This window comes from Gymnoscopelus braueri (assembly GCF_963280865.1).
Source record: "Gymnoscopelus braueri genome assembly, chromosome: 13".
In the NCBI taxonomy this organism is placed as follows: Eukaryota; Metazoa; Chordata; class Actinopteri; order Myctophiformes; family Myctophidae; genus Gymnoscopelus; species Gymnoscopelus braueri.
Window position 1 is genome coordinate 3,118,303 of NC_137615.1, and position 137,500 is coordinate 3,255,802.

The 137,500-nt window shown below is 43.2% G+C and overlaps 8 protein-coding genes across 13 annotated transcripts in view; 4 read left to right on the forward strand and 4 right to left on the reverse strand.

The window, feature by feature from the left end:
* Window positions 1–1,826, reverse strand: part of LOC308099733 (actin-related protein 2/3 complex subunit 1A-A) — an 18,799-nt gene extending 16,973 nt beyond the window's left edge. The window contains exon 1 of the mRNA XM_080448480.1: window positions 1,699–1,826. The gene's annotated coding sequence lies outside the window, so the exon portion shown is untranslated. The remainder of the gene's footprint in view (window positions 1–1,698) is intronic.
* Window positions 1,827–8,065: 6,239 nt separating this feature from the next.
* LOC308099345 (selenocysteine-specific elongation factor-like) lies at window positions 8,066–9,820 on the forward strand (the record flags this gene model as incomplete). Its single annotated transcript, XM_080448089.1, has 1 exon — window positions 8,066–9,820. One exon carries the CDS (start codon window positions 8,066–8,068, stop codon window positions 9,818–9,820), a length of 1,755 nt encoding a protein of 584 aa, XP_080304215.1.
* A 5,479-nt stretch (window positions 9,821–15,299) lies between these two features.
* On the forward strand, window positions 15,300–42,187 carry LOC308097979 (cAMP-dependent protein kinase type I-alpha regulatory subunit-like). 6 transcript variants are annotated; one of them, XM_080446173.1, is made up of 12 exons: window positions 15,346–15,393; window positions 18,597–18,645; window positions 19,314–19,499; window positions 20,795–20,974; window positions 25,714–25,820; window positions 25,955–26,016; window positions 26,730–26,776; window positions 28,300–28,458; window positions 36,511–36,571; window positions 37,088–37,209; window positions 38,800–38,881; window positions 41,034–42,187. In XM_080446173.1, the coding sequence occupies exons 3-12, from the start codon at window positions 19,320–19,322 to the stop codon at window positions 41,204–41,206; spliced, it is 1,173 nt and encodes a 390-aa protein (XP_080302299.1). In that variant the 5' UTR covers window positions 15,346–15,393; window positions 18,597–18,645; window positions 19,314–19,319; the 3' UTR covers window positions 41,207–42,187. The 6 variants fall into 6 exon arrangements, with proteins under 6 accessions (XP_080302298.1, XP_080302303.1, XP_080302299.1 ...); XM_080446172.1 differs by lacking the exon at window positions 18,597–18,645 and having other exon boundaries at window positions 15,300–15,393; XM_080446177.1 differs by lacking the exon at window positions 18,597–18,645 and having other exon boundaries at window positions 15,300–15,393; window positions 25,729–25,820.
* Window positions 42,188–46,919: 4,732 nt separating this feature from the next.
* Window positions 46,920–47,339, forward strand: LOC308099346 (histone H3.2-like; the record flags this gene model as incomplete). Its single annotated transcript, XM_080448090.1, has 1 exon — window positions 46,920–47,339. The coding sequence occupies one exon, from the start codon at window positions 46,920–46,922 to the stop codon at window positions 47,337–47,339; it is 420 nt and encodes a 139-aa protein (XP_080304216.1).
* Window positions 47,340–51,764: 4,425 nt separating this feature from the next.
* On the forward strand, window positions 51,765–59,928 carry LOC308098368 (uncharacterized protein). Its single transcript, XM_080446692.1, has 8 exons — window positions 51,765–51,814; window positions 53,436–53,474; window positions 53,973–53,999; window positions 54,845–55,039; window positions 55,138–55,334; window positions 56,594–56,632; window positions 57,265–57,288; window positions 57,640–59,928. Exons 4-8 carry the CDS (start codon window positions 55,024–55,026, stop codon window positions 57,757–57,759), a joined length of 396 nt encoding a protein of 131 aa, XP_080302818.1. The 5' UTR covers window positions 51,765–51,814; window positions 53,436–53,474; window positions 53,973–53,999; window positions 54,845–55,023; the 3' UTR covers window positions 57,760–59,928.
* Window positions 59,929–70,068: 10,140 nt separating this feature from the next.
* On the reverse strand, window positions 70,069–74,863 carry LOC308097981 (interferon-induced protein 44-like). The gene is made up of 7 exons (XM_080446179.1): window positions 74,779–74,863; window positions 74,656–74,680; window positions 72,377–72,578; window positions 71,522–71,659; window positions 71,229–71,397; window positions 70,875–70,975; window positions 70,069–70,768 (listed from the first exon to the last, which is right to left on the reverse strand). Exons 1-7 carry the CDS (start codon window positions 74,846–74,848, stop codon window positions 70,598–70,600), a joined length of 876 nt encoding a protein of 291 aa, XP_080302305.1. The 5' UTR covers window positions 74,849–74,863; the 3' UTR covers window positions 70,069–70,597.
* Window positions 74,864–130,748: 55,885 nt separating this feature from the next.
* On the reverse strand, window positions 130,749–132,289 carry LOC308098156 (GTPase IMAP family member 6-like). The gene is made up of 2 exons (XM_080446399.1): window positions 132,193–132,289; window positions 130,749–131,869 (listed from the first exon to the last, which is right to left on the reverse strand). Exons 1-2 carry the CDS (start codon window positions 132,277–132,279, stop codon window positions 131,372–131,374), a joined length of 585 nt encoding a protein of 194 aa, XP_080302525.1. The 5' UTR covers window positions 132,280–132,289; the 3' UTR covers window positions 130,749–131,371.
* A 2,028-nt stretch (window positions 132,290–134,317) lies between these two features.
* LOC308099347 (uncharacterized protein) lies at window positions 134,318–136,395 on the reverse strand (the record flags this gene model as incomplete). Its single annotated transcript, XM_080448091.1, has 5 exons — window positions 136,286–136,395; window positions 136,056–136,172; window positions 134,723–134,784; window positions 134,538–134,617; window positions 134,318–134,338 (listed from the first exon to the last, which is right to left on the reverse strand). Exons 1-5 carry the CDS (start codon window positions 136,363–136,365, stop codon window positions 134,318–134,320), a joined length of 360 nt encoding a protein of 119 aa, XP_080304217.1. The 5' UTR covers window positions 136,366–136,395.
* Between the last annotated feature and the right edge of the window lie 1,105 nt (window positions 136,396–137,500).

Consider the following 137,500-nt stretch of genomic DNA (forward strand, 5'->3'; position numbering starts at 1 on the left):
GAATCACTGCTATAGAGCCGTAAAGATCTTTTCGTATGGGGGTGCCTGGCATATCTTTTCAAATGGGGGTCCGCAGGGCTAATAAGTGTCAATTTGGGGGTCCTTGACGTGAAAAAGTTTGAGAACCACTGAGCAAAGAACATAATGTTTATGTTAACGCCTGGAATTTGAGGCGTAAGTCCTGGAATTTGGAACATGTAAAGTGTTTTTCTGTGTGTTTGGTGTGTTTGGTGTGTTTGGTGTGGTCACTCACAGCCAGTTGGCTATTTTAAAGTGTGCACTGCTCTCTGTCTTTTTGCCATAACCCAGTGGTTCTCAACCAGTGGTCCGGGGACCACCAGTGGTCCTTGAGGAGTTTCCAGGTGGTCCCCAGCTAAATCATGGAGTTGGTAACCAAATGGACCCTTATAGATCTTTAACTCTTGAGAGTGTAAAATGAAACCAAATGGACCCATAAGGGTCCATTTGGTTTCATTTTACTCTCTCAAGAGTTAACTTATTGTTAAACATCTGCGTTACTTAATTTACAAGAAGTCTAACACAATTAGTGAATGGAGAAGGATTGTTATTTTGACAAACATTCTTATCCCACGATAACAAAATGTTCTACGTTTTGTGTCTGAGAGGCTAAATGTCATCAAACGGTGGTCCGTGGCTCAAATGCCGAATAAATAATGGACCTTGACGTGAAAAGGGTTGAAAAACCACTGCCAGAACCTTTTGCACGTCAGATAGTCGAGTGAGCAATGACTCACTGACTAACAGAGGAGAGCATTATCAGGGCAGGTAAGGACTGTGCAAACATGCTTTGATTAGCTTTTTAAACACACAACCAGCTTCTAAAGACTGGTGGAAGGAATGGCCAGTGCTGGGAAAAGTACTCACATATTGTACTAAAGTAAAAGCATCAATATGCTGCAATGTGGAAATACTCCATTCCAAGTGAAAGTACGGAATTCAAAATTGACTTGAGTAAAAGTACAAAAGTATTGGCATCAAAATATACTTAAAGTACCAAAAATCTGAAAGTACTCATTATGCAGAACCTCCCATTTCACAGGTTTTCAAATGTATAAAAAAGGAAATAGCAGATCTACAAGCTCGTGAGCTTGTAGATCTGCTATTTTCAAACATTTTTGTACTTTTACTTTTGGTACTTTTGTACTTTTACTCAAGTAACATTTTTTAACTCAGGCCTTTCACTTGTAAGGGCACGGTCACACCGCACTTATATTTGACCTATATGGGGCCAATGCTTTGTCAATGCAAAAGCATGGATTCATGGTCTTTGCGCATCTTTCACTCAAATCCACGCATTTGCATCGACAAAGCATTGGCAGATTCCGCTCCATAGGGTCAAATATAAGTGCGGTGTGTGTGTGACCGTGCCCTTAAACAGAGTATTTCTATATTGCAGTATTGATTCTTTTACTTAAGTAAAAAATATGTGAGTAATTGTTCCAAGTGTGAAGACCACAGCCCTCCTTATGGGAGATAAAAACACAAAGACCCTGGGGTTTCATCATCACAGCAGATGGGACTAAACACAGAATAGAATTTGACACTCATGGCAACAAGGCAGGAGAAACCTAAGGCAGGGCAACAGGCCCCGCCCCTTTCTCTCTACCTGCCTGAACTGGTCAGAATAGAAAAAACACAATGTAATAATAAAGACAACAGGGTGTAATAATAACCTACCTTTGGGTGCTTTGGGTGCACAGTGGCTCCTCTGTGGGTGGGTGGCAGGTTGGTGGCGGCGGTTGTAAGGCTGTGTTCGTGGACTCTGGGCAGTCGACACGAATACTTTTCGCAGCTTCTCTGTCTGACTGGGTGAACACAAAGTGATTGTGAGGTGATAAGAGGAGAGGAGGAGAGGAAGGGAGGGAGGTGGGTGTGTCTGTGTGTGCATTACTATGCTGTTGAGCAAGAGTTCTGCTCTGACTGCACCTCATCACCTGAGGGTAAAGCAACTAAGTACATTTACTCAAGTACTGGACTTAAAAGTACAGTTTTGAGTTATTTTGGTTTTTACTTTACTGGAGTATTTCCACATTTTCAGTACTTTTACTTCTACCTCGCTCCGTCCTCCGAGACTAAAGTTCACACGAGGAAAAAACGCTCCCATAGCGATTTATCAACCACACTGTGTGTATTATTGCTGTTGTCTTGTCAACACGTTAGCATCTAACGTGTTGTTAGCATTATTAGCATTCTGGCCTGGTCTGACGGTAGGAATAAACTAAGAGAAGGAGGATGGGAGAAGATCCATTGTTGCTGGAGAAACGTGTCAAATGTTGTGCATTATTAACATTCCCCCAAAACATGTAGAAAACCAAGCTTATGATAATGTCTGATTGTAATTACTGATTCACCTGGAGCAGGGGTGATGCAACTTTGATGATGTAGAGGGACACTATATTTCCACAGTCACTCCAGAGGAGTGTCCACTTTGCATATACTGTCAGGCAGACACCTTATCTCCGTATTTTAACTTTTTTTTTTCGAAATGTATGCCCTACTTCGTCATTCTATGTCACACAAAAGTAGCAAAAATAGCCGATCTACAAGCTCAAAACGCGTCGCACTGCGACGCGTTTTGAGCTTGTAGATCTGCTATTTTTTAAATGTTTTAATTGGAATCCTGAATTATTTTTTGCAATTTCTTAATTGGAATCCTGAAAAGTAACATTTGTATTTAATTTCAAATGCATTTAGTTATACTTATGTTAACTTTATGAACTTAAATACAAATACATTGGACGTAAAAAAGACAATAGAATTTGAATACTAGTCATCAAAGCGGGTCATGTTTGCATGTCTGGAATCGTAACAGCTGAAATCAATAATATAATCACTATTCTGATATTAACCTGCGGGCCGCGTTAAGTGAAGGTGGGGGCCGCATGTGGTCCCTGGGCCGCTAGTTCCTAGCCTAGTTGCCCATGCATGTATGACCTGGAAGTTAAAGACCTGCAGCAGGCTGCTGCTTCTTCTGGGGCCAAGACCAGATCAGTCTTTATACGGTGCATGCCGCCACCTAGTGCACCGGGGTGTGTACTGTTGTCTGTGCGGTATCATGCAGTCTATGGTTTCACCAGTGTTGGAAAAAGTACAATACTGCAATGTATAAATACTCCGATACAAGTAAAAGTCCTGAATTCAAAATTTACTTGAGTACAAGTACAAAAGTATTGGCATCAAAATATACTTAAGTACTAAAAGTAAAAGTACTCATTATGCACAATATCCCATTTCACATGTTTCAAAATGTATAAGACTCCTTTGAAAATGGCAGATCTACAAGCTCACAACGCTCACAAAGCGACGCGTTGTGAGCGTTTCTGGAGCAGGGCCTGCTCTTAAAACGCGTTTGCGCTCCACCCATCTGATCGTGTTAAGGGCGACTCAGTGGTCCTTCTGGCCGATCTACACGGTCACAGCTTTTTTTCTGTTCTGGCCCCACAGTGGTGGAATGAACTCCCCACTGATGTCAGGACAGCAGAGACACTGATGTCAGGACAGCAGAGTCACTGATGTCAGGACAGCAGAGTCACTGATGTCAGGACAGCAGAGTCACTGATGTCAGGACAGCAGAGTCACTGATGTCAGGACAGCAGAGTCACTGATGTCAGGACAGCAGAGTCACTGATGTCAGGACAGCAGAGTCACTGATGTCAGGACAGCAGAGTCACTGATGTCAGGACAGCAGAGCAGAGTCACTGATGTCAGGACAGCAGAGACACTGATGTCAGGACAGCAGAGTCACTGATGTCAGGACAGCAGAGTCACTGATGTCAGGACAGCAGAGACACTGATGTCAGGACAGCAGAGTCACTGATGTCAGGACAGCAGAGTCACTGATGTCAGGACAGCAGAGTCACTGATGTCAGGACAGCAGAGTCACTGCCCATCTTTCACCGCAGGCTGAAAACCCACCTCTTCAGGAAACACCACCCTTGCTCTTCGCCTTGCCTACTTGTTGTCAATTATTTGTACAAGCTCTTGTTTTATTAGATACACTTATTTGTTTTAGCTCTTGCTCATTTGATTTTCCTATTTGTCTCATCTGTTTAAGAAAGTAGGTAGCTGATATATTGCACTTTTACTTTAGCGCTAGGTATACTCTTATGTTGCTTGTTTTAGAAGAGAATGCACTTAAGACTTCTGGTGATTAGTAGTTTCCTTTCCTACGTATGTTGAATGCACTTATTGTAAGTCGCTTTGGACCAAAGCGTCTGCTAAATGACTGTAATGTAATGTTAACTGGTCAGTTCGGTGGACCCCCATGTGCATTTCCAGAGCTCCGGGCTTGGATCAATGGAACTAACAAAGTAAATATAATTTATTGGTATCACAATCAAACCTATTTTGCAACGTTTTAAAGAAGAAAAAAAACTGTACCGTGAAATGAAATATTCTATATATTAAATAATTAAAATCTACTTTTCTCCTCTTTTCTCTACTTCATTATCAAATATTTATTTATTTTTTTGACATCCAGATTGTCAGATGGTTCTTTCTTCTTCTTGTCTTCATCCAGCTCTCCTCTCCTCTCCTCTGCTCTCCTCTCCTCTCCTCTCCTCTCCTCTCCTCTCCTCTCCTCTCCCTGTTATTGGACCTCCATCTAATCCTCTTCAAACTGATGTGAAGGTGGTGTGAAGTGTGTGGATATTTTGGTCACGTTTTATCCGCTGCTGTCCCTCCATATTTCATCACGATGTACACCCAGTTTGTATGAGGGGGCAGAGGGGGGCAGAGGGGGTGTGCCATCCATAGAGTTAAAAATAATAGAGAGGGTACCGGATATTCCCTCCCATCCACTTGCATTGAGTTGCTCACCCAGCGCATGAGCCGAAATCACCCCTTCTTCCGTGTTGTGAAATGTGATGGACGAGGCCTATTTGGGGCTTCACAAAGCCGGTGCACCTGATTCGGATGCTATCAATGCATTGAATGGGACATTATCACCTTTTATTAGACCATTGAATGGGCGAAACAGGCGACATACTGACCTACCCGCGATTTATTCATTGGGTGTTATCAAGACATACTGACCTACCAACGGAGATGACTTAAATAGTTCATTTTCGGTTTTGGTTTCGGACCATGACGGAGGCGCGCAGTCTCAGGCGAACTGTCACCCCGTGAAGGACCACCGAGGGAGCTAAAGCGACCGAGTTGCCGTCCTGAACGGTGTGACGTTCGCCTGAGCCTACTCAGCGCCGTTGGAGTTATGTACGATAGGCACAGAATCGTAAATATTGTTGTGGGGACTGCTCCGCCTCCAAGTAGCTCCTGATTACGCCCCATGAATGGTCTGACAAATCGCGGGTAGGTCAGTATATCACCTACTCGTCGCCTACTCGCCCATTCAATGGTCTGATAAAACATGATAATCTCCCATTCAATGCATTGATAGCATCCGAATCAGGTGCACCGGTGTCACCTCGGTGCACAGCCCCGTGCGCAAGCTCTCGCGTCGAGCCCATTGGTCGAAACCGTTTTCGCTCGTTCATGTACAGTGGCCTCAGGACGTTTTTAGCTGCAGTACCCATGAATGGCCAGCATGTGTCCAATAATGCCGCTTCAATGCAACCACTGGGTTCTGGGGGCTTGGTGCCATCCCACGTAGTATCGGGGGAGCTGAAGAAGAGGGGCGGGGGTTAAATGTCGGGGAGCTAGAGAGGGCCGGAGACGGAGTTCACGAAGAGTTTCACGACGTGCATCACGAAGACGGAGACGACGAAGAGGCCGCTCATCACCAGCACCGTCCATGGACCGACCTTGGCCGACTCTCCTGTGTGGAAGTTCAACCCGCCGCCTTTGCCCGCCGCCTTTGTGGTTCCCCCCGTCAGACCGCCGGTTCCTTTCCTTGCTACTTGCCGGTCGTTGGGAATGGTGCGTTTGGGCATTTTAGTTCTGAGTTCTGAGAGTAGTCCGAATACAAAAGCACACGAACGTCAAACCGATGTGAGCTGAGATGTCGAGCTGCAAAAGCTTATATTGACGGCGTCACGGCGTGACATCAGAGTGACATCAGAGTCTTGTGATTGGCTGAGATGCATTGTCACAGCACAACTTATTTACCGTAATTGTATCCTAGCAACGGGGCTTGTTGGGTCGCGGACCTATTGTTATGGGTCGCGACTCGCGAGTAATTTATTATTTGTTTCCTACATTTTTCTTTTAAAATTATTGCAATAGATTGTCAAACATTTCCTCCCAAGAATCACAATTCTTCATAAATTAGAAACAACGCGTTGTGGGCCTGGACTTTAGGCATGGCTGACACAGAACACCCTATATGGGCATAAAAGGGACATAGACGGACAGATACAGAAATGTCCATATTTGGGCATAAAAGGGACACAAACAGGCCATAATGGACATCTGTCAGTCCTTATGGGGGAGAGATAACAGGCAAACGCTGATCAAAATAACAATTCTTTAATTAAGTAATGCAGATGTATAATATAACAATAATTTAACTCTTGATAGCGTAAAATGAAACCAAATGGACCCGTAAGGGTCCATTTGGTTTCATTTTACGCTATCAAGAGTTAGAGATCTAATAAGTGTCCATTTGCTCACCAACTCTCCATCATTTAGCTGGGGACCACCTGGAACCCCCTCAAGGACTCAAAATGCCCAAATATAACCATATAAGGCTTATATGGTTATGGCTGAGTCATGGTGTCATGGTGTCAGAGGTCAGTTAAAAAAAGAAAAAAAAAACGTATGTTGCTATATAGGCTAATCAGTGGTTCTAAAACTTTGTCAAGGACCCCGAAGATGATATGTATTTGTCTGTCTGTCTGTCTGTCTGTCTGTCTGTCTGTCTGTCTGTCTGTCTGTCTGTCTGTCTGTCTGTCTGTCTGTCTGTCTGTCTGTCTGTCTGTCTGTCTGTCTGTCTGTGTTCCTTTTATGCCTATATAAGGAGATCTCTGTGTCTGTCAGTCTGTCTGTCTGTCTGTCTGTCTGTCTGTCTGTCTGTCTGTCTGTCTGTCTGTCTGTCTGTCTGTCTTGTCTGTCTGTCTGTCTGTCTGTCTGTCTGTCTGTCTGTCTGTCTGTCTGTCTGTGTTCCTTTTATGCCTATATAAGGAGATCTCTGTATCTGTCTGTCTGTCTGTCTGTCTGTCTGTCTGTCTGTCTGTCTGTCTGTCTGTCTGTCTGTGTTCCTTTTATGCCTATATAAGGAGATCTCTGTATCTGTCTGTCTGTCTGTCTGTCTGTCTGTCTGTCTGTCTGTCTGTCTGTCTGTCTGTCTGTCTGTGTTCCTTTTATGCCCATAAAGTATATGGAGTTCAGTGTCAGCCATGCCCAAATATGGAGTCCAGGCCAGTCTATGGCGACAGTACTATTATGTTGTAATGATGACATCAGGGATCTCCATATATGGGGATTTGCTGATGTATATGTTTTGGACAACAGCCGATCCAACCTACTTCACACCGGGCACCGCACTCCCTCGGGTTCTGAGCAATGAGCCAAGCCGTCTGCATGCCCTTTATGCCCATATGGAGAGTTCTTGATCTTGATGACATCAGGGTACTCCATATATGGGGATTTGCCCACGGGCATGCCCATATATAGACATATCGGTCAGACTGGCGCTTTTGAACAACAGAGTTTGAAGTCTATCGGTCGGAGGTTCTCGGGATGAATGAACAACAGACGCCAGATCTCTGTATGTGTCTGTCTGCCTGCCTGTGTCCCTTTTACGCCCATATATGGAGTTCCCTGATATCATCAGTATAGGCCCATATACTGATGGCAACCGGGCAGGAAGCAAACAAAAATACTTTGTAAATATTGTCTAGACGTAACCTCGCAGTCATTTTCCGTTTTATAGATGTATATTACGATAATCCTTTATTTTGATAACCGTTTGTAAAAGATAAATAAAAGCAAACGTGTTTTGCTTAATGTTATGGAATTCTATGTAGTGCCACCTGTATGTTGAAACGAATTCCAATGGATGTGCAATAATTATAGCTCTTACAAAAGCGTGTTTATTGCGTTACAAAACATATTTTTCAAGGTTCAAGGTCTATGTTGGCGTAACATGATGACCAGAACGTTGAACTTCAACGTGGGGGTTCTGGGACACGTGGACAGTGGAAAGACGTCCCTGGCCATGGCTCTCAGCACCACCGCCTCCACAGCGGCCTTTGATAAGAACCCTCAGTCCAGGGAGAGAGGCGTCACACTGGACCTGGGCTTCTCCTCCTTCACCGTGGACCTCCCAGAACACCTCCTGCAGGAGAGCGGAGGGGAACAGTATGACAGCCTGCAGTTTACGCTGGTGGACTGTCCAGGACACGCGTCTCTCATCAGAACCATCATAGGAGGAGCCCAGATCATTGACCTGATGATGCTGGTGGTGGACGTGGTGAAAGGAGTACAGACTCAGACAGCAGAGTGTCTGCTCATAGGAGAGCTGGCCTGCCCTCGGATGGTCGCTGTCTTGAACAAGACCGACCTCCTCCCTGCCGACAAGAGGCCGGGCGCCATCGCGAAAATGACCAAGAGACTACACAAAACCCTGGAGAGTACCAGATTTAAAGGTTGTCCTGTAGTTGCCGTGGCAGCAAAGCCCGGGCGACCCGAGGCCCCTGACACGGAGGAGCCTCGGGGAGTGCAGGACCTAATAGAGACGTTGAAGGGGCAGACGTACCTTCCTCACAGAGACCCTAAGGGTGCTTTCCTGATGGCTGTAGACCACTGCTTCTCTATCCGTGGTCAGGGAACGGTGATGACAGGAACCATCCTGAAGGGCTCGCTGGCCGTCGGCGACACAGTGGAGATCCCTGCACTCAAAGTGACCAAGAAGGTGAAGTCGGTGCAGATGTTCCGGAGGCCCGTGTCGGGTGCGACGCAAGGTGACCGCGTGGGAGTGTGCGTGACGCAGTTCGACCCCAAACTGCTAGAGCGAGGGGCGGTGTGCAGCCCCGGTTCGCTGCGCGCGCTCCACGCGGCGCTCATCTCTGTGAGGAAGATCGGGTACTTCAGGGGCGCTCTCTCTACGCGCGCCAAGTTCCACATCACCGTGGGCCACGAGACGGTCATGGCGAGGGTGAGCTTCTTCGGCCTGCCGCCCGCGGACGACCCCGAGTCCTTCTCAGATGCCGAACCGGCCGCCTCCTCAAACCCTCCGCCCGGCTCGCTGGACACGCCCTTCTCCTTCGAGCGGGAGTACTTTTACCAGGATGACTATGTCACGGGTCGGGGAGAGGCGGGGCCGGCGGGACCCGACCCTGAACAGTGGGCGCTGTTGGAGTTTGAGCGGCCGGTCACGTGTCCCTCGCTCTGCCTGGTGATCGGGTCCAAGCTTGACGCGGACATTCACGCCAACGTGTGCAGGTTGGCCTTTCACGGGCGTCTACTGGAGGGGTTTGAGGACAAGGGCTACGTTGAGACGGCCCTGACCCGCCTGCGTATCTTCAAGACCAAGCACAAGGAGGGCCAAGTGGAACGGCTGACCGACGATTACACCGCCATTGGCCGGAACCTGTTTAAGAAAGAGAGCGACCTGCAGCTCTTTGTGGGGTTGAAGGTCACGCTGTCGACGGGCGAGGCCGGCGTTATTGACGGTGGGTTCGGCCAGAGCGGGAAGTTCAAGATTCGAATACCAGAGGGTCTCCGTCCAGAAACCAAGCAGTTGCTGTCCTCCGTCTCTAAGAAGAAAGGAAAAGGTGCTGCAGTCAAAATGGAGCGGCCCAAAGAAGACGAGCCCAAAGCTGATTCTCAGCCTGTCACCATTCACTTGTACTTCAAGCGATATGTCTTTGATCCCCATAAAAAGATGGTTCAGTCCTGACCTCCGCAGTGCCTGATGATGATGTGCTGCCCTGCTGGATGAGTCGGAGGAATGAAGAGCACCCTCTCCTTTGGCTTCCAAACACCATAGTTCCAAAACTGAATCCTTATAATGGGTGTCAATGAAGCATGCATGATACATAAACCGTGTGATCGCGGTGTACACAGATCAAAGCGTCAAGAGCATCTCCTATGGTCGTCTCTCTCTCTCTCTCTCTCTCTCTCTCTCTCTGCGTTGGGAGTGGCCGTTGCTAGGATACAGGGATAAGTTGCATTCTGAAACATTGACAATGCCTCTCTCAGCCAATCACAATGCAAGGTCGAACTAACTCTGACATAATTCTGCCAATATAAGCCTCTGCATCTTTATTGTCTCCGCCAGGCCGAAAGGCATGGCGAGAGAGTGTGTTTAGTACCCTGTCCGTCCGTCCCTGTGTCCGTGTGTGTGTCCGTCCCATCCGTGTGTCCGTCCGTCTGTGACCAGCTAATATCCGGCACCGTTGGCTTGATCGCAGCGAAACTGTGCACACACACTCCCTGGATGACAATTCAGAACCTCTGCCTTTCAGATTTTTCATATTCAATCCTGATTGGCAAAAGATGGCTTCCAAAGTTTGCAGGAGTGCTCCATTTTGACCAAAATGCCTTAAATCATGAACACAGCATGCAGTTTCTGTGAAATTTTGCACGCACATTCCCACTGGGCAGAGGAGGAAATGCCACTTGATTTTTTTTAAATCAGCCTCATGGTGGCGCTATAACAGGCCGATTCGTGTTTGTACCTATAACTGCACCCATCTGTGTAAAACTTTGTATGTGCACTCCCTAGAGGTCAAGGGAAAGCCTTTGCCCTTCATTTTTCACATCTGCCTTTTATAGCGCCACCAGGAGGCCGACATATGTAACACACATTTTATATATGTGTATTACTCCTTTAGATTTTATAAAAATGTCATGCCAATCAGTACACATGATCTCTATAGTCATGGGATCAAGACGGATCTGCTAGATTCGGAGGCATCGTTGGAGGCATCGTTGCCCCAGCTGGTCGAACTGAAAGAAGAGAACGCTTGTCTTGAAATGCAGACTCAACATCTTGAAGAGGAGCATACAGGAGGAGGAGAGGAGGAGGAGCATTACGTTCATGGTGAACATTAACCAGCAGCTGGTGGAGGTCTTTCAGGGCAGCTTATCCAGATCCTGTGTCTGTCACACCCAGCCAGCAGGACAAGTTTGGAGACTACCAGTGTAACTAGCGCCATGGCCCTCGCCAAGACGCTGGAAACCCGTGTGAATCCCAGAGAGATCGCTGAGAGAATCGTGCAGATCATTCCTGACAACGAGCTCATCCATGAGACAGAGATAACAGGCCCCGAGGTTCAGTAAACGTCCATCTGAAGAGGACATTGTGTCCAAGCGGCTCTCCGGCCTGCTGGTCAACGGAGTCCAGCCACCTCCACTGGCCTCCAGGAAGAAGGTAGTGGTAGATTTCTCGTCTCCCAACGTCGCCAAAGAGATGCACGTGGGTCACCCCCCCGCTCCACCATCAGAGGAGACAGCGTGTGTCGGCTGTTTGAGTTCCTGGGTTATGAGGTCCTCTCGTTCCTCGACTAAAGCTATGACGAAAAATGTTGGTCGACTACCTTTTTTCACTGACGAAAACTAAATAGAAACAAAATAAAAACTAAGCTACGATGACTAAAACTAAGATTAAATATATTGACAATTTCTTCAACAAATAAAAACTAGACTAAAATGTTAGTGAGGGATCTAGTGGAGAAGAGATCCAGTAGAACTAAAAGACAAGTCATTGTATGTTTTGTTGCGCTCGGGTGTTGCGCTCTGAAAATAGCCGATCTACAAGCTTGCAGCGCTGCGACGCGCTGTGACGCGCTGTGAGCTTGTAGATCGGCTATTTTCAGCATGCAGCCAAGTGTAAGATCAGCCATTGCGACGCCATCAAGGCACCGCCAACATACATTATAGTCGACTAAATCGACTGTAGATTTAGTCGACTATAATCTTATGATATTTAGTCGACTGAAACTAGACAAACAGTGAAACATTTCAGATGAATAAAATATGACTAAAACTAAATGGAATTGTATTCAAAAGACTATGACTAAAACTAGATCCAAATTTGTTGCAAAATCAACACTAGTGTGTGGCCTGTTTGAGTTCCTGGTTATGAGGTCCTTAGGTTGAACCATGTAGGAGACTAGGAGACTAGGAGACTAGGAGACTAGGAGACTAGGAGACTAGGAGACTCAGTTTGGAATGCTCATTGCTCACCTACAGGACGACGTCTTCCCCAACTACCTGTCCGTCAATCCTGACATAGGAGACCTGCAAGCATTCTCCAAGGAGTCAAAGAAGCGCTTTGATGAAGACGAGGACTTTAAGAAGAGAGCGCATGTATCAGTGTGTCGTCGACAGTGGTGTAAAGTAACTAAGTACATTTACTCAAGTACTGTACTTAAGTACAATTGTGAGATACTTTTACTTTACCGGAGTAGTTACAATTGTAATATTGTACTTTTACTCCACTACAATTATTTGAAAACTTTAGTTACTAGTTACTTTGCAGATATAAATTACATTTTTTTAAAATAAATTACATTCTAAAACATACATTATCCACTTTATATATATATATATATATATATATATATATATATATATATATATATATATATATATATATATATATATATATATATATATATATATCCACTTAAGGTTGTAGATCTGCTATTTTCAAACATTTTAGTACTTTTACTTTTGGTACTTTAAGTACATTCTGATACCAATACTTTTGTACTTTCACTCAGGTAATTTTTTTTTATCCCAGACTTTTACTTGTAACAGAGTAGGCCTACTTCTACATTGCAGTATTGATACTTTTACTCAAGTGAAACATTTGAGTACTTTTTCCACCACTGATTGTGCCCATTGTCAGACTACTTGTCTTAGTTCAGTATACCCATCTTATTGATGACGTCAGGGATCTCCAGATATGGGCACAAACGTGACACCGCCAGACAGACGGTCAGACACAAAGACATTATGACAGATTTGTGGACATCCTCCCATCTAACCCATTTCCCACTCAGCACCTCCCCAGGAGAGAGATGAAGCACTCAGCACCTCCCCAGGAGAGAGATGAAGCACTCAGCACCTCCCCAGGAGAGAGATGAAGCAGGGACCCACCACTACAAGATTTCATAGATATCTTCATAGACTTGTTGGACAGCACTTTCACCATTCAGTGTCTGTTGGATTAATTAACCACTTGAACTCAACTGTCAATACTACAGTAGGGGTCTTCAACAGGGGGTCCGGGACCCCTAGGGGGTCCTCAGAGTTACTACAGGGGGTCCGCCAAATCTTTGTGTGATATGTTTTTTTTTTTTTACCTTAACCACTTGAACCCTAGCATCCCTTTTCTGAGGAGAACCTAAGCCAAAAATAGCCGATCTACAAGCTCACAACGACTTCAACGACTTGCGCTGTGAGGCGTTGTGAGCTTGTTGATCGGCTATTTTTGACAAAGAAGTATAGGTGTAGAGGGAAAAAGAGCAGACCAAGTAAATAAAAAAAGTTGAAACATATAGACAATATAGAGGGGGTCCCTGCTACAAAAAATATCTGGTTCTCCATCTCCACTGCTGTCTCTCTTGAACCTTTGTCTCCACCTTGTGGATGTAGTGCTGTAGTGCAGAACAACAGGAATCCATGATCAATATTTCAAATGATCAAATGTACATTTTGAAGGGGTAGTTCACCCCCACCAAATGCCCCCCACCCATTCATTCACCCCCCCCCCCCCCGCCCCCCCATCCTTACTCACCCCATGAAGCATTGAATTCATGGAGATATTTTTGTGTTTTTTGTTTGACACATTCCTGATCCAATATTTAATTAATACAATATTTAAAACATCTACTTAAAACTTGGACAGTAGTCCTCCCAGTGATTATACGCTGAGAGTTGTTTTGGAGTCTATATATATTATAGTTTTGCCATGGCTTTCTATGTACTTCAATTCTATCAATAATAATAATAATAATAATAATAATAATAATAATAATAATAATAATAATAATAATAATAATAATAATAATTATAATAATAATCATAATCATAATCATAATCATAATTATTATTATTTTTTATTATTTTTATTATTATAATTATTATCGTCACTTAATACTCTTCAACCGCGGTGGAACAGTGAAGCTTCCGTTGCCTGGTGGTCCAATCTGAGATTGCAACAGTTCCTCAATTAAAACGCTACTGCGCATGTTCTTATTGTCTGAAACGCTAGTGCGCCTGCTCAATTGGCTCCAATAAAGGAAGTAGTGTTACTTCCGGGTGCTTCATGCGTTTTGTGAGCTACTTTCATTGACATGAAGTGGTGGGGGGGGGGGGGGCGGGGCAGTCCGCCCTCTAGATATAGTTATAACTCAGTGGTTTTCAACCTTTTTCATGCCAAGGACCCCTAAATTGATAAACATCTGGCCGCGGACCCCTATCTGAAAATGTTTTGTCCCAGGGACCCCCAGAAGCAAATATTTATACATATTTAATATATATTTGAGTTGAAGATGTTCACTTTAAAATATATATCCAAAGATATGCACACATTTTCAAGATTTTTCAAAAAATTGCAGATCTACGTGTGCTCATGTAGATCCGCGCTATGAGCTTGTAGATCTGCTATTTTTGAACAGCCAAAGCTAAGTGGTTAAACACGATTGTGACGCTATGTTAACTCATTTCGCTGAGGACCCCCCTGGTACTCCCTCAAAGACCACTGGTGGTCCCCGGACCACTGGTTGAGAACCGTTTCCGGTGTGAGAGCGGAAACAGAACCTTTTGGAAGTCGTTCGGATATAAGACTTCCGGTTCTTGAGCTATCAGATATAAAGTTTCCGGCTGCCTTCAAAATAAGATTATCGTATTTAATAAAAAAAAAAAAATACATACATTTATTTTAAAAATAAATGTATGATGTAGGTATTTTTAAATAGCTTATACTAGAGCACTTCTAAGAGCCAGGTTGTTACAGATTTAAATTGATCAGCATTAAATGTGCACATAGTTTATGATCCTGTTTTGCACTTTAACTGGATTATGGATATTTTGCATATGGATTTTTTGCATATGGATTTTTTGCATATGGATATTTTGCATATGGATTTGCATATGGATTATGGATATTTTGCACTTTAACTGGATTATGGATATTGTGTTCATTTATGTGTGTAATTAGATATGTATTGTTTTTATTATTATAAAATTATTACTATTATTATTTTATTGTTTTTGCGTTTATTGCTGAAGCAAATAAACGATAATAAAAGCAACAACACGTGCCAATGAATAGTTTTTCAATGGCTTCTTTTTTTTTTTTACTCTAGAGGGTACTCTTATTCTGAAGAGATTGATCGCCCACCGGAAGTGTCATAGTTGATGCCGGAAGCACACAGCTCGTCCACAGAGTCACAACAACAACAGATCAAACCGTTAAACGTCATTTTTCAAACAGATTAACGGTTCACTTCCATCTCGGTGAGTCTTGTCTCTGTTAGGAAACGCTTTTCTTCTGAATAAATCGTACCGGTTTGTTGTTATACCGGTTTGTTGTGAATGATGTATCGTTTAGTCTGGATGAACGTTAGTAGCTGAAGGTTAGTTATTATCGTGGATCAGAGCCTTCAAAATGGCTGTTTTTGTTGTTATTGTTGACTGTTTGACACTTAACTTGTTGTTGGTTCCCATTATAATCAGTGGCTCTCAAACTTCTTCGTGTCAAGGACCCCCAAAATGATCTGTCCGCGGACCCCCATCTCAAAATATGTTGTTACAGGGGGCAAAAACAAGAAGTGGATGATTTGAAATAAGTCTTGATAATGATGTACCGTCTATATGTTCACATCACGGTTACTTTATATTGTATTTTTTTACTTATTGGACAAAATAGCCAATTTTACATCGAGGTGCCCAGATGTCCCTTAGTGCCCACCCAGCAGTGGTGGAAAAAGTACTACAATTCTTTACTTAAGTAAAAGTACCAATACTGCAATATAAAAATACTCTGTTACAAGTAAAAGTCCAGAATAAAAAATGTACTCGAGTAAAAGTACAAAAGTATTGGCATCAAAATGTACTTAAAGTACCAAAAGTAAAAGTACTAAATATTTGAAAATAGCCGATCTACAAGCTCACAACGCGTCGCCATGCGACGCGTTGTGAGCTTGTAGATCTGCTATTTTCAAATAGTATGTATAAAATGTATAAAATAGGGCTAAAGTGGTTAATGTATGTTTCATTATATCATAGTTTATATCTGAAAAGTAACTAGTAACCAAAGTCTTAAGATAATTGTAGTGTAGTAAAAGTACAATATTTGCCTCTGAGATGTAGTGGAGTAGAAGTAAAAGTATTGGAAATTGGAAATACTCAAGTAAAGTACAAATACCTCAAAATTGTACTTAAGTACAGTACTTAAGTAAATGTACTTAGTTACTTTCCACCACTGGTGCCCAGCTATCCTGTATCAGTGTTGGTCACTAAAACTGCTATGTATACTCTGTGGTTCTCAAGCTAGGAACCAGGGGGCCTGGACTCCGGGGGGGGGGGGGGGGGTCTTGAGGGGGGTTCCAGGGGGTCCCTAATCATGTGAAAAAGTTGAATTTCACTGTTTTTAGTTTTTAATAGAAGGTAAGCTTATGAATGTACAAGAAAGAATGCAGACATTCATTTACCACTTTTATGTCCATTTTGAACCTGGAGCTCAGTAGTAGGACAGTAGTCCTCTTTCTCCACCCAACACTCAGCTCATCTTATGACCCCCTCCCTGAGGGGCCCTGATCCCGAGGGACCAGGTGATGACTGGTGTTTGGTTATTATGGGGGTAAACAACATGAACAATGCTCTGTACTCATGAACACTTGAAAAAAAGCACATCTTGGTCTACATGGTTTCTCTTGTACCACTAAATATTAATTAATGTTACACCTTAACCCATTAAGACCGGGAACGCATCGGTGTCATTTTAAGATTTCTTTGGATGAGCTTGTAGATCTGCTCTTTTTGAAAAATCGTGAACATTTGTGCAAATCTTTTAATATAATATATATTTTAAAGTGAACATTTGTTACTCAAATCTTTGCTTCTGGAGGGGGGGGGGGGTCCACGGCCAAATGCATATCTAAAAATGTTTTCTAAATCTTAACAGTATGTTGCCTTATCAGTGGTGCTCCAACTTTTCCATGTCAAGGACCCCCATCTCAAAATATATTGTTCCAGGGACCCCCCCCCCCCCCCAGAAGCACAGATCGCAGTAAAAATTGTTCGCTTTAAAACATACATACATATATTCAAAGATTTAAACACAGTTTAAAAAAACAAAATAGCAGATCTACAAGCTTGTAGCGCGGCACTCGGTGCCACGCTATGAACTTGTAGATCTGCAAAAAAGAATTTAATTTAATTATTTTTTAAAAATTATTTTTTGTTTATTTTTTCGTTTTTCAAACAGAACCAGGAGATAACGCGATCCATTTACCGCTCCATTCACTTCCTGGTTAAAGTATTTGGGAAATATTCTGTATCTCGGCTCCTGTGCTTTACTATGTATTTTTGAGCGAAACATGCTATTTTCAACTGGCCATAACGAGCGAACGGAAGGTCACGATGATTAAAAATTTTACACAACAGATGCGTTCCCACTCCCCGGCCTTCGTGGGTTAAATCTAAAAGGCGGAGTTGCTCCAGGGCTCCTTCATATTATTCTCATAACTTTCCAGTATTCAAACCCCTCCCAGCGTTTCTCTCAGTGTGTGATCATAACAGTAAAGTGTGTCATCATAACACACAGGCCACAGACCTATAGCCTGTACTTATAGGGGACCATAATCGTTTATTATCGTTCATCGTGATTTTAAAAAACGCTCTATTTGGCTATATAAAAATATCAGATCTACAAGCTCATAGCGCGGCACCGAGTGCCGCGCTATGCGCTTGTGGATCTGCTATTTTTTTTAGAAAAATCATGAAAATTTCTGCAAATCTTTTATATACATTTTTAACTCGCATCTTTGCTTCTGGGGGGTCCCTGGAACAAAATATTTTTTAGACGGGAGGGGGGGTCCGTGGACAAATACATATTATTTTGGGGGTCCTTGACATGAAAAAAGTTTGAAAACTATTATAGCAACATAAGGAACACTAAGGATGAATTAGCTTTTTGCTGAGCTGCAAATTCAGTGCTTCACTGAACTTCCAAAAAATAGCAGATCTACAAGTGAGCTTGTAGATCGGCTATTTTTGGCGCACGTCCCCCCCCCCCCCCCAGAATAGGGATGCTGGGGGGGTTCAAGTGGTTAAGAAAAGTGGCATATTTTGATCATCGTGATAATATCATTAATTATTATTAATTATGTTTTCCACAATAATCGTGACATGTAGTTTTCATATCGTCCCATCCCTAGTCTGTACAGATCTAGTCTGTGCAGATCCAGTCTGTAGGGCTAGGGTAAATTAATATTCGATATTCGAATATTCCTCGAATATGGGAAAAACGTTTATATTCTAATATAAAAAATTAGAATATAAAGTGAAGGGAGCTGAAGGACCAGTAAACGGGGACTTTTATTGAGTTGTATTCCGTATATACTGGACAATGCAAGTTCAACAACTAAATAAAGCAGTCTGGGGCGGACATATTTTGAGTGCTGGCTGATCTCAATTTTCTTCACCATCTTCCTCAGCGACGCGCCATAACGTGTGCCGTATTTACCAACGATCCCCACCTTCTTGGTACGTTTGGCCAACGTATCAGTGGAGACGTAGGTCCAAAGAAGAGAAAATACAGGCAGTGTATGAATAGAAAAGGTGGATTCAACAGACCACTGGACTTCATTGCTTGAACGGAGGAATGAGTCGCATAATACTTCAGAAATAAACCTTTGATAGCTTCTCCTCCTCATGAAAGTGTTTGGTTTTGTGCTATTTAGGATTTTTTTTAAACAATTGGGGCGTAAAATAAGACGGGATAGTTGACTACCGTAATTTTCGCATTATAAGCCGCACCTGAATATAAGCCGCAGCAGCTAAATTGAATGATTTGTACATATATAAGCCGCACTGGACTATAAGCCGCGGGTGTAAAATCCATAGATTTAGGAGGTCCCCTAGTGGCCGTTAGCTGTAAAAATCCATATATAAGCCGCACCGTTCTATAAGCCGCAGGGTCGAAAAATTGGAAAAAAGTCGCGCCTTATAGTCCGAAATTTACGGTACATTGAATTGATTTCATTACTTCTTGTTGTTTATGCGTTATTTTCTCGCATCATAGTGGCAAGTTGAAAGGCTAGCTTCAACAGGGACAATACAAAAAACATCTCTCTCTCTCTCTTCCTCTCTCTCTCTCACTCTCACTCTCACTCTCTCCCCCCCCCTCTCCCTCCTCCCTCTTCTCTCTCTAGTGGAGGATGATGATGGCGTCCTCCGGTCCGGTCAGTGATGAAGAGCGCAGCCTGAGGGAGTGTGAGGCGTACGTCCAGAAGCACAACGTCCAGCAGCTGCTGAAGGACTGCATCGTCCAGCTGTGCACCTCCAGGCCCGAGCGGCCCATGGCCTTCCTCAGGGAGCACTTTGAGAGGCTAGAGAAGGTGGGTTTAAAGTAACTAGGGCTGTCAAACGGATATTCGATATTCAAATGTTATTCGTATAATATATTCGTATAAAATATGTATATTCAAATATGAAAATTAATATAAAAAAAAAAGTATGAAGTTATAAAAACAAACAAAATATATGTTTTATTGGATCCGAGCACTCGATACATTGACTTTTGTGCTGTTTCTGTTTCTGTTTCTGTTTTTTTTAATAATATATATTTTTTTTATAATAATAATAATAATAATAATAATAATAATATTCAAATATATTCAAATATCTGCACATTTTTAAGACCAATATTCAAATATAATTTCCGAAGGAAGTTGACAGCCCTAAAAGTTACTAAAGCCCCTTTTCCACTGCCGCTTTAAGCACCACACTACCACACAGCATCAACATATCTACCGTTTCCATTACACAAAAGTACCTCCTCTCAAATCCACAGGTATGCGTAGCAGACTCCGGTCATTGACACTCCTATGTAATGTAAACATACTGTAGGTAGGTGGAGGTCATTGCTTCTTGTCTTAACGATGTAATGTAGGTGAGTGGCCAACTGTCCTGTATACAAATGCAAATCACCTGTGCACGTGCGGGTGAACCATTTGGTTCGTTATGAACATTTACTCAAGTACCGGTACTGTACTTAAAGGTTCTATGACATTCATTTTTTTATTTTTCATGTTTTTTGGGGGCTTTTATGACCTCAATTACACCCAAAAAACCTGAACGTTGAACATTTAGTGGATTTTCTGTGGTCTGGGGTTTTCTGAATAATTAGGCTGAAAAGTAATCTGTGATTGGCCCTTGGACTGTGAGGTCACGGTCCATTATTCCCGCCCACTCCTCCTCACCCCTCCCCTCCCCTATCCTTTCCTTGGGGGGGGGGGGCGGAGCAGAGGCGATGATTGACAGGCAAAATCCCTCAACAGCGACACCCGCAGGCAAAGATTTATTTTTTCATTGCAGTTGAAAAGGCTTTAGAAATGTGTGAGAAAAACACCTGCAATGGTTCACTGGAGTGGGATTTTCAGTTAAAACTTTTTTGTTTGAAGGACCATGACAAACACTTTTAATATGTTGTAAAACTGAATGTCATGAAAGCTTTAATTACAGGTGTTGAGGTATCTTTACTTTACTTGAGTATTTCCAATTTTCAGTAATTTTTATTTCTACTCCACTACATCCCAGAGGAAAATATTGTACTTTGTACTCCACTACAATTATTTGGAAAAACATTTCTTCCCAATTGATTGTTGTTGTTGTGTGCCTGTGCGTCCACCAGGAGGAGGCCAAACAGATCATGGCGCACCAGGCACAGCAGCGCTCCAACAGCTGCCGGTCAGATTCCCGCGAGGACGAGGTGTCGCCGCCCATGAACCCGGTGGTGAAGGGCCGCAGGCGGCGCGGCGCCATCAGCGCCGAGGTCTACACCGAGGAGGACGCAGACTCCTACGTCAGAAAGGTCAGCCCCTCCCACCACTCACTACTGACCTCTACAGGTCAGCCCCTCCACCACTCACTACTGACCCCTACAGGTCAGCCCCTCCACCACTCACTACTGACCAGTGGTGGAAAGTAACTAAGTACATTTACTTAAGTACTGTACTTAAGTACATTCTTTAGGTATTTGTACTTTACTTGAGTATTTCCAATTTCCAATACTTTTACTTCTACTCCACTACATCTCAGAGGCAAATATTGTACTTTTACTCCACTACATTTATTTGAAAACTTTAGTTACTAGTTACTTTTCAGATCTCAATTATGATATAATTAAACATACATTAACCACTTTAGCCCTGTTTTATACCTAGGCTATTTGAAAATAGCAGATCTACAAGCTCACAACGCGTCGCATCGCGACGCGTTGTGAGCTTGTAGATCGGCTATTTTCAAATATTTAGTACTTTTACTTTTGGTACTTTAAGTACATTTTAATGCCTATACTTTTGTACTTTTACTCAAGTAAATTTTTAATTCTGTACTTTTACTTGTAACAGAGTATTTTTATATTGCAGTATTGGTACTTTTACTTAAGTAAAGAATTTGAGTACTTTTTCCACCACTGCTCACTACTGACCTCTACAGTGGCTACAGAGGTAGCCCTAAAGCTGAATTCCAAAACCCCCAAATCTGGGCCACTCGCTCACTCACACTCGGTCACTCCAGCGGCATGGCGGTGTGACGGTGAAATTGGTGACCTGCCGAAATATGCGACAATCGTGTACTGTACACACATCACATAACGTCAGTGTCCCAGCGTAAATCATTGCGTCTTGTATATTAGCGGAGTTCAACCCATAGCGCTATTTAGGCCAGGTATTTAAAGACCTCCATGTAAGTTATGTGAAGTCCACCAGATGGTCACATATTTCTGCAGGTCACCAACTTCACCGTAACACCGCTGGAGTGAGCGAGGGGCCGAGATTTTTGGGGTATTGGAATTTGGCATCAGCCTATAGATGTTACAGTTACAGTGTATTCATGTTGACGTAATGCCTTCCCTCTTGAGCATACGAAGGCTAGCAGACGTGTCTGCAGTCAAATGTTGGCTTTTTATTGTCAAAAATCCACCTAGTAAATCATGACATGCAATCGTCTTTTCTTTTCTTATACGTTTATTTGGGACGGGACAGCGCCAGTGTTGCCAGATGTACGATAATTATCGTATTTGTGCGATTATTTTACCCTCTGTACGATGTACGATCAATAATTCCCAAAATACCCAAATGTACGAAGATTTCGCCATATCTAAAAAAAAAGTGTGTGAATTTACCATATCCCTGGCTGCTGATTCTGGATCCGATTTGGCTTGAGTGAGTCAGGAAATCAGTAAATCTGACCCCAGATCTGTACTTGGAGACATTAAAAACACCGGTCGCGTCTTTCCATTCCAGTTTCAGGCTTTTATTTGTGTAAAGTCCAGGAAGTTGCCTGCTTCCACGCGGCATATATGATACGTTTTTGTCATGTAGGCGTCTCAAACAACATTGTTTCTTCCACTAAATATACTGAAATTACTTTATTTACACCTGTGATTTCTCTTTTTTTTTAGCTGTGTAAGATAGTTTTCTTTCAAATAGGATCATTTTAAGCCTCCGTTACGATAATTCAACATTTCCCATCTGGCAACACTGGACAGTGCATATTGATGAACATTACACACATGTAGTGTAAATTAGCATTTAGCAACAATGCTAATTTACGCCCGTAGTCCCCGTACAGAAAACAAAAGGACACATACAGAGTACACAAGGGTACAAAACAGAAGAGAAATAACAACAATTAACAGTACAAATGGCCTGGTTTTGACTTAAAATACAAGCACACTGAGATCAGTTGTGAAACCTACATTTTAGCCTATTTAACAAATGTTCACAAGTTTGATTGACCATGATCCATCTTTTTTTGTTGGATCATAAAACATGTCATTTTAAGATTTCTTTGGCTCTTAGAAAAATAGCAGATCTACAAGCTCATAGCGCTGCACCGAGTGCCGCACTATGAGCTTGTAGATCTGCTATTTTTGAAAAAAGAATCGTGAAAATGTATGCAAGTCTTTGAATATATATATTTTTAAAGCGAACATTTGTTCCTCAGATCTTTTAAAAATATTTATATTTGACAAATCAAAAAATATATACGTTCAAAGATTTGCACACATTTTCACGATTTTTCAAAAATGGCAGATCCACAAGCTCACAGCCGCACTATGAGCTTGTAGATCTGCTATTTTTGCCAGACCCAAGGGGTCGGGCTTACATGAGGCTTTGTACCTGTTTCGTCCATACATGGGCAGGGGCCATTTGTCCTCCGGCCCCAGCCAAAAAAAAGTTTGTGACGTCCCCTTTCGTCACGAACTATTCATGACATCATGAACTTCAGTTATAAAGTGGTTTGTAGGTGTGTTACATACTAGGACTTCATTCTGGGTCTGGCAGAACCAGGTCTCCTGGTCTTGTTGAATAGCCAAAGAAATCTAAAATGACAGAGATGGGTTCCCGGTACTAATGGGTTGAAAGATGTAAAGGACGGACACTCTCTTTTATATCAGTGGGCAGATTGTTCCAAATATCGCTTCCTTGAACTGAGAAGGAATTTTGTGCAAAGGTTGTTGCGTCTGAACTGAACTGCACCTCACAGTGCCCTCTGGTGCCGACGCCCCTGTCGGGGGGGCATGGGACTTTGTAGACTTGACTTATATTGAGGTGCGTGCTTGCTTTGTGTCTATAGTACCTGCACATATCCAACTCCATCTCACACAACTTAGTATACATTGCACGGAGTGTCAAATCCGTGCATAGCCGCCTCGCATCTCCCCCATTGTGACTAAACCATTTCGTTGGCGCGCAGTCTCAAGGGAACTGGAGCCACGTAAGGGACCACTGAGTGAGCTAAAGCGAACAAGTTGCTGTCCCGAACGTTGCCACGTTCCCTTGAGCCTGCTCAGCGCCGTTTGAGTTACGTACCGATAGGCACAGAATCGTTAAATGTTGTTGTGGGGCCTGCTCTGCTTCTGGGTTGCAACCGATTACGCCCACCGTGGGACTCGACGCGCTGGGTCTGTGCAATGATACTACATTGTGTGAGATCAGGCTGATATATCACATGTCAACATGTGTCTGTTAGTACCTGCATATATCAGTTGTGGAACAACAAAACAGGTTGGTTGTGGTGGTGAAGTTTGCTATTCCTATTCACGACCCCTGGCTGTTTCAGACCAGTGGTTCTCAACCTTTTCAGGCCGCGACCCCCCCCAAAATAATCCTATTTTAACTGGGGACCCCCCAAAATAATCATATTTGAACTGGGGAACCCCCCAAAATAATCCTATTTGAACTGGGGACCCCCCAAAATAATCCTATTTTAACTGGGGACCCCCCAAAATAATCATATTTGAACTGGGGACCCCCCACCCTGACAAGAACTTACCTAGGAGTTGAGGCATTAAATGACTCGGTTCCACAGATACAAATTGTGAAAATAGAAGATCTACAAGCTCACAGTCACAACGCCTCGTTGCGAGTTTGTAGATCAGGTATCCTCAACATTTTTTCTCTTTCTTATATTATTTGACAATTTGGCCAATGTTTGACCCGTTTTTATAGTTGGCCTATGGTTTTGTATTACTTTTGATGCAGCCTTTTTTTTTTAGGGGTATTAAAAAGATCTTATTAAAAGCCCTTAAATTGTCACTTCACTGTCATCTGGGGACCCCCCCCCCCCCACACAAATAATCATGTGGGGACCCCCCTGGGGGTCCCAACCCACATGTTGAGAAGCACTATTTCAGACTACGGTAATACAGTACATTACTATTGGAAATGCAACATTTTTAAAGGGATAGTTCACCCCCCCAGAAATCTTATTTTCTATCAATTACAAACCCCATAAAGCCTTGAATTTAAGGATTTTCTTTAGTTTTTGTCGCATCCCTAAGACAATAATATGATGACCGGTGGAAAGATGTCTCCGGTAGGAGACTCAAAGTTGACACTTTGAGTCTCCTACCGCAGACATTCATTCATCAAGTTATTGGCTTAGGAATAGAAAAGAAGTCATTTTGGGGGTGAACTAACCCTTTATGACAGGGGGTCTTCAACGTTTTCAGCCCAAGGACCCCCTCTGAGAAAGAGAGATGAAGCAGGGACCCCCCCACTATATATTTGCATAAACTTGTGTTGCATATTAAAGCTTTTCATAGATGTTTGGTTTCATGTTAATCTGTATTTTCAGACATTCAACCAATTAAACCGTCAAAACCTTCACCATGTACTTGGTCTGCTCTCCCCCCCCCCCCCCCCCTCTCTTTGCCGAAAACAGCAGATCTACAAGCTCACAACGCCTCGCAGCGCGAGGCGTTGTGAGCTTGTAGATCTGCTGTTTTCGGCTAAAGATGTCCTTAGAATAGGGATGCTAGGGGGTTCAAGTGGTTAATGTAAAAAAAACTGAGTTCCTGTCACACAATGATTTGGTGGACCCCCTGTAGTACCTCTGAGGACCCCCTAGGGGTCCCGGACCCCCTGTTGAAGACCCCTGCTTTAAACTAAGGTTTACTATAACCAACTGGTAGTTGAATCTGTGATTGTTGTGGCTGCAGAGAGAGAGAGGGATATTTACTGTTCAGACATGTGAAGTATATGCTGACGATGTTGTCAACGACCATAAAGACTTTGTAAACTTGATCTTGGGCGTTAACAGGATGTTTCGCCCCAGGTTATCCCTAAAGACTACAAGACCATGGCCGCCTTGGCTAAATCCATCGAGAAGAATGTTCTGTTCGCCCACCTGGACGACAACGAGAGAAGGTAATCGTCCCTCTCTCAGATGTAATGTTTGTAGTGTGTCGGCCCGGATCTAATTGTGACGGCAAAGGGGTTTCATTTTTCCGTGGGTGAAACAAACATCCTCATTGTAGTTGAACACTCCTCTTCTTTTCCAGTGACATCTTTGACGCCATGTTTTCCGTCACCTACATCGCTGGAGAGACGGTCATTCAGCAAGGTGAGTGTCCAGCAGCACACTGTTTAGTTTAACCCATTAAGACGAGCTTTTAGATCTGCTGTTTTAGAAATCTAAAAATGACACGGATGCGTTCCCGGTCTTAATGGGTTAACTTCCTCATGGAATTAGGGTATGATAGTGTTATGGAAAACATACATACAATACCCATGAGGAAGTGGCCCATTTATTTGTTTTATACGTGGGGCGCTCTAACGAAACTTTGGGATCATCCAAGGAGTCTCTGAGAAGGAGAGGCCGGATGTGGATCCATGTCAAAAAGTCCTTCCGGTCGGCCTCTCCAATGTTAACTCCTTGACTAAAAGCTTAATATCTCCATTTATTTTTAACGTGGTGGAAATGAGCCGTTTTCGATCGGCGATCACTCTGCAATGGAGGATCACGTTAGAAATATTATCGTTCCAGGCGTTAGTCGGGACCCTCCGCCGTCTCGCACGCTTTGTTTACATGCACTTCCGCTGTCGGGGCTTCTACAGCACGAAACGTATCAACGTAAGTGGATGGAAGATATGCAGGCACTGAACGTACCCTATTTTAATAAACCTCTGGCACACAATGTGTTAAAAGTCCTTAAATTGTCACTTTAGTGTCATCTGACCCACAGATTGAGAACCACTGATGCATGTAACTGGCTCTGGGTCTAAAGGTGCTTCAGTCACTGACTGACTTTATTCTTGTTGCTGTTTCTTTTCCAGGTGATGAAGGAGACAACTTCTACGTTATTGACCAAGGAGATATGGACGTAAGTTATTTCAGTTTCATGTCTTTATGGGGGGGGGGGGGGCACGCTATGAGCTTGTATATCTGCTATTTTTGAATAGCCAAAGAAATCTAAAGTCACACAGATGCGTTCCAGGTCTTAATGGGTTAATTCACTCGTGTGTACAGTAGCTGATCTTGTGTGCTTTTTTTTCGTTCTTTATTTCGACCAGACATGTGTGAAGCGATGTGTTCACTTAATAGTTGGACTGTCACCTTGCCTGAATGTGTCATTAGGACTGAGTCCCAGTGACACATTCACTCCCTGTTTTAAAGCTTATTTTTAGGCAGGTTTTTGCTATCCTGTATGGGTAACCGGAACCCTCGCCCCAAAACACTCACCCCCATTTATTTCGCCACAGCGGTTCTTGGTATTCGTTTTACTGAGGTTAAAGTTCAGGAATAAGTTTAGGTGTTGACATAGTTTTACTGAGGTTAAGGTTAGGAATAAGGTTAGGTTTAGACATAGTTTTACTGAGGTTAAGGTTAGGAATAAGGTTAGGTTTAGGCATAGTTTTACTGAGGTTAAGGTTAGGAATAAGGCTAGGTTTAGACATAGTTTTACTGAGGTTAAGGTTAGGAATAAGGTTAGGTTTAGACATAGTTTTACTGAGGTTAAGGTTAGGAATAAGGTTAGGTTTAGGCATAGTTTTACTGAGGTTAAGGTTAGGAATAAGGTTAGGTTTAGACATAGTTTTACTGAGGTTAAGGTTAGGAATAAGGTTAGGTTTAGACATAGTTTTACTGAGGTTAAGGTTAGGAATAAGGTTAGGTTTAGGCATAGTTTTACTGAGGTTAAGGTTAGGAATAAGGTTAGGTTTAGGCATAGTTTTACTGAGGTTAAGTTCAGGAATAAGGTTAGGTTTAGACATAGTTTTACTGAGGTTAAGTTCAGGAATAAGGTTAGGTTTAGACATAGTTTTACTGAGGTTAAGGTTAGAAATAAGGTTAGGTTTAGACATAGTTTTACTGAGGTTAAGGTTAGGAATAAGGTTAGGTTTAGACATAGTTTTACTGAGGTTAAGTTTAGGAATAAGGTTAGGTTTAGACATAGTTTTACTGAGGTTAAGTTTAGGAATAAGGTTAGGTTTAGACATAGTTTTACTGAGGTTAAGGTTATGAATAAGGTTAGGTTTAGACATACCGGTAGTTTTACTGAGGTTAAGGTTAGGAATAAGGTTAGGTTTAGGCATAGTTTTACTGAGGTTAAGGTTTTGAGCTTGTGGATCTGCTACTTTTGATCCAGTATGTATGATAAAGTTAGGCATTCATTTATGTAAAACATGGAGATAATAGGTTCCTGCCTGACAGCAACGATGTATAGCAACATAAGTTTTTCAGAAAACTGTTAGGATTTAGAAGACATTTAGAAGACAGAATTGGCTTAATGGCTCAATGACACTGGAATCTCTCTCTCTCTCTCTGTCTATCTGTCTGTCTGTCTGTGTGTTATTTTCTGTCTTGTCTTGTCCTGTCCTGTCTTCTTCTGTCCCGTCCCGTCCCCAGGTGTACGTGAACAGTGAGTTGGTGACCAGCATCGGCGAGGGAGGCAGCTTCGGCGAGCTGGCCCTGATCTACGGGACGCCTCGTGCGGCCACGGTCCGAGCCAAGTCCAACGTCAAGCTGTGGGGCATCGACAGAGACAGCTACCGCAGAATACTGATGGTCAGTCACACACACACTGGACAGAGACAGCTACCGCAGAATACTGATGGTCAGTCACTCACACACTGGACAGAGACAGCTACCTCAGAATACTGATGGTCAGTCACACACACTGGACAGAGACAGCTACCGCAGAATACTGATGGTCAGTCACACACACACACACACACTGGACAGAGACAGCTACCTCAGAATACTGATGGTCAGTCACACACACACTGGACAGAGACAGCTACCGCAGAATACTGATGGTCAGTCACACACACACTGGACAGAGACAGCTACCGCAGAATACTGATGGTCAGTCACACACACACTGGACCGAGACATCTACCACAGAATACTGACGGTCAGTCACACACACACTGGTGCTGAGCGTCTCATTAGGAATATCACATTTTGGTGTGGCTTAACCCATTGAGACCAGGAACGCATCTGTGTCACCACTTTAACCATCGTTTTACACTTTGGCTATTCAAAAATAGCAGATCTACAAGGTCCTTGCGTGGTAAGATCTGCTATTTTTTTTTTAAATCGTGAAAATGTGTGAATGTGTGCAAATCTTTGAATATATATATATGTGTTTTACGCAAATCTTTGCTTCTGGGGTGGGGGGTCCCTGGAACAACATACTTTGAGATGGGGGTCCGCGGGCAAATACATATCATTTTGGGGGTCCTTGACATGAAACAGTTTGAGAATCACTGATTATAGCAACATAAGTTATTTTCAAAAAAACTGTTAGGATTTAGAGAAGACATTTGTAGAATCCCCCAGAAGCAAAGATTTGAGTTACAAATAGAATAGAATAGAATAGACTTTATTTGCCATTTGCACAAGTGCATAGGACATTTTGGAGCTCAGCTCCCAGGGTCAGCATTTTAAAAAAGAAGACAGAAAATACAGAGAAAACATACAGTACATGCTACAATCCTACATATATCCTACCACATTCCCCAAAGACAAATATCAAACATAATAAATAAGCACGTCATAGTCTAAAAAAACAGTGCAAATAGTGGTGCAGTTCATCTTATCATGATCTGTCCTGATTTAGTTCATCTGCTCTGATTCAGTTCATCTGTCATATTGACTACCGTCCCTATTATGGCCTCGGCTACTAAGCGCACAGTGGCAGGAAAAAAAAGCTGTTAAAAAAAGTGTGTTGTGTGGGTGGAGATGCTCTCTGGTCTGTGGTGTCTCAGGTTATGTCCTGAGTCCCTCCACACGAACAGAGGGTGAGCAGGATGATGTTGATCCTCAAGGATGCTCTGTGCTCTCCTCCTACAGCGCTGTGTGTAGATTGTGTCCATGGCAGGGAGAGATCTGCTCCAATAATCCTCTCTGCAGTTTTGATGACTCGTTGGAGCGATTTCCTCTCAGCTTGGGTAGTGTTTCCATACCACACCGTGATACCGCTGGTGAGGACGCTTTCAACGAGTCCTCTGTAGGCCAGAGTGAGGGGCCGGGGACTGAGTCCGGCCTTCTTCAGCGTCCTAATGAAGTACAGCCGCTGCTGCGCTTTTTTTCACTGTAGCAACAGTGTTTTCAGTCCAGGTCAGATTTTTTTGACACATGAAGGCCGAGAAACTTAAAGCTGTCTGCCTGCTCCACCTCTGTCCCCTTGATGGTGAGGGGTCGCAGTGTGGGAGGTCCCCTCCTAAAATCCAGAATGACTTCCTTCGTTTTGTCCACATTAGGCCTGACCTCGACTAAGTCGACTAGTCGACTGGTTAGTCGCGGGGGGTCCGAGTCGACTTTTTTTTAAGGGCCAAAAATGTTTTAAATAGTTTTTTGGCCAAGTCTACACCTGCAACCACACGTAACTTCCACTTTATTCTTCTTATTCCTCGTCTTTGTATTGGTATTGTTTGTGTTGGAGCGCCTCAGTGCGGCTGCAGAGTTCATGTGCAACCTCTTCCAGAGAGAGATAGAGACACTAGAAACTCTAGCCTGGTAAACCCTCCCTCCGGAAATCTCAATTCCATTTCATTTCAGGAGTGAGTCTGGCCTGATCCGCCTGTCTGCAATATTGGCTGTGCTGGAGTTGGGCGGGAGTAATACCGTTGACTGACAACCCCTTCAGCCAATGATAATTTTTCCCCTTCAGCCAATCAGCAGTTCACCAGTCTTAATGTGACGCGACGGGACTTTTGAGACAGCCATACCCAAAATGGGTTGCCTTTTTCGGGTACAATGGTGTCACTGCCCGCCCCTACCGGTTCTCTAATAATTTTTTTTTAAATAGGCTTTGTCATGATTAATTGACCACATATATGAAGTTAAACAACTAAATTCTATCCAAACGATATCTTATAAGTAAATTCCGTGCCTCAAAATAGAAGTTAGAGAGCTTTTTGAAGTAAAAAAATAGCGGAGAATTGGCCGCACAAGAAAAAGATGGCTGCCGTTCGTGTTTTGGGCTCACTCGAACTCGCCACCTGATTGGCCAACGTAAGCTGTCAATCACAGAACAATGAGCGACGACGCTGATAGGCCCGGCCGTTTGGCATACAGAGCCAATATTGCAGAAAGGCGGATCATGCCAGACTCACTCCTGAAATGAAATGGAATTGAGATTTCCGGAGGGAGGGTTTACCAGGCTATAGAAACTCTGCTGGAGACAAAACAAACTGTGTAGACTTGGCCCTTTGAAAAAAAAAAGTATTTTGGCCCAACAAAAAAAAAAAGAAAAAAAGAAAGTTTTTTATTTTTTTTATTTTTTATTTTTTATTAGTCGACTGCCAGTCGACTATTGGCAATTAGTCGCCAATTAGAGTCGACTAAACAAATCCTTAGTCGGGGACAGGCCTAGTCCACATTGAGGACGAGGTCATTGTCCTCTCCGTAGCTGATGATGTTGTTCACCTGTTCCCTGTACCCTGACTCGTTTCCTCCTCTAATAAGGCCCAGGATGGTTGTGTCATCGGCATACTTTATTATGATGTTACTCTTATGGGTGGGAAACGCAGTCATGTGTGTACAAGGAGTAGAGTTTGGGACTTAGGCAGCAGCCCTGAGGAGTTCCAGTACTAACCGTGAGCTGGGCTGAGGTCTTATTTCCCAGAAAGTCCAATATCCAGTTGCAGGTGGGTGTAGGTACACCGAGGTTTGCCAGTTTCACAGTTAGCTTCATAGGCTTAATTGTGTTGAAAGCCGAGCTGTAATCCAAAAAAGAGCATACGTGCATATGTTTTGCTTTTTCTCCAAATGTTCCAATGTAGAATGAAGTGCCAGTGCCACCGCATCATCCACAGATCTATTTTTGCGGCAGGCAAACTGTAGGGGAGGTCCAATGAGTCAGGAATAACATCGTTCATAGACTGAACCGGCTTTTCCATGCACTTCATTGCCACTGAAGTCAGTGCCACTGGTCTGAAATCATTCATTGTGCTTGTATTGGCTTTTTTTAGGGACTGGTATTATGACAGAAGATTTGAAAGGCCGGGGGACTATTTCCTGTGCAAGGGAGCTGTTAAAGTCCGTGTACACCCCTGCAGTGGTGGAAAGTAATTAAGTACATTTACTCAAATACTGTACTTAAGTACAATTTTGAGGTATTTGTACTTTACTTGAGTATTTCCAATTTCCAATACTTTTACTTCTACTCCACTACATCTCAGAGGCAAATATTGTACTTTTACTCCACTACAATTATTTGAAAACTTTAGTTACTAGTTACTTTCAGATATAAACTATGATATAATAAAACATACATTAACCACTTTAGCCGTATTTTATACATAGGCTATTTGAAAATAGCAGATCTACAAGCTCACAACGCGTCGCGATGCGACGCGTTGTGAGCTTGTAGATCTGCTATTTTCAAATATTTAGTACTTTTACTTTTGGTACTTTAAGTACATTTTGATGCCAATACTTTTGTACTTTTACTCAAGTAAATTTTTAATTCTGGACTTTTACTTGTAACAGAGTATTTTTATATTGCAGTATTGGTACTTTTACTTGAGTAAATAATTTGACTACTTTTTCCACCACTGGTGTCACCTGTAGTGCCGTCTCCCCAGGGCTGTGGGGAGATTTTGAGGGGGTGTCTCCATTCAGTCTGTCAAATCTAGCATAGAAACCGTTAAGGTTATCTGGCATGTTGTTATCTCGAATCTCTGTCCCGTTCGAGCCTCTCTTATAGTTAGTGACGGCTTGGATACCCTGCCACATATACTATGTGTGTTGTTATCCAAATAATAGCGTTCAAGTTTCTGTGAGTATAGTTTTTTTGCGGTTTTGATGGACTTTCGTAGCTCGTAACGAGCCCGCTGATACTCCATGGTGTCCCCCGACTTGAAAGCTGCACACCGGTTCCTGATTTTCATGCGTACATCCGCATTGAACCAGGGCTTTTGGTTAGGGAAGACTCGAATAGTACGAGAGGGGATGCAGATGCAAGTGCACCATTCAACATAACCGCTAACAGTCTCTGTGTAGTCATGAATATTGTCCGTGGCCTCTTTAAAAACATTCATGTCTGTGGCCTCCAGGCAGCCCTGTAGGTCTGCCGGTGCACTGTCAGTCCACACCCTCGTGGTTTTGACAGTGACTGGGTTTGGCTTTTAGCTTAGAGATGTACAGTAAGTGGGCCTTAACAGGACTGCCAGGTGGTCAGATTTTCCAAATTGAGGTTTGGGAATGGCAATGAATGCTTTTTTTTATGTTGCAGTAGCACTGATCTAGTGTGTTTTCCCCTCTGGTAGGGAAATCCACAAATGTATAGAATTTGGGCATAGCCTTCTTTAAATTGCAATGATTAACTCTATAACTGCCAAAGACGTTTATAAACGTCTTTGAGAAATTAGCTGTTGCCTGCCAAAGACGTTTAAAAACGTCCTAAAAAAAAAGAAATTTCTAAAAAGATTCTCTAATTATTTAGTATTGACACCTTTTCGATATTCCAAACGAATAAGGAGATAACAATTTCCAAAGATTTGCTGCTCCATCCACTTCAATGTTAAAATTGAAACGGACAAACAATTCACAATGTTTTTTGGTTTGAAACCACTGGTTTTGAGCTATTTTCAAACATCAAACAACACATGACAACAAGGTCAAATTGACCTCGTTGACATTTGTGAAACCACACCTGAATCTCATCTGTGATTAGAAATTTTCTGGGGATCAATCATACTTGAGAAAAATATTTTGTGGCTATGCGAAAAGGTACCAAAATCGGTCAAAACCCTGGCAGAGGCTACAGACTGTTCTGAAAAAACTCTGGCAGGGTAAGAGTTAAAATCACAAATTGCATTAAAAGCAGCATCCGGGTACATATTCTCCTGTCCGCTTATCATGTGATGCAGCTCACTCAGAGCTCTCTCCTCATTAGCAGAGGGGGGGGACATATACGACACTCAGAACGATGCACTGTAATTCTCTTGGTAAGAAGAATGGCCTATACACTTTAAAGTGATATATTCCACATCCTCAGAACAGGACTGGGATATTACCTTCGTGTCAGTACACCAGGACTGCTTGACGTAGATCACTGCACCTCCCCCGCAAGTTTTGCCACAATCCGCTGCTATGCGGTCTGCTCTGAAGGCTGTGTAGCCTGACAGCATTACAGCCTCGCTGGGGGGTCGTCTCTCCAAGCCATGTCTCAACGAAACACAGCAGGGTACATTCCTGGATGCACCTCTGTATAGCACAGCCTACCAGAGATATCATCCATCTTGTTTCTCAGCGACCGTACATTGGCAAAGAGTATGACCGGGAGGGGTAGTCTTCCTCGGGTAGCCAGGCGTCGGAGCCTCCGCTGTATACCTCCCCGCCTTCCACGCTTCCTTATCGGCCGCTGATCACCCCGTACTCCGCCGTGTCCGGGTGTTGCTCTGTCTGCATGTAGCTCCGGGAAAACAGTCCAGATCCGCGAGATTAAAATCTCCTTTATTACTCAGCTCTCCTAACTGCACTAAAGTTGTCCTATCATACTTAAAGTTGTACAATGCAGATTCACAAATAACGATTTTTAGCAACCTCTGCTGGTCACTACCGTCACTGCATACAATTTCCGTAGTCCTCGATTACCCAGAATTCCATTTGTTTTCACCGGAAGCCGGAAGCGTTTCAAAAAGCGTTCTTTTAATTGTTTTATACTATCTGCTGATCGTTTCTCTTAACCAAGTGGAGCATTAGTTACCATGAGCTGTGCTTTCTTTTTCTGTTCTTTTTCGATCTTCCAATCCTACATTCTCTTAAAATCAGCGTGAGGTTCCTTTTTGTTATTAGCGCGGTAGTTCCTGGCCAAACAGGAAACCAGTGCATTTCCTCCTCCGTTTTCCGGCCAGATGACGTCATTTTCCCGGGAAAGTCCCCCCCGACATCGCTCAATAGAAAATATATAAATAAAAGGCTTCCGGGGGTGAAATTCATGGAGTGGGTGTTGTGAAACTTTTGCCACTCACAAAGATATACAATTTTACTTTAGTTTTGTTGAAAACGTTACCTAGTATTACTTTAACTTGTGCCCTTATGCACCGCACAGAGCGAAAAAGTAAAGACAGTAACAAACAAAGAGAGAAGAAATGCTTGACTCGGACGGCACCGCAACGTCGCCCGCATGAGAGCGCCGTGAATTGTAGTGCTTTGAAAAATAATACATTCAATGATTTGCACACATTTTCATGATTTAAAAAAAATAGCAGTGCCGCGCTATGAGCTTGTATATCTGCTATTTTTGAATAGCCAAAGTATAAGATAATGGTTCTAACATCTAAAATGACAGATGCTTTCCTGGTCTTAATGGCTTAAGATTTTCAAGGAAGGACCGGATATGTTTTCAACAAAACAATTAACCCTTTAAGACCGGGGGACGCATCTGTGTAACCACTTTATCCATATTTTATACTTTTGGCTATTCAAAAATAGCAGATATACAAGCTCATAGCGCGGCACCGAGTGCCGCGCTATGAGCTTGTAGATCTGCTATTTTTTTTTAAATCGTGTTTTTTTTTTTGCAAATCTTTGAATATATATCTATAAAGCAATTGTTTTTTACTCAAATCTTTGCTTCTGGGGGTCCCTGGATTTTTTTTTTTTGAGATGGGGGTCCGCAGCCAAATACATATCGTTGTGGGGCTCCTTGACACTGACATTAATATTATAGCAACATAAGTGTTTCAGAAAACTGTTTCAAACTGATTTAGAAGACATTTGTAGAATCCCCAGAAGCAATAACATTTTAGCTAGAAATGCTCGCTTTAAATATATATATATTCAAAGATTTGCACAACATTTTTCACGATTTTTCAAAAATAGCAGATCTACAAGCTCATAGCGCGGCACTCAGTGCCGCGCTATGAGCTTGTAGATCTGCTATTTTTGAATAGCCCAACTAAATCTAAAAATGACACACAGATGCGTTCTCAGGTCTTAAAGAGTTAAACACGTCTGTCTGTTTAGAAAAGTAAATAGAGTGAACATATGGTATACCGAAAATAATTGACTCCATAGCATAGTGAAACAATCAGTCATGTCTGAACCCACTCGACCATTTATTCTGTCGACATTTATTGGAAGCAACGAGATTTTGATATAATAAATGTTTTGGTTCATGACTTCTCTTTTTACTTTATTCATTTATTTGGCAGGGACAGTGCACTTTAATGAACACTAAAAGATGATTATGAATTACATAATTATATATATATATTATATCGGGCGGCAGTGGCTCAGGGGTAGAGCGGCTGGATGGAAAACCGCAAGGTTCCCAGTTCGATCCCGGGCTCCTCCCCAGAGTTGGTGTGTCCTTGAGCAAGACACTGAACCCCTAATTGCTCCCGATGAGCAGGTTATGGCCTTGCATGGTTTCCTCCGCCTCTGTAAAGCGATTTGGATAAAAGCGATGATTTACCATTTTATGCTGTATTTAGCGTTCCATCGTTTCCGTCCGCAGTTTTAACATTTCATGTTGCAATGTTCAGTTGATCGTATTATTCATAATAGCCGCATGTCTGTCTGTCTGTCTGTCTGTCTGTCTGTCTGTCTGACTATCTTTTTCCTTCTTTCTTTCATTTATCTTTTCCTTCTTTTTTTCAGGGGAGCACTTTAAGGAAGCGCAAGATGTATGAGGAATTCCTCAGCAAAGTGTCCATTTTAGGTAAGAGTCCACAGCAACGGAACGGGTGTTTGTGTGACATTAATGAATCATCTGAACGGGTTTTTCTGTGACATTAATTAATCATCTGAACGGGTGTTTCTGTGACATTAATGAATCATCTGAACGGGTGTTTGTGTGACATTAATGAATCATCTGAACGGGTGTTTCTGTGACATTAATGAATCATCTGAACGGGTGTTTCTGTGACATTAATTAATCATCTGAACGGGTGTTTGTGTGACATTAATCAATCATCTGAACGGGTGTTTCTGTGACATTAATGAATCATCTGAACGGGTGTTTCTGTGACATTAATGAATCATCTGAACGGGTGTTTGTGTGACATTAATGAATCATCTGAACGGGTGTTTCTGTGACATTAATGAAGCATCTGAACGGGTGTTTCTGTGACATTAATGAATCATCTGAATGGGTGTTTGTGTGACATTAATGAATAATCTGAACGGGTGTTTCTGTGACATTAATGAATCATCTGAACGGGTGTTTCTCTGACAGAATCTCTGGACAAGTGGGAGCGTCTGACAGTGGCCGACGCCTTGGAGACGGTGCAGTTTGAAGACGGACAGAAGATCGTGGTCCAGGGAGAACCTGGAGACGAGTTCTTCATCATTCTGGAGGTCAGCGGTGCAACAGTTAACCCATTCATTTTATTTTCAAAAATAGCGGGTTGACCATACGACACATTATTAACGTGTTTCACGTGTTTTTGAAAAAAAATGAAAAAAAACTATTTTTGAACCCAAGATATCATTATCTGAAGATTTGCAGCTCCATCCACTCCTTGTTTAACTTATAACTGAAAAAGGCTGTATCTCGCTTCCTAAGCACTTTTTTTTTACTTTGAAAAAATAAAAAAATAAGAATCGTAATGGCCAGAAATAGATAATGATAATTTGGCCACTCAATGAGTTAAGCTTGTAGACTGGCTATTTTCACTATTTTTCAAAGTCTTCGAAAAAAATACATAATGTAGTCACAATACGACATTATCACGATAACCATATTGAGGCATTTGGTCAAAAATCCGTATCCGCCCCCAGCCCTGTTCGCAGGTCATTTAAACCGTTTTTTTCCCCCCCAAACATGTTCAGGTTATTTACCAACTACTAGCTATATTCAATTCAAACTTTTTTCCAGACACACAGGGGGTCCATAGAGTACATACAATAATAAACACCAATACATTACAAATAGAATCATACATAGAGGCTGACTCTCCAGTGTTTACGCAGCCTGGACGAGTACCGGAGACGGCTTTTCCCAGGATTGACTCTATCCTCAATAATACTGTTCCGGGACTCATCCAGGAGAGACATGAATCCATACAGAGTGTCTTAACACATTCCATGCCAGAGTTTAATATCATAATGTACTCACCAGTGCCAGCGTTTTATTGTTGTTTTTTTGTTTTTTTCATGTCGCCACAGACCTCGCTAAATAAGTTAAAAGTGCACGTTCATTTGGTTCTAAACACACAGCGGATCTGTGAGAAACGGCCAGCGAAAATAGTTTCCAAATCCGAGCCGCCATCTTGAAGATACAGCGGATCAACGCTAAACAGTGATCAGCGAGGAGAAAAACAACAACCGAGAAAATCGAGTTTTAAACAGGATCCCAGACAGGAAGCGGATACGATCGGAAAAAACGGAACCCGAATAATTCTGTTTCCGACCGGAAACGGAAATGGATCAAAAAAATTCGGAAAGTGCACCTGGGGCAATTTCAATGGGAATCGGCGGTTCGCGTAGATCTACGCGACTGGCATTCAATGTGTTAAGAGAGCCTCACATGTGTGGATTCCACATGTTACAAACAAAGGACTGGCACTTTGCCATCTAGGGTCGGGGCCTTTTAGTAGTATCCTCAGGGCATCATTGTAGGGCAGGCCACCTTAAGCCTCCATATGCTACCTTTCTTGTATGTGCACCACAGGAAGGCTGTATACCTGGGAGAGGAGAATGCTTTAAACAGTGAGACAGGATCAGAACACATACTGAACCTATATAAAATGTTCTTCCACATAGTTTCTTGCTGATGTCTGTCCCTCTCTGTCCCTCTCCTCTCTCTGTGGTCCCTCTCTCTCTCTCTGTGGTCCCTCTCTCTCTCTCTGTGGTCCCTCTCCTCTCTCTCTGTGGTCCCTCTCCTCTCTCTCTGTGGTCTCTCTCTCTCTCTGTGGTCCCTCTCCTCTCTCTCTCTCTGGTCCACAGGGCTCGGCTGCTGTTCTTCAGAGACGCTCTGAAAACGAGGAGTTCGTGGAGGTCGGCCGACTCGGACCGTCTGACTATTTTGGTGAGTGTTGCCCAGGAAGTTGATCTGACAGGAAGTTGATCTGACAGGGGTTCACACTGGCAGCTCCAAAAGATATGAAGCGTACAGTATCTGTCGCTGCATCGCTGTTGAAGACATCGACAAGTGCTGATCGACATGCTCCATCACGTCAGCATGCGTCCGGCGAGCGAGAAAAATATAAAGTCTAGGAACTGGCTGACTGAAATAATGACTTTCACCTCGTTTCAAGCAGGAATGGTGTGAAGAGGGAAGAGGAGAGGAATGGTTAAACAACTCTCCATCCATTTGTTTTGTAGCTGCAGTTAAAGCTCTACTTGGATTGTCGTTTTGTATCTTTCTGTCGCTGGCTACAAGGGCGCCGATACTGTGGGTGCCTCGGGGCTAAAGCACCCAGGCCTAATGACCAGCACCCAGTGGGCGAGGGGGAGGGGGGGTGGGGCGCAGCCGCACGCTCGTACTCTCAGCGCGCAGCCGCACGCTCGTACTCGCAGTGCGCTCCCATTTGTTTATGTTTTGCCGGCTCCAGGCATTGTCTTCACCTAGCAGGTAAATAAACCGAATTAAGCAAATGAAAGTTACAAACCCCCCCCCAAAAAGCATAATATCCGCCAAGAAACCGAAAATGTTTGTGGCGCCCGGACGTGTGCGTGGCACACGCGCGTGTGAGTGCCAGGTAGCGCACCCAATAGAGCTGACAAATATCGGCGCCCCTGGCTGGCTTCCATTGAAAATGAATGGTAGCTTTATATCTTCCCTCCCACCAATGTTACTTCCTGTGTACCGCCCACAGTTTTTTAATAAACGAACTGGAGGTTGTGGTTTGAAGTCATGCATCGCCTTAGCAACGCTATTGTAAGCAGGTGGACTAGCAGGCTGATTAGAAGGTGGGCATCAGGGGTTAAAGGGCTTTTTACAGGAGCGGTTGATGCTCCTAGTCATTCCCAGCAGGCTGGTAGGGAGGGGTGGGCAATCTATCTGACTGGTGGAGCAACAAGTAGGCAACGACCCCAGGATCATTATCTAGATGGGCTCGTTTTTTTTACTCACTCATCTGTCAACCAAAAGAAAAAACTTTACTTCTGACCTAAGCTGACAATCGCTGTCATTTGCCTTTCCTGAAAAAAATGAATCTACTGTACAAGTCTCTGTTTATTTTCATACCATAATGAAATGAACAAACCAGTGTTATGCCTGTCACAATCATTACATGATCGCAAATATTTTTGCATAATTGTCATAATGGTTTCCATTTAGAAAAATTTTCATACATTTTCAAATATAAAAAAATAGCTGATCTACATAAGAAATTGCTGATCTACAAGCTTTCGTGACGCGTTGTAAGCTTGTACATCAGCTATTTTAGCTTTTTTACATGTATACAATTAGCAAATATGTGCATTTTTTTATTATGAAGCCTAAAAGGCTTTTTCAATGTTCAACGGCCAAACGCACAATTACATCGTTAATCGCAATTATTTGTGTGACAATGAATGGCCAACTTAAATGTGTAATGGTGACAGACAGCCCTAACCAGTGTGTTGTCCGTTGAGGATAAATGATATTTCATCAACATGTCCTTGTTTCTTGTTTTCCCATTTTGAAAGTATCATTTATGGAGAGTGACATTTGTGGAAGTGGCATGAGATGACATATGTACGACTAAAATGTATGTTGGCGGTGCCTTGATGGCGTCGTAATGGCTGATTTTACACTGGGTTGCATGCTGAAAATAGCAGATCTACAAGCTCACAATGCACAAGCTCACAAAGCGCAACGTGTTGTGAGCTTGTAGATCTGCTATTTTCAGAGCGCAACACCCGAGCGCAACCAAGCATAAAATAACGTGTCTTTTAGTTCTACTGGATCTCTTCTCCACTAGATCACTCACTGACATTTTAGTCTAGTTCTTATTTGTTGATGAAATTGTCAATATATTTAGTCTTAGTTTTAGTCGTCATAGCTTAGTTTATATTTAGTTTTTATCTAGTTTTCGTCAGTGAAAAAAGGTAGTTGACGAATATTTTTCGTCACAGTTTTAGTCGACGAAATCAACACTGCTGGGACGGGCATCGACATAAATTCCGACTGTTTCGTTTAACGGAGTGGTCTTCCCTCTCCCCCCGCCCCCCCACTCCCCCCCCCCCCCCTCCAGGTGAGATCGCCCTGCTGATGAACCGCCCGCGCGCCGCCACGGTGGTCTCCCGCGGGCCGCTCAAGTGCGTGAAGCTGGATCGCCCGCGCTTTGAGCGTGTGCTGGGGCCCTGCTCCGACATCCTGAAGAGGAACATCCAGCAGTACAACAGCTTTGTGTCCCTGTCCGTTTGAGGGCCGTCCCTCCCCCCCCCCCCCCCGTCCCTCCCCCTCCCCCCCCTCCCCTCCTCTCCTCACCGGCTTCGGATGCTGTCAATGCACTGGATGAGACATTATCGCGTTTAATCAGACTATTGATTGGTCTAAGGCAGTGTGGTTTTCAACCTTTTTCATGCTAAGGACCCCTAAATTGATATGTATTTGGCCCCGGACCCCCATCTGAAAATGTTTTGTGGCAGGGACCCCCCCTCAGAAGCAAATATTTGAGTTAAAAATGTTCGCTTTAAAAATATATATATATTCAAAGATGTGCACACATTTTCAAGATTTTTCAAAAATAGCAGATCTACAAGCTCATATACGAGCTTGTATATCTGCTATTTTTGAATAGCCAAAGCTAGGTGGTTAAAATGATTGTGACGCTATGTATATACCCCCAAAAACACGATTTACGATTCTGTGCCTATCGGTACATAACTGTACATAACTTTAACGGTACATAACTCTTATCGGTACATAACTCAATCGGTACATAACTCTTATCGGTACATAACTCTGACGGCGCTGAGTAGGCTCAAGCGAACTTGGCCACGTTCGGCACCGCGACTCGCTCGCTTTGGCTGGCTCGGCGGTGCCTCTCGTGGCTCAAGTTTGCTAGAGACGGTCCAAAACGATACTTTATACAAAACACCTACTGAGCCCCGTGGGTATAGGTCAGTATCTCACCTACTTAGACCAATCAACAGTCTGACTAAACGTGATGATGTCTCATTCGGTGCATCGACAGCGTCCGTAATGGGTGCTCTCCTCTCCTCTCCTCTCCTCTCCTCTCCTCTCCTCTCCTCTCCTCTCCTCTCCTCTCCTCCATCACAGGGTCCACAAATACAAACATGTATTTCATTTTTCTTATTAGTTCCTTTTTCTCTTTCCGAGTGATGTCATGTAAGCCACGCCCCCCCTGCCCCGCTCACCATCATTTTAAAGGTGTTATTTTTCTCTCCACGTCTTATCGACCTTTTTTTATTGTGTGTTATCTAATCATCAAAGGGTCTTTTCATACTGGTTACATTTTTCCTTTTTTTCATTCCACCGGACCCTGGGGGCCGGCCTAGAATAGTGGATGTCAGTAACTGACCCCCTCGAGGACCACCGGTTAGATCTGCGTTAGGCCCCGCGGACCCCCTGCGTGATGCCGTTCTCTTATCTCTGCGAACCCCTGTCTACGCTGTAAAATCCTCAGTGTTTATTTCACTCTGAGAGAGTGTACAAAGACACTGGTTGGTTCTCCATTTGGTTCTCTCTAGATCTGTGGTTTTCAACCTTTTTCATATCGAGGTAATTCTTTTTTTCGGCGTTTGAGCCGCAGAACAACCACCGTTTGATGAGATTTAGACGACTCTCAGACTCAAGACAAGATTTTGTCCACAATTCATTGCTGTATTGATGTTGTTTCCATAGGAGAAATAACAGGCAAACGTTGATCAAAATAACAATTATTTAATGAAGTAATGCAGATGTTTAACAATAATTTAACTCCTTGAGAGCGTAAAATAAAACCAAATGGACCCGTACAGGTCCATTTGGTTTCATTTTACACTCTCAAGAGTTAAAGATCTAATAAGGGTTCATTTGGTTACCAACTCTCCATCATTTAGCTGGGGACCACCTGGAAACCCCTTCAAGGACCACTGGTGGTCCCCGGACCACTGGTTGAGAACCACTGCTCTAGAGTTAACAGACCCACAAGGGACAATTGTTGACCTCTGGTGGTCCCTGGACCCGGTGTTTAAACCCCCTTTCTTTTCTTTTTTGACCCGCTTTTATAACAGAACGGATGCAGCGCTGTGGTTTAACGGTCATTCTGTCCTTTTTGGTTGAAGATGTGTGTATGTCACCTGCTCCGCTACCTCCATAAATCTGTTGTTATCTATCTCCCACGAATCCGTTATTTTACTAACGTCAGCGCTACACTCTTTTTTTTGTTTGTTGGAACGACAGCTGTGTTCTAGTCTAGGTAAAAGCACCAAAGGAGATGATAACCAATTTAGACGGGAAAGAATCTGTGTCATTTTTAGATTTCTTTGGGCTATTCAAAAATAGCAGATATACTAGCTCGTAGCGCGGCACCGAGTGCCGCGCTACGAGCTTGTAGATCTGCTATTTTCCGAGAGAAATGTGTGAACATTTGTGCAAATCTTTGAACAAACTATATATTTTTTAAGTAAACATTTGTAACTCAAATCTTTGCTTCTGGGGGGATTCTACAAATCTCTTCTAAATCCTAACTAGTTTTTTTTCGAAGGAATTGATAGGTTTCAGTTCCTGACTGACAGCATTCCTGGCCGGCTGTATATCCAGGGATCTGGTTTGGATTTAGGATTATTGCCTGGTCATGTTTTTGTTTTTTTTATTCTGGAGACAGAAGAGGGATGTGGTTTTATGTCTGTGCCTCTCTTAAGGTTCACCAGGCCCACAGGAAGAGACCAGGTTCTGTGTTGTAATCATTTGCTTCAAGTGTCACTGCAATACAGTTGTATTATATGAGGCTTCTCTATCAACTGGCTGAGATGAAAGGAGTTTATTAGAGCCCGACCGACTTAATTTTTTTGTCCGATTTTGGATAGTCCCAGACCACTAGTAATTACTGTGGGTTTGTCAAAAAGTTCAAAATGTCCTAATGAATTAGATTAAAAAAAACTTTTTTCTGTTTGAGAGCATTTACATTATTGGCAAAAAAAAACCCACACCTTTTTGATAGATTAAAAAATAAACACTAAGTGAACTTTATTTTATTGAATCACTTTTTCTATTCAGACATTTTCAAAAATAGCCGATCTATAAGTTAACGGTAATTTTGAAAATGTTCAAAATAAAGTGGCACGCCTAAAATATGGACGACCAGGCTGAGAGTGTTTAAAAATCTGATCACATCGGCTACATAATTGCTGGTACCTAATACTGACGTTGTTACAAAAGAAAAGAGAAGATAATGGCCAGCATATCGGTCGGGCTCTATACACGATATGTTTTGGACTGATATGCCAAAGGCTTGTCTGTGCTCCATTTAGTAACATTTTGCATAATATGTTATTGTATTTATCTACTTTTCTTCTTATGTTTTTCTCCATGGTACTGGGTATGAATGAAATGCCATACTGAAAGGATACATTTTACATGTATCAATAGTTTAATTTTTTTTTCGTCACACAAACAGAACTAGAAAATGTTCATTTAACCCTTTAAGACCGGGAACACATCTGTGTAATTTTAAGATTCAAAAATAGCAGATCTACAAGCTCATAGCGCGGCACTCAGTGCCGCGCTATGAGCTTGTAGATCTGCTATTTTTGAAAATCGGGAACATTTTGTGCAAATATTTGAATGTGTATTTTTTTTCCCTCCGTTACAACTTCCGGGGGTCCCTCCCTGGAACAAAATGTTTAGAGATGGGGGGTCCACGGCCAAATACATTTTGGGTGGTCCTTCCTTGACATGAAAACGTTTGGGAACCACTGATATTATAGCAACATACGTTCAAAAAAAAAAGGATTTAGAAGACGTTTGTAGAATCCCCCAGAAGCAAAGATTTGAGTAAAAAGAATCGCTTAAAAAAAACATAGATATTCAGATTTGCACACATTTTCACGATTAAAAAAAGTAAATAGCCGATCTACAAGCTATGAGCTTGTAGATCGGCTATTTTTTTAATTGCCAAAGCAATCTGAAAATGACACGACTGCGTTCCCGGTGTTAATGGGTTAAACTGTATAAAGTTTAAAGTAGGGATGCTGGATGAATCATTCATCATATATCAGTATCGGACGTTATTTACTTGGAAACGTAATGTTGGTCAAATCTTTATCGGCAAAGTAATCATGATATTTTAACCGATATTTTATTTTATAATGTTTATATTTGACGTGTGAAGCTGTAAAAGACCTTTTGTGATGATTAAAGGCTGCAGATTGAATCAAAGTGTTTTCTGGGGAAGCTTTTCAAAAGGGTCGACAAACAAGTTGTAAAAAAAATAAATGTTACATCTTTACTACATTTAAGTTGTTTTAAGTTGAACTTATATGTGCATCAGTAGGCCTAAGAAATCAGGTCATAAGAATGCACAGGTTTTATTTTAGAAGACTTTATCTGCTCTCAGAATTAGTTACTGTATAACTGGTGTATGGTAAACCCTACCGGAAAGTTGTTTAGCAACATCATTATCATTTCATTTGATCATGTATTTAATATCATTATCATTTGATTTGATCGTGTATTTAATATCATTTGATTTGATCGTGTATTTAATATCATTTGATTTGATCATGTATTTAATATCATTATCAATTGATTTGATCATGTGGTTAACCGGTTATCTTCAATGGCAAGTATGGTGCATCCCTACTTTAAGGTTAACGTGAGGAAAGTGAACTCAGTGGAACGTGTGTGTGTGTGTGTGTGTGTGTGTGTGTGTGTGTGAGTGAGACAGGGAGGGAGGGAGAGGCTGTGTGTGTGCGTAACTTTAAAAGCACTGATAAGGAACATGGGACGAGGTCTACTGTAGGAGGAGATGAGTTTCAGTTTATACATACCACTTGCTGCTATGTTTTAAGCAGACTTAAATAATCTAACCTTTTAATTAATTGTCTGGTTCTGGTCTTATTTTGTTTATAAAGTGCATGCTATTCTTGTGTGACCCTCAACGCAGGATTTGATCATTCCAGGCTCAAATTATTAGTATTGCCACCACCACCAATAATCATGATATAAGAGCAGCTATCTGCACTTACAAACAACGTTCACTGGAGCAGTGGAAGCTCTGTTTTGTTGTGGGTACTTGTGTTGTTGTGGAGCATTTCCTATAACAAAGTATAGATAGCGTACAGTAGTGGCATTGCTGTAACTTGCTATCTGGAATGTGATGCTGTTGCTGCAGGGTGAACTACTGTATGAGTATCATAGTATAATGGATGTCTTGTAGCACCCCCACCCAAAATCACCACCAGCCGCTACTGTACACTGCAGTGACCTTACCTGAACTAAGCCACAAGGCATGTTGTTTTGTTTTTTTGCCATGGTATCCACAAGTTTCCTAGGCTGTGTGGGCATCACTTCCTGATTTCATTGGATATCATTAGATTTCATTGGATCAAATCGACAGGAAGTGATGCCCACACAGCCTAGGAAACTTGTGGATAGACTATACACATTTAAAATGCTTCCAATCTGAGTCAGTCTCTTCTTGAACAACAAAACAAAAAAAAACTCTCCAGTCTGTTTGACTCAGGGAGTCTACAATAACAATCTCCCAAGACAATCTTGTTTTCATATTCGTTTGCTTTACTTTTGACCATGTAACCACTGCTGTACATACGGAGGAGGTCCCACAACTTTTTTTAACCTATACATTTTCTGGGGGGGGGGGGGGGGCACTGGGAAAACCAGGGAGACACACACACACACACACACACACACACACACACACACACACACACCGTCGACCAACTAGAAAAAATAATGCCTGGAGGATGGTGCCCCCCCCCAAGGTTATTGGTGCCCTGTGCTGCAGAACCTAAAGCCCTTCCATTAAGCCCCCACTGCCCTTATGACTTAATTAATATAATGTCTATGTCGTACTCATTGCAAGGCAGAAACATAGCAGCACTTTTTATTAATAAACTGGTATCTAGTGACATCTAGTGACCATTTGTAGCCACGGCAACAAACTGAATGAATGAAGGTGATTCAAAGTGCTTTAGACAGAAGACGTAAGTCCACCGGTGGCAAAGCTCCCAGGAAGCAGCTCGCCACCAAGGCAGCGCGTAAGAGCGCGCCGGCAACCGGTGGAGTGAAGAAGCCTCACCGTTACAGGCCTGGTACTGTGGCTCTGAGGGAGATCCGTCGTTACCAGAAATCTACCGAGCTGCTGATCCGTAAGCTGCCCTTCCAGCGCCTGGTGAGGGAGATCGCCCAGGACTTCAAGACCGACCTGCGCTTCCAGAGCTCCGCCGTCATGGCTCTCCAGGAGTCTGCCGAGGCTTATCTGGTGGGTCTGTTTGAAGACACCAACCTGTGCGCCATTCACGCTAAGAGGGTGACCATCATGCCCAAAGACATCCAGCTGGCCCGTCGTATCCGTGGAGAACGTGCTTAAACTAATCTGTCGCTGTCACAACCCCAAAACGGCTCACCAATATGTTTTGTGTGTCACACGCACACATATGTGTAAGTTACTGTATGTTATCTTCAGAACATACTTATCTTCAGAACATACCATAACCCAGGCCCGGATTGGCCGTCGGGAGGACCGGGACTATTTATTTATTTATTTATTTTTTGCATCAGGTCAGGCCAGCCAGCCACAGCCAGCGCAGCGCTTAAGTGCTGCAGAAAAAGAAAAAAAAATCTCCTAAACTCAGGCCAGGCCAGCCACAGTCAATTTCAATTCAATTCAGTCAGTGTTGCTGCAGCAGTGAAAGCACTGCTGCAGCAAAATTTTTCAAGTGAAATTGCTGTAACTTAACTGTAAAGGCCCCCCAAAGCCTTCCAAAGGCCCCCAAAAATTTTCGCGCGCGGCCACAGAGTGGCCTGACTGGGCGTATAACTCCCGGTCAGTTTTGGAGTCCCACTCCGGCATAACCCTATATCTTACATAAGAGGGGAGCTTTTGTCATATAACCAAAATTTACTCAAAACTCACTGTATTATTCGCAGTGGTGGAATAGTATTTACCACAATAAAGAAATACTATTACAAGTAAAATTACTGGATTTAAATGTTTTAAACGTACAATATTTGACTCTGAGATGTAACAAGGTAGAAGAATAAAGTAGTCAAAAATGGAAATACTCAAGTTAAGTAAAAGTACTCCAACATTTTGTTAAGGGACAGTACTTGAGTAAATGTACTTAATTACTTTCCACCAATGAATATTTGTGTTTTGTGGATGTTCTCATGACACAAACAGTTCCAAAGAATACACAGTCATAAGGATACATAATAAAGCATATACAGTCATAAGGATACATAATACAGAATATATAGTCATAAGGATACACAGCAATACAGAACATATAGTCATAAGGATACATAAGGATTCAAATAAAATAGGGTTAATGCTTAACACTTCATGTACAAAGTATTCCCGGTGCCCACTCTGTTCTGGTGCCCAGATTTAAGTGCCCACAATGATTTGATGCCCATTGCCCACTGAAGGTGGTCTAATCTTCAGATTGAAAGAACCGGTCGTCCTCCATTTGATCTCGTTCAGTCTAGCTGCCTGCCTATCAGTGTCGTAAAAAAAAGGGTTATTAGGTCTGAGTCAACCTTCACCCAGTGCTTGTGGTGGAAACAGGAAGAGTGTAGCCTGACTATCAGACTGAAGTATGGGGCAGTCCACTGAGTGGCCGGGGTCTATATGGTCTGGAGCCAGGCACAGGGCCGTCTCGAGGCAATGTGACGCCCTGGGCAAAATAAACAATTTTGCCTGTAGTGCAATTGCCCCGTATGCCCACTGCATGGTCGGTATTGGCAGTCTGGGCACCGTTATTTTATTTAATTTTACAGACAGGGCACCTTTTGGGGAGGGAAGACTCTGCACTGGGCACTTCTCCGATTATTACGTTTTAGCCGCTTAACACTCACCAAGCCAAAAACCTTGGTGTGGTTGGACTCAATTATAAAGTCAGCCGACTCTCATCATGAGTAAATCAAAAATAAACATGTCTTCATTAGACTTGCGTGATGAATAAAGGATCTGAAAATGTGTTAGAAAATAAACTGTGTTGTTTTATGACTCATTACGATCTATTTGTGGATGTACTCATACCACAAAGAAAAGGATAATCATGAATGCAAATTAATTGCAAAAAATAAACACACCTGATGTGTGTTGCTGCATCGCCTGCTTTCTGTCCCCAAAATCAGAACTAAACATGGAAATGCAAGTAATGTTACATTTTTGTAACAGCACACCAGCACCACATAGTATCTGGAACAAGCTCAGAGAAAACTCAGTCAACTATCAATCATTTTAAACCAGTGGTTCTCAAACATTTTTATGTCAAGGACCCCCAAATTTATATTTATTTGGCACCGGACCTCAATCTAAAGAAGGTATTTTGTGTCAGGGACCTGTGAAGTGTCGCTGTCTAGAACGCCAGGTGAGCGCTTCCACCAGGTTAGCCAGAGCTCTGAGGGAGGAGTTCAGCACCAAGGCCAGGCCCGGTCCTTGGGCCAGCTCATCGAGGGGAGGTATGTACCTATAGGTCTGTTCTTAATCAGTTTGATGTGATGACACCTGACCGCCAACTAACAGGCTGGAGAAGGTCTGATCAAGCTCTTCTATAAAGGTGCTCACTCTCACATAGTGCTGGCTGGCTCTCCTTGGTGGAAGGACTCTGCTCGGGCGGTAAGCGACACACTCCACTTCCTCAATATTACTAGTCATGTAGTTCAGACATGAAACTAATTTGATGTTTTCTATTTGTTTGTAGGCAACATGGGACGCTCATACCTAATTGGAACGATACCCAGATCCGGGAAGAAGTTTTGTTGGAATTGTTTGAATAAACCCCCCCCCCCCCCCCTGCTGTTGTAAGGAATCACCCAATCAAAATATTATATTGTGCACTCCAAAACCTTTGCCTCTGTCTTGGTTCGATCAGTCTTTACAGACCCCATCAAGAGAAGATTTGTGTTCAAAATGAGGAAAAATATTCAACATTCGTCTCAATTGTTCAAGATGTTCAAAAACTTTGGCACAATGTGAGCTTGTAGATCGGCTATCTTCAAATGGTCGAAGTATAAAAAAGATTTGAGGAAGTTAAACAGATTTTTCATGCAATAATGCGGCCCCCCCCCCCCCCAAGGACCCCACTTTGAGAACCACTGTTTTAAACCACAGCTAAAAATAAATAAATGAAAATAATAGGTCTGCTGTTCTGTTGCCTATCATTGTGACAAAAGAGCGAAAACAAATAAACCTGTCCATTCATAATGTGTTAATTTTGCTCTCTCTCATACTACTGCTTAATGTCTTGAGTAAAGACCATAGGTAAAGACGTTGCCTTTAAACAAATAAACTTTCCTCAACACTCACATCACTGACGATACCCGTACGCTCAAAACATGATTTCTGTGGACACAACTTGGCTTCATGTACAAAGTATTCCCAGTGCCCACTCTGTTTTGGTGCCTAGTCTTTCTGGTTACCCTTCTGATATCGTGCTTCATCAATTCATGTTGTTGCTACAAGTGGTCACTAGATGTCACTAGATATCAATTTATGAATAAAAAGTGGTGCTGTTTATGTCTTGCAGTGAGTAAGGCATGAACATTACATTAATTACATTAAGTAAGTAAGTCATAAGGCACTGTTTTGTGATTTTAAAGTTGTCCAATTCAACATAACTACAGACTTTTGAAACTAAGCTTCACAAAACATCCTGGTTTGAGTGAATTGTTCATTCAATCCCGTTCGTGTAGCCGACTGTCTTGTCAAATCCCCCTTTTTCATGATTAATTTCACATAAAAATAGCATAAAAAAAAAAACTGGACAAAACTAAACGGTTGGTTATTAAAGAAAATATATTTAGGGTTTTTACAAATAATATGTATTTTCATTGAATTTTCATTGCTTGTATTTGCTTGTTTGCTTTACTTTTGGCCATATAATGTTCCAATAGTGCCTGATTTCTATGGGTCTTTTATGTGTGGTTTCCTTTTTCTTGTACCTGTGAATTACTTAGGCCTACTTGTGAATAAAATGTTTAAAAAAATAAATATATATATAAACAATATTTTGCACTCAATTTAATTTTTATCACAACATTTTCAATATTGTAAAGGCACACTTTCAACATTGTCTGTTGAAAGCACCTGGTAAATGAAAGTTTTCTGGTTGTGTTAGTAACACATTATTTCTTATACAAATTCCAAACTGACTTCCAGCTCCTATCATGGTAGCAGTGAGAGCAGAGTGAGTCAGAGCAGTAACAGGGAGGAGGAGCCTTGCAGATTGGACTAGAAGCATGTGATAGAATCAGTTATTACATTTGACAGGCTGAAGTGGTACGTAGGCCTATCGGACACGAAAAATATTCGGTATACAATTTGTTTCATAAATATTTTCCGCAAACTTTGTCAGATAATGAAGGACCGGTGTAGACCGGAGTGCATCAGGTGAGTGAAAATCAATAGGCTTTTGCTAGTAGACTTCTCATTTGAAAGCCCCATGTACTTATTTGCCATTTTAATCTAGGACACTGCATCATTTGCCTTTGGAATGCTGTTATGTTAAAAACTATCACTACCTGTAATGGATGGATCTTTGCAGCAACTCATGGGGCTGGCACTCTGACAGAATGTAAAGTTAAGACACAGCTAGGGTATACAGGCATATGATGACCATTAGAAAAAACTAACAAACAACAACCTTATCCTTCTGATACTCATTATTGTTGTCACATGGTAATGTGGGTTGTACTTTTATGTCCATGCTTGTCAAATGTTTTTGTGACTCACTTGATGGTGGTCATTTCATAAGATGTTATTTTCTGTTTATTGTATGAACCGCATGCCCCCTAGATCAGACTCATCACCCAATAACTCAACACAGGATCTGCATGGTAAGAACATTACGAACACTTTTACTTATCTAGCACAAGTTTCACAAAGTCACTGCAACCAGTTTGGAGACAGACGTAACAGATTCATCTTCATAATAACTATGTATTTCTGCCTTTAATATTGGTTGCATGTAATATGGCTGCCTATGTAACCTTTTCTAAGGTTGCAAATTGCTTTGGGTAAGATTGTCTGTCAGTATTTTTATCCCTGCTAGGACATGTTTTTGCCCTATCCGTCCGTCTGTTTGACTGATCGGCATACAATTTTGCGCCCATACCCCCAGCAGGCCAAGGAAGAACATCTGCTAATTTCACAATTGCCTCTTTGTGATGCTATAACAGGCTGCTTCACATTTTAGCTATAGTATAACTCTTGAATAGGTTGTACAGTCAATCAGTCAATAATAGGCTTTGACTTTTACAGGGGCCAGTTTAGAATTGCAGCCACCTGTAAGTGCTCCTTTAGAGCGGTTTGGTGTTTTACACTCCTTTACGACTGTTGGTAGTCACCCCCCCCCCCCCCCCCCCCATGGAGAAAGTGTTTTTCAGATCATGAAAAAAAAAGAAAGAAAGAAAAAAAAAATAGATCATGATAGGAAACAAAGGAAAGAATAACAAACCTAACTAAAATATTTAATAATGCATGTATGCCTCAATAAAAAAGGCATTCCCAACTAGATGCTGTGAAATCAAACTAATAATGTTAAACAATGAGAGAAAGGGGGAAAAAACTAAAATAAAGAAGAAATCACCAAAAAAAGAATGTTTAGAAAATTAAACTTTGCTTAATATGTAAATGTCTTAAGCTCCTCTCTCTGTGTGGCTTCCTCTGTGCTCCTCCCTCTCCTACCGAAGGAGCCAAAAAAGAACGTGAGGAGGGAGGTGGGCTACCTCCAAAGACCAAAATTACCCCCAACCTTCAGCTTGTGAAACCTCACCTTTACTCTTGCCCCACCAGGCCTTTCACACTAATGAGATATTAGATGTTACATTTGAGATTGAAGGGGGTGTTGTGGCAGGTCAAAAGATGAAAATCCACAGCAAACACCTCTCCCCCAGACAGAATGACTGAATGTACTACTAGACACACCTACTGATGACCAGCCAGGTTCAGATGAGATTTAGGTTATTGTTTAAAACAATCGGTTGTTCATTCACACTTTCATTGAGAGCAAGCAGATATGTTTTGTTTTAGCCTTAGTAATGTCATTAAAATCCATACCCTTTTTGTCTTTAGTTTTAGATGATCAAAACAATTGCCGTTTTAATCCATCAGAACTGGGTTTTGTAGTACATTTTCTGTTTTAACTTTGAACACTAAATTTAAAAAAAAAGTTCTAAAGTTTTCAACTTCTCATACAGTGTTATGACCACGGCTACTCTTTGATTAGCTGAGTGAAGTATGAGAAAATACCAATACACTCATGTAGCATATCACATCAATGATCAACTATTGTCTGAGCCTGTGAACTGCATTCTGTTATTCTAGTGACAAAAATGTCAATTGTATCTAATCACTTCCATTTTATTGCAACAAACACCATTCAATTATACAATACAGTAGCTGTGCTGTGAATAATTTAGGCTAACAAGTATCATGACATTGTATGACTTCCATCAGGAACCATCACTGACCCTCCAGAACCCAAAGAAGATAAAGGTACGATAATGGAATCAATACACACACACACACACACACACACACACACACACACACACACACACACACACACACACACACACACACACACACACACACACACACACACACACACACACACACACACACACACACACACACACACACACACACACACACACACAGTAGGCCTATATGTCTTTTTCAGAGATTGAATTATTGGATGCAATGGCTTATCTTTATTTCCCCTCCTCCGTTTACAGTATTGTTGGGTCTATCACACGATACAGCCACGTACCATGATTATTATTTTGTTTTGTGTATTTATCTTAACATTTTCCATATACTGCTTTCATTGTTGGGTCAGTTGTACAATTGACTGCAACATTGATTGCAACAAACACCATTCAATTATACAATACAGTAGCTGTGCTGTGAATAATTTAGGCTAACAAGTATCATGACATTGTATGACTTTTTTTTCCTTCTTTTTCTACGGAACCACCACTGGCCCTTCAGGACTCCTAGAACCCAAAGAAGATAAAGGTATGGAATCAATAAACAATTGATCAAACCGTTCAACCTCTGCTGCTGTGGTTCTCAAAGTGGGATCCAGGGATGTATCTAGGTATCTATGTATCTAAGTTCAATCTGATTTTGATATGAACTCATTTAGCTGGGGACCCCCTTGAACCCCATCAAGGATCCTTGGGGGTCCCTTGACCCCATTTTGAGAACCACTGGTTTAATCAACCAATGTTGTATTGGTTGATTAAACTAGTTTTAAAAACAGTAGCTTGTTTAACTTTGTCTTGCAAGATAATAATAACCCCCCCCCCCCTCACACCATGACCTTCAACCTTAATTAAATATTTTCTTTCTTTTCTCTCCCTTTTCACTTTTTTATTTAATTTTTTATTTTTGTTACAGTGTTTTGTTCTTTTAGTGTTTGGTGGTGTCATATCTGCTCTTGGTTGTACTGTTGTGATTCATGTCTGCTATTGGTTATATTGTACACAGGATTGCCCCCCCCCCCCCCCCCCCCACACACACACACACACACACACACACACACACACACACACACACACACACACACACACACACACACACACACACACACACACACACACACACCCCCACAGTAGGCCTATATGTCTTTTTCAGAGATTGAATTATTGGATGCAATGGCTTATCCTTATTTCCCCTCCTCCGTTTACAGTATTGTTGGGTCTATCACACAATACAGCCACGTACCATGATTATTATTTTGTTTTGTGTATTTATCTTAACATTTTCCATATACTGCTTTCATTGTTGGGTCAGTTGTACAATTGACTGTTTCTTCAATAATATCTCCAGCCTTACAGTTATCTCTATCTTGATAACAGGGCAGCTCGTCAATTTCTTTGTTGTTGTGACTGGAGATACTGATGGTGCCCATGATAAAAACTTAATTAAACAACTTGAAGATAAAGGACAGATTCAGAAGAAATCTGTGGAAGAATATGACTACATCCTGGCTTTCTGCCCAGTCACCTCACGAGTTGGAACTGATGTCATTGAGTCAATGAAAAAGATTCCAAGTGAGAAAACCTCTTATAAGAGTTGCTGGATTAATTGATGTATACAGTAAATCATCCATCCAGATTAATTAATGTATTCATGTTCATTCTCTTGAAAGGTGGTAAACCAGTGATTCTGGTGGTGATGCATCACAGATATGATGTTGAAGATCCTGTACATGACAGCAGTAGACATGTGACCAGAGATGATGTCATCCTCACTGTCGACACTGTGTTCTGGGAAGGTGAATTCCTGAACTGCAGCCACAATAAGAAAGCCTTCAGTAAAGTCTTGGAGGCTGTTGGTCCTTCTTCGGTAATGGATTACACATGATAATTATTATTTTGTTATAAATAAAAAAACAAAAGCCTGCATATATATATATATATATATATATATATATATATATATATATATATATATATATATATATATATATATATATATTACGGCAGGCTTTTAGTTTATTCAATATTCATACAATATTTACTATTTTCTTCTTTTTGAATTGAGGCCTCCACTAGATGGAGGTCTGATACAGGGTCAGGTGAGGAACTTTACTCCTTGGAGTTTGTGTGTCTTGCTTGAGGACACATCGGCAGACCCGATGGTAGCCCTAGAATGGCTGATATTCCATATATTGCACGTATTCCATAATAACACAGTCATATAACACTTAGGGCCTTATTATGCACGTCTTAAATCCACGTCTTAGGCGGTAATTAAGTCATAACGCCACCATCTTATGCACAATCCCTATTATGCAAGGTGCGCTGAGCGCAAACACTTAAGTAATAAGACTCGCCAGCATATTTTATGCATGGGGGAGTGTCCATATGTTAACACATTGCCTGCCAAGAACGCATTATGCGTTCTTTCAAATGCATCACTTTCCTGCCGAGAACGCATATGAGTTATTTAAAACATCGATATATATTCCACAAGACTTAGGAATGATCCCTTGATTATGAGAGAAGGAATGGACGGATGTGACGTCGTCCCAAAAAAAGTCACTTCCGTCTACTCCTATCTTTTTTTTGTTGTAGAAAAACACATGTAGCTCGGATTTTTTTTGGGGGGTGAAAACAAGCCTTATTCAACCTGCGATAGCAACAAAATGGCCGATCCCGGTACAAATGTTTTTTCTCCGGTGGATAGAGGAGACCCTCCCCCACCCCCAGACACTCTTTGTTTACATCTGTGTACACAACTTGGCTTTCGTGGCTCTCCAAAGATCGTCAATATAAGGTAAAAAACGCTGGCATGGGAATGTACTGGCTGGAATGTATACTAGACTTAAAAACCCCCTTAAAAAAGTACCTTCAGATGGCTGCAATTCGAAACTGGCCCCTGCAATAGTCATAAACCAGCCCCGTCCCCCCCCCCCTGCTTTCGGTTTTGTTTTGAGTTATTCTAGTGATAAATAAGTAACCACTTCCATTTCATGTATTTATTGCAACAAACACCATTCAATTATACAAAAACAGATACAGTAGCTGTGCTGTGAACAATTTAGGCTAACAAGTATCATGACATTGTATGACTTTGTTTTTTTCCCTTTTTCTTTTTCTAAGGAACCATCACTGGCCCTCCAGAACCCAAAGAAGGAAGAGGTAAGATAATGGAATCAATAAACAATTGATCAAATCTGCTGCTGTGGTTCTCAAAGTGGGATCCAGGGATGTAATCTAGATATCTATGTATCTAAGTTAAACTGATTTTTTTTTAAATACCATATTAACCCATATCAACCAATTTTTTATTGGTTGATTAAACCAGTTTTAAAAACAGTAGCTTGTTTAACTCCATCAGAACTGTTTATTTTTTTATGTTGTATTATTACAAGTACATTCTCTGTTTTAACTTTGAACACTAAAAAAGAAAATATGTCTAAAACCTTTTCAACTTCTCATACAGTGTTATGACCACAGCTACTCTTTGATTAGCTGAGTTAAATATGAGAAAATACCGGTACACTCATACAGCGTTACAAATCAATGATCAATTACAGTCTGAGCCTGTGAACTGCATTCTGTTTTGTTTTGAGTTATTCCAGTGACTCTGGGATAAAACATTATATCCATTGAATCCAACCACTTCCATTTCATGTATTTATTGCAACAAACACCATTCAATTATACAATACAGTAGCTGTGCTGTGAATAATTTAGGCTAACAAGTATCATGACATTGTATGACTTTGTTTTTGTTTTGTTTTTTTCCCTACGGAACCATGGCCCTCCAGTCCCAGAACCCAAAGAAGATAAAGGTATGGAATCAATAAACAATTGATCAAACTGTTCAACCTCTGCTGCTGTGGTTCTCAAAGTGGGGTTCAATCTCATTTTGATACCATATTAACTCATTTAGCTGGGGACCCCCTGGAACCCCGTCAAGGACCCCTGGAGGTCCCCGGAACCCACTTTGAGAACCACTGGTTTAATCAACCGATTTTGTATTGGTTGATTAAACCAGTTTTAAAAAATAATAATAATTTCATACCCCTCACCCCCTAATTCATACACATAATTGAATCTTCACCATGACCTTCAACTAAAATTAAATGTTTATTTTCTTTCTTTTCTCTCCTTTTTTACTTTTTCTTCTCTTTTTGTTACAGTGTTTTGTTCTTTTAGTGCTTGGTGGTGTCCTATATGCTCTTGGTTGTACTGTGGCCATATATTTTATTGGTTGTACTGTATACAGGATTGGGCGCTGGTTAAGGTGGTGGGGGCGGTAGGTTTAACCACTCAGTCCACATCCTAACCCAGTTCACCCCCAAAACCACCAACTGCACCACCACCACAACCAACCACACCCCCACTACCCACAACCCTCCCACTCCCCATAACCCCCACCCCCCCTCATACACACACACACGCACACACACACACACACACACACACACACACACACACACACACACACACACGCACACGCACACGCACACGCACACACACACACACACACACACTAGTTATTCAGGATTGATCAACTCCATGGCCTATTTCTCACTTAGAATGTATAGATTGTGTAGAGACAAGCTGTCAGAGATGGACTCCCACTGTCTGTATTCTCCTCTCCATCTATGAGCTTCTATAACAGCATCATGAAGATCATCCTGAAGAGCAGCACCATCGTACATCATCTCTGACCACAAAGCAGTACAGAGGGTGGTGAGGACAGCTGAGTGCATCATAGGAGGTGAACCTCTCTGCTTCCAGGAAATACATCAGAGACTTGCCTCGTTTGGCTGAGGCGCTACAGTAGACCCCCTTTCTTCTAAACTGCTGGATAAATTGGCCCAAATATCTTGTGCACACTGCCAATAGGCTACAAAAGTACCTCAACTATTGTTTTCCCATATATCTTTTATACTTTTTAAAATATTTAATTTAACTTTATTATCATTATTTCCAGTAATTAAATTACTGGAAATAATGATAATAAACTAAATTTGCATATTTGAACTTTTTTTCTTCCAAATATGCAAATGACCTAAATGAATATGCACAATACAAAAATGTGGCAATCAGAAATTGATTCTACGAGGAAAATTACCTTAGGATCAACTGTTTGTAAGACCATTGATTTCCAAAAATATTGTCTAGAAGCCATACAGATGACATACACACATCAGGGTTTTGTATGAGAGTAGGTTTAATTATCTACAGAGTGATAAGCTACACAATTGGCATGTCTATCATACCAAAAATATAAATTAGAGACATGTAGGAAGAGAAAAAAAGTATTTTTCTGCTGTACCATTCATTCTAAGATATAACATCATAGAAAAGGTAAGAAAACCATGGTCCAAAATTCCCCTTTGAGTGGACTATGGCAGTACCTGTTGTGGTGCTGTTCTCTGTTCGCTTGCCATTATTCTTGTTTTGTTCGTGTGTATAATTTGCCATCCCTACTTAAGTTCAGTTAAACCTTCATTAGGCTTGCTGGTGTAAGCGTTTCTGAAGGTACATCGATAGTTCATACTCAAGATTGTAACCAGTTTGGATGAGCTTGATTCTTCTAATAGTTAATGGGGTATGGGCACCAGCTTTTTGTAGCTGTAAACTTTTGAACAGATTATAGTTTAGTGTAGTTAGGTTAGATTAGAAAATTAGAAATTATTGTGTTTATTTTTACGTTTGTTAGGTTAGACTGTTTCTAAAACTATGATAAGGTTTAGCTTGATTCTGTTTAGGTTTAAAATCATGTCTAAAAATCAGGTGTTGAAAATCTTGTCTTTAAAAATCATGTTTCGCTTTCCAACCCGTATGTGACAATCCTTTATTGCCCTAGACTATAGGATTGTAACATAAGGAGGAAGGAACACATACTGTATGCCGTAACATATGCTTGCCTCTGTTTTTTATTATTTATTTTCCCCCCTTGCTCCCCTTGCACTCACGAGTAGTATAATGTAAACCCCATCACTCAAATAGCCCATAATAGTAACAAATAAAGGGTTATTTTCATTATTATTCAGTGTAATATTTTTTATTTAATTTCAAATGCATTTAGTAGCCTAACACTAATATTAACTTTGTAAACTTAATTACAAATACAATGGACATAAAAAATATAGTACAATTTAATACATTGGACTAAATAAAACGGGCCATGTAAATAAAACGAGCCATGTAAACTTGCATGTTTGGAATGTTCGGAATCAATAATATATCTGTATTCGGAAATTGACCCGTGGGCTGTTTAAGTGAAGGTGTATCCTGTATATTATGCAATTAGTTGCATATCATGCACTTACTGTGTCTTGTCCCCTCCTTTCTTTTACTATCATTATTTTACCTGTTTTTAACTGCACAATGATGAGCATGTACAATAAGAATTTCACCACCCTACTTAATGTGATGTGACAATAAAGATTGATTTAATTCTCCTGCTGGACACAGCTTCTGGTTTGAGGTTCCTGGAGTTGACACTGAAACATAACTGACTTTAAAATGGTGCTATGTTAAATGATCTGCCTTTAAGAAAATGCAACTCCACAATGAATATAGTGAATAAGATGTAATCACATTAATAGGTAATAATAGGTTTATGCTATTTATGTTTTTACTGAAAATAGTGAAATATGAAGCATTTTTCAGACCAGGGAAGCTTCTCCTGGGTGTAAAAAAAAAAGCCTAATGGCATCCAAACTCCATCTAGAAAGCGTCGCCTTAGTCACTGCCTTCCTCCGACCATCTGGGCCGAAGGAGACAAAAAGTTGCGACGACGACCGGCCGACCGCCGTCCTCTGGCAGTAGAGCTTCAAAGCCCTCACTGGGCAGAGACAGTGCAGCCGCCTATCCTCCGCTGAAGCGAAAGGAGGCGGATGAAAAGCTACCAGCTCAACCGGTGTCTGGGTCACCACTCCGTTCTTGGGAACAAACGCAATGTTGGGCTTAAACAAACCCTGCTGTCATCTCCCAAGAACCTCATGCACTCCGAACTCACTGAGAGCGCATGTATGTCGCTGACCCGTGTAGCTGTAGTTAAAACAACCACAAGAAGATCTCTGATCGGGGGGAGGGGCCAGGGCTCGTCGTAGAGGAGAGGATTATTCCTAACCTCCACACGCCCCACGCCAGTGCCACCAGTGGCACTGACAGTCCGTGGAGTCTGACCCTCTCCAAGTTGAGAGGACCAACTCCAGTGACGGGAACGCATAAAGCAGTTCAGTCGGCCAACCTGGCCCAGATCTGGCTTGTTATCTCCGGAGGAGAGGCCAATCTGGGTACCAAAAAATGCCCCTGGACAACAGAGTCGCTCCGCTGTTCAGGAGGCCCGGTACCTGTGAGGCTCTGGTTGACGTAAGGCGCGCGTCGCACCACAGCGTCAGATCGCCAGCTAGCCTGTCCAACACTGGAGAGGCCAGGCCTCCCTGCTTTTTGGCATAGCACACGGTTGTGGTGTTGTCGGTTCTGATCAGGACATGACAACCTCGAAAACCGAGCCTTGCAAAGTCTGACCGTCAGAAAAAGACCGTCATCAGCTCCAGGTAGTTGATGTGGGCCGTCTGTAGACTGGGACCCCACACCCCCCTGGCCGAGCGGCTCTCGTGGACGGCACCCCTCCTGTGAGGCTGGCGTCCGTGGTAATGACCTTCCGCGAGACCACAGCCCCCATTCTGACCCCTTGGACAGAAGGGCTGCATCTGACCACGATCTAAGCGTGTCCACGCACCGTGGGGATACCCGGACCTTCCGATAACCTCAGGTGGACGGGGCTCCAAGAGCCCACATCCACCTCCGGGAAAAAAAGGTCACATGTGGGGCTTGTCCAAACGAAACAGGTGTAAGGCCGAAGTCATGAGACCCGTCGCCTGCATGCATAGCCTGTATGTGACTTGTCGCCTCACTCGAGAAGACCATATAGTCCGTTAGCCAGGGGGGTTGGTCATTACCATCTGAGGTGATTAATGCTCATAGTGATTTTTGTCAAGGTATGCATGTCTAGAGTTAGAAAATATGTGATAGCCTTGCACCAATGGTAGCTTTATGGGTGCTATCATGCATTTTATGTTATAACACTAGGCGAAAATTACATGGGTCAATATATGAAAACATACTATTAACCCCCCCCCCCAAAAAAAATATACAAAAGGTTTTTCAATTGGTTCTGGTACGTCTAGGCATGCTTAAGAACATACAAAAAAATCTAGGAAATTATATTTCTCGTAAAGCCATCATTTTCAAGATGGCGTCCAATATGACTGCCAGGAGCTTAAATGGCTTTATGATACTGTTCAACCTAGAAAGGTGGTTTTGGTGTCTAAAACTAGGTCTTAGGGTTCAAGAAATATGGCTGAATCAGTGAAATTACCATCAGTTAATTTTTTATTGCCAAATCAAAGATGGTGTCCATCCCATGGTGATGTTCCATTGTACTAAATGATGTTAAAAACAACAAAATATTGCAGTTGTGTGAGGGAATCTGTGAACTTCGTGAACGTGATTCATATGGGGACCTGGGGGGGGGGGCATTCATAGGTGTAGAATCTATTTCTAATGTTATATTTTGACTTGCTGGTCAGTCTTTGGCCTATGTGCTAAAGGTCAGGTCAAGGTCTCTCTCGCACCTTATCGTCCAACCAGGTGTCCAAGCAGGAAGCAGATATGGTCACTGGTTGACATGTACAGCAGGCCCTATTCACCTCACAATTGACATGGAGCCGTTTGTTGACACCTTGCAGGTATATAAGCTCTATAATGTAATTGTGCATCCCGGTGGGATGCATGTTATACAGTCATTCTTCAGCTGCATTGCAAAACTGATGCAAGGTTCAGCACTGGAAGTGGAAATGCATGTGGTTGCAGAACATGACAGGCAAGTTCAGTGGTCAGTCCTGAGTGTATCAGCAGCACTCTGAAGTGGTTTCTATCAACTTGGCCAAAGACATTTGAACAGATACAGCAGTAGCCTACCTGGACACTGCACATCTCCATCCTACTGGCTGACAGTGGGTAGACAACTTCTTCCTACACTTCACATCCACCAGTTTGAATGCGCAGGGAGACACATTGACATTAACTTCACCTTTTCTCTCATGAAGCACATGACTGAAGCACTTCTTCCATGCTGGCCATGTGCAGTGTGCTTGATATCTAACCCAGTGCCTGCTGAAGGTGCATGTGCTCCATGCCATAGCATAGAGGCTAAGCTAGACCTTGTCTGTCGGCACCATGATGGATTCTGGATCACTGTCTCTGCTGACCAGTCTGGGGAGCAGACTGCCATAACGATCAGGAAAGATGCTGTCATGATGCATGTGAGTGGAGTGGACTGAAGCCTTCCCCAAAATGTGCAGAAACAGAGGGAGAGTTGAAGCACTGGTGTGTCTTGGTCATAAAATATTGGGGTGTAGGATTCCTCACACACAGAAAGATCATCTCTTCAATCCCATCCTTGGCTAATTTGCCCCCATGCTGTTGTGAATAGTAATGTCCTTTACCCACATGAGATGTCATCATGAAGAGTAAGAACATTAAGCAGAAGCCGTTGAGCATGTTGTACACCTTCAGTGCTGACGATAGATACTGCATTTAGTCATGATGAGGCAGACATCACCATGAGTTCCTATATCCCTGATGCAGCCATCTCTGGAAAGGGTGTGATACACATGCTCAGTGATTACACTGATGTTCTTGTCCTGTTGTATGCTGTGTATTGGGGTGTATCAGGTGGACCTACAGTGTAAAGTATAGATGGAGCATTGGGATGGGACAGTCTTATATGTATGACAAAGGCAAGATCAGAGCACACTACACTTTGCTGGCAGGGAACTTCCCAGGCTACCCTGATGTGCTGGGTGAGGTGGGTGCCACAAGTCAATGGCCCTTCCTCCAACACCGACCAACCTGTTGCACCACATGTGGGCTCATTTATTTACAAGTGATGTTGTGGAAAGTGGCAGACCACCAAGCCCCACCTGACAAGTCGTTTGATGTCACAAAATTTGGATAGGAGATCTAGGATATTCTTGTTCCTGTCATTGCTAAGGGTGACCCCACCGTCAGAGCTATGTGACATGGTGCAATATCAATTTAGGGCACAGAGAGTGAGAAGTACATCACTGATGTACTGTAACTGCTCTGGTGAAGATGGTTACTGATGATATGTTCAAGCTACAGATGAGGAGTGATGTTAATAAGGAGGATACTTGTAAGGATGAGGTAGAACAGGATGTGGGTTGGAGAATACAGATGTAGTTGCAAAAGATACATATTTGACATTAGATTATATCATTTTACATTCATGTTATTATGAATACCAGTTCTTGTGACATGTTAATGACAATTTTCACAAAACAAAATCATGAATAGTGAACCATGAATGTTCATCAAGTTGTTTCCATTTGTTGTTCTCCCAGAGGTCAATTTTAACCTTGACCTGACCTTTGACATGATTGACCTGATATTAAAAAAATAACATCAGGAATGGATTCTACATATGAAAACCCTAAAAAAGAGGTATTAAACAGAGGTATTCTAAGACAAGCGGATTGGCCATTTTGGATATTTTCTTACCCATTGCACTATATTCTGTTTATTGAATTTCATAATACATTTCCTTAGAATCTATGTATGTAAACATGGTTTTAAATCTATAGGTAATTTACAAAGGAACCCTTTGTGTTCCATCTTTCATTAAAACCAAAGTACATCTTATGTCACATATAGTCACTATGTTGTCACTGCCTGTAATAGAAAAATATTCTAGATATGCAAATTTTAACAACCTTTCTGGACAATATATAGTCTGAGCTTTATCCCAACCATTTTTCAGAGAGAGAGGGTCAATAATAAGAGAGAACCATCAGTTTGAAGTAGAATGCTTCATTCGGATTTTGAAAACTGTGTTTTGGCTTGTGGTTATAAAAGGAGTGATAACACACAGATAGCTACCACCGATGCAAGGCTATCACATTTTTCCTAGCTCTAGGGGTGTATACCTACCCAAAAATCACTATGAGAATTATTCCCCCCAGATGGTAGTGATGACCCCATTTTTGGGGTCCTGGCTCACGGACTAATAGGCCGAAACGCCTTCTATCCCGCCCGGGACAGAAACGCCGTGAGCCTGGTCTAGCCCAGCGAGATCCCCTATGAAGGTGGTCTGCTGAGACGGGACCAAGACGCTCGACGGACGGTGATGGTGAAAACCCCGCGACGTCAAGTGGGGAAACGGCCACGTCTGTGTGCCGCGCCACCTCCTGACTGTGGTGGATAGAAAGGAACGTGGAGATAAGCATCCTTGAAAACAATGCTGGCACCAATCTCCTTGACGCACCGTCCGCAGAGAGGGTCATACGCCCCCCCCCCCCTTCTTTTCCACCAGAAAAAGTTATGAATAGAAGCCCAGTTGGTTCTGATTCATAGATAGTTACCTGGCAGCGCCCTTGCTCAGGAGAGAGAACCTCCTCTCTCAGAGACATGGCCGCATTACCATCCGCATGAGAGAAACCACACTGTGTCTGACATAGGAGGTTTATGCATAAAGGCACGTGGGAAACACCCCAGTACAACCACAGTGTGTTGTTGTTGATCAGGGGAGCTGACCAGTACAACCACAGTGTGTCACTGCAGTACTGAAAAAAACCCGGTACACACACAGTGTACCACTGATGTACCGGGATAGTAAACAGTTCCGGACTGCAAACTCTCCAACAAGCTGCGCACTCAGCAAGCGAGTTAGGAGGGGGCTCTGATGTCACCCAGTGCGGACAACGCACACGTTTCCAACTGGACCGGTGATGTTGCCACGTGATCCAGTGGACCCGCACGTGCGGGGCCGTTAGAGACCGTGGATGGGTAGCGGTGGTAGGTGGCCACCGTGGTGTTGCTTTAGCGGGCTGGCTACGCGCTGCACCAAAAAACAACACTGCAATGTGTTGTTGTTAGTGAGGTCAGTTAGCCGCCAATTGAAGCAACAGTAGCCTGACTGGAGGTTATGCAAACCTAGCAGCTAACAAGCTAGTCAAGGCTAAATCACCATGAGCCAAGAAACGTTGAAATCCGTCTCCAAAGGAACCGGTGATGTCGTCACGTGATCCGGCGGGCCCACGCGAGCGGCGCCCGTTAGGGACCGTGGAAGGATTGCGGTTGTCAACATTCGAAAGTTGTAAACCGACAGACGTTTATTGAGACCCTTCAGATTCAGAATGGGTCGTACATCCCCCCCCCCTTCTTTTCCACCAGAAAATATTACGAAAAGAAAACCAGTTGGTTCCGATTCATAGATAGTTTTCTGACTATGTTACTCTGAATTCTAAGGAAACCGGGGTTACAACGTAACCTCGAGTTCCTTGACAAATTCTTCGTAACATACTCACTATGGAGAGAGAGAGAACCTCCTCTCTCAGAGACATGGCTGCATTATCCTCCGCATGAGAGGAACAACACCGTGTCTGGCATAGGAGGTTTTATGCATAAAGCACGTGGAAAACACACCAGTACAACCACAATGTGTTGTTGCGGATCAGGGGAGCTGACCAATACAATCACAGTGTGTCACTGCTGTACTGAAAAACCCCGTACACACACAGTGTAATGCTGATGTACTGGGATAGTAAGCAGAAGTATCGGAAGTAATTCTTTAATAGCGCCTTTGCTCAAGAGGGAGGAGACTTCCTCCCTCAGAGTGTTGGCTGCTGGACCCTTTGCATGGGAAAACAATACTTTGCCTGTCATGGGGGGTTTTGTGGAGAATTGCAGCCTGTAACCCTTTAGTATTGTGAGCAATACTTAAGGATTCGGCTTGCAAATCTTCCATTGCTCCACACACCGAGCGATTGGATTGGACGATGACGTCATCGGCCGCTCGGAGTGTGCGTGCGTTGCCATGGGGACCAAAGACGCTCCTACTGGAATTAGCAGCGCTAACCCTGTGTGCGTTGCCATGGGGACCAGTGACGCTGCCACTGCCGCCGGCGGTGCTAACCCTGAGGTGACCGCTCGAGGCAGTAGAGGCACTAACGGTCCGTCCCGAGGACCCGGCGGGGTCACGTGACTGGTCACGGGGACCTTGCCTGACGTCAGCATCCGGTTTGTCCGTCATCGCAGCTTGTTCGTTCCCATGGAAACCGAAGGCGCTGCTACTTGGACAGACGCGACGCTGGACAGACGGGGCCATGTGTGTGGCCCTCGTTAGCAGCGCTGGTATGCCCGGGCCAACGGAGGACTCGGAGGAGTCACGTGACTGGCCACGGGAAAAAACCCCGGCGTCAGAATTAAGCCCATAGATATATACAGTGAAACCTAGATCACACCACTGGATATATATATCTATGATTAATCCTACCTTGGCCGTCGCCAGAGTGTAGAAGAGAGAGTAACGTCACGCTTTCATCTCGCCGCAAAGAGGGCCTCTATGGGCTATAGTTCCAAACATTGGAACTATCTCATTGACGTAGACAGAGCACTTCCGCATTCCATTCTTACAAAGGGATCGACGCTACTGTCATTACTCTCTTTCTAAATTACTCTGGCCGTCGCCATCTTGTCTGAGCCCAAAGGCTCTGCACGGAGTGTCGACAAAGTCGTCCTCCTGTAGGAGGTGCTTTGTCGCCCTCCAGCGGCGAACGTGAGGCGGTACGGCCAAGGGGTCATGTCTGACCGAAGTACTTCCGGTTCACAGTGGTGCTTGGGCACTTCCTGTGGGACAGAAGGCAACAACCGGCGTGACCCCATTCCACTGGCGCATTTGCGCCCTCTGGCGGACAGGGGTGATGTCGGTTTTTATATTACCTTCATATGATCCAAAAACATGCATAGATGTTATCCAACAATGTCTAGAACATCGGGACTCGGGTGTTCCAGGCATTGTGGGCTTATGAATTGAGAACGTTGATACATTACATGCACAGATATTATCCCATCAATGTCTGGGATACCGGAGTTCGGGCATCGCAGACATTGTGGGCTTATACACAGAGAGCATTGGAGCAGAGAAGCCCGCGGTGCAGGTGACTCCACTGCTCCGCTGCTCTTAAGCCACGTGAAAGAACGAGATCGTTTGTAACATGTAACACATTTATTTCTTTGGCAGAAAAAAAATTGTACTTTTAAACACACATTCGTTTTCATTAAACAAGACCTTTTGGCAGTCGAGGAGCCGTCCATCTTGTCCATCGAGGCCTGTAAAGCCACAGTCCTCTTCCCCAGCAAGAAACGGCCGGGGGGAGGGGGGGCTGAACCGGTCTGTGCACCGGTGAGAGTCTGCTAATGTGCTAATGTGCTTTATGTACTTGGAACATGTGTATGAAACAAGAGCAGGCACAGAAACAGTAAACAGCATGAAACGTTTTAACATATTCTTATGACAAAAACAACATGTGTCCCAATGGCGCCCGATGAGTCTTCAGAAGCCCCCGAGGTCACTCGATACACAGAGTGAGAAGGCTAACAAGCTGGTGTTGTCCTAGCGAGGCAAGCTAGGCTAGAACAACGCTGTTAATAACCTGTTGCATGGGTGTTAAGCCAACAAAAACACTGCCTGACTAAGGCGACGTTAAACTAGCGAAGCAGCTAACGTAGCTAGTCTGGGCTAACTCACTCACGAGCTTCTGCCTCGTTCTCCCCTCGTCCATGCTGCCGTCGCCGGAGCCCTTTCGTTGTCTTCTGGCGACGCACCGCTGTCCCGGTACACTTGCTGTGGCAGCGGAGTAGACGGCTGGGAAGAGGGGGAGGAAGTGCCGCTAGTTAGCTGCACCCGGGTGGTTCCCCCGGACACAGCGGCAGCGGCTGGCGGCGTGCTGCGTAGCACGGCTGGTGTAGCAGGCTGGTGTTGCTGCTGCGGAGCAGGCTGGTGTTGCTGCGAGCGGTGGCTGCTGGCACCGCTCGTAGCCGGGACTGCTGGAGGGCCCATGTTGATCTGAGGACGCACATGGTGGGTCCCACCACTCACGTTCCCTGGGCCGGTGTCCATGCGGGGTGTTGCTGGAGCCGTGACGATCGGGGACGAGACGTCGCTGCTTCCCGCAGCCAGGGCGCTGGCCCTGGCTAGGCGGCTATCGAGGTGCAGCGTGGAGAACAGAGCGCAGTCCTCGCAGCGTCCCGGTGCATCTTGGAAATGCCTCGTCCATGTGGAGTCCGAGGCACGAGATGCAGAACCCATGAGGGTCATCCCCGGCGATCATCAAGCGGCAGAGCAGAAATCCGCAGGGACGTGGAACCTCCATCTCGAGCTAACCTGTTAGCTTTCAGCCGCAAGGCTAAGAGCGTGGAAAACTCAAAGGAGGAAAACTTGCTTTTAGAAGTAAAAGAAAGAAACAGAAGATAGCCGCGGGTGCGGAAATAATAATATATATATATTTTTTTTATATAGGAGGAAAACCCGTTGGTTGATAACTAGTACCACCGAGTGGGCTAAAGCTGGTTTCTGTCCTGATCAAAGTTATGTCTTATTATTAAGGTATGTCTTGAGCTGTTGCATCTGCCATGCAGAGAAGCGAAAAAGGGAGAGCCACGTCACGCAAGAGGTTTTATACCTCTTCCGGTCTACCGGACACGTGACATACCCTTCTCAGCCAATGAATGGCCCGGGAGTTTATGGTATGTAGCTCTGTTCATCGCCAGGAGGCGCTGATATCCCATAGTGAGTATGTTACGGAGAATTTGACAAGAAACCCCTCACCATTCCCCTTCTAACCCTATACCTGGACTTGTGAGTACTGTACTGTGCATGTGCATTTTTATTTTCTGCTTGGTGAACAAGTGAAGCGGCCACTACCGTTTTTAGGCCTCAACGCACCCAAGCCACGACTCAGGCCTGCAACCCAAGCATTCAGTTTATGGTCACTAAAAGGACATTGAGTTGCAGTCAGGTGTGTGTGTGTGTGTGTGTGTGTGTGTGTGTGTGTGTGTGTGTGTGTGTGTGTGTGTGTGTGTGTGTGTGTGTGTGTGTGTGTGTGTGTGTGTGAGAGTGTGTGTGTGTGTGTGTGTGTGTGTGTGTTTGTGTGAGTGTGAGTGCGAGTGGGAGTGGGACCCATCATTGTGTGTGACCTGTTATTTGTTTATCCACATTTATTCACAATCCTTTTTGTTGCTTTTATTTTATGCTGCATTGAGAGACTTTATTGTTTTTTTTGGTGTAATAAATATCCCTACCTACATTAGGTAGTTAAAGGTAAAGTAGCCTTGTGTCATAGCTCCCAGATAATTCATGTATGGTAATAATATAATTCATGTCGATTAATGCTTGTTTAAAAAAATAGTTTAAAAGCAGTATAAAAACATACTTTAAAGGAGTATAATTTAATTATATTCTAACTTCATTTGGAGGCACCAGCCAGTTGAATTAAAATTAAATAAGTACAGATTAAAATAGTTAATAAGTTAGACTACAGGTAGTCGCGTCATTTCATTAATACGAACCCAGGCCCCGCCCAGAGTACTACTACACAAGAATCCTCATAGCTACCTGGGACGGGTGTTACACTTGTAACAGGTGGACATTTTATACAATGACAAAGACAGAGATGGACTGAACATTTCACTCTGGGTGGATCAGAATCATCTTTATTTTCACATCACAGGTTTACAGGTGTAAAGAAGTGGGATATACAGTATATATGTATATATATATATATATATATATATATATATATATATATATATATATATATATATATATATATATATATATATATATATATATATATATATATATATATGCTACTTTGTAACTTTGCATATAATATATAATAATATATATATTCCACTTTAGGCTAGATTATGTTAAAAGTGAAATTTATTATTATTATTATTTTTCCTGGCAATAAAAAGTCCCTCTTGAATTCACTGACAGATGGAAGGAGGAAGAAGAAGAAGAAATATACCTGCCATTTATCAAACTGTGCATCAGTCCCAAATTAGAAAAGTGTCTCATCTTGTTTCAATGAGGCATCCTGCTGATATTGTGAATATCAATCTCTGACCCTCTGAACTCACTGTCCTGACTAAAAGAAGCAGAAATGCTATAAAACAATCATCCTTAAGGCTTTGAGTTACTCTGATGACAATGGAACAGTCTATAGACTTCATCAACAAGAAGTATACATCCATCATCAAATGGATTTAAACTTTACACTTCTTGTTGATGAAGTCTTCTCCAAAGTCAAGCATCTGTTGCAGTGCTTTCAGTATCAGAACATCCATGTCATTCTCCAGGTCAACTTCTTCATGGTAGTTCTTCACAGGGAACATGCAGTTCATTGGAATACCCACTATGTCACCGAATTCCTGCATCTGTGTTGAGAGTATTGACAAGCCAGTGGGAAGTTGTTAAAATAAAATAACTACAAAGTAAAATTGCCTTTAACGTTCAACAAAGATGACTACGATTAAATCTCACCTTTTTCCTCACATTCTTCATCTTGTAGACTTCTTTTACATTCCTCTCCATCAAAGGATCAGCCAGATCAATTTTGGTGAAAATGCAGATCTGTGGAATGCCTGTCAAAAGCACACAAACATTGTCAGTCCAACAAGCGAATATGATGATGATGATGATGATTATTATTATTATTATTATCATTACTATTATTTGATTTTCTTCTCCAACATGGTACATTGACCATTTATACTGAGAGATAATCCTATAGTTCATAACCACACTAGTACACCCCCCCCCCCCCCCCCCTTAGTTTTGGGACGACAAAAAGTTGACAATGATGTGAGAACAAATCAACAGAAAATGTGCTTTTACCCAAGTCACTGGCTGCAAGTCTGACGTGCCGTATCTGGTCTGTGACTTCTGTGGGTAAAGTGGTCGTGTCAGCAGGAATGACACAAACCAAAACATGGGTTTTGTCCTCTGGAAAGGGTTCTTTGTTGTAGTAAAGATCCCTATCTGACATCGCTGCTGCAGTATTGAACTGAACAACAATTTAAAAATCTTGTTATGATAAACATTATGGTATCTGGATATAAAATGCCATTTCTCAGTCATTTGTCATGAAATATGGTTTGAATTATAATTTGCATTAATGATCATGTTACCGTGTAATCATCCTTTACATGGCCTTTCAGAACCAATTTAATGTCATCTTCATGAACCCCAGGCCCGCTAAGGCCCATGATGTCATTGAACACAAAGGGGTAGAAGTTTTCTCCTTTTTGAATTGTATGGGTTTGTTTCTGTAAAATCATAAACATAAGACAGTGATTGAAAATAATAAAACCAAAGTGTTACAGTACAGCATTAACAAAAACATATTTTTTTTTGTCACAAAAAGTAATTGACTATAAATGCATCCTTCTGTATGTTCTTCTGGTGCTAGGGAAATACTGTCCCTCTTGTTCGTCTTTGTAATGCCCTACTCTGCTGTTACCGGGCCTCATGCAAGCGCATTTTCACCTGACCTTTTTCATGGGGCAGAGAAGATTCAAGAATAGTATGCTTTTGTTCCAATGAAGCTACAAAACTGTATTTTTTAATGGAATAGACTAACTGTCTAGGATGCTCATAATTGTATGTTTGTTGTCTGAGCGTGTTATCCGTGTGGACTGTTGTGTTCTGGTGTGCACCTGCAGATGTGTTATGGCACTGGCGTAACCGAATGGACATGCTCTGAAAATGCACACGGCCCACTCATACGACCACTTAACACGGCAGCCGAGTGACAGACGTATTAAGTTGACAGATGGGTGGGCCCGCAAACTCTTTCAAGATTTTCAATTGGGCCCAGATCCACAAAGGGATGAGAAGCACTGATCTATCCTACTGTAAGTTCTGTGTTGACAATTCTTAAGGTGAATGATACGGTACAGTATACTAAGCAAAAGCATACATTACATAAATTACTGATGACTTTTACCGGGATACAGTATATTGGATCAAAATGTATCACATACTTTTCTGGTGTAACTTGTGCCACCTGTTTGATCCACGTGTGCATCATGGGCCATTCTATCCTGAAAGATGCTGTTGACAGAGTTGATGAAGCTGGACTTGCCAGCTCCTACTGGTCCATGGAGCAAGATCCTCACGTGTTTGATACCAGCCCCATTTCGAGGCTGGTATTCCTTCGCACGGGTAAGCAGTGTGTCTTTGTTACTGAAGAAATAGAATAGAAACAAAACATAACATAACGTAACATAACATAACATAACATAACATAACATAACATAACATAACATAATATAATATAATATAATATAATATAATATAATATCATTAAAACACAAAATGAAATGCCATCTTTTTGCAGATAATGTTTGTTATCAATTTGACAAAATAGTGAATATATTATGAGATTCATTCCTTGTTGTCCCAGCCAGTAGGCTGTACTGTAAGTTAACCATTATGTTATTGAAATTATATTTGACTAGAAATTATCCAATATAAGTTGACATTTTAACACACACACACACACACACACACACACACACACACACACACACACACACACACACACACACACACACACACACACACACACACACACACCCAGGTCCGATTGCACCAAAGAAGAGGGTGCTCATGTTGGAGACATCAGACATCACACTTGAGACAGCAGAGCAAGTGCGTGCATGGACCACTAAGGAAAACAAATGTGGAAAATGGATGTGTAATGTGGGGTGCGTGCCAGAGTAGTTGTCCTAATGCCGGGGCAGGCAGATGTGCTGTGACAGTTACATCAAAGCCATCCAGGCATTTCCAGAAGTCATTAGCACAGAGCTACGTGTGGTGGCCAAAGATGGATCAAGATGTGGAGAACACTGTTGAAGCCTGCAGTGTTTGTCAGGAACACAGGAATGTTCCTGCCGTGGCCCCATTGCACCCCTGGGAGTGGCCAGACAGACCCTGGCAGAGACTGCATGTGAATTATGCTGGGCCCTTCCTGGGAAAAATGTTCTTCATACTAATCGATGCCCACTCAAAATGGATGGATGTCTATCCAGTGATCTCTTCCACATCCGCTGTTACTATTGAGTGCCTGTGTAAGAGCTTCAGTACACATGGTTTGCCAGAGATTCTGGTTTTAGATAATGCCACTAGCTTTGTTATAAAGAGTTTATGACCAAAATGGCATCTCACATGTGACCTCAGCACCCTATCATGCTTCCACTAATGGCCTTGCAGAACGGGCCGTACACATCTGATGAACATGAGTACAGATCGAGGGAAGCCTGGAAACTAGGGTGGCTTGAGTTTTGTTCAGCTACAGAGTGACACCGCAGACCACAACAGGCCTGTCACCGGCTGAAATGTTGTTGGGGCACAAGCTGCGCTGCACTCTTGATTTGATCCATCCGGATATTGCACGCAAGGTCATTAACAGACAGGAGAAACTGTTCCAGACAGGCGGCACCTGACAAGCGCATGGAAAAAGTGTCAGTGGAACCATTCTGCACAAGTGAGCCTGCTCTGCTGGGAAACAGGGTGCTGAATGAACAGGTCATGGAGACTGTTAGGCCCAGTGGCGAGGAGGAATGGGCTGCCACTGGGCCAGAAGGGACTTCCTTTGGGCCGTTAGAGACTGAGGCGCTCGTGGTCTCACAATCTGAGCGGGAGGACACAGGGGCGGGCCTGAGACGGTCGCAGAGACAAATAAACTTGCCAAGTCGGCTGAAGTATTTAACTTTGAGGCTGTAAGGGCACTTTCGGTTTTTAATTGTGTTTTTCTTTTCTTTTTTTGAGGACAGAATTGTTTCCCTTTACGGGTATTGAAGTCTCAGGGTGTTCAACTTCTTAAGGGGGGAAGGGTGCAATAATGTGAACCTAGAATGGCTACCCTGCTTACCCACTATAGGGCAGTGCAGTCCAACTTTAAAGTGATCATTTAACACAGAGGCTATACAGGAAGTGAGTGAGTTATCAGCGCAGGGCAAGCTGAGAGGCTGTGTTTGTTTACCTGTGAACGCTGAAGAAATAACCGAGTTGTCCTGTGAAGTTAATACAGTTTCTCAAAGTACTCTAAACTACTCCCCCCCTTGGAGTAAGCTTTGTTTCAGCACTATTTGGAATGATCCTCTATCATACTACAAAGTTTCATAAAAATTTGACTGCATTTATGTAGTTAGGGGCAGAAGAATACTTTTCCTAAAACTGGATCTTTATCCATATTAACGGATAAAGATCACAGTTTTACCGCATTATTTGTCATTTAAGAAATAATATGTTCTCTTACTTCCAGTCCACCTTTCTCCATTCACCTAAGGAAAAAAAGAGACAACAATTCACACACAAAAAAAGCTTAAATAACATCAAGCATTTGTCATTATTTAATCATAATTGAACATAACATTCTTACAATCAAGGATGGGTTGATGTGGAGGTTCAGGTTCAGGTTCAGGTTCAGGTTTTGCTCCTTTGATTCCCATAGCTACAAAGAAAGTCTGTCTTATTGATTATATTGTATTTATCACACAATGTATATGAATTACCTACATCAGTGGTTCTCAAAGTGGAGCCCGGGAGTTGGCTCAGGGGGGTCCCCACAAAATTAGGAACAGTTTAAACACTTAAGCCATATTTTATTTGTCTATTTGAAGATAGCCAATCTATGAGCTCACAACCAGTGGATCGGCTATTTCGTGACGTGTTGTTGAGCTTGTGGATTATGTAAAAATATTGACTCTTTATATATAATATAATATTAAAATCATAATATTGAATAATATTATATATAATATTGAATCTTGAGGCAATCTCTGAGGGTCCCTCACTCAAAATAATTTGAATTGGGGCCTACAGTAAAAAAAAATGTTGGGGTCCTTGATTTGAAAAAGTTTAAGAACCACTGCCCTGCATAATAATAATAATAATAATAATAATAATAACAATAATAATAATAATAATAATAATAATAATAATAACAATAATAATAATAATAATTATTATTATTATTATTATTATTATATTGTTATAATAATGATAATAATACTACTGATTATTATTATTATTATTATTATTATTATTATTATTATTATTATTATTATACTACTACTAATAATAATAATAATACTGTATTACAAAAAAGCAAAAATCCATCTTTCTCCAGTAAAAGCTAAACTAATCTAAATTAAATTCAAGGAAACAAAATAGCCAGAGTAAACTCTAAAAAGTTTATGTACATTGTTCAAATAAATGAAAATTGTTTACAATAATCTTGTATATCATTCTAAGTTTCCTGTTCAATAGGAGTATTAGTATTTGTTTAGCAAACCTGTGAATGAGTTAACAGGATGGGGGAAAAAAAACTCTTACCTCTTGTACCTCTTGGCAAAATGTACTGAGAGCAACTGAAGCCTTCAGCCACTTTCATTTAGCTGTTGTGATTTATACAATGGGTGGAACTACAAGTGGGCTGGCTTGAGTAGCCCTGCCCAGATTTACAGTTTACCCGAATCCCCATCATAAGACATCAACCTTGGATTCCTGCACTTGGTGTACAACAGCCCCCCTCAGTTTGAGAGACGATCAAAAATAGTACTGTGTGTGTGTGTGTGTGTGTGTGTGTGTGTGTGTGTGTGTGTGTGTGTGTGTGCGTGTGTGTGTGTACAGTAGAAAATCAGCTCGACTGCCCAGCTGGTATGACCTGTTGGGACAGAAGCAACAATCCACACAGTTACAGACAGTACATCCAATCCAGAGACAAGATTAAAAAAGTCTCATTCTCTCTCTCTCTCTCTCTCTCTCTCTCTCTCTCTCTCTCTCTCTTTCTCCCTCTCTCTCCCCCAATTCAATTCTAAGGATCTTTATTGGCTTGAGAACACATACATTGATAGCCTGGTAAACCCCCCCTCCCCCATTTGATTTCAGGAAGGAGGTCTGGGATTGCGCAGGGAGTAAAGCTGCCCGAACACTGCGTGTTCGAACCAATCAGCGGCTGCTAGGGGCGGGACCATCCAATCACCTGCCTAGTAGCTTGAAAAAACGTCTGTCATCGATTCTGCGACCGGAGTCTCAGATGGGAAGTAGGCTATGAAACAAATGTGTGTCGCAAGCTTCTTCCATTTGACGGTGTCAGGTTAATACATTGATGTATATGTACAATCGAAGGGAATAAAGCAATGTGTAAACAGAGTTATGTCAAACTGCAACTTGGAAAAAACTGGCTTACAAAATCACATATGTTGATTTTCTGCGGTTTTCCAAAGTGTTTAAAGGTAGTTGCTCTGTTTATATGTACAGTAGTGGAATACACTAAAGATCCTTCTCCTGACACAACAGCTCACACATTTTGCATCTGTGTTTGCACATTGTTGTATTTCTCCCAGTAGGTATGGTTTTTTATTTTTTTTATACATTTTTTTGTCATTGGTTACGTTTTCAATCTCTCTTTGGCTGTTTTTAATCTGTGGGAAGCATCTGTCTCTGGTTTCTTGGCATAGTGGGCAGGTTAGAAAGTGTAGCTCTGTTTCCACCCCATTAAATAGGCCCTCATTTATCAATGGAACATAGCCCAGGAATCAGCATAGAACGGGGCTCACGTGTGATTTATCAAGCAGGTGTACCCTGCACAGCCCCTGTTCAACCACTAGGTAGACCATGTCAAATATTATTTTCCAACAAAAGGATGTCAAACTGTCATTGATCATACACATGTAGGCTACTACACTTGATCTTAGCCAAAAAGGCAGAGAAGCGAGAGGCTATAGGGCTCTAATAAAATAAATGTAGTAGGCCTATAGGCTGACCAAGAGAGGTCACAATTATGAACGCACTTAGTTCAGTGTATGGAACCAGAACACACTAATTTCTGGCCGAAGAACGTCAGAATTTATATGACAAATGAGGAGATTGGAGCTGCGTATTACGCATAAATTCCATTTAGATATATCGAAGTAAAAAAAGACGAAGAAAAAATAAAACAAAAAAACCTCCGACGAGCCGGAGGTTTTTCCGGGTGGAAATCGGAACGCTCGTCCTAAAACACACTGCCTCATTTTTTTCGCGGACCGAGGCCGCCGGATTAGGGTGTTTTAGGTCGACGGTTCTTCTATTCCATTTTGAATGGAGAGGTGCGCGATGGAGAGAAGAAGGACCGGACTATGTTTCCTTTTTGCTTGATATTGTTTGATGGCGAAACAATCATGACTGATACACATGAAAGAAGACCCTTCACAGCTAATAGAGAATTTATTTTATAAAGATGGGGAGTGACATGCAGCTAAGGCCATCGGGATCACCAGCCTAGGTGCCCAGACGGTTACGCCAAGCGTCCGGGCCGTGGTGGCTTATTGTTATGAAGCTGCTTGCATCAGACCATAAACATAAATGATAACAGATCCACCAGAGCCTTTGGATTGAATGAGAAAATAAAACTATATCAATTAATCAGCACAGAAGAATTATCAACATGGTATCCTTAAATTATACTCTAACTAGTCTGTACCCGGGATGTGTACACTCAAAGTATTTGCAGACTTTGGGCTAGATGCGTAGTTAAACTTTGGGAGACTACGTTTGTTGAAGTCTTGCATGTTAATGGTATTGGTTGAGCACATCAGGTGAAACAGACAGCTTCTGGGGGAGAGAGTTGTTAAGAGTATCTTGAAGATCGCATGGTTGATTTGAACAGACTTATAATATTCCATTGTTAAAGGAGGCTACTATTGTCAGCTACCCAAAGCAGTAGGCATGCAGCGAGAGATCAGCTTGGGATGGGCATATTATCAAATTGTTTGCGGACCCCCAGCGAATGCTTTGCGGATCCCCTTTGCGGACCCCTTGGGGATCCATGAAGGGGGTCACTGCGAGTGCGCTAAGCTGTTTGTGCTAATAAGACGACAGCCGTGTGTTCCTAAGATTCGATCTGTACTCTAGCACTTACAGTTAAACACACACACACACACACACACACACACACACACACACACACACACACACACACACACACACACACACACACACACACACACACACACACACACACACACACAGGCGCCTCCTTTGTTCTCATTCACAGAGAGAGAAGTTTGTGTCTGCGTAGCCGCACTGGAATGTTGCTCTGCTCCGTTGTATCAATGTCTGAGTAAACAGACAGACAGACAGAGTTTTGCAGAATATATATGTAACAGGGAGACCTGTCTCCATTCAGGGTTCTGTGTCCACGCCCTAATCACTCAGGTGTAAGTAGTCAATGATTACCCCTCCCCTATAAAGCCTGGTGCTCTTTCATTTATTCCTGCTTGGCTCTCTGTAAGTGTTACACACTTGGATAGGAATGATCATTTTCCAGTGTGCAGGGATTTAAAGGTGTTTTATTTCTCTCTGTAAACATACAGACAAAGGCACATTATAGCAACACTTCCACTCGTTGCCAGCTCTGGTCCCAATCTGAACACAGTATAATATCACAATATCAATAATAGTAAGGTGCATCTTCTTATTTGCATCTGAAACTACAACAGCCAATACTCTCACTCTTACTGGTAAATAGTATACAGAAACCACTCTCTTGTATCAAAATAATCACATCTATCATATACATCAAATCTCACATTAACAACAGTATAATGTTTTTCCCCTTGTAAACAAAATAAAGATCTTTAGCATAACTCTCACATTACAAAAATACTACTTGTGTTCCCCAAAACGAAATATATTAGCTGCGTTACATTACTCTGGTTGCTAGAACCATAATGAAGACGTTTTACACAATACACCATTCACATCTCATTCATTCAAGGCTACAGATGAGCTTCTTAGCCCAACTACAGGTCACAGTAGGTATAATAACAGGTAAGCATCTCTAATGACATCTAATGTGCATTCCACACACACATTTGCTTCACAGATACTCTTCTCTGCTTATACCTTCATTTAACATGTTCACTATCACTTTATCTGATCATTTCTCACCTGTAAACATACAGACAAAGGCACATTAGAGCAACACTTCCACTCGTTGCAAACTCTGGTCCTAATCTGAACACAGGACCCCTGCTGTCCAACATGTGCCTTGCACAGTGAGTGTTTAGCTGCCCAAAGATTGCCTGTCCCAAATGCAATACCCAGAATGATAGACTGTTTCACAGCTTCAGTAAATGTATATTATGTGCCACGCTTTAACCACAGTACACAGAATAATATAATCATACATCTCAATTCCCAATATAATCATGTATCTCACATAGGCACTGGCTTGTCTGAGCGAGGTAGGATCACAAGGTTACGACTGAGAGAGCACCTCGGGCGTCCCAGTCCCAGAGGAGGTGCTACGTCTGTGGCCAGTCAGACCACATCTCATGGGCCTGCCCAGATCGAGACAGAGACGTGTCCATGCCGTCTGCAGCGAGCTCCGAGGCTCCACGTCCCTGTCTCCACTCCGGAAGCCAACAACACGCCACCCTGCCGGTGAAGGTGGATGGTGTCGACACCCACGCCCTCATCGACTCCGGGAGCGTGGTCACCCTGGTCCGAGCTGACCTGGCGGGGCCGGTCAGCGACGCCACCGTACCTGTCACCTGTGTACATGGAGACATGCGGCGCTATCCGGTATGCCACATCCGGGTCCAGACTCCCAGAGGTGACGTTGTCATTCCAGTGGGCGTCGTCCCAAACCTCCCGGTACCACTACTCATCGGGACTGACTGCGTCATCTTCGACCGGTACTGGTCGCCCGGCCTGCGTACAGGGCCCCCCCGACGAGGACGACGCCGAAGTCGTCGCCCAACTCCCAGGGCCGCATGTCCGGCTTTCCGGCCCATGTCCGCCGTGCCTCTGAGCGGGAGCTCGGGGGATGACAACGGCGCCGCCAGTGGGAGGGAGGGAGAGAAGTCCACCACACCAGAGGAGGGTGACCCGTTTGCAGAGTTCCCTGAAGCCGAGGCCGGGGGCCCCGGCCCGAAGGGTGAATTTGCTACGTCCCAGTGGTCTGACCCCAACCTAGAGGCGGCACGTCAGACTGTGTCGGCCATAGACGGCCAACTATGCGTGGGGGTGAGTGAACTTGCAACACCTCATTTTTTGGTAAAAATGGCTTACTGTATAGGGGGGTGAAAGCTAAGGGGGGGGACCTCGTTGAACAATTGTTGGTTCCAAAGAATTATGTCTCCCGAGTCCTCTTTCTAGCGCACACTCATCAGCTGGGGGCACACCTGGGGGTCCAAAATACCTATGACCGCATCCTGGCTCGCTTCTACTGGCCCGGGGTCAAACGAGCAGTCGAGGACTTCTGCAGAGGCTGCCCCGAGGGCCAGAGGTCAGCTCCACGGCCTAGCCAACGCAACCCGCTGGTCCCCCTACCCATCATTGGCACTCCGTTCGCTCGCCTGGCCATGGACGTCGTCGGCCCCCTGCCGAAATCTGGCCGAGGACACAGATACATTCTGGTGATACTGGACTATGCCACCCGTTATCCCGAAACGATACCGTTACGCGCCGCGACAGCTAAAGCGGTAGCGAGGGAGCTCTTCTTGTTGTTTAGCCGGGTGGGAATCGCAGAGGAGGTGTTAACGGACCAGGGTACGTGTTTCATGTCAAGGGTAATGACGACATTATATAGATGGTTGAACGTTAAGCGAATCCGCACCTCGGTGTACCACCCCCAGACTGATGGCTTGGTCGAGAGGTTCAACCACACCCTTAAACAAATGCTGAAAAAGCTGGTAGAAGCTGATGGCAAGAATTGGGACCAGCTGCTGCCCTACACCTGTTCGCCATACGGGAGGTGCCCCAGGCGTCCACAGGCTTCTCCCCGTTTGAATTGCTCTATGGCCGAAACCCCCGGGGCCTACTGGACCTGGCCAAAGAGGCGTGGGAGAGCCAGCCCTCGCCCCACCGCAGCGTAATAGAACAGGTTGACGTCTTACAGGAGAGGGCGAGGCGCGTCTGGCCCATCGTCCGGGAGCACATGGAGAAGGCACAGGCGGCCCAATGTCGCACCTACAACCGGGGGGCCCGCGTCCGGGAATTCCAAGTGGGCGAGAAGGTCCTGGTTCTAGTGCCTAGCAGTGAATGTAAGTTCCTCGCCAAGTGGCAGGGACCCTATGAAATCGTGGAAAAGGTGGGGCCTGTCAACTACACGGTAAGCCAGCCGGGCCGGCGGAAAGGTCATCAGTTGTACCATGTAAATATTCTTAAAAAATTTACCCCGGCTGGTCCTCTGCCCTCCTCGGCCCTGTTAACGTCCGTTTCTCCCCAGGCCCCACCCCCAGTCGTCATAGGAGAGGACCTCACACCCGCACAACTCCAGGACATCAAGGAGATGCTGGGTCGGAGCCGGGATGTTTTCTCTGACCTCCCCGGCCGAACCAGTGTCATCCAGCATGATATCCAAACCTCGCCAGGGGAGGTGGTGAGGCTACGCCCCTACCGCATCCCGGAGGCCCGAAGGGAAGCGATCAGAGAGGAGGTCAAGATGATGCTGCAGCTAGGTGTCATCGAAGAGTCCTTCAGCCCGTGGTCCAGCCCAATAGTGATTGTGCCGAAACCCGACGGCTCATTAAGGTTCTGTAATGACTTTCGCAAGCTCAATGACGTCTCCGTCTTTGATGCCTACCCCATGCCCCGGGTGGACGAGTTGATCGAGCGGTTAGGCCCCGCCCGATTCGTCAGCACCTTAGACCTGACCAAAGGCTATTGGCAGGTGCCCCTGACCGAGAGGTCCAAACCAAAGACGGCTTTCACCACCCCAGACGGTCTCTTCCAATACACAGTCCTCCCATTTGGTGTCCACGGAGCCCCCGCTACATTCCAGCGCCTGATGGACAGAGTGCTCCGGCCCCACCGTGCATACGCTGCTGCTTATCTTAACGACATCGTCATTCACAGCGCCACCTGGACTGACCACCTGCTGCACCTGGAAGCCGTCTTGGGGGCCCTACGACGAGCAGGGCTGGTTGCTAATGCCAAGAAGTGTCGGGTGGGATTAACGGAGACAGACTACCTGGGATATACCATAGGGCGTGGCTGTGTGAAGCCACAAGAGAGGAAAGTCGAGAAGTTACGGAATTGGCCCCGCCCTGTCACCAAAAAGCAGGTGAAGTCATTTGTTGGTTTAATGTCATACTATCAAAAGTTTATTAACCACTTTGCTACGGTTGCAGCCCCCCTGTACGACTTAACCCGACAGAAGTTGCCAAACCATGTAAAATGGACAGAGGAAAGTGAGCGGGCCTTCCAGACGCTAAAGAGGGCCCTCTGTGAAGAGCCAGTGCTGGTGGCCCCTGATTTTAAGAAGCCCTTCATTCTCCACACGGACGCGTCCGCGACGGAGATGAACACCCGGTAACGTTCATCAGTAGAAAACTGCTAAAACACGAGAGGAATTATGCAACGGTGGAGAAGGAGGGCCTTGCAGTGAAATGGGCCATCCACCACCTTCGATACTATATCTGGGGTCGAGAGTTCACCCTTATCACTGACCACGCCCCGCTGAAGTGGATGGCCACTAACAAGGACCGGAACGACCGCATCACCCGCTGGTTCCTGGAGTTACAGAACTACCGTTTCAAGGTCGAGCATCGGCCCGGGAAAGCCATTCAACACGCCGATGCCATGTCTCGCCTTTATGAGGAAGGAGGACCTGAAGCTCCCGGCACGAGCGGCGAGCTTAGGGGGGGATGTGTGGAGCCTTGCTCCAGTCCCGCCGGTCAGGTGAGTTTTCCTACAGTGAGAGCCAGAGTGAGGAGCCTAGAGTCCAGCACCTCAGACAGCCCCGTTGCCTAGGGCAACTGATTGAGGGGCGGTACGTGCCACTCTGCATCCTCAATCAGTTGGAAATGATGACACCTGCGTGCTGGGCAATCAGAAGGCAGCTGGGCTGAGTTTACAAAGGCAGCTCACTCAGGCTCACTCACTCTTGACTCTCCCTGGGGAAACACCGTCCGGCGGTAAGCGATACACTCCACTCATTTCTCAGTGTTAATAGTGATCAATGCTATGGTTGAATGCAAAGCTCATGTTATGTTTCTTTTGTTTTATAGGCAATGTACGAGCGATCATGAAGCCTACACTGTTTCCCCTTACCCCCTACTAACCCCTGATGTGGGAAGAATCTAAGTTGTTTTTGCCTGAGATGCATGCCCCATGAACTGTTAAGTTTTCCCTTCAATAAATTGAGCTTTGAAGCCTGAACTGTTTCTGTTCTCTGTGCCGGGTTGGTGTCAGACGCCACAATATGTTTCATCATCTGCCAAAATGTATAAGCACTCTTGTGTTTCAACTGCCATGTTCATACGCAATAATGAAAATGATGCCTTTTCAGATGTCACAGATAATACACCAGATGTTGTTGTTGATGAGGACAGTAGAAAAGTGACCATTTTGGAAGTGGCATGTACATTTGACCACAGCCTGGAAGAGGCATTCCTTACCATGGTGCTTAATAACATAATTTTTATAATTGGCAGTCGCCATATATAGAGGAGGCGATGCTTCCTGTACCCGTGATCTGTATCCTGAAATACTTGTTGAGTTTTTTACCAAGTTTGTACATCTACTATTGTTTGTGTTCTAGAATTTCTTGTTAAATGTGAACGCAAATAAAGACATTAAATGTGTGTGTGTGTGTGTGTGTGTGTGTGTGTGTGGGGGGGGGTGATCACTTGAGTTTTTAGTTATATAAGCTTTCATTCATCCTGTCATTCATTCCACTGCAGAAATGACGGGTGACAAATATCTATTGTTGTTTTAATCATCATTATTATTATTATTATTATTATTATTAGTAGTAGTAGTAGTGGTAGTATTCAACATAGGTAGGGAACAAAACTACTAATCACCGGAAGTATTAAGTGTATTCTATTCTAAAACAGGCAACTAAGAGTATACCTAGCGCTAAAGTAAAAAATCATAAACAAGCCTGATGTTACAACATCTCAGTGTTAGTATAGGATATCAATCAATATGATATAACTTATTATTAAAAGCAGATGTATTCTTGAATAACTTGATGATATGGCAGCTAGTGGCAAATGACCGTGTATCTGAGATCAATCAATCAATCAGCAACTGATCTCTTTCTATCAACAAGGGTGCCAAATGGACATTTTCAGCTCTAGCAAGGCAAAGGTAGGGGGGGGGGTATTCTTATCAGCACCCTAAACTAGGTCAAATTATGAAAGAATGTTTCATAAGCACTATATGATATGTATTGTGTGTGTGTGTGTGTGTGTGTGTGTGTGTGTGTGTGTGTGTGTGTGTGTGTGTGTGTGTGTGTGTGTGTGTGTGTGTGTGTGTGTGTGTGTGTGTGTGTGTGTGTGTGTGTGTGTGTGTGTGCACGTGTCACTTGAGTTTTTAAGTTATATAAGCTTTCTTTCATTCATTCTTTCATTCATTCCACTGCAGAAATGATGGATGACAAATATCTGTTTTTTAATCACTATTATTATTATTATTATTATTATTATTATTATTATTACCCTTATTATTATTATTATTATTATTACCCTTATTATTATTATTATTATTATTATTATTATTATTATTATTATTATTATTATGATTATTGGTAGTAGTAGTAGTAGTAGTAGTAGTAGTAATAGTAATATTAGTAGTAGTAGTAGTAGTAGTATGTTTTGCTTTTGTTACTATTTTGCTGATGTTAATTGTAATTATGTAGCCTAAACATATTCATAAACAAGCCTGATGTTACAACTTATCAGTGTTAGTATAGGAAATAAAAGGTCGACAAGTCGACTTGTCTCTGTGCCATCTTGTTTTGAAAAGGTGAAGTTAAGCTTTGTGCGTGTTGTTGGTACATATTATGAAACTGCAGATAACAGCTCTGTCTGCTGTGGTGTAGACAACATCACGAGAGGAGAGGATGTGGGCACAGAGAGGACTGTAGATCATGTCTAGCACTGAGAAATTACAGATGTGAAACCTTCAACCATGACCACCTGACCAGCCTGCCAGTGGGTACTCAACAACAAGTCACACGCTTTTGAAGCGTTTTGCGTGTTGTTGGTACATATTATGAAACTGCAGCTACAGCTCTGTCTGCTGTGGTGTAGACAACATCTCGAGAGGAGGGGATGTAGGCACAGAGGAGACTGTAGATCATGTCTGATGAATTACAGATGTGAAACCTTCAACCTGACCACCTGACCACCTGACCAGCCTGCCAGTGGGTACTCAACAACAAGTCACACGCACATCAGCCTTTTAAATATTAGTCATGATAAAAAGAGTCATTCATGTGTGTGTGTGTGTGTGTGTGTGTGTGTGTGTGTGTGTGTGTGTGTGTGTGTGTGTGTGTGTGTGTGTGTGTGTGTGTGTGTGTGTGTGTGTGTGTGTGTGTGTGGGTGTATGTGTGTGTGTGTGTGTGGTGTTCCAGTGTTATTGAGCATGTGAGCAGTCTGACTACTTCACTCTCTTATCTTGTACATACATACATGTACTAGGCAATAGGCCTGCATGAAATCAGTATTATATGTGATTACGTAATATAATATAACTTGTCATAAAAATCTGATTTAACTTGATGTTATGGCGGCTAGTGGCAAATGTGTACGCAGAAACGGCATGCGCAGAAATGCCGTGCGCAAAAGCAAGCGAATGTGGCACTCAAAACATTTTCCAAACTGCTGCCCCACACATTATTATCTGAGATCAATTATTCAGCAAGTTGACTGATCTCTTTCTATCAACAAGGGTGCCAAATGGCCATTTTAAGCTCTATCAAGGCAAAGGTGGGGGGGGGGGTATTCTTATCAGCACCCTAAACTAGGTCAAATTATGAAAGAATGTTTCATAAGCACGATATGATAAGAAATATGTGTGTATGTGTGTGTGTGTGTGTGTGTGTGTGTGTGTGTGTGTGTGTGTGTGTGTGTGTGTGTGTGTGTGTGTGTGTGTGTGTGTGTGTGTGTGTGTGTGTGTGTGTGTGTGTGTGTGTGTGTGAGAGAGAGTGAGTGAGTGTGTGTGTGACTTGAGTTTTTAGTTATATAAGCTTTCATTCATTCTTTCATTCATTCCACTGCAGAAATGGTAAGTGACAAATATCTATTTTTTTTGTATCATCATCATCATTATTATTATCCTGCTACCATAATTGGCGGCCACACTCATGGAGTGTACACGAGTGTATGGGGCCAGTCTCCAAGCAGACACATGGCCCAACTAAATCCACATTTTCCCCCAAAATTCCTCAATATTCTGCCTGTAACAACAGCTGCTTCCCATACCGTTACTGTACTGGATGGTTCTTTTAACAGCCAATCATCATCATCTGCGACCAAAACTGAGCACCTTCGTTGCCACATCCGTGAAACGGGCAAGAAACAAGCGCTGCCGTGGTCTATGCAAACGAGCCCCAAAAGCGCGCCCAAATAAGCCCAAAAAAAGGCAGACCTGGCAACGCAGGCTACGCCAATCATGTGTGAGAGATCTACAGGCTATGGGCAGAGACACTATGTGCCACACACCGTATCTTAGCAACCATGAAAGCGCTAACTCTCATTGGTCGTGTCATGCTGAGGGCAGTTTCTAGACAGCAGCATCAAGCACTCGCTCACATAGCTCGCTGCCGCCATTACAGTCAGACGCACTGACGCAGCAACGGCTGGCCTCCGTGATTGTTCTGCGAGCCCAGCTGGACAGCGCAATCACCGTCATTTCTCTAATAAATTGCCCTGTCATTCATATTGTCAAGACTTTGAGGTCACTGCAGCCTCCTACTAATGTAACGCATGTTTATGTCCACTACTGTGATAGCGATTGGTGTATTTCAATGATTAGTGCCCAGGTGTGCTTAACATGAGCCGTTAGCATGCGGCTAACGCTAATGCACTTTCAACGTTAGCATGTAGCTAACGCTAACGTGGTTGTCAAGGCTGAAGCGGCTGTGCAATCACTTTGTCAACAATGAACGTTAGTGTGGTGAATGTTAATATTCCTGCTCAGTTACTCCATTGTAGATGGTGCGCCCACATAAGCCCAAAATCGCTTATACGACAAACAGACCTGCCAACCCTCATCGTACACAGCATTAGCTGCTAACGTGGCCTGCAACTTGGATTCTGTTGCTGCTGGTTGTTAATGCAGCCTGCTAATAGTGTCTAAAGCATGTATGTGAATGTTTATGCCCATTACTGTGTTGCCGTTAGTTGGGTTAAATGACTATTAGCCAAGCGCTGCCTATAATGAGCCGTTAGTGTGTAGCTAAGCTAACGAATGAGTAGCGCTAGAATGCGGCTAATGCTAACGCTGTTGTCGTGACTGAAACGGCTATGTTACACATCTTACCAACAACCTGTATGAACGTTAGTCTGGTAAATGCAGGAAAGCCGAAATCCGCCACCGACTCGACTCAGGTTGTGTCTGAAGTCGCCTAGGTTGTGATAGTCAGTTCCTTAGTTGCTAGTCGTTTCCTTAGTCGCGGCTGGAGTGCCCTGCGACGCTGCGTCGTGCGCCACGGCCAGGTCGGGTGCGCCACGGCCAGGTCGGGCACGCCACGACCAGGTCGGGTACGCCACGACCAGGTCGGCCACGCCACGACCAAGTCGGGCACGCCACAACCACGTTGGCCACGCCACGACCACGTCGGCCACGCCACGACCAAGTCGGCCACGCCATGACCAAGTTGGGCAGGTAGACGCATATTGCGCCTGACCAACGTCTCTAATGGTAATCTCACCGTGGCCTTTTGTGCAGTCCTCTGTTCCCGTAGTTAATAACCACATTGGGTGCCAAAACCGTATATATACGTTTTTTCAAATACAGCTGTTGAGTGCCAAAACCGTATATATACGTTTTTTTTTTTTTTTCCTTCTAGGATATATCATTTGTCGAAGATTTAGACTCCAATCCACTTCCTGGTTAACTTATGACTTCAAAAGCCTGTATCTCGGCTCCTGTATATATATTTTTTTACAATGTATTTTTAACTATTTTCAACTGGCTGCAACTATGGAACGGATTAACAAATGTTTTTATTTTTTTCCCCCCGATTGTACGAGACCTCTATGTGTGTAATGAGGGGATCACCGTGAGGACGGTGATCACTGAAAATATTTTGTGACTACTTGAAAAAGGTTCAAAAATTGTTAAAAATCCTGGCACTCAACGTATAAAATTTTAATAAACCTCTGGCACCCAATGTGTACAACCCCCTCCCCCCCACGACGTGCGCGCCCCCCCCCCCCTCTAAGGGGTCACTCATAATCATTTTTAAATAGTGAGCTTGTAGATCGGCTATTTTCAAACAGCCATGGAGAGGAGTTGACATTTCACTAAGGCAGAACTCTGTCAGTAATCAATGGATTCTTGTAATTCAAAGTTTTCTATGATCTGTCCAGTTTATATTTTCATTTGGTGTATTTATTTATGTAATTTATTTTCTGTCTATTGAACAATATCAAGCGAAAATAGAGTGGACAATTACGCAGTACGGCCATGAACGAGTCATGTTCCACTCCCAATTTAGGTGGGATTTCAAATACTTATTCCTTCATTAATCCCCCCCCCCCCTCGTCGTGCCCCCCCCCCCCCCCCCAGTCCCTCCCGCGTCGTCACTCATAATAATCTGTCTATCAAACGATGTCAAGCCAAAATGAAACATTGGACTGGGGAAGCGGACAATTACGCAGCAGGGCAGTGAATGAGCCCTGTTCCACTCCCAATTTAGGTGACATTTCCAATACATATTCATTTTTTAATCCATTGCAATAAAATAATGTTTTTTACAGCGTTTTTTCCTAGTTTACAAGTGAAAAGGTTATGCCTCCAGCTTCTCAGTGCGGCTGCAGAGTTCATATGTATCACTAAGTGGTGGCACTGACTTGAATTAAGAGCAGTGGTGTAAAGTAACTAAGTACATTTACTCAAGTACTGTAATCAAGTACAATTTTGAGGTATTTTAACTTTCCTGGATTATTCCAAATGTTCAGGATTTTTTCTTGTACTCCACATCTATTGCAGATATAAATTATTACATTGTCAACCATAGGCCTATACATAAACCACTTCAGCCATATTTTATACATACTATTTGAAAATATCAGATCTACAAGCTCATCGGCTATTTTCAAACATTTTAGTAAAAATTGTGACCACTGTTGCGTGCGCAATAATTGGTCAGTGATCAGAGATTCAGAGACGCTCAGACAGTCTCGTCATCTGTCCTTTCCACTCCAGAGAAACATCAGTCCAGTTACACGGAACAGATCACACACACACACACGCACACACACACACACACACACACACACACACACACACACACACACACACACACACACACTATATTTATATATATATATATATATATATATATATACACTGTCAGCTAGCACAGTTGACATCAATAGTTGTCTAAATACGTTACAGACAGCGCAGTCAGCGCGGTCTTTCTTTATAGAAATGTTCAAACTTACCTGCAGGTTATATAAAAAGCATTATTTCCCGTTTGTTTTAATGAATTTTTGATATGGTTGTATGAACTGGATAAAGTTAATGTTTAATATTGCAGCTCAGCTCCAAGACTGGACAGTAGCTCTGGTCCATAGCCAGGGACGCGGGAAGTGGGGTGCTGAGGGTGCTGCAGCATTAAACAAATATATATCATTTTAAAAGTCTATATACACACTTATATATTAAAACAATGATGTATTTAACTTTGGGGAATAAAATATTTGTTGAAAAAGGTGATGATTATATTGTAAACCATACATTAACGACTTCAGCCATATCTTAATCATAGGCTATTTGAAAATAGATGATCTACAAGCTCACAATGGGAGCTTGTAGATCTGCTATTTTCAAACATTTTAGTACTTTTAAGTTTCATACTTTAAGTATATTTTTCAATGAGTGACACCCGGGGGAGGGGGGGGGGGTAGCTTCGAGGGGCTGGGGGGGGGGGGGGGTGGACACGGTGCCGACGCGGTCCGTGCGTGCGGACCTTAGCGACCTCGGTGGCTTTGATACCCCCCCCCCCCCCCTAGAAAAATGTGCTCCTCACAGCAGAGGTCTCCGCCAGGCCAGGTAGTATAAATCAATTTTAGCCAATCAGGATAAAATCGGACAGGTCCGTCTTGATGACATGACTGACTATAGTGATATTGTGTACCGATTTGCTATTACTCTCTGTAGGAGTAATAGCAAAAAAGATGTTTTGCAAAAATCGGCCTCCTGGTGGCATAATCTGGGGGCTCTTCACAAAATTAATTTGGGTCACAAACATAATTTAGGGGCTCATAACGGAATTTGAGGCCTCATGCAAAATGTTGTCTTATGTTTGTGTAGTAAGTAGTCATTTTTGTTCAATTGAAAACTAGTAGAATCCTAGTGCAGTAGGAGTCTCTAGTTGGAGAGGCATTGCCAGGTACTTAAGGTTCAAGTGTACTGTTTTGGTGTTGGGGGTAACGTAGTCGGGGGAGGTTATCTTAACCCATTCATGGCGGGAACCCGTATTTATAACTATATCTTTCAAGACGGGAACCCCTTTTGGGGTTGTTGTTGCTATGAACAGTATACAGCAACATAGTTTTTGTTGCGATTTTTTAATAAATATTTGAAGTTTTTCAGAAAACTTAGGTCAGGATTTAGAAGGCGTTTGGCCTCAGGTCTAAATGGGTTAAGTTGCAGTAACCTGTTTTGTTGTAACCTTAAGTTGGGTTGTGGGTTGGCTGTTTGGTTTGTTAAGGCTGGGTATTATGACCCCCATTTTTTATGACCCTCTAGTCTACCATACTGACGAATTTAGTAAAAAGTGAATGCACAGTTAGGCCTGGAGTGGTGGACGAAGAATAATCATAAGAAAACTGAGAATAACAAAAGGGGTCCTACGCACTCTGTGCTTGGCCCCGTAATGCTCAATCATGCTTATTGTAATAGTAGGCTGACAGGAAATGGAGAGAGAGATGGGGATTGACATGCAGCGAAGGTCGTCGGGATCACCAGCCTAGGTGCCCAGATCGTTACGCCAAGCGTCCGGGCCGTGGTGGCTTATTGTTATGAAGCTGTTTACATCAGACCATAAACATAAATGATAACAGATCCACCAGAGCCTTTGAATTGAATGAGAAAATAAAACTACATCAATTAATCAGCACAGAAGAATTATCAACATGGTACCTTAAATGATACTCTAACTAGTCTGTACCCGGGATGTACCCACTCAAAGTATTTGCAGACTTTGGACTAGATGCATAGTTAAACTTTGGGAGACTAAGTTTGTTGCAGTCTTGCATGTTAATGGTATTGGTTGAGCACATGGGTGAAACACACAGTCTGGTTCTGGGGGAGAGAGAGTTGTTAAGAGTATCTTGAAGATCCTTATGGTTGATTTGAACAGACTTATAATATTCCATTGTTAAAGGAGGCTACTGTTGTCAGCTACCCAAAGCAGTAGCCATGCAGCGAGAGATCAGCTTGGGATGGGCATATTATCAAATTATCTTTTTTTGAGGCAGGTGTTCACGGACCCCCAGCGAATGCTTTGCGGACCCCCTTCGCGGACCCCTTGGGGATCCGCGAAGGGGGTCACTGCACTAAGCTGTTTGTGCTAATAAGACGACAACAGTTAAACACTCACACGCACACGTGCATGCACGTACGCACGCACGCATGCACGCACACATGCACGCACAGCCACACACCCACACACGCACACACACACACACACACACACACACACACACACACACACACACACACACACACACACACACACACACACACACACACACAGACACACACACACACACACACGGTGGCTCCTCCTTCATTCTCATTCACAGAGAGAGAAGTTTGTGTCGCTGGAATGTCGCTCTGCTCCGTTGTATAAATGTCAGACAGAGATTTGTAGAATATAGTAGGATAGCAGGCCATCATAACTCAATCAAAACCAGCCATGAATCACAAGCCCAGAATGTGTGTGTGTGTGTGTGTGTGTGTGTGTGTGTGTGTGTGTGTGTGTGTGTGCGTGTGCGTGTGCGTGTGCGTGTGCGTGTGCGTGTTCGTGTGTGCTTTGTTGTGTGGTGTTGCAGTGTTAATGAGCATGTGAGCAGTCTGACTGTACTTCACTCTCTTATCATGCAGTGGTGGAAAGTAACTAAGTACATTTACGTAAGTACTGTACTTAAGTACAATTTTGAGGTATTTGTAATTTCTAATACTTTTACTTCTACTCCAGTACATCGCAGAGGAAAATATTGTACTTTTACTCCACTACAATTATTTGAAAACTTTAGTTCGTTTTCAGATATACATTATGACATTATGAAACATACATTAACCACTTTAGCCCTATTTTATACCTAGGCTATTTGAAAATAGCCGATCTACAAGCACACAACGCGTCGCATTGCGACGCGTTGTGAGCTTGTAGATCGCGTGTGAGCTTGTAGAATACTTTTGTACTTTTAATCAAGTAAATTTAGAATTCTGGACTTTTACTTGTAACAAAGTATTTCTATATTGTAGTATTGATACTTTTAATTAAGTAAAACATTTGAGTACTTTTTCCACCACTGTTATCTTGTACATACATACATGTACTAGGCAATAGGCCTACATATGCATTAGGGCTGCATGATACTGATGATTGTGACGGTTCCCTGTATTGTGTATTGTGTAGCTACATGTATTTCACCTTCATATGTTTCACTTAGGTTATTTGGTTACGAGTTGTTTGCTTTGCCCTTCTAATTGTCTGTTTCTATTGGTTCCTAGGACTTGGGGAGCAGAGTGATGCAGGTCATCAGGCTAATTGGCGTGCACCTGGGCCCGGGTGCTCACACCCCTATAAAAAGCCTGCTCCCCAGTCTTTTGGCAGATCCCTGTCTTCTGCACTTCCCTTCCCACTCCTTCCAACATTTGTGTTAATACATACAACACTCGCACCCACACTACACCATCCACTCATCCATACACGCATTATATTACTGACTACTGATTTCCACACCTCATCTGTTTATTTCTAGTCTGTTGATTTGGGTTTTGTTCATTAATAAATACTAAGTATACTTTTTACACTGCGTCTCCCTTGTTTTTGCTATGTTCCCTGGTTCCCCTAGGCCAGGGTCATAACAAAAGGGGGGCTTGTTCCGTAAAATTTTTATTGTGCAGTAAAAAGTTTGGTGAGTCAAGTGACTCTCCCTTCTGCATTTGTTTGTGCTGCACTGCGGTAGTCAATTGGCTCAATTGGCCCTTAATTGATGGCTCGTTTGCGCTGTGGTTTTCTGAATCAAGTGACCTTAGTGGGGATTTCCGGGGATTCCCTTGCAGTCCTGTTTGTTCAACTGGCAACGGTCTGGTGATGAGTAGCAAAGTAAAGCGTAAAGCGTTTGTTTTGGGAGATGCAGTGAATTTGTTTGGTTAAAGTTAGTATTTGATAAAATTTGTGCGGGTGGGGAGGTTTTTTCCTGGTATTATTGGTGCTGCTAAGTGAAGAAAAAAAGTTGCCTGGCTGGTTTTTGTTTGACTCATATGAGTGTCCCTGTTAGGTTTAGTTTACTTAACAAAATAGGGGGTAATAGTAGCGGGGTTCAGTTTCGGGGGTGGATTATGTGCAAGGAGCGGCTGTAGATAGCGAGTGTGTACCGGTGCGTGCGCGTTCCGTCTCGGGGGCACAGCTAAGGGCTGGATGCAGGTCGCCAGCTACTGGTTGCTTTTCCTACCCCTTGGTATGAGCTAGGCCTTTGCGGTGGCCTTCAGTGCATAAATACCCTCCGCAAACCGGCATGAAGACGGGTGGAGTTAGTTTGGGGAGTAAATAGAGGGGCACTTGTATACATTTTTTTTTTAAATTTGGTTTACCAGCTGGGTAGAAACTAAGCACACGTGAGCCAGGATGGTCACTGTAGAAGAGTTCATGGACTCTCCTTCAGAGGAGCTCTTAAACCAATGTACCAAGGACCAATTGCTTAAAATTGTGGAGCGTTATCAGGTTAAAATTTAGTCTGGTGATAAAAGGTTAAAAGAGACTTTGTTGGTGGTATTGAAAAATGATTTGTTTTCACTTGTGGAACCGTCAGAGAAGGTTTCTCCTCCTCGCCCTGTGTTAGATGCCACTGTGGGGGTGCCTCCGGCACCTGTGGTATTGGCCCCAGGGTTAACATTTGAGCAACAAATGGAGTTAATTAAGTTGCAAGCTAAGGTGCAAGCTGAACAGGACAGAGTGAGGCTAGACACACAATATGCGATTGAAAAAATGAAACGGCAGACTGAACACGCTAAAGTGCAAGTAGTAAGGTAAGATGCCAGCTGCGGAACATGCATCAGAACCTGCAGAGCCGTCTTTTGACATCTCTGGTAATCTAAAGCTAATGCCAAAGTTTTCAGAGAGGGACCCAGAGGCGTTCTTTGCGCTGTTTGAGCGTGGGGCCGATGCACGTAAATGGCCAGACTCGGTGCGCACTTTAATGTTACAGTGCGTTTTGACTGGCAGGGTTCAAGAGGCTTTTTCAGCTTTAAGTGCAACCGACAGTCAGTAATATTCCTGTGTGAAGGCTGCGGTGCTTAAATCATATGAGCTCGTTCCCGAGGCGTACCGTCAGCCTTTTAGATTTTGGAGAAAGGGTGAGAAGCAGACTCATCTGGAGTTTGCCCGTGATTTGAACACCCACTTCAGTCGCTGGTGTGCCGTGTCAGAGGTAACTGATTATGAAGGTTTATGCGACTTGATGGTTTTGGAGCAGTTCAGAGATTCTGTTCAGGCCCAGGTGGCAACCTATATCAGTGAACAGAAGGCGCGGAACGCGGCTGAGGCAGCAGCTCTCGCTGACGATTACGTATTGACGCTCCGGGGAGAGTTTTGGGCAGGTGGTGGTAAGGAGTTCAATGAGTCTGGTAGTGGTGGCCGATGGAGTACAAATGGTCCATAATATGTTCAGGTCTCGTTCTCTTCTCCTGTCTTGCAGTTCGATGTAGAATGCTGTTCTGTTGTGGTCTCTGTTCTTTGAGTAGAAGCATACATTTGTGAAATAGGTGTATATAGCCTATCCGCCAGGCATGGAGCGGCTGGGAGGCGGAGATGGATGTCTCCGCCAGGCAGGAACGGCTGGGAGGCGGGGTTTGTTTGAAATGCTTTAATATGTGTAGGTACAGCCTACTTTTCTTGTGTAAGTTATACTGGTCATGAGTCTCATTTGTCTGAATTCCTGTAGGAGCCAAACCAGAGGTTGGTGGTCCTCTTCGTTAACTTCGGACATAGTAAAGAAATGGAGGACGTGGTGGCGAACGCGCTATTCCGGTCTCTGATGAGTAAGGTTCTGGGTGTTCTCTGTGGTTCCTTCTCTTGTCTTCATTCATCCCTTAAATACTTCCTGATCAGCTGCTGGGGTGGAGGCTGGTGACAGGGGGGGTTGGCCATTGGAGGAGTGCGCTTAATTCTGGTATTGTGTATATAAAAGTTTGACTAGGTGCCGGGGTTCCCTTTGGGATGGCGTCTTTATGGGGGGGTGACGGTTCCCTGTATTGTGTATTGTGTAGCTACATGTATTTCACCTTCATATGTTTCACTTAGGTTATTTGGTTATGAGTTGTTTGCTTTGCCCTTCTAATTCTGTCCGTTTCTATTGGTTCCTAGGACTTGGGGAGCAGAGTGATGCAGGTCATCAGGCTAATTGGCGTGCGCCTGGGCCCGGGTGCTCACTCCCCTATAAAAAAAGCCTGCTCCCCAGTCCTTTGGCAGATCCCTGTCTTCTGCACCTCCCTGACCTGCACTCCTTCCAACATTTGTTAATACATACAACACTCGCACCCACACTACACCATCCACTCATCCATACACGCATTACATTACTGACTACTGATTTCCACACCTCATCTGTTTATTTCTAGTCTGTTGATTTAGGTTTTGTTCATTAATAAATACTAAGTATACTTTTTACACTGCGTCTCCAGGGTCATAACAATGATAAACATCAGTATTATATTTGATTACGGAATATAATATAACTCATAACAAGCGGATTTATTCTTGAATAACTTGATGATATGGCGGCTAGTGGCAAATGTTCAAGCGAAGCTGCGTATGCAGAAACGGCATGCGCAGAAATGCCGTCTGCGAAAGCGAGCGAATGTGGTACTCAAAACATTTTCCCAATGCACACATGTTGAGAATGTGTCTGCACTGCTGCCCCACACATTATTATCTGAGATCAATTAATCAGCAAGTTGACTGATCTCTTTCTATCAACAAGGGTGCCAAATGGCCATTATATCAGCTCTATCAAGGCAAAGTCAGGGGGGCGGGGGGTATAGGAAATGTGTTTGTGTGTGTGTCACTTGAGTTTTTAGTTATTTAAGCTTTCATTCATTCCACTGCAGAAATGATGGGTGACAAATATATATTGTCTTGTTAATCAGCTTTATTATTATTATTAGTAGTAGTATGTTTTGCTTTTGTTACTATTCTGCTGATGTTAATTGTAATTGTGTAGGCCTGATGTTACAACATCTCAGTGTTAGTATAGGAAATCAAAGGTTGTTTGTGTGGAGACCAAGCAAGTCGACTTGTCTCTCTGCCATCTTGTTTTGACAAGGAGAAGTTAATGGTTGTGCGTGTTTTTGGTACATATTATGAAACTGCAGATAACAGCTCTGTCTGCTGTGGTGTAGACAACATCACGAGAGGAGAGGATGTGGGCACAGAGAAGACTGCAGATCATGTCTAGCACTGAGAAATTGCAGATGTGAAACCGACCACCTGACCAGCCTGCCAGTGGGTACTGAACAAGTCACACACACATCAGCCTTTTAAATATTAGTCATGATAAAAAGAGTCATTCATGTAACCACAGACCTGTGACAGGATTTGATAGAATAATTAAGGTGAAACACCAGAAAGTATACCACCATATCATGTGTGTGTGTGTGTGTGTGTGTGTGTGTGTGTGTGTGTGTGTGTGTGTGTGTGTGTGTGTGTGTGTGTGTGTGTGTGTGTGTGTGTGTGTGTGTGTGTGTGTGTGTGTGTGTGTGTGTGTGGTTGGTTCAAAGCATAGGCAAGGCGCTAATGTTAGTAGGCTTGTGTAGTTAACATTACACACATGTTGATGTAAACATGATACACTGATGCCATCTGCTGGCGAGACTTCAGCTATTTAATAGAAACACTGATAACAAATTGAACACAATATAATATATATGTTCTTAAAAAAACAAGTACATATTCAAAAGTTGGGGAAAATGTTGTGTATTTTTACATACATTCTTTTAAATTATGGTGTGTGTGTGTGTGTGTGTGTGTGTGTGTGTGTGTGTGTGTGTGTGTGTGTGTGTGTGTGTGTGTGTGTGTGTGTGTGTGTGTGTGTGTGTGTGTGTGTGTGCGCGCTCACGCGCCAATAAAGCTCCTGTGAATTGAATTGTGTCTGTAACCCAAATTGTGTCCTGGGCATAACTCGGACAGCATCCGACCGTTCGGTCCCACACCCGGTGTGACCCATATGACCTCGAGGTGTGCAGAGCCAAACGACAATTCGGACAGACCAACGGTTTCCAAGAACTGAAAAATCACCAATATACCACACGGATTAAGTCAATAGGTTAATATTGAAAATGTAGGCAATATAAATTATGAACAAAGTGTTATCACATCAAACAAAGCACAAATGATTTATGGGACTTTTAAAATATACATTTTTGTGTATCATCATCAGATGTCCAGCTCAGTGTCGTGCATTTAAAATACTGATGACAGCACATGATCCAGTTTCATGTATGGTTCACATGGTTGAGATTTCAGTTCCTTCTTTCTTGTCCTCATTTCACTGTCGGCTGGGATTTCCAAGTTCCCTTTCTTTAATCACCACAGCACAGTTTTAGTTGATTTGAGACAACACACACTCCAGTTTCATGTACAGTCCATATTTAGCTGAGATTTCAGTTCCTTCTTCCTCTTTCTGTAGAAGTGTTGTCATTCCCAAGTTCCCTTTCTTGACCATAGCGTGTGTGTGTGTGTGTGTTGCAGAAGCAAGAGGCCCAAAGACAACATGGCCAGACAAAGGAAGGGGATCTAATTCAACAACACAGATTTGCACATGTGATGAGGCCGCAGAGCGCACAAGTGCACCGATGCCAGACAACATAAATGTTGCCAAACAACACCAATTTTCACATGTGACCCCTGAGGGCACTGATGAAACTATATATGGGCATATCGATCCGGTCGGCGGTGCAACGTAGCTGTGAGGGCCACGTAGCTACCTGAACCTCTAGTTATTGAAATGTATAGATCTAGCATCAGGGTCTTGAGCTCTAGGTGTTGTTAGCTAAAGCTGTCATCTCTATACGTAGGTGGTGCTTCTTGCCTTTCCTGGCTTTGCCCTGGGTTGGCTCCCATAGAGTCAGTTTGCTTGCCTCTAGTTGTGGGTGCCTGACTGACGCAGTGCCCTGCCAGCCTCATCCTTCTCTCTCTGACTTTGTCTGTGACCCGTGGTCTGATGTGGTCCTTCCCTGTGACACCTAGTGCCGTTTGTAGTATTCTTGTGTAGACTCCATCCAGGGCCCTTACCTGTTGTGCTGTGAGGGTCCATGTCTCAGCCCCATACAGCAGTACTGACTCCACTGTGAGGGTCCATGTCTCAGCCCCCATACAGCAGTACTGACTCCACTGTGAGGGTCCATGTCTCAGCCCCATACAGCAGTACTGACTCCACTGTGAGGGTCCATGTCTCAGCCCCCATACAGCAGTACTGACTCCACTGTGAGGGTCCATGTCTCAGCTCCATACAGCAGTACTGACTCCACTGTGAGGGTCCATGTCTCAGCTCCATACAGCAGTACTGACTCCACTGTGAGGGTCCATGTCTCAGCCCCATAGAGCAGTACTAACTCCACTGTGAGGGTCCATGTCTCAGCCCCATAGAGCAGTACTGACAATTCTTTTTCGAGATGTTTTATTTCTTTATTATTATTTTAATAGCAGATCTACAAGCTCAAATCACGGTGTTGAGAATGTGTAGATTGGTTATTTTCAAATAGCTGATGTACGTATATAGGGTTAAAGATTTGCTATTAGATGCTATTATTCACTAATTTTGCTGGGGACCCCCCTCAAGGCCCTGGGGGTCCTCGGACCCCACTTTGTGAACCACTGCTCAAAGAAGACAATAGTAAATTGGAGTAAATTATTGAGTCTTGACATCAAAGCCTGATCAAAGGGTTTTCAGTTGATTAAACATGATTGTTGGTAAAGCTGAGATAGACAAATAGCAGGATGTAGAAATAACAATGCCCTATAACTAACCTGAGAGTATGGCAAGTGGAATATCACATATTGGTATGTCATATTTTCAACAGCACCTGTCTGTAGCCAGTTAATGAAGTATGTTATTGTCATTGTGTGTGAGTTTAAAACGCTGTCAGATAAGCAGGTTTTTTAGGGTTGTAGTGCCGTGGTAACACAGTGTGGATGTTTAGAATAAGACTGGCTGGTTAACTGGTAGAATAAATCTCACCAGCATTAGATGTTTGTCATGTCATGTCTGTACATTGTCTTCTTGCTTTGTGTTAGATGAGTGCACCGATGTACATGTAACCACTATGTGTACGATAACAAGGAGAAATAATATTTTACCAGTCAGTCAACTATGCAGTGTCTTTATTGTTTGTTCTTGATTGGTAAGCACTGATACACTGGGCCTGCATTCAGGCCCTGACCCCCACAGCCTCCTGACCAGCCTGGAGGATAGGTACTATGGTATTGAACACAGAACATTCTCACATCCTCCTCCTCCAGGTGGGAAAGAGTGGTGTGAAGGACGGGGGCGATGGCGTCCTCTGTACTGTTAGCACCATATACATGGTATCGAGGCGGGGGGGAGTATGCGACACGTTAGAACAATTAATGACAGCATAATTTGGGACTATCACCCAAACTCTTTACACAACCGGGTGTGACGAATGAAGGATGTCAAAATATCCGGTGAGAATAGTTGACAACAAAACATTTGCAGTGTGTGGATGTTCTCATGACACAAACCATTCCAAAGAATATAATAGACTTCACGTACAAAGTATTCCCGATGTCCACAGCGTTTTGGTGCCCAGTATTTCCAGTGCCCACTGTTTTGGTGCCCAGACTTACCAAGTGCCCACTCTGTTTTGATGGTCACTCTTCATGTGTTCGTTGAAGGTGTTTCTAATTCAGATTGAATGAATCGTCTGTCTCACATTTACTCCACATGTTCAGTGTAGCTGCCTGTCTGTCACACTGCTCGTCTATCAGACTGCCTGTCTATCAGACTGCCTGTCTATCAGACTGCCTCTCTATCACACTGCCTGTCTATCTATCACACTGCCTGTCTATCAGACTGCCTGTCTATCACACTGCCTGTCTTATAAACAGTCAGTGTAGCTGTGTCTGATAGACAGGCAGTGTAGCTGCCTGTCTATCAGACTGCCTGTCTATCAGACTGCCTGTCTATCACACTGTCTGTCTGTCTGACAGACAGGCAGTGTAGCTGCCTGTCTGTCAGTGTCATTTTCTTCTGCTTCATTCTGTCATTTGGTTGACGTTGCTAAAAGTGGCCACTAGATGCCACTATAGGCCGATTTATTAATAAAAAGTGCTGCCTGTTATGTATGCCTAGAGTCTAAATCAGGGGTGTCAAACTCATTTTGGGGTGAGGGCCAGATTGGTCAAATGGTGACTTGATGGGGGCCGGAACCAGTTGCGGACGCACATGCGCGCTCACACGCACTCAGACACTGCTACTAACTATGCATATCACTTTTTTTTATTTATGTATTAAGTTACTTTAATTATTGACATTTAAAACAAACAATGCAATTTGTAATAATAATAATAATAATATAACAATAGTAGTTGTTTTGGAATCTCTCAGGAGTAAGGCTCTTTGAGCAAAGATAACAGACAAGTCTGCATGCTCACTACTGTACAGCACAAAGTACATTTTACAACATTAGTTTAGGGGCGGCCATAGCTGAGTGGTTAGTGAGCCCGCCTAGGGAGCCAGAGGCCCTGGTTGCCCCAGGTACGATTCCAGGCCACGCCAGCATATGTGTCGATGAAATGAAATTTGTCCCTGAGCAAGACTCTTAACCCCTAATTGCTCACAGGCCCTCATTGGAAACAAGCCCGCAAGGACTTTCATGAACGTCCTGTTAAAAGGAATTATCCTTTATCCTTAGTTCTACAGTAAGTCTAATCTGGCAAACTATAGCAAGCGAGCGAGGGAGTGAGAGCAGTTGGTTGCGGCACCTCCATTCAGCTTCAGGCTGACGTGATTTGATTATGAATGATTATTACTTTAGTTCCTCCTCTACACCATCAGTCTGTACTCAGACTTTAGTTCCTCCTCTACACCATCAGTCTGTACTCACTCTTTAGTTCCTCCTCTACACCATCAGTCTCTACTCACTCTTTAGTTCAGAGCATCTGAAACACCAACCAGACGGCGATGGCAGTGCACATAACCAGGACCAACTATTAATGGGCCTACATAAAAAAAAATATTACAGAAATTATTACAGAAATAGAAAACAAAGAATGGCACTAAATTGTATTCGGTTTGATTGTGAAATCCCGATTATAACCTACTACCACAATAAGACCATACTCAATGTGATTAATATAATTCAAAATTGTCGGATTAGCTTTATTGCTTCACTTAAATATTGAATAAGTCCCCTGACTAGACTGCTCCTACATAATATGGCTCACTCCTGTGGGCTTGGAGTGTTAAGTCGGTTGTCCTATGTGTACAGTTTGTAATAGTTTTGTTTTACAATGGAAACGTAATGAATGTGTTTTGGGGCTTTTAACTGTTTCCAATAAAGTAAACCATGGGGAAATAAATTAATCCATACTGTAGTCATGTGACTGGAGAGTTAACTGCTGCACAACAGCAACTTTTCATTTACTTTGGGGTCCTTCAGGGGGTTCCAGGGGTCCCCAGCTAAATGATGGATAGCTAGGAACCTAATGGACCCTTATGGGTCTGTAACTCAGGGAGTGTGTACAAATGGAACCCAATGGACCCTTTTGAGTCAATAACTCATGACTGTGTCCAAATGGAACCAAATGGACCCTAACGGGTCCATTTGTTTTCATTTGTACACTCTCAGAGTTACATTAACACTGATTTTACTAAATAAATTGGGGTCCCAGAGATAGAAATGCCATTAAATGGGGGTCCGTAGCCTCTAATCAAACTGGGGGTCCTTGAAATTAAAATGGTTGAGAATCACTGCTAGAGTCGTAAAAATCTCTCTCTTATGGGGGTCCCTCGCATGCATATCTTTTCAAATGGGGGTCCGCGGGGCTAAGATTAAGTACACATTTATTGATCTTTACAATGGATTTAAAATGGTATATAATGGACATGTGAGTTGGAACCAGAATACTCTGGGACAAACCTGTCAATAAAAAGTGACGAGTAATGAATACAAGAAACAACAAAATACTTTATTGCCACCTATATTGAATACAATATGGGTCATATTGTATGACTTTGTATGGTGACTTGAATTGGAGAACTTATTCATAAGCTTCTTTTCCCTGTAAAAATAGGAATATACTATTAGATATGCAACATTAATCTTTAGTTAAATCTTAGTTAAGGATAATCATCAATTTACAATTGTTTGATGTTCTTCTTCATGCTTCAAATAATATTTGCACAAATCAACAGACTTGAGCAACATTTCTGCTGATGTGCACTTCAAAACAATCAGAAGAAAACTGATCTTTGTAGCTACATGTACAGCCACTACCTTATAGATGATCATCCATGTCCCTGGTACACTTATGGTGGGTATTCTCTGTTGGTTTTGTGTGAAGCCGTTCTGGTGCTGTGTGTCAGCAGGTTCTCCAGGACCACATGACCACCATGTCTGTTGTAGTCCATCCTGAACCAGTTCAGCATGTTGCCTGGCCTGAAATTACCTGACTGAGAGAATCAACTAAACTAATAATCTCAATCATTCATTAAAGTGCAGGCAATTCAAACACGTCAATTGTTTTCTGTGAAAACACACAGAAAAGCCATCAAACCTGCATGTGTAGGTGTGGATCTCATCAGGGGAGAGATATAGTGCCACATGGGCATATCTGTTACCATACCAACAAATGGCTGAGAGGCATCACAACCTCCACCATAGGAGTCTTCCTGTCCCAGGACGATGGCATAATGTCAACTTTTTTAGTGAAAAAGTACTGCATTGTTGTGAACCGTGTTTCCAGTGAATAAGTAGATAATGGACATCTAGATTGTTTATTGTTCATTTTCTGACTCTCTTTGGTCAGTGGTGTAAAGTAACTAAATACATTTACTCAAGTACTGTACTTAATTACACTTTTGAGGATTTTTTTTACTTTACTGGAGTATTTCCCATTTTCAATACTTTTACTTCTACTCCACTACATCTCAGAGGCAAATATTGTACTTTTACTCCACTGCAATTATTTGAAAACTTTAGTTACTAGTTACTTTGGAGATTTAAATGATTATATTATAAAACACACATGAACGACTTTAGCCCTATTTCATATAGGCTATTTGTAAATAGCCGATCTACAAGCTCACATGCGTCGCATCGCGACACGTTGTGAGCTTGTATATCTGCTATTTTCAAACATTCTAGTACTTTTACTTTTGGTACTTTGAGTATATTTTGATGCCAATACTTTTGTACTTTTACTCAAGTAACATTTTTAACACAGACCTTTTACTGGTAACAGAGTATTTCTACATTGTGGTATTGATACTTTTACTTAAGTAAAATAGTTCAGTACTTTTTCCACCACTGTCTTTGACGGATCCCTGTTAATTGATATCGAAACCAGCATTTATGGGGTTAACGTTCTGCGGGAACGCTCAGCAGCAGTGTGTGTGTGTTATGACCCTGAGGTCATAATGTATGTAATGATTATATGTTTTAAACTTCGTATAGGTTTGTCTATGCCCTCTGTGTGGTTGGTGTGTGTCTGTGAGTGATGGGCTGCAGGTGTGTCTAGCTGATTGTGTGAGTGAGTAATTTTGCAGGGAGCTGATTGGTTCCAGCCTTGGCAGGGGGAAGTTTAAAATGTCTGCTTTCCACAGCTCCTGGGGGCTCTCCTCTCTCCAGTTCCAGCAAGACTGCCAGCCAACCTACAGTATAGACATGTTTGTTAGGAGTTATTGTGCATTTTAACAGCCTTGGGTTTCGTAGGGGTGGGTAGTTCTAATGTTCTTCAGGTTCTAATGTTCTCCAGGTTCTTATGTTCTACAGGTTCTTATGTTAAGTTAGTTTGTTTATTGTGTTGATGTAATGCCCACCCCGAAGTAACTGGCTTTTAATAAAAACCCATAAAAAGGCTGCGAACTCTTGTTGCTGGTGGTCCTTTGGAGCTGGAAACAGGGGGGTCTCACTTGTTATGTTGCGCCCTTAAGGTTCCCCTTGGCCGGGGCGTAACGGTGTGTTTCAGCCCAGACGAGAGAGAGGGACGGACAGACAGAACAACACTGCAGATTGCTGCTAGCAGAACATTAGCCACATATTGTGTGTTTAATATGTAAACAATATTATATAATAAGTTTGCACTGCAGTGCACAACCCTGCTGTGTGTAATATGTGTTCATATCTAAACCAGCATTTATGGGGTTAACATTCTGTCATTCTGTACTAGAGATGCGCGGATCGGTTTTTTTGTCACCCAAATCCGCGTTAACAAGTTCATTATCCATCCGCCATCCACCCGCGGTACTTATATCATCCTATTTATAGATCCGCACCAACCGCACCAAATAATTGTTATTTTCCTGATGTTAGTTTTCTTATAAACAGTGTTACTCACCACTGTCGCGATGCAGTGACTGTATACAATCCACAACCCATGGTAACAACAAGCGAACGTCTTCATTAAGTTACTTTCGCTTTCAACCACTTTGTTGCCATGTCGGCTTTTTATAAGCTTTTTATAAGCGACTTTTAATATAATAAACTTTATTTATATAGCACCTTTCATGACATAAATGCAGCTCAAAGTGCTTTACAGAAAAAGAAAGAAAACGTGAAAACAAAACACAGAGCAAAAACAATGCTCTGTGTTGCGACTTTTGGGCTTGTTTGGCACTTGTTTTGGGCTTGTTTTCATAGACCTGGCTACTTATTTCTCTCGCAACCTGGCAACACTGGCTGCCTGTAAAGCAACATGTCGTGAGCGGCTATTTTGTGCCTGGTGTAAAATGACGTAATATTAAAATACTACAAACGCACACACGGTGAAATGTAGTGCTTTTTAAAAGCTATTATAGGCCTATAGATTGATATCATTAATTTAGTTCCCGCATTATTTCACCCGCGGTTTATCCAATATGAATTAATAATTATATTTGATTGACCCAAATCCACCCAAACTGCGGTTAACTGCGGCAACCGCGGCTAAAACCGCGATCCGCGCATCTCTATTCTGTACAGTAGCAGTCAACGTTGCCATGTCTGCTTATTATAAGCGAGTAGTGTAGTTGCTTATTTGGGCTTAATTGTTTGTTTCCTAATGTTGTTTAAACCAGTGGTTCTCAGCAATTTCATGTCAAGGACCCCCAAAATATTATGTATTTTTCCGCGGACCCCCATCTGAAAATAGTTTGTGCCAACGACCCCCGGAGACAATGTGTGTATTTAAACTGTTTAAAAAACATTCCACATTGTGAAAATAGCAGTTCACATCGCGACGCGTTGTGAGCTTGTGGATCGGCTATTTTTAAATACCTGATGCATAATTAAAGCGGTCATGTAGCCAAGTTGCTTCTTTGGCCCTCGTTTTTATAGACCTGGTTGCTTGTTTCTCTCCCACAATCTGGCAACACTAGTAGCGTTGTGGTTTCAGCCCGTATCGCGAGAGTCGAGCGGACAGAACAAACATCAAAGCATAAAGTCTGCACTGCAGTGCACAAACCCTGCTGTGTGTAACCTGTGTCTTAACATTGTTTTCACGACAGTCTGTGTAAAGAGAGTCAATCTGCACATTTCTACACAGGGTTCGTTCAGAGACTGTTGTGTTGTCTCTAATGCTAATGCTAAGCTAGCTTCCAGTCTAGAGTCAGTACATTACACGTGAGCAGAACGTTGAACAAGTTGAACTTCCCCCGTTGGACGTTTTGAGGGATGCTCTGCTGTTTTACACCTGAAGACACAAAGAGGACAATCCAGATAGTTAGTTCTTCTGGCCTAGTGGGATGAAAAGACAGTGAGTGGACTGAGATACCTTGTTAACCTGCTACAATACCTGCTCTGTGACTGTTGGGAGGATCCGGGAACATTAAGGTACAACACTAGCCTTAGATCAACACTATCGTAGATGTATTTGATCGAGTCTGATTTTTTATCTTTCGTATCTACGAGAGTCTTAGGTTGCCATGGAATGTCACCAGTAAAGCCCGTTTTTCTCCAAACATGTACAAATATAAGGTGTTTGCCCGCTTGGCCCAAATGTTAACTAGCGGTCCGGAGTGTTTGTGTAATGTATTAGTCCATATTTTTCAATAAAGAAGTGTTTTAATCTCGTCTGTGGCCGATTCTGTCGGAAGTTCTCAATGGACGGTAGTAACGGGGCGCATCTGGTGAAAGCCGGAAGTACACTCAATGTAAACATGAAGTAAACGAGGCTGAAAAAATGCCGTTCAGCCACAGACGGGATTAAAACACTTCTTCATTGAAAAATACGGACTAATACTTTGCACAAATACTCCAGACACCTAGTTAACATTTGGGGCAAGAGGGTAAGCACCTTATATTTTGCATTTGGTCATCTAGGTTTTGGCCTGTAAAAGTCATAACCGAACCTCCCCCCCCTTTTTTCCCCCGAACGTTTTACTGTACATATTTATTTTTATTGTTCAATTGTAAGCTGTTTATATGATGTTCTGCATAGTAGTATATACCTGTCTGTCATTTAATGTCATGAATTGAGTACACAAGGACCCACATTTGAAACAAGCCATTGTGCTTTATGTTTTTTTTAATCCTATTTAGTTGATAGTGTATATATTTGGACTGTACTTTTCATGTGCTTTTTATCTGCACATTTCTAAATAAAGTATTCAATCAACCAAAAGCTTACAACGTACACAACTTAAAGGACAACTTTGTTTTTTTACAACCAAGGTTTATGTTTTAGCTTGTAATTAAAGTAAATAAAAGATGAGTGTTAATTTTTTTTCATTTACTGCTTTCTATAGTTTTAGCAATTTTCTACAGTGGGCGGGGGCATTCGGGCAGGTGGCTAAATATGTATTTCTTTACACAATAAACCGGCAATTTCTTTATTATTACTTACAGTAGCTCTTCTAGCACCCATCTGGCCATCAAAGATCACAGGACCTTTTTTTATTGGTCAACGCATACATATTTAGCGGCTAAAGGCAGGTGGCTACATTTTAGCCACCTGCCTGAAGACCCCCGCCCACTGTAAAAAAAGATTGCGAAAATTGCTAAAACTATAGAAAGCAGTAAAAAAAAAAAATTAACACTCACCTTTTATTTACTTTAATTACAAGCTAAAACATAAACCTTGGTTGTAAAAAAACAAAGTTGTCCTTTAAGGGGTGCGTGTTTTGTGCGCGTGCGCCGGGGGGAGGGACGTACTGGGCCAGGCCCCTAGTCTCGCGTAGTGATGGGAAAAACAGTTCATTTCGGTGAACGAACGATTCTCGTTCAGTTCACGGCAAAGACTCGTCCAAATGATTCGTTCACGTTCTCGTTCAGTTCCGCAATTGCACCATCTTCTTTGTAATATAACGTTTTTTTCATTTACTGGAGTATTTTCAATTATCAGTATTTTTTACTTCTACTCAACTACATCTCAGAGGCAAATATTGTACTTTTACTCCACTACAATTATTTGAAAACTTTAGTTACTTGTTACGTTACATTACATTATAAAACATACATTTACCACTTTAGCCCTATTTTATACCTACAAGCTCACAACGAGCTGCTATTTTCAAACATTTTATTCATTCTGGTTACTATTATTATTTTGGCTATACTATGTGGATGACTGGCTGTGCAGATTGCATCTTGCATTCATTCTGAAACGTGTTAATTGTCCATCACCTGACAACCATTAGTTGTCTGTATTTCTTTCATAGTTAAATGTCGTGCTATCGACGACCATTACCTGTCCATTGAAATACATTCAATGGACTCCACGCATGTTTAGTTTATTTCTTTCATACATAAATGAGTACTAACTGGTCACCACCGGTCTTTTGTACAGGAACAGTGAACACAACACTAACAACACAACAGCAGTGCTTCATTTCAATTCACAAAATTTGCAATGCATGTCCGCCTGTCTGTCGCGGGAAGCACGCTGAAGCTCCCGTCCTCCTGTGTGTGTGTGTGTGTGTGTGTGTGTGTTTGCGACCCTGCGGATCGGGGGGCGGGGCATGAACGAAACGAAACCGTGAACGCAACAGTTTCGAGTCATGAACGTGTTCGTTCACGCTCACGGCAAAGAACTAGTTCTTATGAACGGATCGATCATGACCGACACATCACTAGTCTTGCGTAGCCAGACAACTATTCCACAATCCCTGAATGCTATATAGAGTCTGGAACTAGGAAACTGGCACTTCCGTTCACGAAAATATATTTTAAAATATCTTTACATTTATTTTTTTAATTTCCATTTCTGCTAAGCAGCAAGCTTAGCAGACAAAGTTGCGTGTTTGCGCGTCGTGCGCAAACACGCACCCCTTAAAGGACAACTTTGTTTTGCTTAGATGATTTAGATTTATATCAGGATAAATTTGCGCGACTGTAAAGACGAAACGGAGGTGGGGAGGAGGCTTCACATCCGGTTTATATTTTAATCATGATCAGAGCTTCCGAGTCCCAGATTGTATCACCGGAAACATTTGAAAATTGTGGGAGGCAACGGTGTGGTCACGCGAGACTACTGGGCCCCTAATTCAGCCTGGGAATCTCAGCTAGAGAGTCCCTTAAGGTGTGTGTTCAAAGGCCGTACGCCGGAAATCTCTTGCCTCCGGCCGCGCAGCGAGGTCCCAAATACTAACCGATGAGCGGTATATTTACATATACATTAATGATAAAATACTGGAGGTAATGGAAAGAAGAGTTAGGTTTTGGGTCTTGTCTTAGACGGGTACAATAGCTTATCTTTTAGTACCAGCTTCCAAAATGTGCAGGTAATGTGCAGAATATACAATCACTAATAAATAGAAGCAGTGCTCAACCAAATGGGCAAGAGGAGTCAAGCATACATAGAATAGGAAATAAAAAAGATGCAGTAGTAGAGGACTATTATGAATGGGTGAAGTATGAACATGATTACATGCATAAATTAGTCTGCATGCAATCAGAACTTTGCCTAGTTTGCTAAAGTATAGAAAACAAGTGTTGGCTATTAATTGCGTTCGCCGCGCCTCCGACCAAGTGGAGCTTACTATGTAACCGTGCTCGGGTTGTGTGTGTGTGTGTGTGACAGTCTCTGTGTGCATGCACACAGTGCATGCACTGTGCACTCTGGCCCCCAGAGGGCGCCAGAGTGCAGGAATTTAGACAATGCTCTGATTAAAATGCACAACAGCCTGCAAAACACACACACACACACACACACACACACACACACACACACACACACACACACACACACAGTCAATGTTCTCTCCCCATCACGGTGAAATAACACAGATTACAAGTCCGTAAATACACAATATTTTCGAGCTGCGTTCGCGCGTCTTACTTGTGATCTGAGAATGCCGTTACATCCTGACCAAATGGACTCCTCGGACTAGGGATGGGCAATATTATCGATTGTATATATTCCGCGATATATCGCGATATTTTATTTCGCGATACTGTATCGATACTCCAGGCCGCCATATCGTGATTTTTTTCGATATTTTTTTCCAGATACAGGCTTTATGAAAAAACATTCGAAGAACCTATCACTGATCTGCAGCTACTCAATATGTAGTGTATATATATATATACAATATGTAGTTGTGATATGTATATATATATATATGCAATATGTATCGTATCGCAATATATCGTGATATAATCGTATCGTGACCCAAGTATCGTGAGATTCTTGCCAATACCCATCCCTACCTCGGACTATATCGTACTATATATAGCCTACTGGACTATATAGTGAAAGTTAGAAGAACTACATGACACATTGGATTGCATTTTAATAAACATCACTTAGTGCTGGGGTTAATCTTTTTTGCAATGGCAGATTTGCCTGGTTTCCAGGCTCTAGATTCTTAGCCGCCGGAGCCCCCTTTCTTTCACACCCACAGCCTGTTTACAAAGAACAACTATTTGTTGTGTATTAGCTTGTCTGGCACCTAGTTGATCGAGTTGAGAGAGCAACTGCACGGAGCGTGTAACAGAATGGTCATTGCGTCGAGAGGCAAGCATAAAGCCAATTAGGGGTGGTCTATATGGTGATAAATATCATTGAGGCGATACAATGTCTACACAATATGCCTTTTCAGAGATATTTTATAGATTGTGATACAGACAAAGCTCTGGATACAGCGAGTGCACATTTTATGAGTCGCAGTTTTATACCTTAATTTATACTTCTGTTGTACGGCGGTGTCATTTGCCAAAAATAACAGATCTACAAGCTAACAACGTGTCGCGCATCGACGTGTCGTTAGCTTAAAGATCTATTCCCCTTGCTTCCACCGCCCCTCCCCCTTTTTAGCAAGCTGTTCTTGCCTGGCAGTGGAGCGCACGTAGTAGCAGCACAGACACACACGGAGGGGTTACTTGTTCTCACTCTGTCTATGGAACTGGTTTGTACTTTGGATATTCCAAAACCGACACGGTGGAAACTAAAGTTATTTGCAAAGTTTGCAATGTTTGAACGTCACTCGTTATTACTTTTAACCAAACACGGGTGAAGCGAAGGTGTCCCCGCATAAAGAGTGCACCGCGGGCACACATGGACGAAATTCGCGTCTCGCGAACCATGCGCACCTCGCTTACAAAAGCATGTCAATAGCGTGAATTAACATAGGAATGACCGACCTGGCTGGATGCATTATTCTGCCTACACATACGTCATGTCCTAGTATGAGCCTCCTGAGGACTCCTCTGTATTTAATTAACTAACTATAAGCACTATAGCTCTGGATAAAGACCAGATTGTGAATATTAAAGTAATGTTCAGACTTTCTATTTAAGGGACATTCAAGCCTAGCCTACTGAACTTTATAGGGTGTAGCAAAAAATCCTAAAGGGGACGTCAACATATGTCACTTGGTAGCGGGGGCCATCTTTGGGGTCAGAGACTTCATAATAATGATGCTCTTCTACAGATTGACGTGGATCACAGGGTTTGTGACGAAGTTTGTAAACAGTGACTCTTCCGTGACTCAACAGTCCCAATGCAGCTCTGCTACAACAACAACAAAGGTGGCTGTGTAACTTTCAAGTACAGGAAAATGTTAATTATAAGCCACTAGTCCATACCCGTGGGGAGATATGCGCACATGATCTGGCAACCCGGGAGCCAGCAAACACAAAAACGCTAATAAACAGCTAGACTGAAAGAACGAGCCCAATCGATGGTTCTTGAAGGGCGGATCCAAACCCAGCCGGCGGATTCCTGCGGCGCTTCCTATTGCTTCACCAATCTATGTGACCGAGTGCCGCGCTATGAGCTTGTAGATCTACTATTTTTGAAAAATCTTTTTCAGATCTTTTTTCAAAAAACTGTTAGGATTTAGAAAACATTTTTTAGAATGGGCTAACACAGTCGGCGAGATGTCGGCATCATGCTGTAGCAGCCTACAACAAGACATTGACAAACGTTTATTTCAGTGGCAGAAATAAACGTTGTCTATAGCCACCCAGTGCCAGCGTGTTTTTGAGTGTTCTTTGTCGTTTTGAGTCGTGAGGCACTCACTATGGGAAACAGCGCCATCTGGCGATGCAACAGAGCTACACAATACGCTCCCGGGGCCCATTCATTGGGCTAGAGGGTATGTCACGTCACCGGCTGTCCCTTCCCCTTTCCGGAAAGACATATAAGGCCCGGTCGTGACGTAGTACTTTCTCTTCAGTTCCTCTGTTCGCAGATGTTACTAGGCTACACGCTTATAAAAACTGAAAACCATCCTATTTCATCGATCTTCAGACCACAAAAGAGAAACCAGCTTTAACCCTCAAAGCGGAGACTCGGATTAGTCACCCACGGGTTTTCTCTTTCATCAAGGACATCGATTTAACAACTTTAAAACGACTTCTCTGCCTCGTGGTGAGCCGGCTGCTAGCCACCTTTAGCTGCTACTTAGCCTCTTAGCCGCTAGTTGCTAACTAGCTTAGCTGTTCGGCTACAGCCACAGCGCTAGCACCCCCCCACCCCCCTAAGCTAACCCCCCGAGTACAGCCGTTAGCTTAGCTTCCCTTTGTTTTTCTCACTACACGATGGCTTCTCACAGAGGCGTCCCTTACTACCAGGGCCCTCTGCCAGCGAGACAGTGCGGCCTCCCCGACTGCTCGTCCACCATCGACGGAGACGACCCACACCTTATTTGTGTTGCATGTCTCGGAGTTGCGCATGCTTTCAACGCGCTCTCCGACCCCGTCTCTTTCTGCGATGGATGCTCCCGGTACTCGGAGAAACTCCTGCGCACCAGATACGGCCAGGCCAGGGCCTATGCAGGCAACGTGGGTGATGCTAGCGGTGCTCGCTCAGCTCCCCAGCGACCCTCCCGCCTCCCCATCCCGACCACAGCTGCTGCGAGCGGTGGCCCTCTCCGCCCGCAGCGCTCCGCTGGAACCCCGATGCTACCTCCTGCCACACAGGGCCCTGTGGAGAGCGGAGCTAGCCTCTCACAGGGCCGAGGAGGACAAGCGGCGACCACCGCTGCCTTGGGAGCCGGACCTCAGCTCCCACAGCACCAGGCTAGCCAACCTGTCCCCTCCCCCCCGCCCCCCCCCCCCAACCCAGTTGCTCTTCCCCAGCGGCGTTCTCCAGCTGGAGGACGATCAGCAGTCCATGGAGGGAGACTACATCGAGGACGACCTCGATGAGGAGGACGAGTTCGAGGAGGAGGAGAACGACGAAGAGGAGCTTCCCTGCGCTCAGGAATCCTCGGACGTCGCTATGATGAGCCCGGTAAGAGGAGGCAACGGGCAGGCCGCTTCCTCCGGCACCTCCACCCCCCACCCCTCCTCTCTCCAGGGCCAACTCTCTCTCCAGGCCTCTACGGACCTGACTGATGAGGCCCCAAAGACCCCCAAGCTCTCTGTCTCTACAGCTTTCGAGAGAGCGGAGCTCCGGTGTGGCCAGCAGCTCCAGGTGGAGGAACCACAGGCCTCCTCCTCCACAACTGCACCCTCCTTCCCTCCACGCATCAGGAAGCTGCCAGTGGCCACGGGCTTCAGAGAGGCTCTCCAATCCTCTTGGAAGGGCCACGCTGACCCCCAAAAGCTCAGCTTCGATATCAACGTGGCAGGGGCGGAGGGACTGGGGCTCAGTCTCCCTCCCATGGACTCGGTTCTGGCCACCAGCCTGGGGGCCATGAGTAAGGGACGCGTCTCCCTCACTTCCAAACCCACATTCATGCACCAGAAGGAGAAGGCTGCCTCAGCAGCTACGGTGAGGTCCTACAAGGCGACAAGCATGGTTGCTAAAACGCTCAACGCCAGCACACTTCTACAGGGCTCCCTGAGCGCGATGCTCCAGGACCTGAAGCCAGTACTGGGCGACCACACCGAGGAGATAGAGTTGGTGATGCAGCTGATTATTCAACTCAACCTACATTCCACTCACTGGGCCGGGCGGTCCCTGGACCTCAGCGCCATGCACGAGCGCACCAGGTGGCTGGACCTCGTCCACTTCCCAGGCAAGGCCGGCCAGGAGGCCAGAAAGCAGCTGTTGGCCCTCGACCTGGACCCGGAGAACCTTTTCAAGGACGGGGCCAAATTCATCAAGTCCTTCACGGACGAAAGGAGGTCGACTCGGGAGGCCGCCACGGGCGTTTTCGAACCGCTCGCCGCCTCCTCCAGCACCAGACCCCGAGGGGAGAGACCTGCGACGAGAGGACGTCGCTCCTCCTCCCGTCGATCCAGGTCAGGACGCCCCCCAGGGCACACCCTCATCAGGCACGTCCAGGGAGAGGACCCAAGAGGAGGTCGGTACTCGACCTCGGACCTCTCGCTCCACCACCACCGCTGCCCGGGCCCCACGTCGCAACACCACCCGCTCCCGTCGCGGGCAGGATAAGTGACACTTGCCCCTCTGTTCCTCCCAGTGTCAGGCAGGCACGGGAGGACACACAGCACTGCCAGCCGCTCCACCCAGAGCTGCACGGTCAGACCGGGCGGATGCGGACCCCCCCCCTTTTTGACGGGGAAGAGACAGGGCCCCCCTTTGCATCTCGAGGACAGAGTCACGGACCAGTCCTCCACAGCCAAACAGAGCAAAATGTCGCACATTTCTGTCGGGTCTGTAATGCAATGCCCTGTACCTGTTGCAATAAATATGTTACAATGTACAAAACCTTGTCTTATTCCAACCTTGCTTGTGGACCGGGGAGAACGGGGACCACCTACATGGCGGCCCCCCGTTCTCAATGGTCCCCCTATGAGCCCACAGTGCTCGGTAAACCCGGTTCTCGGTTTTCCGAACACTTGTGGGACAAAACTACTGAATGTATATACTCCAATGCAGGTAATTAGTCCATGAGCCAGAGCCCCAAAATTGAGCAATGATTATCGAAAGAGTGGGCAAAACCAAACCTATATTAAATTGTTCATAGGGTCAATATGAGTAAATAAATATATGATAACCTTTCCACAGGAGTAGCTTTTTCATGGTTATCTCACATGTTATTTTCCCCATACGTACATGACAGGTGAAAAAATTACAAAATTAAAAAAAGAGTTATCATAATGAAACTTCCTGAGTTGATTACTTACACGAAGACAATGATTTATCGTATTACAAGTTTTCTGAAATTGTATATTTAAATATGCAAATTAGGCTTTAGGAAAATATGCCCACATTTGCATAACTCTCCAGAATCAACATTGGAACATTGGACAAAGCCAGAGTCAACATACTTATTTCATTTTGTTAAGATGTTGGAGTCAAAGGTTTTTTAGGGAATATTCAATATCTGGCTCAATTTTGGGGCTCTGGCTCATGGACAAAATGCCTAATTTGCATATTTAAATATACAATTTCAGAAAACTTGTAATACGATAAATCATTGTCTTCATGTAAGTAATCAACTCAGGAAGTTTCATTATGATAACTCTTTTTAAAATGTTGTAATTTTTTCACCTGTCATGTACGTATGGGGAAAATAACAAAATGTGTGATAACCATGAAAAAGCTACTCCTGTGGAAAGGTTATCATATATTTATTTACTCGTATTGACCCTATGAACATTTTTTTTATTTTTTTTATTTACATTTTTATCCCACGATTTTGTAACCCTATTTTTTACACCCAGTGCCAATTGTCTTATGTAATCCTGGGCACTACCTTCCGTCTGCCAACCTAGGGAGGCCAGGGCCGAGCTCATGCCTCCTTCAATGCATGAGAGCCAACTGACCTTCTTGTCACCTGACAGGGGAGAGTTTCCCTGGTTGGACGTAGCGCGTGGAAGGAACACGTTATTCCAACCAGTTCCCTTCCCCTCCATCAGGCGCCCCGGCTGGCCAGGGGGAGGCAATGAACAATTTAACCCTATGAACCTATGAACAATTTAATATAGATATGGTTTTGCCCACTCTTTCGATAATGAAATCTTGTCTGGCTCATGGACTAAATAAAATCAGTAGTAAAACCAGTATCACCTCTGTCCGCCAGAGGGCGCCTTTGCACCTTGGGACAGGGGTCACGCCGGTTTTACCACCCATATCTCCCATCCGGGAGAGGGCGCCAAAACGCCACTTTAACGAAGGGGTTTCACAAGATGGCCGCACGGAAGGTAGGCGGGTTGACTACAACCGTTTCCGACCTGATGTTGACTACAACCGTTTCCGACCGGATGTTGACGCCGAGGAGGCACCGCGTGCGGAGTCACGTGACTTCCTTGAATTCCCCAGTCAGTCAGGAAACGCCTACACTGTCTCTAGTAAGCACCATACGTATGGTCCCACCAGAGCGATCGGCCACGTCACTAGTTTCCATGGCAACGACCAAACGGTTAGTGGGACGAGTGACACCAGTAACCCCCCCAACCCCCTAGCTCGCTGCTTAACGCAGTGGAAAGATTGCCACCCGTCTCCTTGGGTACTGCGCACCATACAGAAGGGTTACAAATTGCAATTCTCCGCAAAACCCCCTATGTCAGACAAAGTGGTGTTCTCCAGTACGAAGGGCGCAGCGGCGATAACGTTACGAGAGGAGGTTCTCTCTCTCTTAAACAAAGGCACCATAAGGGAATTATCTCCCGACCAGAAACGCCTGGGTTTCTACTCAAAGTATTTCCTGGTCAAGAAAAGAGGGGGGGTATACGACCCATACTGGATCTGAGAGGTCTCAACAAATTTCTAACTAAATTCAAGTTTCGCATGCTGACGACCGCGACGTTATTACGCACGGTGCGTCAGGGTGACTGGTGGACCAGCATAGACCTAAAGGACGCGTATTTTCACAGTCCCATCTACCCACCGCACAGAAAGTTTCTACGCTTCGGGTTCGAGGGACGAGTGTACGAGTACACGGTCCTCCCGTTTGGAATGTCCCTGAGCCCCCGTGTTTTTGTGAAGTGCACACAGGCGGCTATAGCTCCCTTGAGGAGGCAGGGAATACGCTAGTCGACGTACATCGACGACTGGCTCCTGGCAGGGGACTCCAGCCAGGAGGTGGCGAGACATACGGAGATAGCTATCTCCCATCTGACGTTGCTGGGTTTCACCGTCAATTTTCAGAAGAGCGTGCTGATTCCATGTCAACAAACCTCTTTCATAGGGATTGCACTGGATTCGACCACGCTGGTGGCACGTCTATCCAAGGAGAGGATAGACAGCTTTCTAGCCTGTGTGAGGTCTTTTCCAGTAGGAACGAAAATCACGTACAGGCTGTGCTTGCAGGCGGTGGGACTCATGGCTTCGGCCATACACCTGATCCGCCTAGGCAGACTATTTATGAGACCTTTTCAGCGGTGGGTGCGGGATCTCAACATCCCACCTACCATGGGGTCTTGACGGGTTCTAGTGTCTCCCCATTGCATGGAGGCACTCAGACCATGGTCACGCGCACCCTTTCTGTCAGAAGGTGTCAGAGTAGGTGCTGTGATCTCACGGAAGGTTGTCACGACGGACGCCAGCATGACGGGCTGGGGTGCCGTTCACGAAGGCTGTGCGGCCAGGGGAGTGTGGGACCCCAGTCTACAACTGGCCCACATCAATTACCTGGAGCTGATGGTGGTTTTTCTCGCACTCAAGCGGTTCAAGGCGCGCATCAGCGGTTGCCATGTCCTGGTCAGGACGGACAACACTACGACCATGTGCTACATCAACAAGCAGGGAGGCTTGGGCTCCCGAGTGTTGGACAACCTGGCCCGAGAGCTGACGATGTGGTGCGACTCGCGCCTGCTGTCGGTTTGTGCGGTCCACGTCCCAGGCCTCCATAACGGCGGGGCGGATCTGCTGTCCAGGGGCAGGCTTTGGTACTCGGATTGGTCATTCAATCCGAAAATAGCGAGCCTGATCTGGACCAGGTTCGGCCGACCACAGGTCGATTTGTTTGCCTCAGCAGAGAATGCGAAGTGCTCTCGCTTTTTCTCGGTGAAGGCAGCGGACCTCTCGTTGGGGCTAGACGCGTTGGCTCACAGCTGGCCGAGGGAACTGCTCTATGCATTCCCGCTGCTGGAACTGATCCGCCCAACTTTGGAGAGGGTCAGGCTCCAGGGCCTGACTGTACTGCTGGTAGCTCCAGCATGGGGCGTGTTGAGGTCGGAGATAACTCCTCTACTCTACACCGAACCGTGGCCCCTTCCCCCGATCACGGACCTGCTGCAGCAAGCAGGGACCGAGATCAACCACCCCAGCCCCCGGGACCTGGACCTGTGGGTCTGGCCCGTGAGAGGGCCAACCTAGATTCGTGCGGCCTGCCCCCTGACGTGGTGGCTACTATTCAGGGGGCCAGGGCCGGATCTACTAGGGCTGCCTATGACATCAAATGGAATGTTTTTGTGTCATTGTGCCAGGTACAGTCACCAGTGGTGGTGGCTTTTCGGGCGCCGGTACGCAGCATCCTTATTTTCTTGCAGAGCAAGTTAAATCAGGGCTTGACCTTTTCGACTGTCAAGGTGTACTTGGGGGCCATCTCCGCCTGCCACGAAGGTTTCGAGGGCGGGACGGTTGCAGTGATGTTGCTAGGTTTTCAATCTAGTGAGTCCTGGGACTCACTGGTGGTCATTTGAATGAGTCCCAGGGACATTTTATGAGTCCCTCAAAAATTAAAACCCTTCGTGATGCCCGGTGCTTGGACCCGGTTCGGTGCCCCCCGGGACGGTTTTGTCAAATAATTTTATTGTATATAAAGTAGGATAAAGTAGGACGTGGCCATGCAAAATGGTGGTGTTCCGTGGATTTTAGAGGTGCAAGATATTGTTTTTTTGAAACCGATACCGATATCGATAACTTCCTACTTCTCAAGACCGATACCGATAACCGATAAATATATATATACATATATTAAAAATCATAAATATATACATTTAAAATGTATATGAATCTGTAGTATTAGCACACCTTATGGTAAGAAATACTACAAGTGGGCAAAGGTGGATTTAACATAGCTTTGACCTAACCAAATACAGTATATCATGACATCATCATTTTACTTATACTGTGTTTGTTACATTCTTCTTGAAAAGTAATGCAGATATTATAACAGCAGCCAGTGTGGTACACTGAAACAAAAAATAATTCAAGAACCAACGATTTGGATGTTACAGTCTGTTTGAATCATAATGCAGATTTATGACTGCAGCCAGTTGTACATACAAGCTAGATTTATACAGCGGGTCGCGTGTCGAGAATAGCAGATCTACAAGCTCACAATGCCTTGCGTCTGCGACGCATTGTGAGCTTGTCGATCTGCCATTTTCGGTGAACGACACCTCGTACAACGAGGCTGCAACACGTGCAGTGCCGGTGTCGGGTTACTATAGTAACGTGACGCCGCGCTGTCAATGAACAGAGATGATGAGACAAGACTGTCTTTCTGCTCCCGTGCACCTGTCTCACTCTCTCCTGTCTCACTCTCTCACTGACCAAACTAGTATACAACGAAGAATTGTAAAACGGATCACTTCCATAATGGAAGTTCTTAATGGATATTATTTTTCAGGACTAAGATAACAGGCTCGCTAGGAGATGAAGTGAAGTTGAAGCAGAGTAGCAGTTTGGCAAAACACACCCATCCAACTTTTCTTTCTTTCTTTTTTTTTTACAGACACTGCGTTTTTTAAGATAATAAAATAATAAATAATGGCGCTGCGACATAATCACTCTCCCGGGCCGTCCTCGCCCCCTTCCTCCCCTCCTTCCTAACTAACTCACTAATGCTCGTGGGTAGCGAACTCACATTTCAAATTGCATTGATTGACTGACTGGTGGTGATATAAACATACCTGACACAAGTTGTAATATCTAGATTTGACATCAACACGAACTAAGTGCATGACCTGGTGAGACCGCGGGACATGCATCCCAGCGTTGTCAAGCTTGCAATGCGCATCGGGGATTTGCAGAAACTAGAGTTGTTTCATTTTCGTTTTTACGGCTCGTGTTGGTAACTGGAAGCCTCGCCCCAAAACATAGTCGCCCCCATTTTTCCTGCGGAGGCGGCCGTTCCGAGGTCGCCGGATTAGTCCCGGTGCGACTGTTTTGGGGCGACTGGCCGGGGATTGCATATACTTCTCCATACAACAGTGTCTAACCGAGAGAGTTGTACTTCTCCACACAACGGTGTCTAACCGAGAGAGTTCATGCAGATCACAGCTGACAAAACAAATATTATATATTATCGGAGCTATAATTAATTTTATCGGTTTTATCAGGATGACGTCATAATTCCTGATATCGGGCCGATACTGTGGATTTGTAAAATATTCGCGGTAAAAAAATATTTTACCGCGAATTATTTTTATATTTTTCTCTGTTGTTGGTGACAACTCTAGTGCGTCCCATGGACGCCACGATGGTGTCATGAATGCGTCCTTTCTCGATATTGTGCGTCAGCGACGCAGGACGCAGGCCTATGAGCATCTCTGCGGTTGGCAAGCATCCCCTGGTACGGCGTTTCATGGGCGGCGCCAGACGGGCCAGGCCGACTAACAGGCCTCTGTTTCCGGCCTGGGATTTGGCAGTGGTGTTGAATGCACTCTGCCGCCCTCCTTTTGAGCCCCTTGAGGCTGTGAGCCTCAAAGTGGTTAGTCTTAAGACGGTCATCTTGGTGGCCCTGTCTACGGCTAAGAGGGTCAGTGACCTGCATGCACTCTCGGTGAGTTCGGAGTGCTTGAGGTTTTCTGGTGATGGCAGAAGGGTTCTGCTGAAACCGAACCTGGCGTTCGTTACCAAGACCGGGGTGGTGGCACCGGCTGCAGTCGAGTTGGTAGCGTTTCATCCACCTCCTTTCGCTTCGGCGGAGGATGAACGGTTACATTGTCTCTGTCCAGTGAGGGCTTTGAAGCTCTACTGTCAGATGACGGCGGCTAGTAGGTCGTCAACACAACTGTTTGTCTCCTACGGCCGAGGTGACCAGCGGAAGGCGGTCGCCGGTCGCTAAGCCGACGCTTTCCAGGTGGATAGTTGAGGCCATAAGGCTCGCTTATGCTAGCAGTGGGGCCCCAGTACCTGAGGGCGCACTCGACTAGGGGATTGGCTGCTTCCTGGGCCCTCTCTAGGGGGGCTTCGGTCCAGGAGATTTGCACGGCCGCTAACTGGTCGTCTCCTTCGACCTTTGCAGCTTTCTACAGCCTGGACGTGGCGGCTTCCTCGGTTGCGCACGCAGTCCTGGGCGTGGCAGCCTCATCTACTTGGGGTGCCTTTCTCCTCCTGATGTGATCCCGTGGGGCTAACGATCGGTTGGTCCTCGGGAGCAGGGGGCCCTGTTCCCTTATTATAGGGTTAGTAGGTGACGGACCTTGTCTTCTATTAGCTGAATAAGGCAGACTTCGGTCTGTCAGGGTCTCTTTTATCTCATCCCTTATGCCGTGTCCGGGCCCGGTGGGTCTGGAAGCCCCCGAAGGCTGGGGCCCCGCCGTGTGCGGGCCCCTGAACCGGAGGGGGCATGTGCGGTTTTTCAGGGATTGAATGTTTTTAACGCTTCCGGGGGGTTTATAGATCCCATAGTGAGTGCCTCACGACTCAAAACGACAAAGAACTAGAGGTTACGTAGGTAACCCCGGTTCTTTTAGTTTAGGAGTGAGGCACTCACCAAACACCCCTTTGTTTCGCCACTGCGAACAGAGGACCTGTGGTAAGAGGAAGTACTACGTCACGACCGGGCCTTATATGTCCTTCCGGAAAGGGGAAGAGACAGCCGGTGACGTGACATACCCTCTAGCCCAATGAATGGGCCCCGGGAGCGTATTGTGTAGCTCTGTTGCATCGCCAGATGGCGCTGTTTCCCATAGTGAGTGCCTCACTCCTAAACTAAAAGAACCGGGGTTACCTACGTAACCTCTAGTTTTCACTCACCTTCGAAAAATCATAGAATATCATTCTTCACGCGCCGATCGACATGCCGATCGCTGTAAAAAACGTAGGGGGGGTCTCGTACACGCGGAGACAAAGATTGCGGGTTTTCTGGAAGTTTGTTTTGGAACATTTTCGAAAATGTGCCCAAAATTGGGATGCCAGTTGAACGTTGTTTTTTCATCTTCACTGTTTGACTGTTTATTTTATTTAAATTATAATATAGCTCTAGTCTAATTGTAATAACAACTGTGTGTGTGTGTGTGTGTGTGTGTGTGTGTGTGTGTGTGTGTTCTTAAAGCAGATGTCTACAAGTGATGAGCATATATCCAGTCACAGCATGTTTTCCTACGACTCAGCAGCCCTGAGTCCAGACCATCCAATGGCTCCTCCCACCTTCACCTGTGAGGACAACAACCACACTGATAAAGGCAGTGAGTCACACACACACACACACACACACACACACACACACACACACACACACACACACACACACACACACACACACACACACACACACACACACACACACACACACAGAGGGAGTGTGTACCCAAATTGGCACACTGTATCTCTGTAGTCATGTGATCAAGATGTATCTGTCAGATTCTATTCCGATTGACTGTGATTGGTTTTCATAGTTTGCTGGAGGGGCCTGTTTTGCACCAATCGATCGGCGGGAAATTTTGCACACACTCCGAGTAGGTCAAGGAAGAATCTCCAGTTGAGCTGTAACTGAGCTTGTAGATTTGTTATTTTCACTGCTCAAAACCAAAGTATAAATTGGGCTTCACAGAGGGCACACAGCCTAACTGAAATGTACAGTTATAATTGGGGTCAATGGACCAATAGTATTTTTAAACACATGAATTTAATCTAATCAAATTATTGTTAATAAATTATGTGTTTTCTATATTTCTCAAATTGTCCAGCCTTGGACAAACAAAATGTCTTGGCTGTGTCTTCTCTTATCTCAGTAAGGGTGCTCTTGATGACTCTTTAAAAAATATATTTCCAAAGAAAAGAGAGAAAATGAGAACTTCCCAGATCCCAGAGAAGAACACAATAACAAAAGAATGCTCGTTAAAACAGAATCTGTTCTTATATCGCTTCCTTTTTCTACATTTGCTTGATGTTTTGTATAAAGCACATTGAATTTCCTTGTTGTTGAAATGTGCTATACTAATAAAATGGCCGTGCCTTGCATGAGGCCCATTGAGTGTCTCTCTGCTGACGTTAGCTTCTCTCTCCTCGTTCTAGATTTCCAATTCCTTCCTGATGTGTTTAAAGAGGAGTCTTCCCCTGAACACCAGGAGAGCAGCTGTAGTCTGGTCATGGTGAAACTAGAACATCCACAGATTAAAGAGGAACAGGAGGAGTATAGCCTGAGTCTGGTCCAGGTGAAACAAGACCCTCCACAGATTAAAGAGGAACAGGAGGACAGTAGGTTGAGTCTGGTCCAGGTGAAAATAGAACCTCCACAGATTAAAGAGGAACAGTCAGAAGTAATTCTAAGACCAGAGGAGGCTGCAGGGTCATTGTTAACATTACTAGCAGTGAAAAGTGAAGATGATGACAACAGAAAGACAGAGCCTCTAGCCAGCACCTCAACTGAACACATGAAAACACAAGCTGATGTAGAGGACTGTGGAACATCACAACCAACTAGTGATGAGGAGCTCCTGTCTTCACACTGTTCTGAATCTGATACTGATGACAGTGATGACTGGGAGACCAGGGATGATGAGTCTGTTTTAAACACAATGAAATCATACAAGACACAACATGTGGAAGGGCAAAAAAATTCTTTTAGCAAGCTGTCCCAGAACCTGAAATCATTTAAACAAAAACCATCCATGAGGAGTAAGACAGGAAAGAAAAGCTGTACAGAGTGTGGCAAAGTCTGTGGTCGCAAGAGCGTTTTGAAAGAACACATGAGGATTCATACAGGCGAAAAGCCATTTGCTTGTACAGTTTGTAACAAAAGCTTTAACCAAAATCAACATCTGAAAACACACATGAGGATTCATACTGGTGAAAGGCCCTTTGCTTGTACAGTTTGTAACAAAAGCTTTAACACAAATCATAATCTGAAAACACACATGAGGATTCATACAGGCGAAAAGCCCTTTGCTTGTACAGTTTGTAACAAAAGCTTTAACGAAAATAAAGATGTGAAAACACACATGCGGATTCATACAGGCGAAAAGCCCTTTGCATGTACAGTTTGTAACAAAAGCTTTAACGAAAATAAAGATCTGAAAACACACATGAGGATTCATACAGGCGAAAAGCCCTTTGCTTGTACAGTTTGTAACAAAAGCTTTAAAGAAAATAAAGATCTGAAAGCACACATGAAGATTCATACAGGTGAAAAGCCTTTTGCTTGTACAGTTTGTAACTCAAGCTTTTACAGAAATCAAGATCTGAAAAAACACATGAGGATTCATACAGGCGAAAAGCCCTTTGCTTGTACAGTTTGTAACATAAGCTTTAACAGAAATCATAATCTGAAAACCCACATGAGGATTCATACAGGCGAAAAGCCCTTTGCTTGTACAGTTTGTAACAAAAGCTATAAGCAAAGTCAATATCTGAAAAGACACATGCGGATTCATACAGGCGAAAAGCCCTTTGCTTGTACAGTGTGTAACAAAAGCTTTAGCCAAAATGAAGATCTGAAAAAACACAAGAGGATCCATAGAGCCGAAAAGCCTTAATTGGTACCAAGCAAAATTAACCATACATGGTAGCTTCAACACTGACGTTTTATACATAAAAATGATTCGTAGCCATTGTGTATTCTGAGGAAGAAAAATGAAATGCATACTTTAGCAGTAGACTTTGTCTACAAATAGACATTGTCCATAACCTGGTGTTATTGTCCTTAACATGACTTATGGTGTCACATCTCTAGGGGGACACAGTCTTTGTCCCAAATGATGCTCACAAGAATGCTAGTATCTTCCTTCATCTCTGTTTTTTGTAAACAAAAACCATGAAGTGAGATAACATTAAAATGATTTTGAGTGTTCAAAGGTCTGGCTGTAACTGTACCTAACCCTAACTCATGACACATGTTCTTTGCCTTATGATGTTTTTTTCTGGCCACAGCACCGTAACCGTTTTCTCTTACTTTCTGTCTTATTTTATTTTAGCTCTTTTCTTACCCCGAAAAGTAGTGGAGTAAAAGTCAGCCTCTGAACAAACCGATCCAGAGATGAGAGTAGGACGTCTGTGGGAGACAGCTGGTGCTGGTGGATGCTTCAGACTCCAGATGCTCTCTGGAGCCAGAGGCAGATTTAGCATTTATGCCTTAAGATTTTCGATCTGCTATTTTATTATGCACATGCAAACGAATATTCCCGCGCGGACAATGAAGATATTATTATTAAGCTTTCCCCTTATTATGGATGCTGGGGTTTAAGTTGTTTTATGAAGGTTACATTGTTATAATACATGTATTATCATTATCACACTCACACACCAGCTTACTCCTGAGTCCACATTCATAATTATATATAAAATACGTTATTTGACCATTAATTTTTAATCACATTTTTGATGCGATCATCTCAAGATGTGAGGGGTTTTGTAGACAATAATGTACTTTGTAATTTGTACTTGTGAATACTTTGGTATTTTAAAAAGCATGTAGGCCTACATTTCAATACTTTACTTATTTTTAAAAGCAAGTACTCCAGTACTTTAAATCAAGTTCAGATTTGACAGAGCAACTTTCACTTGTAGCTGAGTAATATTTGACCAGGAGTATCTATACTTTGACTCGAGCACTGGAGTTGAGTACTTCCTCCATTGCCTATAGGGAACGGGCTTAGGCCGGAGACTCGCCCAGGGTGACGTAGTTCCGGTCGCCATCTTTGTATGCCTCATTGCCTCACTCACTGAGACTACAGTTATAAATAAGGAAGCAATGTGTCAATATTATGATAAAGCACACCACCCTCGAGTGTAATATTGTGATTATACAACAGTTACCATCAAAATAAAACATATAAAAATGTATTCATATTGTGGGACATTTCTCTATCAAAATAACAACCTTTCTGCGAGTGTTATCTCTATCCTGGCAGACGGTCAAGAGTCCCTGTTATACTCAGAAAAGTTGTCTAGTGTGGCTCACGGTGGCTAAGACTGGACACATAGAAACAACTTATGTTAGCTCAATCTCATTGTATTTACGATATTCGATAGAAATACAAAAACAATTTAATGCCAGATTTAAATACTACGGCCGCAAACTTACTGAGTAACCCTTGTAAACTGCACTGCAAGACTCCGTCTGATCAATACATCAGATTTTTATATTTTCATTGTGTACTGTCATGCTCCTTTGAGCACAGGTAGAGAGCCTATATGTGTTTGGGAATGTTGTTGAATGTTTTGTTATTTCGTCCGTTTTGTGTCTTCTGCTCTGTTTGTGATCATGTACGTCTTGTATTTTAAAATGAAAAAAGCGAATAAAAATATGATAAATATTAAATATTAAAAATAAACTCACTAAGCACGTCACTAAGCCTGTTCCTTATTGGCCACATACATTACAAATACTTTCCCCTAAAGGGCTTCATGATGTTGTTGATGCTGTTAGTTAATGTTGTTGAACATCTGGAATTGTATTAGAACGTAATTTATGTTGAACAGCTCATTTTAGGATATAGGCTTTAAATTATGTTATCACTTGATTTGCCTAAAGAAAGAATATGATATTGACTGGTTGAAATGACTGCTGAGGTGCACTCGAAGGCTTGCTGCAGGCAGAGGCCTGCATTTCCTTTATGTGCATTTCCTGTATGTGAGCTGCACTCGCGGCGTACGTGACATACAGCCTAGCTTGCATCTATGGCTGATCAGTGAGGTCAAAGAGTACCCAAGATTTGATAGTTTTAACCAAATGTTACATGCACACATGCAAGTGTAAATCATCTGATGTTATTAATGATTTAGTTTAATCATATATAAGTGCTGATAATATGCAGTATAATTGCATTTACTGAATTATGCTCAGGTATAAGACACATTTTGGGGGACATTTAACCCCTCAGTATGCCCATATATGGCCAGGCTGATGATGTCGGGCAAGGTGCAAAGTAAGCGTTTTTTTTTGTGTGTGTGGGTGGCTGTTGGACAAATCACACATACACCCACATACAGACACACTGACTTCTGAGAATCACCTATAGCGTCTGACTTCTAAGAATAGGCATGCACGCCTATGTGCACGCAAATACACACACACACTGACTTTCTTAACTTTCGAAAAGTCACCTACGTGCACACCTACGTGCACACACATACACACACTGATGTCTGGAGCGCTTCCTTTAGACCGTACTAAAGGGGCGCTCACAAGAGCATCGCGGCAGAGGCAGGCGAGATAGAGGCTGAGGGAGACTTGGGAGGTTTTGGACACGGACGGCTGTTGGGGGCCCTTTGGGCCCCTTGGGCTCTTAGGTTTTTGGGGCTTCTTCTCTTGCACCTTCCTCAGATGTTAAACAGTCATGGCTCCACATGGAGGAAGGTAAACATTACTTAAATTAGGAAGGTAAAACATTACTTAAATTAAGAAGGTAAAACATTACTTAAATTAAGAAGGTAAAAATTACTTAAATTAAGAAGGTAAAAATTACTTAAATTAAGATGGTAAAAAATTACTTAAATTATGAAGGTAAAATATTACTTAAATAATCAATTAAACCAAAAAGGGTACATTTCTCTATTTTGAGATTAAACCTATTTAGTGCTACTTTAAGGACATTTTTGGAATTAACAAATTTAGACTAGCCTGTATTTCAGGCTGAATGAGATCTAAATGGAACCTCCTCTTTTTAATCTAAATTCTAAATTAGTTTAGGACAAGCCTAAATTAAGGCATTTGTATTTTGTATGGTTAAATACACATCTGTAATCCCACTATGAACTGAGCAAATAAAGGGAAGCTTTTAATCTTCCAAAAAGCCTCATTTTCTGAGTTAGTGTTATAAAGATAAATAGACTAGGGGTTTCTTTTGAAGGACACCATCACGCCCTCGGTGAGTATGAGAATTCCACACTACGGCAACATACATACACATTCAATTCACACCCCATACAGGTAGAGATTTGTAACTGATGCAAAGTTTGATGCCAACGTTTGATGCAATGCTGTGCGGAGTAATGTATTGAGTAATGTTTTTGGAGTGCAATGTTTGGTATGCAATGAATTGTGAGCATTGAGTTGTTTTGCAATGATGGTGTGCTATGATGATGTGCTGTGGGTTGGCATGGTGGCGTAAAGAGTGATATGGTTTGCATGTGTTGGCTCATTATCCCTATTGTGACTGGACTTAAGAGTAACAATAATTCTCTGGGTGGTAGGCAATGGGGATGTAGTGGGTTTGTGTAACGCATGAGCTTCAGTGCATTTCTCTAGTCAGAGGAGTAAGATAGGTTGTTTCAATGGAGTCTTTTGACTGAGTGAAGGTCAAGTTGATATTTCTGTTGAAGCGGGCCAGTAAGTTTAGGGGGCCCCTCTGCCTCCTGCCTTTCTTATAACGGTGTTATCCTCAGATCCATAGTTTGTCTTAAGTCGGGGACTGGATATTGTGGTAGTGGATCAAGTTATTAAAGGGCTTACGGATGGTGACCAGACTAAAAATTATCCGCTAATTCCCTGAAGGCCACAAGCCTGCTAACACGGTCGAATTTGCTCTGAAATCACCATGGCGGAGAACAGGTGGTTCTTCCGTCGCCACAAGTAAATATACAGTTTATACACTTCTGTGTGTTGCTTGTTTAAAAGGTCCCTGAGGACGGGGACCTCCTATCTGTATTGAACGCCGCTCCAGTCGTGGTCTGGAACGGTTAATAATGTAATGTTATAACTGTTGTCATACCAAAACCTTCCTGGCGATTGTCACTGTGGGGCGTTTTTGCCCGTCATCCATTTCTCCCAGCGTCCCATAAATTAGATTATGGCTTTTAGATGTGCCAGTGCCGGCCCCTTGAACTACTTGTCTTATGATGATCTACTTTATACTGTTGTATTTTGTATCTTTGAACTACTAATACACAGCATATAAGCCAGTTGATGAGTAGGACCTAGTGACATGTTTATTGTCTATTGTTGTGAATTGTTATACATATAAACATCATATAATTGTCAAAATCATTTTTCATCGATGTAGGATGACATCGTTGAAAATTTAAGCCTGGTTTTGTTCTTCCCAAAATAACAAGGCTTGTATTGTGGAGGATATCTGTGATGATGTTATTAACCATTTTAGTAGTTTTATTGTATAATGTTATTAGAAGCTACAGTTGTAGCTTTGTATCTTTGTATCTGGAAGTTGAACCCAGCTCAACTTGAATTTCTAGCTTTGTATCTTTGTCGCTAGAGATACAGCTACAAACGTGGGATGTATCTTTGTATCTTCATGTCGCTGGTTTCCATTGGAAATGAATGGTAGCATGTATCTTTTTATCTGCCCGTATGAACGCACCATTAGCCAACCAACACTACTGACCAGGCAACAGCTAGGGTGGAATAATCACTGTCAGAATTTCAACCACTTAAGTCCTATATTATTATTATTACTGTCTACAAATTCATAGTGTGTTGATGTGATGAGTTGTTAGCTTGTAGATCTATTATTTTGGAACATTTTGGGGGGGAATGAAAATGTGTTGCTAAATATTTGTTTTATTGCTACATTCCAGCAGCAATCAAGAAATTTTGCAGAAAAACATCAAAATGACTTGTGTTTCACATGAAGGTTCTGAGAACAAAAATGTCCCCCTAGAGGAGACCATTAATAGAGCCATCAAACGCTGCTGGTTCCTGTGTCTTGACTCACTTCATCCACCACAACGTTACAACACAGTATACAGGTGGTAGGATTGAATCCACAACATTGTACATATTGAAGCATGACCGCATAATGAGATCAAATGTCTGCAGTATGTTAGAACTTCAGGGGCAGCAGTGGCTCATGGGTAGAGCGGCCGGTAGAGCGGCCGGATGGAAGCCGTGAGGTTCCCAGTTCGATCCCGGGCTCCCCCAGAGTGAGTGTGGAAGTGTCCATGGGCAAGACGCTGAACCTCCCGATGAGCAGGTTGGTGCCTTGCTTGGTTTCCTCCACCATCGGTGTATGAATGAGTGTGTGAATGTAAAGCACTTTGGATAAAAGCGCTATATAAATGCACCATTTACCAGTTCAAATCCAATCGCCTCAGGGTTAATGTGCTAACCTGAAGAAAACACACCGTTATATCATATTATAGATCTATTTTTATTTTTAGTTACTACACATAAGAGTAAACAGGTACTGTACTTTTACAAGAACCAGACATTTATGTGTTGATACAAAGCACTGTACATGAACCCATGATCCCATACACAACATGGATACAGTATATACTGTACAACAAACGTGAATCCATGAAGCAACATAAAATAACTGAATCTATATTTCAATCATCTTCACAATGAATCATCAGGTACGGTAGACACTTTCATGTGTGTTGAGGAAGTCATTAACTTTTTTGTCATGCAGGTTTGTCTATAATCAATGCTGAGTTAGTCATCAATACACACGGCAATACAGTGGCAATACATAGAAATGCATTTTGACTGCAGCCTGAACTAATTTAGACATTCATTGAGATACATTGCATGATGTTGAGGAATGAAATTGAAGTTCCAGGCTGAAAATTATAAAAAATATCCCTATTTCTCTAAAATCTCTAAAACAGAAATACAAACTATAGGTAAAAGGAACAAATATTACAATGACCTCATGATGAACAGAATTAGAAGATTAAATATTTAAAGTCAATTAGTGTTCTTGTTATGATCGTGTTTGATATCAAATGTGGTAAAGAATGAACAATATGTGTGTGAGCTTATGTTGGTGTCTCATCCTGAAGAGGGCGCTATTGACCAGGATGTGTCTAACCCTAACAAGTCACGATCACTACTGTCTACAGATTAACCCTGAGTGGAGTATTGTTTATTTAAACTCATTGTACTCATCCTAACCAATGGACTAAGACTTATTTTGGAGGCGTGAATATTTCCTTTAATTCATTAAATATATAGTTAATAAAATGTCTGTAGTTTCACCTATGAAACATCTGCATCTCTCACACTCATCACATCAGTGTCAGCCTGGCTGGGAACTGCAGTCATGGTGCCATATCCTGAAGAGTATGCTATTGGTCCAGGATGCCTCATCAGCATCAGCATCTGTCTATCATATCCTCTACACCTTCTTCCATTATTCTTCTGTTAATGTTCGCTTCCCTGTCAGTCTTTCAAACATCACTGTCTTGTGTCTTACACCATATGTCCAGGTCCAAAGTTTCTTCTGTTCCTCGTCACCATGTCTTCTATTTTCTCCATCAGCTCTGTTACTTCTGAAATGTCATTCTGTCTGAAGTATAGAACATGGTACCTGTAGCCACATTTATCCACAAGCCACCTCAGATGTTCTCCTTCAGACTCTATGTACTCCTCCACACGTCTCTTTCCCAGCCACCATCCCCATGTGAACAGAACCATCGTGTTTCTCCAGACTCTGTCCCCCAGCAGCTTCATGTGTTTCTCCACTGATCTCCTGTCAGCTTCAGAGAAACTGGACCTGACAGGAACAGTCAACAGGACAGCATGGGGTCCAGGAGAACACAGACTCAGACCGTTTAGAAGGACATCTTTGATCTTCTGTGATGGAGGTGTAGTCGACCAGTCTGGACAGTTCACCACACTCACGTTTCTGTCAGCAACACGGCTCTGTTCTCTGACACTTTCTGTCAGTTTAGTCGGGGTTCTAAACTCCTGGAATATGAGGTGTACCGTGTGTTAGTCATAATAATCAATACTTCATCCTATTCATCAGTACCACATGCCACAAACAAATACAAATGTAACGAAATTTCAAATGAAACATTTAAACTAAATGCATGTGAAGATTTATATCATCTATATTCACAAGCAGCAAAGCTTAAGCTACAGTACTATATGGAGGTAAGTAGCCTATAGCTGCAGTGACAGTAGCTAACACAGATCACAGTTAAATGTATTAAGCCTGAGTCAGTAATCTCAAAAGAACAGAACAGAACAGAACAGACAGAGCAGACTGTATAAGTAATATCACTCACCTTTAAACCAGTTACTCCAAACACATCCTTCTGCAGTATGCGGTTTCCAGCTGTGTGCCTCCCAGTCTGCTCTCCACCAACCAACATCACCCTCACATCTGGCAGACTCTGATGTTTTCCTGACAGACACAAATCTTAGTTAAATTAAGACTGATTTAACTGTTTACAGCTTGGATTCAGAGATAGCTATATGCAATATTACAGACAATTCTGCCTAAACGGAAAGCTGCCCAAACTGCTCTAATCCAGTTACCATAAATAGCCATAAACCTCAGGTTATTTAAAAACATGTAATTCCCTCACACACCCTTGTGGTGTCCCTCCTACCCCCCTTCCCACCCTCTGTATCAATTTCCAAATACTTTTTAACGGTAAAATCTCTGACCTCATGTCAGTGCATTCATTCACTTCCTCTATGGAGATATAAATCTGTCCTTGTATCTTTTATACCCATATATGGAGATCCCTGATGTCATCAGTATATGGCCATGTATGGGCATGCCCATATTTGGGAATATCGGTGGGATCTGCAGTTCTGTACAACTGGATCTCATTAGGCTAATCATTAGGCAATGCTAGATTTTCAGGCCGCTCAGGTGCTACCACTTGTCAGCAGATGCCCGAGGAAGGTCCATGACCAAAATGTCGCCTTAATAGAAGTTTTCTCTATTGACCAAGTGTCTTCTGAAATAAAATAACTTGCACGGTGTGCAGGTTATTTTATTTGTATCTCAACGTCTGCTACCAACGCACCTGTCCGCAACTACGTGTGCAAAAGACTTCCCTTTATCCATGAAAGTATTTTCCCTAGCCACAGAACTATAACAATTATTTACATATTAACCATCATCATTTAAAGATCATGGTCATTTGTGAAAATGTCAGCATCAGCATCACCTTCAAACAGACCTTTCAGAACAGCTCTTTGTCTGTGTGTCTTGGTCGTTAATGTCTGGACACGTTCTTCTATGTTCCTCTTCTTCTCTGAAACATCTACATCAACCTCATAATGTTCTTTGTTTCCTGCCACCATGTCCTCTATCTTTTCCAGCAGTTCTGTGACCTGAGGGTCATCTCTCTTATTATTGTTGAAGACATGATACCTGTTCCCACATGTGTCAACAAGCCAGCGGAGGTCTTTCCCTTCAGCCTCAATATGCTGCTCAATGCTTCTGTCTCCCAGCAGGTCTCCATAGGTGAAGAGTGCTATAGTGTGACTCCACAGTCTCTGTGACTTCTGTGACTTCTGTGACTTCTGTGACAGAAGTGTCATGTGTTCCTCTACTGCTACCTTGTGTGCTTTGGTGAATTCTTCATGAAGAGGAACCGTCAGAAGAACAGCATGTGGTCCAGGAGGACAGAGACTCACACTGTTCTGGATCTCCAGTTTGTCCAACTCTGAAGTGTCCTGTAGCCGACTGTTGTAGTTCCAGCCTGGTGAATCCACCACTTCCAGATGTCTCCCTGCTACCTCACCACGGCTTACCTCACAGTGTGCTGAATGATCAGCTTTAAAAACACTTCCTCCAAGAATAGTGTTTCCTGCTGTACTCTTCCCTGACCAATACTGTCCCAGCAACAGAATCCTGAGGTCAGTAAGTCCTGTCAGAGAAAACATTGTTTACAATCACTATGAGTCCTTTTTGTTCAAGGAACAATACCACAATGTTATGCACTTATGATACAATAATCCAATTACTGTAGATTAACATGATATGTTATTTATTAGCAGTAAAACAAGACATACCACTATCTTTTGAAAAGCTAGTTGTTTCTTTCTGAGTGTCTGGCCTCCTTAGTTCTTCTCTTCTCATAATTCTCTCCATCTTCTTTGGATCCCAACAACCATTACTAGTCACTATCTGATCTATCTTTTCCATCAGCTCTGTGACCTGACGTTCATCTCCTCTGTCACTAATGTTAAGAACATGAAGCCGGTCTTCACATTTCTCAATAAGGTATTTTACATCATAGTTAGATCTAATAAGATCAGGTATCATTTTGTTTTTATCAGCTACAGGGAACACCACAATAGTGTGTTTCCATACTTCATCACTGAGGAGAAAATTCACATGCTCCTCTGCTGACACATCTCTTCCTACATTTGGGATGTCCAATGGCATCACTAGGACAAAGGCATGGGGTCCTGGAGGACACAGATACACACTTTGTTGGATGTCTAACTGAGTGAGTTTTGGGGTCAGATCTAGGGGACGATGAGACATCCATCCTGGGGTGTCAACTACAGTGACCAGTCTCCCTGACACTATCTCTTGTCTCATGACACTCTTAGCTGTTCTTCTGTTTGTTTCAAAAACATCTCTGCCCAGGATGATATTTCCTACTGAGCTCTGTCCACTGGGTTCACCTCCACGTCTTCCCCCGATCAGAACAATTCTCAGTTCTAATGGGTCACTGTTCTTCCCTGGTTATTAAAAATAAATGTAATATTCATCAAGTTAGATACATACAGTTATGATTAATCCAGTAGCAGTTTGTTGGTTTTGTCTGTTAGATAGATAGAACTCACCTGTGATGGAAGCTGATTTTCCACTTGACATCCTGTCTACATCTGTTGTATGATCTGTGGAACTGTCAAATAAGTTATAATAATCTATTATTATGACATATTATTATTAACTGAAAGGATTCATAAATGTATACATTACAGTATATTTAGTATAATACACATGTACACAAAGTTCTTGTAACAGCATAGGCTGGTTCTGCTAATGTCCAGGTGACCATTAAGGTCAATTATGAGTCAAGTGTGGTGATTGGCCAGTGAAGTCTGAGGTAAGTTATGCTGTAATTGATAATGAAACATTAAGTATTATATTTTACTCTTTCATGAGTATTTGTATGGCTGTAAGTAGGCCTATACTATCTATACAGACCATCTGCCACTAGTCAATATTTGAGCGACTAGCTGCTGCTAGTTTGCAGAGATGGATGTTTATCCTGGCAGCATGTATATGATATTCAGTACAAGACATTCCTCAGTCATGGGAATGTTGGTGCAATGATGCATTGTCCAGATCATCTGTGCAGGGCAGGCAGAAGAACAGGAATGTAACCATGTATTCTAAGTCTCATGTATAGATAACGTATCAATTTATACATCCGAGGAAGCCCTTATTGTTGTTCAGGCACGTGCACACATAGACATCAAAGGGGGCTTGAGCCCCTGCCCTTATCTGTAAATAGTGCCTTGAATAGTGCCTTTTTATATATATATTGATTGATCACAGGCAGTTTTTTGGGGGTTGTGGCTCTTACAAAGATAGTTTTTGTCAATGTGCCTCTGCCTCATGATCTCCTTGATCATGACGGGAGGTTGTGTCCCACTCTCGTAGATTAACTAGAGTTATTTATTTGTGACGAGTATCATTGTAATGTTTAGATACTTTAAATATGACTAGAAATGTCAAAAAAGTATTTGCTGACAATCAAAGTGCCCTTTTAGAAACAGCCCGTCCCTGTTGTTGTTGCTGTGCATATCTCCCTCCCTCTCCCTCGTTCTCTCTCTCTCTCTCTCACGCTCTATCTCCCTCCCTCTCTCTCTCTCCCTCTCTCTCTCTCTCTCTCTCTCTCTCTCTCTCTCTCTCTCTCTCTCTCTCTCTCTCTCTCTCTCTCTCCCCCCAAACGTTCAAGGTAGATGACCGTCCACCTATAGAGCTACAGTAGGTTCTGTGTGAAGTTTCTTCTTGCTAAAGTTTTCCCTTCCTTTTTTTAAATGTCTTGTTACTACAACCTTTTCATCAGGTTGTCTATAGACAATCAGTTGAAGGTCCTTGCACTGAAACATTGTAGTTTTGTCTTCCTTTTCTTCAAGTGAATAAGTAAATCATATCAATTCAAACCTTTGTTCAGTAGTGAGGTGTCCATCTTTGAAGCTACAAGGTTCACCCATAGACCGGTCACTGTTCATGGACTCACAGCTGGATGCAGGGGAGTCTGGTCTCTGCTGATGGACTGGGCTTCAACACAATACAGAGACCTCATTTTATTCTGACTCATGATGATATAATGATGTCACTGTAGTTCTCTGAGTTGGACAACAGTCCTGGACAGTTCCAGATGCTTGTCTTACCTCTCAGCTTTGGGTTGGTCATAAGGTTGTTGGGTCATAGAGGCAGAGCCTCCCTCCTCTCTTTCACCAGAAACACTCATACTGTAGTATGAGTGTTGTGAGTAACTCGCAGACCTTTAGAAAGACAGCAGACACAACCTGTTAGTTGAAGAATGTTTACAGTCACAGTGTAAATCCCATAACTCTGGCATCATTGTTTTTTTATAATGTCATTAAGAAAACTTACAACAACAATTTTCAAAAACAGCCAATCTAAAAGTCACGATGTGATGCATTGTGAGCTTGTTGATCGACAAGTTTTGAACATTTTTGAACAGGGCTTAAGTGTGTGAATTCAGTCTGTAGAAAAACAGTAAGTCACATTTTAAGCAGTCATCTGTCCAGAGATTCAGAAAATCTCTACCGAATGGGTTCCCAGATTGCATAAACAGTGACTCTGAATAACTGTTTGAAAATAGCCGATCTACAAGCTCCCAACGCGTGACGGAGATATACAGAGAGAGAGAGGGAAGGGATGCCCATAATTCACGCAAGGCCTCATGGGACACTGGAAACTCGTGGATACACAGAGATAAAATACCTAAAGTGCAAAGCATGCAGAGCCACACAAGCATACAAACATACCGCCTCTGTGGAGACTGAGACAGTCAGGCTGTCTCAGTCTCCACAGAGGCGGTATGTTTGTAGGGGAAGTTGCTTTCATTCTATGGGCATGTTATCTCTTGGTTCTATTTCTTCTCTTCATTCTGTTCATTCCATCATTGCATTATGTAACAGTGGAATGACCTGCTTCATGCTACGTTGCGGTTGACAAACGTCTCGCGATTTTGTCAAACACTGTCTTATGCAATTGAACGCAAATTACATTTCTCATGGTGTCTTACAGTGTGAAACACAATTTTGTTTTTATGTGAACCATAAAAATGACAGATACCTAAACCTAGCCCTGTTACAGTAACTCAATTAGAATGTCAATAACTTGACAGCCTGTTATGTCATTTTCTGCTGCAGTACTTTGGTACAAACCTCTAAAATCTCTCAAACAGATGCAAGCAGAGAGCAGTATGAATACATGGATGTTTAGTAGTCTGTAAGAGTCTGTGTGATTTGTTTAGTTTTTTTAATGTTTTTTTTTTACAATTGTTTTATTTGCTGTATGTGCCTGTCTGGCCTGCTGTCCACTCTAGACCCAAATACATTATCTCTTATCAAAGG

Bases quoted from the DNA above. Each gene is read 5' to 3' on its own strand.
- LOC308097979 (XM_080446172.1), top strand. From the start codon at position 19,320: ATGATGATGGCGTCCTCCGGTCCGGTCAGTGATGAAGAGCGCAGCCTG. The intron at 28,459-36,510 runs GTCAGTCACACA...TCTTTTTTTCAG, and splicing joins GCTACCGCAGAATACTGATG to GGGAGCACTTTAAGGAAGCG. The intron at 37,210-38,799 runs GTCAGCGGTGCA...TCTGGTCCACAG, and splicing joins AGTTCTTCATCATTCTGGAG to GGCTCGGCTGCTGTTCTTCA.
- LOC308098156 (XM_080446399.1), bottom strand. From the start codon at position 132,279: ATGTTGGTTGGTGGAGAGCAGACTGGGAGGCACACAGCTGGAAACCGC. The intron at 131,870-132,192 runs GTGAGTGATATT...CTCATATTCCAG, and splicing joins TTGGAGTAACTGGTTTAAAG to GAGTTTAGAACCCCGACTAA.
- LOC308097981 (XM_080446179.1), bottom strand. From the start codon at position 74,848: ATGGGAATCAAAGGAGCAAAACCTGAACCTGAACCTGAACCTGAACCT. The intron at 71,398-71,521 runs GTAACATGATCA...ATTGTTGTTCAG, and splicing joins ATGTAAAGGATGATTACACG to TTCAATACTGCAGCAGCGAT. The intron at 70,769-70,874 runs GTGAGATTTAAT...CTCTCAACACAG, and splicing joins TGAAGAATGTGAGGAAAAAG to ATGCAGGAATTCGGTGACAT.
- LOC308098368 (XM_080446692.1), top strand. The intron at 55,335-56,593 runs GTAATGGATTAC...TCTTTTTCTAAG, and splicing joins AGGCTGTTGGTCCTTCTTCG to GAACCATCACTGGCCCTCCA. The intron at 56,633-57,264 runs GTAAGATAATGG...ATGGCCCTCCAG, and splicing joins AGAACCCAAAGAAGGAAGAG to TCCCAGAACCCAAAGAAGAT.